This window comes from Caretta caretta, chromosome 8 (genome assembly GCF_965140235.1).
Source record: "Caretta caretta isolate rCarCar2 chromosome 8, rCarCar1.hap1, whole genome shotgun sequence".
Lineage (NCBI taxonomy): Eukaryota > Metazoa > Chordata > Testudines > Cheloniidae > Caretta > Caretta caretta.
Window position 1 is genome coordinate 45,967,063 of NC_134213.1, and position 128,396 is coordinate 46,095,458.

At 42.3% G+C, this 128,396-nt stretch overlaps 1 protein-coding gene across 3 annotated transcripts; it reads right to left on the reverse strand.

Annotated features, from left to right (window-relative positions):
* Positions 1–29,423: 29,423 nt before the first annotated feature.
* SUCO (SUN domain containing ossification factor) lies at positions 29,424–113,729 on the reverse strand. 3 transcript variants are annotated; one of them, XM_048860518.2, is made up of 24 exons: positions 113,413–113,728; positions 83,617–83,722; positions 80,555–80,665; positions 78,882–79,027; positions 74,216–74,356; positions 73,856–74,006; positions 68,982–69,102; positions 67,253–67,377; positions 66,705–66,772; positions 62,201–62,308; positions 60,306–60,411; positions 57,403–57,423; positions 57,112–57,167; positions 55,151–55,242; positions 53,390–53,455; positions 49,398–49,472; positions 46,150–46,246; positions 43,635–44,825; positions 42,322–42,409; positions 40,472–40,576; positions 36,402–36,556; positions 35,609–35,700; positions 31,982–32,037; positions 29,424–31,435 (listed from the first exon to the last, which is right to left on the reverse strand). In XM_048860518.2, exons 1-24 carry the CDS (start codon positions 113,475–113,477, stop codon positions 30,989–30,991), a joined length of 3,789 nt encoding a protein of 1,262 aa, XP_048716475.2. In that variant the 5' UTR covers positions 113,478–113,728; the 3' UTR covers positions 29,424–30,988. The 3 variants fall into 3 exon arrangements, with proteins under 3 accessions (XP_048716475.2, XP_048716476.2, XP_048716478.2); XM_048860519.2 differs by lacking the exon at positions 57,403–57,423 and having other exon boundaries at positions 113,413–113,729; XM_048860521.2 differs by lacking the exon at positions 40,472–40,576 and having other exon boundaries at positions 113,413–113,729.
* Positions 113,730–128,396: the final 14,667 nt, after the last annotated feature.

Here is a 128,396-nt window from a genome sequence, read left to right on the forward strand (position 1 = left end):
GGATTATTTGGTTAAAAACCATCCTGGTTAAGAGGAAAGGTAAAAGCTGCAATATGAAAAAAAATTATTTTAATTTATCAAATGGAAAAAATGGGGATAGCCAGGAATACAACTCAGCAGCTGGGAAATAGAGACAACAGATAAAGGAAGCTAAAGGTATCAACAAAAACTCTTGGCCAATAGGGTTAAGGACAACTAAAAGGAAATCTTCAAATATATCAGCAACGAAGTCATAGCAATGGGATAGGTCCAGTTCTAGATAAAGACGATAAAATTATTAATCATGATGGAGAAAAGCCAACAAATATTTCTCTTCTGTGACTGGAAAGAAGCAGGATGATGTATTCATACCTTACAGTGACAATTATATACTTTCTATTCCATCAGTAACGGGGGGGGGGGGGATGTTAAACAGCAACCATTAAAGATAAATATTTTTAAATCTGCATGACTGGATAACTTTCACCCATGAGTATAAAAGAACCAGCAGACGCACTCTCTGAAATCATTCATGTTGATTTTTAACAATCTTGGAACACTGGGGAAGTTCTAGAGGAATGGAAAAAACCCAATGTTGTACCGCTGTTTAAAAACATGAACTAGAATGTCCCAGGAGCCTATAGGCCAGCTAGCCTAACCTCACTCCCAGGCAAAATCATGGAAAGACTGAAGTAGGATGCAATCAGTGAAGAATTAAAAGTAGGCAATGTAATTCATGCCAATCAATATGGTTTTATGGAAGATTGGTCTTTTCATACTTGAAGTTTGGTTAATTAAAGCAACGGTGGTGACAATCTACTTGGACTTCTGTAAGGCATTTGACTTAGTCCTGCATAACATTCTGATAAAAATAGCTGTATACAAAAATCAGTGCAACCCATGGATTCAAAACTGGCTAACTGATAAGAGTACAAAATGTAACAGTAAAAGGGGAATCATCATCTGCCAGGGGTGTTGCTAGTGGAGTCCTGCAGGGCTCTGTTCTCAGCTGACTGCTGTTAAATAGCTTTGTCAATGATTTGAGAGCAAAGATAAAATCATTGCTGGTAAAATCAGCAGGTGAAAAAAATTGGTAGAGCGGTAAATAATGATGGGGATAGATCAGGTATACACAATGACCCGCTTGGTGAGGCGGGTTCATCAGGACAGCATGCATTTAATACAGCCAGAACATACATTTAAGAACAAAGAATGCAGGTCACACTTTGAGGCTGGAGAGCTGTATCCTGAAAAACTGTGGCTCTGAAACCAATCGAACCTGAGGCCCTGGTGTTATGCTGTAGCTACAAGGGCCAACATGCTCCTTGGATGTATGAGCAGGAGAATATCAAGTAGGAGCAGGGAGGTGTCTTCTCTCTCTACACACAGCAATAATGAGACCATTACTGGAATAGTGTGTCCAGTTCTGATATCTGCACTTCCAAATTGGAAGGGTGTTGATGAATTGGAAAGGGTTCAGAGAAGAGCCACAAGAATGATCTGAGGGCTGGAAAACAATCTGTATAGTGAGAGATCAAAGACACTCTGTCTATTTAGTTTATCCAAGAGAAGGTAAAGAGGTGCCTTTTAACCTGGTGTAGAAGTACCTGTCGGGGGAAGAGACTTTGAACAGCTTTTACTGTAGCAGAAAAAGCCAGACTACGATCCAATAGTTGGTAGTTAAAGCTAGGCACATTCAGACTAGAAATAGGGGGGCACATTTTTAACAGTGAGGGTGATTCACCATTGGAACAACTTATCTAGGGGTAGAGTCACTATCACCTGATGTCTTTAACTCAAGACTGGATGCCTTTTAAAGTATATCCTCTAACTCAGTCAGGAATTATGGGATTGATGCTGGGGTTACTGGGCAACATTCTCTGGCCTGTGTTATGTAGGAGATCAGACTAGATTATTGTAATGGTCTGTTCTAGGGTATTAACTGGGGTGCGACCATGTTGTAACTCGGTCATCCACTGTGGAAGATTCTGTAGTGTAGAATTTATTCCTTTAACACACGACTCTTTGTCCCCCCTCATTCTCTCTGGTAGTCTCTCTACCTGTCGCCCCTCTTGTTTATGGATAGATGCCAGGAGAAGTAGCTGCGCGTCCCTAGCGGAGAGCACTCGGACCTAAATCTTGGAAAGAACCAGGCCTGAAAAGCAAAGCACCAAAGGGGGCTGCCTATTTCTGACATAGCACTGAGCTTGTGCTCCAGTGTCTAAGACTCTGTGGTGAGCACCACAGGTTAGGTTTTGTTTCGTAATCACAGGGGTTTTAACACTTCACTTTGCCTTGGCAACGGCGCTTCGTTTCCTGAAGTACTGATCATTGAGGCATATTAGTGAGCAGAAGTGACGTGTTTAGGGGGAACTTGACCCCCTGAATCAGCAGCCCTCCGGGAAGTCACACTTTTGACTCAATTGTGAAGCTCTTTTAAACAACAGCAGGGCACTTTGCTGCTGCGAGCGCAAAGCTCTTCCCTTACACCGCCCCCAAGCAGTTTGCTTAATGGTATTCCTATTTTACAGAGAGGGAAACAGAGAGAAAGGGGCAATGCCTACCCAAGGTCACACACCCATCAAATAGCAGAGCTCTGAATAGAACTCAGAACCAACAACTACCAAGCTTACACAATGGCCACTAGCCAGTGCAGGCTCCCCTTTCCTGGGATGGCTATTGAGCAGCGGCACCTGCAGCTATCAGTGCCTCTTTACAGCTCAATCGCCTGCCTGCTGCCCTCCAGTTTAGACCACATTATAAATGATAAAAGAACAAGAGACTCCAGGCAAAAGTGGGAAAGAGGGTAAAGGACTTGGCAGCAGGGCCCATGCATTGCCCATTTAGCAACTTAGAAGAAAAGCAGAACCGGGGGTGGGGATTGGAGATCCACTCACATACAGGGAGTAACAATCAGGGGAAAGGAATTATTTGCAGGGACCCACAGCTTGAAAGCACAGGGAGAAAATAGATCTAGGCATTGCAGAACAACTGCGCAACGTAAGGAGTTGCCAGGAGGGATTTAGAGGCTGCAGAAAGGGGGACTCACAAGCTGCATAAGAAAAGAAGTTTATCCGCTAATTAAACTTCATGGCTAAACTGCAGACTAAGTGGCACTTCTGAGATAGACCAGCTTGGAGACTCAGCAGTGGGCTACAGGCCCTTTTCTCCAGCTTGGTGGTTCCAATCCAGTCTAGTTCAGTGGGAATGGGATGCTGTTGCCAGCTCGACTCTTCGTTGGCCTATGGGAACTCACTTGGCAGGGCTGGTCTTAGCATGTTTTGCTGGGCCAGTCAACTATTTATGCCCCCACACCTAACAAAATGTACACGCCTGACTCTTGTCCACTCCCCCCAACCCCCAGCCAGGGTCTGTAGGAAAAATCATAACATGATTACAAGCACAGTCATTGGTTTGCAGCCACTACCCTGCCTTTGCCAGATTGGAGTCAGGGACTATGCTTTCCTATGTGTTTGTAAAGTGACCATCTCCAGTTTGAAACCTACAGCAACCACTTACTTCAATATAAATGATTAACAATAAGCCAGGAGCTTCCATTAAAACAGTGGAAGACAAGATTCTCATTTCCACATCTTGCTCCCTAAAATGAGGTGTGGGGGGAGGGCAGGGTTTGCTGGCTTTATCCAATAAACTATATACTACAAACAGCTTGCCTGCTATTGTCATAACAACACTGTGAGTAGTGGTACCCACAGCTTCCAGGCTGTCTGCATGCTAGAGGGGGTGTTAAAAGAAGACAGGCTACAACCCTTAATTACGGAGCATTGCTCAAGGCATAGAGAGGACAAGGAATCTTTTGCTAGTGGCCTCATTTTTTTTAAATGCACACAGTAGGAAAACTTAAGAAGGCATCGTTCAACTTGCACTTGCCTTCAATGAGGCAAAGGATTTAATCCAGCCCAAGCTCTGTGAGCTTTCCAAGTTCTTCTGGAGCTGGAAGGACACCTCTCACTTCATTACACCGCACTGATGAGCTGACAACTTGAAACTCAGGGTTTCCAGATGATATGAGAGACTTTTCTTGATGATCTGCCCACAGTATTTTGTGGTCTGAGCTCAACCCTTCAAGTGTTCCAAGCGAAGTGGAACATACTTATACTTAACCGAGTGAAACTGATATTAAGCTGTTCCATATTATTTCACTGTGCACAGTGAAATAATCAGCAGAACCCACTGCAAAACTGGTTGATATTTAAGATGCATTAGTCTCAATTCACAGCAACACCCACTGTCTGGATGGTTTGCTTCGCTTCTGATATTTTCAATATTTCTGCACAGTGGAAATTGGATATTTGGGTCTACACATTGGATGATTAAAATACACAGATGTGGGGTGCATGTGATTGTGAATGGAGAAAAATACCACCAGCAGTACACTTGTCCATGCTGCATATGCATAGGAATACATAAGTTCCTACTGTCTGGTGCCCTGCCTTTGACAACAGCCACTACTCAAAGCTCTTCCCTCCTCCTTCTACTTCTACATGCAGCTAGCCTCATCAGTGGGGAATTCCTTCCTACCTGAACTCCAGCTGTGAACAGCATAGGCTCCGACTCATAAAACTTGGTTACTTTACCCTTGCTCACCTACGTACAAACATTAGTGATCAAATTAAAATCATCCAGTCCTTTTACAGTATAGCACAGCAGTGTCTGTATTACTGCCTGGTATGGTGAATTCCACAGCTTGGCTACATGCTGCATTTCAGTGGTTCTAGGGTACGTTTACATTGCAAAAAACCCTACCTCAGCGAGTCTAAGAGCCCAGATCAATTGACTCAGGGTCATGCTACATGGCTAAAATAGCCATGTAGATGCTCCTGTTTGGGCTGGAAACCATAAGAACATAAGAACAGCCTTACTGGGTCAGACCAAAGGTCCATCTAGCCCAGTATCCTGTCTTCCGACAGTGGCCAATGCCAGGTGCCCCAGAGGGAATGAACAGAACAGGTAATCATCAAGTGATCCATCCCCTGTTGCTCATTCCTAGCTTCTGGCAAACAGAGGCGAGGGACACCATCCCTGCCCATCCTGGCTAATAAGGCTCTGAAACCTGGCATGGGAGGGTGGGTTTCAGAGCACGGACTCCAGCCCAAGCAGGAATGCCTACATTGTTATTTTGAGCCCCATGAGTTGACTCTGGCTCTGAGACTCAATGCTGTGTTTTGGGGTGGGGGGTTTTGCAGTCTACTGTCATTTACTATATTTAAATTTCATCAGTGCATTCTTGTTCTAGTGTAGTACCGGCTAAAAGTGGGGTTGATCAGTTTCCACTGTATCCTTGGTTCATTTTGAATGTTTCATACTCAAGGCCCCTCACAACTCTGTTTCCCGGCTAAATACTGGGAATTTTTTCCTCTCCATTCATTTTCTCTGAGATCTTCTGCACTAGTCCACAGCTGCTTGAGTTAGCTCCTCAGTGCTACGTATGAAGATAATAAACAGAGAAATAAATACCTAGCTCTTACTTAGCACTTTTCATCAGCTAATCCCAAAGTGCTTTACCAGGGAAGTCAGCATCATTAGCCTCATTTTACAGATGGGACAACTGAGGCAGAGAGGGGTGAAGTGACTGCTGTGGGTTACCCAGCAGAGCCAGAACTAAAACACAGATCTCCTGAGTCCCAGTCCACTGCTCTATCCACTAGGCCGCAGTATATGGAATTAGGGCATGGACGTGATTCCCTTAACAAAAGAGGCTTGCTGGGTCACTAGTGTCAGTCAAAGATGTTGGAAACCCCACATTAGACCTGAACAACAACTTGAAAACCTGTATGTTTGAAAAAGGAATTGGAAAGAAAGAGACATACAAAGATGCTAACCTGAAAGTAGAGGGAGTCCAGGGGTTGTGATATGCAGGAGGTCAGACTAGATTACTAATGGCCCCTTAAACTCTATGGGGTGGCATAGAACATCTTAAAAATAGGCAGTCAGGTGGGACACTCTTCTAATTGTCTTTGGTTTGTGCCACACCAGATGCTTGGGGCCACCAAAGTCAGTCATGGGGCGAGCATCCCCCCACAGACTGCAGGGGCACCTTCAGAAGGCTGTGTCAGCCCATGCCTGAGCATTAGCCCTGTGAGCCTGACTCTGCCATCCCTAATCACACTGAGTTGTTCTTCAATCCCCAAGTAGGGTCATTTATTTCGCGGGACTCCTGATTTCAGCAGGGGCCTTCCGCAGAGTAAAATACTAGTCATGGTGCATAAGGCAGGCAGAATCCCACCCTGAGTGCTCAGAGACAGTGTGAAGTAGAGTTCAGGAGGGCACTTCACACAGAGAACAGAGATCACACTGAGAACAAACTATTTAGAAGAAGAGGGTTTATTAGTACATAGCTAAATTATGTGACACTTGGCATCACATGGACTTGGTGGGATAAATCTCAGGACTGGGATATTGGCATAGAGGGGTGTATCTTATTCAGGAAGGACAGGCTGGAAAAAACGGGAAGAGGTGTTGCATTACACATCAGCAATATATAGACTGGTTCTGATGTCCTCAAGGAAGCGAGAGGCGGAACAATTAAAAAATCTCTAGGTGAAGATAAAAAGGAGGGCAAAAACAGTGGCAAAGTCATGGTAGGGGAGCCCTATAGACCATCATATCAAGAGCAGGAGGTGGATGAGGTTAGGTGTCTATTACAAGAGTGGGTGGGTGAGGTTCTATGGCCTGTAATGTGCAGGAGGTCAAACTAAGGTCAGAAGGGACTATTGTGATCATCTAAAGTCTGAGTCACGAGGCATTTGTAGAACAAATCACAGAAATATCCAGAACACAAGACCTGGTAGTAATGCGGGACTTTAACTACCCAGACATCTGTTGGAAAAGTAATATGGCAAAACACAAAATGTCCAGTACGTTCTTGGAACGTATTGGGACAATATTTTGTTTCAGACAATGGAGGAAGTAACCAGTGGGCACACCTTTTAGATTTGATTCCCACAGTGAGGAATTGGTTGTGAATCTGAAGGTCAAAAGCAATTTGTGTGCAAGTGATCATGACATGATCCATTTAATGATTGTAAGGAAAGGCAGGAGTGAGAGCAGTAGAGTAAGGACAATGGACTTCAGAAAAGCAGACCAACAAACTCAGAGAACTGGCAGGTAAGGTCGCTCAGCAAGAAAATCTAAGGGAAAAAAAGGAGTTCACCAGAGCTGGCAGTTTGTCAAAGAGACAATATTAAAGGCACAACAGCAAATGATGCAAAGCAAAGATAGAAAGAATGGTAAGAGGCCAATATGGCCCCATCAGGAGCTCTTTAATGACCTGAAAATGAAAAAGGAATCCTCCCGAAAGTGGAAACATGGGCAAATTGCTAAGAAGGAGTACAAAAGAATAGCACAGGCATGTAAGAACAAGATTAAAAAGGCTGAAGCACAAAATATGTTATACCAAGAAAGGCAATAAGAAGAGGTTATATAAATACTTTAGGAGCAAGAGAACGATGAAGGAAAGTGTAGGTCCTCTGCTTAGTGTAGAAGGAGAGCTGATAATGGATGACACCAATAAGGCTGAGGTGTTTAACGCTTATTGTGCTTCAGTCTTCACCAAAAAGCTAAATTGTGACCAATACTTATCATAAATATTAACATGGATTAATATTAAGGAACACAAGCCAAAATAGGGGAATTACAGGTTAAAAATATTTAGATAAGTTAGATGTATTCAAGTCGGCAGGACCTGTTGAAATTCACCCTAAGGTACTTACAGAACTAGCTGAAGCAATCTTGAAACTGTTATCTTTGAGAACTCATGGAGGAGGGGTGAGGTCCAAAAGAACTGGAGAAGGGCAGATATTGTACCTTTAAAAAATGGGAACAAAGAGGACCCGGGAAATTATAGACCAATCAGACTAACTTTGCAGCCTGGAAAGACACTGGAACAAATTATTAAGTTTGTAAGTACATAGAGGATAATAGGCTTTTAAGGAATAGTCAGCACGGATTTGTCAAGAACAAATTGCTAAGAAGGAGTACAAAAGAATAGCACAGGCATGTAAGAACAAGATTAAAAAGGCTGAAGCACAAAATATGTTATACCAAGAAAGGCAAACGAATTTCCTTTTTCAACAAGGTTAATGACCTAGTGGAAAGGGGAAAGCAGTAGACTTGATATATCTTGATTTTAGTAAGGCTTTTGACACTGTCTTACATTCTCATAAGCAAATTAGGAAAATGTGGTCTATGTGAAATTACTATAAGGTGGGTTTCAGAGGAACAGCCGTGTTAGTCTGTATTCGCAAAAAGAAAAGGAGTACTTGTGGCACCTTAGAGACTAACCAATTTATTTGAGCATGAGCTTTCGTGAGTCACTGATGAAGTGAGCTGTGGCTCACGAAAGCTCATGCTCAAATAAATTGGTTAGTCTCTAAGGTGCCACAAGTACTCCTTTTCTTTTTACTATAAGGTGGGTACACAACTGGTTGAAAGACTGTACTCAAAGCATAGTTATCAGTGGTACATTGTCAAACTGGAGGGACGTATCTACTGGGGCTCCACAAAGATCTGTCTGTGGTCCAGTATTAAATTTTTCTATTAATGACTTGGATAATGGAGTGGAGAAGATGCTTACTTACTTTCTGGATGACAAGCTGGGAGGGAATGTAAGCAGTTTGGAGGACAGGATTAGAATTCAAAATGACCTTGACAAATTTGAGAAATGGTCTGGCAACAGGAGGAGTTTTAATAAGGGCAAGTGCAAAGTACTTAGTATTTCACTTAGGAATGAAAAATCAAATGCACAACTACACCATGGGGAAGAACTGGCTAGGTGGTCATACAGCAGAAAAGGATCTGGGGGTTACAGTGAATCACAAACTGAACATGAATCAACACTATGATGTAGCTGCAAAAAAGACTAATATTCTGGGGTGTATTAACAGAAGTATCGTATGTAAGATAGAGAGAGAATTGTCCCATTCCGCTTGGCACTGGGGAAGGCCTCATCTGGAGTACTGTGTCCAGGTCAGGGTACCACACTTTGGGAAGGATGTGGGCAAATTGGAATGAGTCCAGAGGAAAGCAACAAAACTGATAAAAGGTTTAGAAAACCTGACCTGTGAGGAAAGCTTAAAGAAATTGGCCCTGTTTAGTCTTGAGAAAATAAGTCTAAGGGAGGGGGGACCTGATCATTTTCAAATATGTTAAGGGCTAGTATAAAGATGACAGGGAGCAATTGTTCTCCATGTCCCCTGAAGGTCAGAGAAGTTGTAATGGGCTTAATCTGCAGCAAGGGAGAGTTAGGTTAGGTACTGTATTAGGAAAGCTTTCTAACTGTAGGGATAGTTAGTTAAACTCTGGAACAGGTTTCCAAGGGAGGTTGTGGACTCTCTGTCATCAGAGGGTTTTAAGAATGGGTTGGACAAACACCTGTCAGGTATGAGCTAGGTTTACTGGGTCCTGCCTCAGCATGCGGGTGGGGGGGGAGGGGGAATGGGACTAGATGGCCTTTTGTGGTCCCCTCCAGCCCTCCCTTTGTGTGATTCTATATACAGAATGATTTCTGAGTGAGAGCGTCTTAATCAGATACAGGCACAGAGTGTATTGGCAAGAAAGGAAGTGGCTGGTTTCCCACCTCCCTCCTGCACCCGAGGCTCTCCTGTGTGGGCCCAGTTTTCCATGACACAAGGATTGCCAAGTGCTCAAACCACTTATTACCAAATAGAGGGCTGCAGAAAAAATGACATAAAACCTCATTCCTTCTGAAGAGCATTTTCTGACCTTCAACCCCTCACTCCAAACCCATTTTGGCAGCCCTTGCTAAGCCCAGGGAAAGCAGCAAGGCACATGCAACTTTACTCCCAAAGTCTCTCTTGTTCAGGTGTATAAAAGTGCAGTCCCAGACAGCAAGTCAGCCAGCTCTCTGGATATTAACTACTTACTTATCCTCCCTCTTGCTGAGATACAATGGGGAGAGAAGGAATGTGGGATCACCATGCCCGAGTGCTCACAATTATGACTCAGCTACCACAAATCATGACACTGGCTTAAAGATCACAGGATTATAAGAAATAATACATTTGGAATTTGGTGGGGGAGGGGGGAATGTCTGCTTGTACAGTGACTAGCACAGCAGGGTACTGGGCCAGGACTGGTTGTCCTCAGCACAACAATTAAATAATTCTGGATTTTGCACCTTTAGGTTTTCCAGAATTTCTCTGCAACCATGAGGGCTAGAAAGTTGGGGGGGGGGGATGGTTTGATTTTTATAAACAAAAGCTGTGATTCTGAAGTATTGACATGACTCCAGGGTCTAGGACTTTACAAACACTACATATTTCAAGACTTGTGATAAAAATCACAAGAATTGGCAACATGAAGTTAGAGCTCACCCCAATGCAGCATATTGGCATTGTTGGGCGTCCCATCCAAGCCTGTCCGTGCTTAGTTTGTGAGACATCACCAGATGAAATGAGACCCTTCTTTTACAATAATTTCAGGTAAGACTCTGTTGAGCACTTTGAATGAAAGATCTATAATCTCTATAAACTCGCATTATGATCAATTTGAGAAAAAGGCCTAGAAAGAAACCGACATTTTGAAATACAGCATCATGTTAATAAAACTGTGAAATAGGAAATGAAAGATGACTGGGGAGCCCACATGAAGAGAAAAACTAAGCAATGAGGGAGCTTGAAATTCTAAGAGGTTTTTCATCAAAGAGGTGTTGCTAATAGTAAAGAAAAAACTACCAGCACAGCAAAAGAGGAAGCTGTGGTTCACTCTGTCCTAGCTTTCGCTGAGAGAAGGCACTGAACGACTATCAGCAAAGTGGTCTCACATTTGAAAGTTCTTCGAGTGCTGGTCCTTCCAGCCAAAGCAAATGCAAGGTATACCCAAGGGACTAAAGGGGCCTACATTTCAAAATTTTGCTGCCATAACTCTGTTGATTAGGAGTGTGAAAAAAACAAAACAAAACAAAAACACCCCTCCTAAAACTGCTTGGAAAAGTTCTCTTGTAGACAACCTCTTGCCAGCAGAGCTTATTTTGTTTGGGAACCTGGTATAAGCTACACTGGGAAAAAAGGTCTCTCTCACTGGTATAAAATGTGTCTCCACTAGGAGGTTGGTATAGCAAACTCTTTCTAGGGTAGCCAAGGCCTTTGTTCTTACATGACACCAGTTGCTCAACACACACCCACTCAAGTACATCATGCGGTCAATAGTTATTGAACTCTCCAACGGGGCTGCAGGCCTCTGCTTCCCTGTTTCAATGGGCTGAGACTCCCAACAAATAATCTGATTACCTGACTATCAGTTGGTGGAGCGAGGCAAGAGCTAAAACCCATTATCTTTTGTAGCCTGGCATAGACAAATCACTGACAATGCTTCATTAAAGCAGTCCGATTGTATCCTGTGCCCTTCTAGCTCAAATTTCAGAAGACACACAAGCTTCTGAAAAAACAGGGAATGAAGGGTTAAGATACCCACCAATGCACCTTAACTCTGCACCCTGGAGCTAGGAACAACTGTTAGAGCAGCTTGTCCAAGCTGTGATTGGAGTCTGACAACGTCTGTGGGGCTTTTCGCCTCCGGGTGGGTCGAACCCTTCCTCATGTGATCAGAGGAGAGATGTGCATGTGTGATCCAGGCTGCCTCAACTCACTGGTGAATCCTGTAGATTTTGTCAGTAGCGGAGCACAGGAGTCTTCTGGCCTTGGAGATTGTCAGCAGTGAGGTAGGAAACGAGAGAGGGCTGTGGAAGAGGAAGTACACTATTAGATGGAATCCCCTGGGTAAGAGCAATGGGGCTGTCAAATTTAGCAAGAGAGGAGTTATTGCTGTGTTATGGGTGTACTGAGGCATTGCTCAAAGGCGGCAGAATTAAGGTTCTGTGGGCAGGTACCTTAACTCTTATTTCATGGTTTTTAGAAGTTAGAGTTCTGGAAAGGCACAGGACACTGCAGGGCAAACTTAACTCCGCATTAACAATGCTTTGTGTCAGTGAATTGCCCCATTTGTTTGGTGGTGTTTTTTTAAAACAAAGATGTTTTCTGTAGGAGTTTGTGGCCCTTCAGGCTGTTATAGTTATCACATAGGTTTGTGGTTGAGACACTGCTGAGGAGAGGTAATCAAACCTAGCTCTTAATATAGCACTTTTTATTAGTCCTTCTCAGAGCACTTTACACAGAAGGGAACCATCATTATCCCCATTTAACAGATGGGGAAACTGAGGCACAGATAAATGAAATGACTTACCCCAGGAATAGAATGCAGATCTCCTGAATCCCCATCCAGTATTCTCTCCACCCAGGCCACATGGCTGCTCAGTGATTCCTAAACGCTCCTCCCCCCTCCTATAAACTGTTGTAGTGGAACAGGGATAACGGTCATGCTTTGAAATGTTCAGAGTGTGTCATTCCTAATGGGCAGGAGAGAAAGCGCCAAACATGGTCTATGGCACAGAATCCTGATAAAGTTTTTGTTTGTACTAAACTAAGCACATCCGAGAAGACTGGAATGTCTCTCCTTCTCCACCTCCCTCACCATTGCCCAAAACATATAGCCTCTCCTGCCACTTGCCAACATTTCCAGCTTGCCCTCCTCTTCCTCTCCCATTAAGCTATTGGCATGTGAAGAGTTGTGCTTGGCTATCTGGCACTGTATACAGAAAGATGGTTACCCTTCCCTTTATATTTATGACACTCCCCCCAAATCACAGATAGGGTGAAACACTGGCTGTGATTTCTTCCTGGAGCTCTAAGAGAAAACAGAGTTAATAAGATACATGCACCTCTAAATATACTACTAACTGTATAAAGACTAACAATATTTTCCACATCTCAAGGACGATTTTAACCAGTTGATTCTGGGAAACTTTCATGGGAGAGTGCATCAGCCACTTTGATAGAAGCTCCTGAAACATGTTGTATGTCGAAATCAAAATCTTGGAGAGCTAAACTCCACCGAAGATTTTTTTTGTTATTTCCTTTGGCAGTATGAAGCCACTGTAGTGCAGCATGGTCGGATTGCAGGTGGAAACGCCGTCCCCAAACGTATGGGCGTAGCTTTTCCAGAGTGTAGACAATGCCGTAACATTCCTTTTCACTGATTGACCAGTTGCTTTCCCTCTCAGACAGCTTCTCGCTGAGAAATGTGACAGGATGGAATTCTTGATTCGGTCCTTCCTGCATTCAGACTGCTCCCACACCACGCTCGGACGCATCTGTGGTTACTAGGAACGGTTTGTCAAAGTCTGGGGCCCTTAGAACAGGGTCAGACATGAGTGTCACTTTAAGCTGGTTAAAGGCCTTCTGACACTCTTCAGTCCACTGAACGGCATTTGGCTGTTTCTTTTTGGTTAGGTCTGTCAGCGGGGCGGCAATTTGGCTGTATTGCAGTACAAATCGCCTGTAATATCCGGCCAAGCCTAAAAAGGATTGAACCTGTTTCTTTGACTTTGGGACAGGCCACTTTTGGATAACATCCACTTTGGCCTGTAGGGGGTTGATAGTTCCTTGACCCACCTTGTGTCCAAGGTAAGTCACTCTGTTGAGGCCTATTTGACACTTCTTAGCCTAACAGTTAGTCCTGCTTCCCTTATGCGCTCAAAGACTTTTTGTAGATGTTCCAGGTGTTCTGCCCAGGAATCCGAAAATATGGCCACATCATCAAGGTAGGCGACTGCATATTCTCCAAATCCCGCTAGGAGACCATCTACAAGTCTTTGGAAGGTGGCAGGTGCATTCCGCAACCCGAAAGGGAGCACATTAAATTCATACAGCCCGACGTGTGGTGAAGGCTGACCTTTCCTTGGCGGATTCATCTAGTGGTACCTGCCAGTACTCCTTGGTTAAGTCCAATGTAGAGATGAACTGGGCCTATCCCATTTTCTCCAATAGTTCATCTGTGCGTGGCATTGGATGGTTGTCTGGGCGAGTTACAGCATTTAGCTTATGGTAGTCCACGCAAAAACACATCTCCCCATCTGGTTTGGGAACTAGAACCACTGGAGATGCCCAGGCACTGTGGGAGGGGCGGATTACACCCATCTGTAGCATATCCTGGATCTCCCATTGTATAGAAGCTTTAGCTTGAGGAGACACCTGGTAAGGTTGGGCTCTAATTGGGTGAGCATTACCTGTGTCAATGGAGTGGTATGCCCGTTCAGTCAGTCCTGGGGTGGCTGAGAACGTCTGTGTGTAACTAGTGCACAGCCCCTTGATCTGCTGTCGCTGCATATGCCCAAGGGTCATGGAGAGGTTCATAGAATCATAGAATATCAGGGTTGGAAGGGACCTCAGGAGGTCATCTAGTCCAACCCCCTGCTCAAAGCAGGACCAATCCCCAATTAAATCATCCCAGCCAGGGCTTTGTCAAGCCTGACCTTAAAAACTTCTAAGGAAGGAGATTCCACCACCTCCCTAGGCAACGCATTCCAGTGTTTCACCACCCTCCTAGTGAAAAAGTTTTTCCTAATATCCAACCTGAACCTCCCCCACTGCAACTTGAGACCATTACTCCTTGTCCTGTCCTCTTCCACCACTGAGAATAGTCTAGAACCATCCTCTCTGGAACTACCTCTCAGGTAGCTGAAAGCAGCTATCAAATCCCCCCTCATTCTTCTCTTCTGCAGACTAAACAATCCCAGTTCCCTCAGCCTCTCCTCATAACTCATGTGTTCCAGACCCCTAATCATTTTTGTTGCCCTTCGCTGGACTCTCTCCAATTTATCCACATCCTTCTTGTAGTGTGGGGCCCAAAACTGGTTACAGTACTTCAGATGAGGCCTCACCAATGTCAAATAGAGGGGGACGATCACGTCCCTCGATCTGCTCGCTATGCCCCTACTGATACATCCCAAAATGCCATTGGCCTTCTTGGCAACAAGGGCACACTGCTGGCTCATATCCAGCTTCTCGTCCACTGTCACCCCTAGGTCCTTTTCCGCAGAACTGCTGCCGAGCCATTCGGTCCCTACTCTGTAGCGGTGCATTGGGTTCTTCCGTCCTAAGTGCAGGACCCTGCACTTATCCTTATTGAACCTCATCAGATTTCTTTTGGCCCAATCGTCCAATTTGTCTAGGTCCCTCTGTATCCTATCCCTGCCCTCCAGCGTATCTACCACTCCTCCCAGTTTAGTATCATCCGCAAATTTGCTGAGAGTGCAATCCACACCATCCTCCAGATCATTTATGAAGATATTGAACAAAACCGGCCCCAGGACCAACCCCTGGGGCACTCCACTTGACACCGGCTGCCAACTAGACACCTCTGGTTCACCTCTTCCACACCACCATCACTTTTCCCTTCGTAGTAGACACCTTCAGGCCACTCGGTGTAATCTTCTCCCCGGGCTGTAAACTGACAAACCTTTAATTCTCTGGAATAAAAGGGCTTTAGAGAATTAATATGGTACACCTTAGGCTTTCGGTTTGAGGTGGGGAATGCGATGAGATAATTATCAGCTCCCAGGTGCTCTTGGACTGTGAATGGCCCTTCCCACAAGGCTTCCATTTTATGGGCCTGGAGCACCTTTAAGGCCACGACCTGGTCCCCTACTTTGAAGGAACGCTCTCTGGCATGTTTATCATACCATGCTTTTTTGCTCTTTTTGAGCATCTTTTAGGTTTTCTTTAGCAAGGACTAAAGAGGTTCCGAGGGTGTTTTGTAGATTGGTTACAAAGTCCAGAATGTTAGCTCCTGGAGAAGGTGTAAATCCCTCCCATTGCTGCTTCACCAACTGTAATGGCCCCTTAACCTTGCGGCATGTTGCCAGCACCCAGTACCCAGAGGCAAACAACAGCAGGGGTTTGTTACCCGGTGTGCGTCACCCAATAAAAACAACGGGGTGAGAAGCAGAAAAGTTTATTTGGAATTCCAAAGAAAGGTACAGGGAGAGAAATCTCAAATCCTGCACATCAGAGCAGGTAATTACACACACTTTTATATTCCTTAATGCTACTGCACTACACATCAGCCAATCAAAGCTTTGCACAAATTCTCTGCCTTCCTTATATGGGTTACAACAATGTTTATTTCCTGCAACCTCTAACAAGCATTCCTAGCAACTTAAACAACCAGCACATCCTGTCTGGCCTTGTAGCTGTCTCTCCTGTTATCTTTAACTTGGCATCAGCAAACCTTACACTATGAGGCATTATCTACAACTGCAACATTGTTTTAAGAGCAAAAGAGCTGACTCAAACTAGCCAGGCCTGAGTTCTATTAAGGGGGGGTTGAAAAGAAGCCCTTAGGCCTTCAGCAGGGAGACTTCCTTGACCCTTATGGCCTTCCATCCCCTCGACTTAACTAGTGGCCATGCCCTGGAGTCTCCAACAGCCATATACAAGTTCAAATAGTGAAAACCCTAAACTGGGATGTGGTACAGCTCTGTAGGCAAAGAGCAACTGCTGCAACACTAGGTCCCAATCATTGGAGTGCTCATTTATGAATTTACATATCATGGCCCCCAGAGTTCCATTAAATTTCTCCAGCAGGCCATTTGTTTGATGGTGGTAAGGGGTGGCAACCAAGTGATTCACCCCATGAGCTTCCCAAAGGCTTTCCATGGTTCCTGCCAGGAAATTAGTTCCTGCATCTGTGGGGATGTCGGAGGGCCAATCTACCCTGGCAAAAATGTCTGTTAGTGCCTGGCACACACTTTTAGCCCTGGTGTTGCTTAGAGCTACTGCTTCCGGCCATCGGGTGGCAAAATCCATGAAAGTCAATATGTACTGCTTTCCTCTGGGTGTCTTTTTCAGAAAAGGACCCAGAATATCCACAGCTACTCACTGAAATGGAACCTCAATGATGGGAAGTGGCTGGAGAGGGGCTTTGACCTGGTCTTGGAGTTTTCCCCACTCTTTGGCACGCCTCAAGACCGGACATAGGTAGAAACATCCTTGCCCATTCCCTCCCAGTGGACCGACTTTCCCAAATGGTCTTTGGTTCTGTTCACCCCAGCATGGCCACTAGGATGATCATGGGCTAAGCTTAAGAACTTTACCCGGTACTCAGTTGGAACTACCAACTGTCTCTGAGGATGCCAGTCTTCCTGGTATCTACCAGAAAGAGTTTCCTTTTATAAAAAAGTCCTCTTTCTACAAAAAACCTAGATTGATTAGAAGAGCTGAGAGGCGGTGAGTTGCTCCGTGCCGCCATCCAAGCTCTCTGGAGGCTTCCATCTGCTTCCTGTTTGGTCTGGAACTGTTCCCTTGATGCTGGAGACATCAGTTCCTCATTGGATTGTGGACCTGGGTTTGGTCCCTCTGGAAGCGATGCAGGTGATGGGGCTGTTTCCGTTGACTGTCAACTGCTCTCCGCTGGTGCACTATGTTGGAATTCAGGCTCCGGCTGAGCCTCTTATGTGGGGTTATCGGCTGCTGCCAGTGCAGGTTCGGTGGGGCCCTCTGGTGTTGGGGTTGCAAGCACTGGATTCAGCGCTGGCAATGGTTCTGGTGCTGGTTGTTCCACCGGTTCCGGGACTGGCTCTGTCTGGGTCTCTGGGACTGGATCCACTACTACTGTTGCAGACGTTGGCATGGGGTCTGGTTCCATCACCTCTGACCGGGTCCTGGTAGAAGTCTCCAGAACAGAGCTAAGTGTGACAGCTTGCTTAGCCTGGCTGCGGATGACCATTCCCACCCTCTTGGCTAGCTTCACATGATTGGCCAAGTCTTCCCCCAAACAGCATGGGGATGGGATAATCATCATAGACTGCAAAAGTCCACATTCCTGATCAGCCCTTGTACTGGATCAGCAACTTGGCTGTAGGCAAGTCAAAAGAGTTTGACTTGAAGGGTTGAATCATCACTTGGACCTCTGGGTTGATTAAATTGGGGTCCACTAAGGAAGTGTGGATAGCCAACACTTGTGCTCCGGTGTCCCTCCATGCTGTAACCTTCTTCCCGCCCACACTCTCAGTTTCCCTCCACTCTGAGGGTATCTGGGAGGCATCTGGGCCCGAGGACCTTTGGTGGGACCCTAGTGCAATGAACTGTAATCTGTTGGGGTTCTTGGGGCAGTTGGCCCTTACATGCCCCAGCTCATTACATTTAAAACATCGCCCAGCTGACTGGTCACTGGGGCGAGGTGGGTTGCTGGAGAATGGTGTGGTGAGAGGATAAGGTGTTTGGGGTTTTTCTTGGGATGTAGTCTGAGGGTGTCACTTCTGGTATCCGCTCAAACTGTGACCAGGGTTGTTTCTCTCTCCTCCCTCCACCTGTTTTGTTCCGGTTTGCCCCCGCCTCTCTGGCAGTCTGGGACTGCTCGTATTGATAAGCATAAGCAGCAAGACTTCCTGCTGAGTCCATTTTCTTATCCCATAAACACTGTTTTATATCATCCTTGGACATATTCAGGAATTGCTCCTGTATCATCAAATCCCGCATTCCTCCAAAGCTAGTTACATCCCGTCCTTTGAGCCATTTATCAAACAGATCTGTCATCTGGTTTACATAAGCCACATTACTTAGTCCAGGCCCTCTCTTAAGGGTTTGAAATTTTATTCTGTAAGTTTCAGGTGTAACTTGAAATTGTTTCAAAACTAAATCCTTGAATTTATCATAGAAGCCTCATCAAGGTGCAGCTGTAATCACCTTTTAAAAAACCTTTTAAAATCCTGCTGTGCTTCTGGTTCAAAATGATCTCTGGTTCAAAATGATCCCACCACTCTGCCACCATGTCAGAGTTCCTTCCCCACTCTGAAGTCTAGGGTACAGATGTGGGGACCCACATGAAAGACCCCCTAAGATTATTTCTACCATCTTAGGTTAAAAACTTCCCCAAGGCACAAAGTCTTTGCCTTTGGATTAGGTAAAACCCTGCCACCACCAAGTGTTTTAGACAAAACAGGGAAAGGACCACTTGGAGTCCTATTCTCCCAAAATATTCCCCCAAGCCCTACACCCCCTTTCCTGGGAAAGGCTTGATGATAATATCCTCACGAATTGGTACAGGGGAACACAGACCCAAACCCTTGGATCTTAAGAACAATGAAAAAATCAATCAGGTTCTTAAAAGAAGAATTTTATTAAAAGAAAAGGTAAAAGAATCACCTCTGTAAAATCAGAATGGTAAATACTTCACAGGGTAATCAGATTCAAAACAGAGAATCCCTCTTGGCAAAACCTTAAATTACAAAAAGACACAAAAACAGGAATACACATTCCCTCCAGCACAGCGAATTTACAACCCAAAACAAAGAAAAACCTAATGCATTTTCTAGCTAGATTACTTACTAACTTTAGAGGAGTTGAATTGCTTGCTTTCTTGATCTGTCCCTGGCAGAGGCATCACACAGAGACAGACAGACAAAAGCCTTTTTCCCCCCCTCCAGATTTGAAAGTATCTTGTCCCCTCATTGGTCATTTTGGGTCAGGTGCCAGTGAGGTTATCTTTGCTTCTTAACCCTTAACAGGTGAAAGGATTTTGCTTCTGGCCAGGAGGGATTTTATAGCACTGTATACAGAAAGGTGGTTACCCTTCCCTTTATATTTATGACAGCATGGCTGTAGCTCATGTTCAATAGCCACAGCAAGTACTCTCAAGCCATCCAGGTCACGGACAACTGACTGGCTAGAAACCCTGTTGGCTAGCCTTTCTGCACATGTGCACTGTAATGTATTTGGCATGCACCAAGTCAGAGTGCCTAATTTTTAAAATCACATTTTCAATATTGCGTCCCCAAAGGATGCATTAGCTGGGATAAATGATGAGTAACAGATCAGTTGGGGGATGATCCAAGCCATGGTTTGAGTTCCAGGTGAATGCAATAAAATAAAATAAAATAAATAAATGGTGATAGATTGTGTCAACTTTAAGAAAAGCTTTGGGGGCTTGGAGGGGGGACTCTAGTGAACCCCTTGCTAGCAGATCACTAATTCGACCCCACATGGTACCCCAAATTTCAAGGCAAGTTAACATTCTGACTAGACATGGAGATTTTAGAGCACTTAAAAGAGTCAACTTTTATGTAGTGATGGCTTCTCAACTTCAACTATAGTGCAGCTGGTGCTCCGCTAAACTATGAACTTGCCAGGAACAAACCTTGAAAGACCACGATGTGAGAATTTTTAAATGAAGGAATTCAGTTGTAGCATAAGTAATTAATCCAGTGATGAGCCTCTTGTTGGTCATATGCAAAATCAGGGGATTAGTTGATCAGAACTAATTCAGAGTTCAGAACAAAGATTGCGGACCAAATTCTCCCAAGAATGCTGGTATGAACTGTGCTGAAGCCCTTGTGGTGGGTAGACAACCAGGTGCCGCATAAAGACTCCAACTTTAGGGTGGCGAACAACAGGGTGGTTAAAAATCAATGATTAAAAAAGTTTAACAAGCTTTATTTAAATTGAATTTTTATTTAAATTAAATTCATTTTTGTTTTAAAAAGTAAACCCATGCCAAATTAATTTTGAAATTATGACAACCCTACAATAAGGCCTAAATTGACTATTTACATAAAAAAATTAATATTACACAGTATGTTTGCTTCTAAACCTTTTTAAAAATAAATCAAACCACTGAAAACAGTGGAAGTCACTGGCCAAGCACCTAAAACCAGAGTTTGCTGACGTCTGAAATCAGCTTTTGTAGCAGTGGCCTTTTCTGCAGGTTCAGTGAGAGTATTTTCTTAATTTCAGTTTATTCAACTTGTTCAGTTCAATGCTGAGTTCACTCAAAGTTAAGAAGCCAGCTGGGAGCTGAACAAGCAGGAAAACTTATTTTCCTCTTCCAATTTATGAATAAAAACTAGGTGTGAGATTATGAGACCTACTGCTTCTAAAATCTTGAAGGACATGGCAACCAGAAAACCAGTTCAATTCACTGACTACAGTCAACACTTTTTATTAAATCAGTTTTAAAAAAAAAACGTTTGGATAAATATTTTTCTTGTGTATTCAGCAATTTTAAGAGTAGCTTTATTTAATAGAATTAAAATGCTGTTTTTCTAGATTTTTAATTGAATTTGAATTTCCACCCAAAGAGCTTGACACAAGTCACAAATAAAAAAAATGAATCGTTGCTGGTAAGAAATGCATCATTCACCTTTTTCTAACATAATAAAAAAATGTAAAAACTAAGATCTGAACGTACGTTAAGCTATATCATTACTTACATATGTACAGATATAGCATATTCCCCTAGTTAGCAAAAAGTAGAACCAAATTTAGCATAAAGACTAAATTATTTAGTTGCAAATCAACATGTTTTAATGGTTACTAACCAATGAGAAGAAACTTTTCTTTAGGAAAATAGCCAAAAGTACAAATGCAAAATAAGATTAAAATCAATTATGTAAATCAAGGTTTCTTGCTTGCTGATTTAAATTGTTTTGATTTAAAACAATCCACACTGCTGACTAGTCAGACCAGTGCAGCCTGCAGAATAGTGACACTGACCTGAAAGGGGACATAGCCAAAGCTTCTTGGTGGTAGAACTCCAAATGAGACCTGATGAAACATGCAAACCATCCTCCTACTGGTGGAAAAAATAGGGGAGATCTGTTGTCAGTGGTGACAAGCCACTTAACCTCCCCTGGATAAATCCCCCCTTACACAGGTGGTTTTAGCAGGCAGACAGACCTATAATGTGTGCCTGATGCCAGTTTTTCTGGATCTGGCTCAGTGTCTGCAACATTTAGGAACTGAAATCCTGACCATATCAGAAGTGATCTACCCACATATTGGGAAATTCAGATTTTTATCCTGCTTCTACTATTTAATTAGAACATTCTACATTTTCACTTGGACACCAGTTTGGAATAGCAGAAACAGCTGTTTTTCAAACTACATAAGGAACCGTTACTCACCCTGTGCAGTAACTGTGGTCCTTTGAGATGTGTCCCCCTATGAGTGCTCCTCTAGAGCACCTTCATCAGAGATTTCTAGGTAGCAGTGTCCATTTGGCCTGTGTATGCATCCTATGCCTCCTCATGGCGGACACCGAGGCTATATATGGGTGCGCGGGTGAACCACCCTCAGTTCCTTCTCTACTTGGTCATCCCCTTGGCCTAGGGAACAACCAAAAAAGAGGGGAAAGATGACAGGTAGTGGAGCACTCATAGGGACCAGCATCTCAAAGAATTAGTTACAGCACAGGGTAACATTTCCTTCAAGTAGGGTCCCTATGGGTACTCCGATTCAGGTGACTTCTGAGCAGTATCCCGAGGAGGAGGAAGGCACTTCAGAACAGGTTCCAGAACTGAAGACAGTACTGCAGAGCCAAATGTTGCATCAGATCTGACGGCACAGAGCAGGGCATAATACCCTGAAAACCTGTGGACTGAGGTCCATGTAGCAGCTCTACATAGCTCAGAAGTTCCCCTAGATCTATCTAGAGAGTCTAGATCAGAGGTGGGCAAATTACGGCCCACGGGCCACATCCGGCCCACGGGACTGTCCTGCCCAGCTCCTGAGCTCCTGGCAGGGGAGGCTAGCCCCCTCCCCCGCAGCCATATCGCTGTGCGGACAGCGCACCAGGCAGTGAGGCTGCACACTCCTGCAGGCCAGTGCGGCGGCAGGTCTGGCTCCGGCCAGGTAGCGTGGCTGCCAGACATGCCGCTCTGAGCGGTATGGTAAGGGGGCCGGGGGGTCGGATAAGGGGCAGGGGGTCCCAGAGGCAGTCAGGGGACAGGAAGCAGGGGGTGGTTGGATGGGGCGGAGGTTCTGGGGGGGGGGAGAGCAGTCAGTGGATGGCAGGGGGAGCTGGATAAGCGTGGGAGTTCCGGGGGCCTGTCAGGGGGTGGGGGTGTGGATAGGGGTTGGGGCAGTCAGGGGACAAGGGGGTTGGATGGGTCGGGGGTTCTGAGGGAAGCAGTCAGGGGGCAGGGGCCAGGCTGTTTGGGGAGGCACAGCCTTCTCTACTAGGCCCTCCATACAGTTTTGCAACCCCAATGTGGCCGTTGCCCACCCCGTTCTAGATCTTCTGAACTGCTTAGTCCCACCCAGGTAGAAGGCCACAGCCTTTCTAACATCCAGAGTATAGGAATAGGATTCATGCGGAGAACTAAGAGGTTTTGAAAAAAAAAATAACTGGTAGATAGATTGGTTAAGATGAAAATCCAATTTAGCCATTGGGAGGAGCTTATGATGTGAATGTAGAAACGTTATTAAAAAACATGGCAAATGGGGGGGGGGGGGAGAAGAGAGAAGATCTGCCCTCAAGTCTCCAATCTCCTTGACCCCACCAACCAACATGTTGGCAACTAAGAAGGCCGTCTTCATAGATAAATGAACCATTGGTTCAAATGGAGGTCTCATGAAGTGGCTGAGAATCAGGTTGAGGTTCCAGGATGGGATGGTGTTGGGGACACTGGGCACTACACTAGGTAACTCGGGAGGGTGGAAGACCATGAGTGTTGAGGAAGCCCTCCTGCTCTAGGCCCAGATAAACCAAGGCCCCTTTGCTTCTTGAACCCTCTGTGATCCTGCATAACACTGAGGAAGCTAGCACACAGACAGACAGGTTTGCACATAGCTCGCCAGCCAAGGCCAGCTTCGGCCTGGGAAACAGATAGATAAGGCAGAAATGTTTAGCAAAAACCAGTAACAAATAGGACCAAATAAGGCAAGGCTCGGGCAATGCTACTGAGGAAAAACACAATTGGCTGCTTTAGCTGATTGGCTATGGTATTGTACGGGGCCACATGTAATTGGTTGCATAAGCTTATGTAGTGAAGTAGGAAAAGGTATAAAATGTATACTGGAATCTGCTACACTGCTGCAGGATTTGAGACAGCTCAGTCTCCCTGCGCCCTATTTGGAGCTCCAAATAAATCTCTCTGCTTCTCCACCCCGTTGTGGTCATTGGCGCGACGCATACCGGGCAACGAACCCAGTTGTTGCTTGCTTCGGGCACTCTGTGCCGGCAACAATGGGGTGTCTAATGTATGGGAAGAGATTACCCAGACCCTTAATAAATCTGGACTATACTGCATGAGCAAAAATATAGAATCCATTGACCATGGATGAAAGGCTGATATGGCAGTCAGGTGTACCCTGATGGATAACCCAGGTGTCTTCCGATCTAGCAGGTAATGAGGGAAAGAGGAATGGATTCTGGTCAGAGGGAATAACGATCACACCAATAGATGAATCTCTTCCATTTCTTCAGGTATGTAATGTGCATTCATGTTTTTCTACTGTTTAATAACACCTGCCGCACCTCCTTAGAGCAGGAACCCTGCGCATAACTACCGCTGCAGAGACAGATCTGGCAGCAGTGTCTGCAGCATCTAGGGATGCCTGGAGAGCCATTCTGGCCAAGAGTTGGCCCTCCAACTATGGACTGGAATTACTCCCAAAAGCCATGTGGCAGCTGTTCAATAAAGGCTGTGAGCTTGTTGTGGTTCGTAAAATTGTGTTTGACCATGACCACCTGATAGTTCGCCATCTGGAACTGCAGGGTTGTGGATGAGTAAGACTTTTGTCCAAAAAGTCGTCATTTTTGGTCCTTGTCATATGCTGTAGTTCTTGAGAAGTCCTACAAATTTGGAGTGCCTGTGGCTTACCATTACAGCCTCCTGGCAAGAAAGGCAACATTTGAAGACTGATAAACCAGGCATACCCTGCCAGGAGAAGACCTGTCTCCCTGGGGAAAAGAGGGGGAAAACAGTCCTCTCATCTAAAACAGTAAACAAAACTAAAACTACAAACTAACTTTGAGAAAGAGAAAAGGCAGAGTATGCTCTAGGAAGACGTGCTAGTGTTCTGTTTCAGGTCGAGGCAGTAGAGAAGTAACTGAAGGTGGTTTGCACATAAATCCCTGTGACACTGCACCTCATATTCTTCACAGTGATATGATGATTATGGCATAATTATGATGTATTTTGTACAAGATGGATCATGTGAGGTGTCATCAGAAAAGTTATGATTTGCTGAATATAATTATCCTATTTGTATGCATGTATCATTTTTGTATCTAAAGTTATGAATATTGACTATATATCTGTATTCCAATATGCTTTCTCTGGGTGACCCCCACAACTAGCCTTTCAGGTACAACAATGAAGAAGCCAACCAGTGGTGATGGCCCATCAGCAAAGACAATGGACCCTGGAAAAACTTAACCTTCCTGTAAGCATTCCAGACAGCTTGTAAGCAATGGTTGCTATGACGCAGCAAAGTATGCAGGGGCATGTAACAAGGCCACATGACTCTGGACTCCATTTTGGGATAGTCTGTATTTTTCCACACATTGGTCTGGAAACTCGTTTTGGAACAAATGGTTCCCGCCATATGCTAAAGCTATATAAGGCTGGGAGTGATATCATCATGTTGTTCTTCACTCCCCAAACAAGACGACTCCTGGAAACACCTGAGGAACAAAGACTGAACTGGGGGAAGTGTCCAGTTTGCCCAATGTAATCACATTAGCCATACTATCAGAGGCTTGTTCACCTGCACACCTACCAATGTGATATATGCCATCATCTGCCAGCAATACCCCTCTGCCATGTACATTGGGCAAACTGGACAGTCTCTACGTAAAATAATAAATGGACACAAATCAGATGTCAAGAATTATAACATTCATAAACCAGTCGGAGAACACTTCAATCCCTCTGGTCACTCGATTTCTGACCTCAAAGTGACTATGCTTCAACAAAAAAACTTTGAAAACAAGACTCCAACGAGAGACTGCTGAATTGGAATTAACTTGCAAATTGGATACAATTAACTTAGGCTTGAATAGAGACTGGGAGTGGTTGAGTCATTATACTAAGTGAAACTATTTCCCCTTGTTTATTCCTCCCCCCACTGTTCCTCAGACGTTCTTGTTAACTCCTGGAAATGTGCTGGAAATGGCCCACCTTGATCATCACTTCAAAAGGTTTTCTCTCCCTCCACCCCACTCTCCTGCTGGTAATAGCTCATCTTAAGTGATCACTCTCCATACAATGTATATTTTTTTATGGTCTGTGTGTATATAAAATCTCCTCACTGTACTTTCCACTTTATGCATCTGATGAAGTGAGCTGTAGCTCATGAAAGCTTATGCTCAAATAAATTGGTTAGTCTCTAAGGTGCCACAAGTACTCCTTTTCGTTTTGCGAATACAGACTAACACGGCTGCTACTCTGAAACTTGTTTTATATTTTCATTTAAACCCGGTGTGCCTTTAAGTGAAAGGGGCGGGGGGGAGGGAAATTGCAGCTTGCTTTAACCCAGGCTTGTTGCATTTCCTCTGCCCATTGAGGGGGAGGCAAACTGGATGATAAATTCATACTGGTTGGGATATGGCCAGAGCAAGGTGGTACTGCTCTGCGGTCCTAGGCTGGGAAGCTAGTGGTTATTTTGGCTGTAGCCTCTCTATTGTTGATTCATGCAGTGGCTGGTCAGAGAGCTTGCATGTAACGGCAGCTGGGTGTGTCCCTGCCTGTGTGAATGCTGGTGGAAGTGTAAGGCCGGGAGCAGGTCTGCAGCTTGTCACAGCAGCACAGTGTGAGAGAGCACTCAGGCTGATAGGTCAGAGGGCTCAGTGGCACCCCAGTTCCAGGTGGCACCCCAAAGGGAACCCATCACAACCCCATATGGCCTATGTCTGCCATGAGGAGGAAGAGGGCACAGGTGTGGGCCGAACAGATCCTCCTAGCTATATATCTCCAATCGAGGGCGAGAGGTGCATGTGCATCTGAAGTGAAGCAACCACAGACACTATTTGAAGATGATGATGTAGTTATGTGAGCTCTCCTCTAATGGAAAGTCACTAAGCTGCCATTCTCTCTGGTTCTTTGAATCAGCGCTGCCAACTTTCACTCAAAGATGCCCTTTTATAAGAAGTTTAATGCAATTTTAAAAATCTTTATGAAGGATTTTGTTCTATTGCCCAAGGATTAGATATGGAACCCATCACTATGGTATCTGAGCACTCCCAGTTCTCTCTCTCTCTCTCTCATATATCGCTTTCGGCTTTAGGCTGCAGTGGGGAATTTTAAGAGCCACACTGTCTTTAAAAAGTTTCCTCCATTCAAGTTAACTTGATAGCTCTGTTCCCTCCCCATTGTTGTGTATTACCTTTGACGCCTGTGCTCATGGAATGACCACAATGGCAGGTCAAATTCTGATGCTGCTCTTAGTACAGTACAACCAGTAGTATGCAGTGACTTCATAAAATATTCCAATACTGCTCATTTTAAACTTACCAGGAAGGCAAGGATCTTATTGTAGAGACTCCACAGCGTGGCATGCAATACTTAGCTTACCTGGATATTTATAAGACGTGCCTATCACAGTCTCTAGAGATGCTTAGAAAGGTAAGGACTTGTTTAAGATGAACAGTTAGTACACGGCAAGCTAGGGTGTAAATCTACAGTACACCACCTGTCCACGTGGACCCTGCTGCCATGCACAACAAGTTCTCTAGTGCAATTTGATCTACTCTGCTTTGATACAAGGGTAAGTCACTATGCACTAGGGAACTTTTAGTGTGCAGTAGCAGGGTCCATACAGAGAGTGCACAGCATGCTAGTGCACTGTATATTTACACCCCAGCTTGCTGCACACTCTTAGTCTAGACAAGAGCTAAGACAGTATATACCACTTATTGAGAAGCGTCAAAGACTTCCACTCAAGAGTAAAGGTCACTGTATTCCTTGCAATTCTGTTCTCATGAAAGAATGTCCTGTCCCTGATGTAGAGAGAGAGTATAAATAAAACAGCCCCCACTGTCTCACCTATCATGATAGCACAAAGGGAGAGACTGGGCTTCTTGGACAGCTAGGATTTGAGTCATAAGGAATTTCTTGATAATTTGAAATGCATCCAGAAATAGCTAGTGCTGCCTTTGGAGAACAGGTGTAATATGCTCCATGTGGCCAAAACAATTAAGCAAGCAATTAGCAATATTCTTCTCTAGCTGTAGTTTCCAAGTTCAAGGATAACCTGTTTGCACTTGGCAGTAATATTACAAAAAAAGAGAAGGCTATAGGAGACAGGGCAATAATTAACAAGATGTCAAGATCAAGACTTTTTTTAAACACAGGCCTAACAACCTCTTGCCTGTGGAAATGTGACAGTATGCCCACTTTGTCTTCAAATGATGCTCCGGGTAAATTACAATTAAAGACACCGAACAAGAAAAAGTTGCACAAATTAAGTTTCTTACCAGTGAAGTTGAAATGATAAATCAAGATAGAAGTGGTAAAATAGGTTATTTATATTACAGCAACATCTAAAGGCCCTGAGATCAGGGCTCCCTGATGCAGGGTGCTCTTCAAAACAAATAAGAAAAAGTCCTTGTCCCAAGAGTTTACGATCTAATTAGAGAACACAGATGATGGGAGGGTAAACCAAAGCACAGAGAGGTAAAGTGACTTGTCCAAGATCACACAGCATATCAGTGGCCGGGCCAGGATTAAAAAAAAAAAAAAGGTTACCTTTCGTAACTGTTCTTCGAGATGTGTTGCTCATGTCCATTCCATTCTAGGTGTGTGCACGCCCATGAGCAGAGTTGTTTGAGACTTTTCCTTAGCAATATCCGTCGGGTTGTCTGTGGCGCCCCCTGGAGTGCCACACTCACGCATTGGTATATTAGGCGCCACTATGTCCTCTCAGTTCCTTCTTGTTGGCAACTCCGACAGAGGGGTAGGAGGGTGGGTAATGGAATGGACATAAGCAACACATCTTGAAGAACAACAGTTACGAAAGGTAACCTTTTTTCTTCGAGTCCTTGCTCATGTCGATTCCATTCCTGGTGACTCACATGCAGTATCTATGGAGGCGGGCTCGGAGTTCACAGTTTCGCGGCTTGCTGTACTGCCCTGCTAAAGCCAGAATCGGCCCGGGCCTGCTGGGTAAGCATGTAGTGGGACATAAATGCATCGACAGACGACCAGCTGGCCACCCTGCAGATGTCCTGGATAGGCACCTGGGCCAGAAAAGTTGCCAAAGAGGCCTGCACACTGGTTGAGCGGGTGGTGAGAATTGCTGGGGGTGGCACATGCAGGCAGTGATCCAAGAAGAAATTCTCTGGGTGGATACGGGGTGCCCTTTCATCCGGTCAGCCACTGCGATGAACAATTACGTAGACTTACAGAAGGGCTTGGCCCTGTTGATGTAGAAAGCTAGCGCCCTCTTAATGTCCAAGGCATGCAGTGTATGTTCCTCCTCTGACTACTATGAGCTATGTACAGATTAGGTAGAACAAAAGACTATGAAGAACTGCTAACGCTCTTGCTAAAGGCAAGACAAGGCACTCCAACCCCCTATCATGGGCGGTAAGAAGGAACTGAGAGGGCATAGGGTCGGCGGCACGTAATATACCGACGCATGAGTGTGGCACCTACGGATACTGCTCAGGCAAAAGTCTCCGAAAACTGTGCACGTGGACGCATATGCACCTAGAATAGAATCGACTTGAACAAGCACTCAAAGAAGAACCAGCCTAGTGCCCTATGAACTAAGCCACACTGCTTCATGAGTTTGAGCTTCAACCCATTAACATGTGATTTACAAAAGAAAAGAAATGCCACTAAATTTATAAGACAAGTGTTCAGATTTATTTGGAAATTCACAGTTTCTAATGGCACTACAGCTCTGTAGTTACATATTCTTGTTCCACAATGTTGTATGCTGCACTCAGATAGTATAACATTTCTTCTTCATTCTTGTTTGGAGCCCTTTCTGATAACATGTTCTATAAATCAGATCCATGTGTGCTGAATGACTAATTGTGCAGACCGACTCTAAAAGTCCATCATCTTAAAGTATTTATAAACTAACATGAAAGCAGCAAAAACAAAGGCTTTAAATAAGTCACATTACATACAATACCCAGAAAAGGCATTCGATCTGTTTTAAAAAGGGTACCACTGAAAGTGCTCAATAAGTTAACTTAGTTTTACAACATGAACCTATAACACCTCTCAAAAAGGAATAACCTTTTGTCCCATTCACTCAGCTACACATTCACAACGTTTTATGCAGTCACACATTCTATTTTATCCAAATATACACTCATGGTCAAAATAAAAAACACTCAGATATGAAAGTAACAAACATACATACATACACACACTGCACATGTGTTAGCCAATACAAAAGCAAACTTTATGGAAATATCCACTTTTAAATAGACTTGAGTTGTTAGACTTCAAGGCTTGGCAAACTCACTTTCATTTGTCATGTGAACTTGTACCCAGCACTGGTTAGGATAGTGATATATTCAGTTGTACCTAGTCACCCTTACATTTCTCCTTGTAGATAGTCCCCAGTCTCCAAATTCTTAGAACAGAAAACAGAGTGACCAAAATAAAGCATCGATCCTTTTTGGTTAAATATCGTAACAGAGAATTCCGAAAGTCAGTCTGGGAAACAAAGGCATGTTTGTCAGTAGGAGACCCGTCACGTACAGCGAGTGTTACTGTACAGCGGTCACTAATGGAACGCATCTAAATAAAATACACATCTGAAATTGATTACAAATGCAATTAATGGCATTACAATTCCTTCTAACAAGGTATTTTCCCCAAGTGAGTTTTCAAAATGGAGATCTAATCAACAAGTCTACCATGTTAGTATTTCTACAGTATGCAGCCCACATTACTGAATCCAGCTGAACGCCAACAAGTCCTTTTACAGCACTGTAGTGTTGCATCCTCAAAAAAGAGAGAAGTTACAAAAGAAATCAAATGACAATTTTATCTTTCTCCCTCTTCCAGTGGCATTATAAATAGACAAAAGGCACATAAATACGGGAAGGTGCAAGAAGTAGGAACAAAGCTAAAGGAAGAGGATTAAGCTTTTATCCTATTCCACCCAACAAACTGGGCTTCAACAATCTTTGCCCCAGTAATTTTGAAAAAAGCTTTATAAAATGATCCCTCCCACCCCCAAGCTGTCCACATAGAAAGTCTTCAGCCTTGTAAAGCTGAAACTCATAACCAAGATTGACACAATCCCATCTATTTAAAAAAGGCAGAAACCATAATTTCTGAATACTTTCCAGTTAGCTCATCTCTTCTCTCACCACTCTCCCACACGATACAACAGACTGTTCTCAGATGAACAAAAACTCTCCTGTATGAGAAGTTCGACTAGTTTTAGATTTGTCCAGAAACAGCTGTGACACCAAGTGTTCCCACTGTTATATCCTTGTTTCCTTTGATTATGTCATGTAGGCTTGGCATTGACCCAGTCTTAGTCTGTATTAGAGTTTTTATGAACTTCCCTTGGTCTGGAACTTTAGACTGCCTTCGTTTTAAAGCCCTCTTCTCCGTTTTTGTCTTTTGTGTCTGTCCATTGCACAGACTTGTGCATGCTGAAATGCCACAAAAATAGGATTCCTCAGATTGTGATGAGGTTTCGGAGCTTCCTTCAGATGGAGGACCCTTATATGAGGAGTGATATACCTCTCCAATATTCGAGAAATCTCTCTGGTTCGTAAAGGGTTTCCTTCCTTTTATTTCCCCATTGGCTAATGGCTGCAGAGGCTCTGATGCTGGTTTGATAGTCTCAATCTTTTCACTTTTATATTTGCAACGTTTCTTCTAAAACAGAAAAAAGGAAACAATTAGCTTGTGCAATGCAAACAGGAAATAATATCCAGTATGAATACTGGTAGGTCATACATAGGCTGGGCAGAACTCTTGTAACTGATAGATAACACTGATGTTTATTTTTAAGCAGTTTTTAATTTTTATTTAAATTTTCACAGTTGCAGGAAATTGTGGGGAGGGGTTAGAATTATTTAATGATTGTAGATGCTGAAATTCAAAAAGTTAAAAAGTTTTAACCGTTAAATTATCAACATCACATGGCAAAATACACACAGTAAATATCTTTAAATCAAACTAAAGTTCTCAGGCAGCATTTTTCTTATTGTCCCTATCTGTAAATTTTTATCATTGATGTAAATGTTTATCATCAGCTTGTGTGTGTGTGTACGGTGAAGTCAGCATTTACTGTCATTTACCGATAAAAGCCTAATTCTTTCAAGACTGGTTGTAGAGAAGTGACTGACAAAAGCACCATCTACTGGTCGTGTTTTCAGAACACTTTTTCCCCTGGCAGAAACCGGAAGGAAGCTACTGTACCTTTTTTTCTGGTGAAAACTTTAGCGGTTCTACAATGTAGAAGTCATCTGGATCCACTGTAAGAAAAGAAAGGATACATATGAAAGGACAATAAAAATGTAATTGAAACCATAGACAATTTCTAAAACCATGAAACTACACAGGATATTTCATTCCTCCTCCCCCCAAGGACTATTAGTCTGCTTTCCATGCAGACATCTTAAGCTCCTATTAGATATCAACAGGATGCATGTGCATGGAAAGTAAACTCATCACAATGTTCAGTATAAAGTTCTCTCTCCAGAGTAGCTAATTTCTACCCAATTATATCATTTTGCAACCGCAGATCTCATTTAAGGGATTAGACCATAGGCAACATTTGCAAAATACATTTTCAGAGGGAAGAGAGGGGAGTGTTCAAGGACCCTGTATTTGGGGCAGATTTAAGTATTACCTTATTAAATAAAAAAGTGCTTTTTTCTGGCCTCCTTGTACAATTCTCCTTAGAAGTTCACTGATCATCATCCTAACAAGCTCAGGATTAAACAAACTTGCTTGTGCTGAAAGACCATATAACTAAAGATTCTTCTGCAGAAATATTTTGGAAAAGGCTACATCACAGAAAGCCTGTCTACCGCAGGATATAATTGGAGGCATCACAATGTGTACCTAGGGCTGTAAGAAACAGACTGACACGACAGCAGCGTACCATGCCTTCAATATTTTCATAATCATGCTTCCAAGCACAAAGGTTTACCCCACCAAACATGGAGGATATTAGTAAAGAAAGTAATTTGGGCATTAGCTGGTCTCCATAACTACACTTTTGAAATTCACTCTCACTTTTGTTTGCGTGGTTTCTTTTGGCTCACAGGTAGAAAAAAATCTCAAGTGGCAAAAAAAAGCATAACTTCTTGGTTAATTGGCGATTAGCAGCACTTCATTTATTTTAGCTGGGTGCTGACCTGAGGAAATTGGATTCAATTTTCCTTTAACATGAAAGCTGGAAAAAAGATTTTATCTGTGAAAGAGGCAAAGTCACTCGTGAATTTGGATGCCTTAATATTTTGATTGCTCAGCTTGTGCCACTTTAAGACAGGTGTTCACCGTCAGAGAGAGTTATGATCTTTTTTAAATGGTCTCAAGCTGGTCACCCAAAATGTTGAGGGAAATGTTTTTGGAACCTAAACTCCTTCAGGGTTGTTACAAATGAACGTATTATAGAATGCTAAATTTCATATTGGATTAATTTTTTTCAGATCTCTCACACACACAAACTGTAAACATACCAGTGCATAGAGACTTGTGGATACTGACAAGTGTAAATTAAAGTTAAGGTCAACATTCTATCAGACTCAGATTTTTCCTTTCAGAGTTCCTCTTAGCAAAATATGGCTTAGTTCTGGGCCAATTCCCCCGACTTTAGAAGTGCTAGAGTGAAGATACATGGTCTGGGGAAGCGATCCTCCAAAAATAGCACAACTTACCAGCAGATTCCACAGCTAGGTGCAGATGATGTTAACCCCTTAAAGACAGTGACCCCAAATTTACAAGATATGAAGTGTAAATCTAACTATGGCAGTCTTCTTGGTATTTAGTATTATATTGTTGAACGTATCAAAACAAAACATGTTTACAATATTTTTGCCTGGCCATTGCTGGTTGGGAGTAATGGAGGGGGTTGTAAATGTATAGTTAGTGTCATCAAGGACCTCCAAAAGAATTAAAAAATACTTTTTTATGTATATATTACTGTATAACAGACTAAAAGTCTAGCTAGCATAGCCATGGATAAAGGGAGTTCAAGTTTGCTAGAAACACCAGAGATTATTTTAACATCAATCAACAGCAATCTCTCAGAACATTACTTTTTTGAATTTAGTATCCCCCAGTTTATATAAACTCAACCAGATGCCTGATTTAACAAACACACATTCTTCTCTGCAGAGCATGGGGTACTGTAAGTGCACATTTCTGATGACGTATGGATTGAATGGGAACTGCTGTGCGCTCACTTGTTTAGGAGCTTAAATTTAGGCTCACATTTCAGAAAATCTTGAACTTTGAGAAAAAAATTAAGCTTCCACCAGGTATAACAATACTCAAATTCAAGTTAAGTCTATAATTATACACAAGTTTTATATAGGAGTTCAGTTTACATATTCTGTGCCCTCATTTCATTGAAAAATATTTGGCAATGTTCTTTGAACCGCAATTCGTTTATTCAAAGTTGAGAAAACTATTCTAAAATGAACCCAGTTTCTTAAGACTCCCAAATATAAAAGTGCTCTCCATTTACTTTAGAGTAAGAATTCAGCCCAACAATGACTGATTTCTACCCCCACTTGATTGTTCTCAAGGCTTGGTGATCGCCAACTGGACTCTCCTGATTTACTCTTTTCTCTTCTGAAACTCTGTTCCTGAAGCAGGAAGTAGTTTCCACATAGGTTCATGTGGACTAAAATGGGGGATAAAAAAAAAGACTGGAAATATAGTTGCTGGCCAACATCTATGCTGACATAGAAAAACAAACAAGACAAATGAGAATTTTTTTTTAAATCTAGTCTGGTATCAGAGTATCCACTCGCTACCCAAAAAATGGAAATCCAACTCAGTGTTAATCTAGAGCAGCTAAAACTTAAGTATTATATTTCAGGGTTTACAGAAAAAAAATTTTTCATGACTTCCTTAAAGAATAGGCTTGTCTACCTCTGAAACTCCAAATTCAGCTGTGTAACTCATGCCAAAAAGGTTTCTCTCTCTCTCTCTTTTTTTTTTTTTTTTTTTTTTTTTTTTAAGTAAAGCATGCAGCATTCCTTGTATTTCTTTTAAAAAGGTCCAAGATTAAGGAGTTAAAATTTTTTGGCTTGCTGAGGAGTCTTATATTAAAGTCAGCATATGGTGCAGTAGTATCACATAGCACTCTGACCTCCAATTTCTAGCTAAACAAGGTCAGGCCAAGTGATTACTGTGCTACGGGCTTCAAGTGGTGCATGCGCTCAGTCAGTTTTGAACTAATGCCCCAAATGTACAATGGTGGAGGAGAAATTAAAACCAAAGTCCTGCCTATTTATCTTTATTGATACCAAAGTATTTCTGTAAGAGTGTTAGACCCTGTGTCTTAACCAAATTCCAGCTTTATTATATCTTGCCCACCTAAAGTTTCCCTGCAGTTTCAATGGTTTGCTATTCTCCTCTTCTTTCCTAAATAGTTTAGCATTACTGTTTGCTTTTAAAATATTAAAATAAAGTGCTCTTACTCTTGATGTGGCTGACCATGTATAGTTGGCATTTTGTTTAAGTTTGTAAAATGTTCTAGGATTCCCCCACCCCATGAAAGCTTTTGTTAATTCCACTGTAGTAACCCTAAACGATTTTGACTTTTTGCGCTGAACTCAGAACTTTTATACATTTCTGTTTTAGAGACTATAAAAAAAAACAAAACACATTACCCACTGAACTACTTCAATTCACTATTTCCCAGTGTACACAGTTATAGACTTCAGTAGCCTACAAGTAGAGTGCTTCTGGATTACCTTTTTTGAAATTGGTTTACAAACTACATGATCATACATCTACAATACATAACTCATATGATACAGACTTTACAACCACCACTAGGAAGAATTAGCCGTACATAAAACATACCTTCTTTGCTAGTTAGCTGAAAAGACTGGGACCTGACAAGTGGAAAAGAAGTTCTTCTTTTTAGATTCATATCATCATAGGAGGAAAAACACCTGTAATGACAAAAAACACAATAAAGTTCCATTTCCCAGAGTACTCTTGGGAGATACTCTCTTCCCCCATTACCACTCTTTATAGTTTTGTAACCCACACACCTCCTGGGTGTGGTGCTCTGCCCCATCTCATGGCACTGAGACGAGAGAGAGATCAACAAGTCAGCTCTACAGCCTTATCCAAGGGCCATGTGACTTTTAGCTCATGCATTTAGCTCCAGAGGTCCCAGGTTCGATCCCACCCACAGACGACCGGGCTCTGTCAGCGTTACACCTTCACACTGCAGCAAGCCTTCCCCATGGCAAGGTTTCTCAAAATTGCTCTGGACCTTGCTAGTGGTGCTCCTCCTGATGGCCAAAGGAAGTTCTGGAGAGTGAGATGCAGTGTTCTCTCTTCACATCCAGGATCTGATCCCATTCCTACATTAGTGATGTTAGACCCTTTTGCAAATAAAAGGCACTACTTTCTCCAAACTCCTTCACAGGAACTATTCTTCTATAGAAGTCTAGATGTTAAAAGGTATGTCTTTTGCTTATCAGAACCCAAACTTCTGAACTTACAGAAAAGCACAGACTGGTATAATTAAAATTGACGAACAATTCAACTGGATGGAAACAGAATAAGCGAGCAACTATCAAATGCTAGATAAAAATTGTAAATATAAAGTTGTAAGAACTGATTAAAATGTCAGATATATTACCTTTTGGGGCTTGGGTAGTGATTACTTTTGGGGATTTTTGAGAGGTAATCTTCATTGAATTGAGATGTATTTCTGCAACGCTGCATACAAAGCATCAAACCCAGGATGACACAGAGAACCAAAGAAATCACAAGATAGCTTTGTCGGTCAGACACCTGAAAAATAATTGGATTTTACAAATAAAAAATCCGAAGACTAAATAAGAGGAGTTTAAATACAATGGAGCTAGCAGCTGAAGCCGAACATGTTCAGCTTCAGGTAAACTTTAATGAATAGATCAGTTTTCAAATCAACTCTAGGGATTTTTCACTGTTTCACTTTATAATATCCATTTCTCAAAGTTTAGTCTGCTACATAGCCAACAGGTCAAGTCCCAGCATTTAATATGCTGTAAGTGTATCTGCCAGTGAAGTTTGACAGCTATTAAAGCCAGTATACCCAGCATTTTCTAAGGACGTTTTACAGCATTAAGATCAGATAAAAGTTCAGCTGCATTAAAGAAATGTTCAAACACGTTCACAGTCATACATGGCCTTAGGGTTAGGGTTTGCCAGAAGCTGGGAATGGGCAACAGGGGATGGATCGCTTGATAAATACCTGTTCTGTTCATTCCCTCTGGGGCACCTGGCATTTGCCACTGTCGGAAGACAGAATACTGGGCTAGATAGATCTTTGGTCTGACCCAGTATGGCTGCTCTTATGTGCTTCTGAATTTCATTACAACTTTGAAGAGGTATGTGAGTACACTGCCTGGATTACAATGACTTCTCATTAGTATAGAAAATGAGTACATTTCTGTTAAACAAATGCTTATTTTTCAAATTGTGCTGGAACTCACAGTAAGTTAGGTGATTTCTAAACAGATGGAGTTATAGTTTCTCCCATGAAGAGCATATAAAAATATCTTAATTTAGGTTTCAGATACACATGTAAGAACATTTTTAATAAGAAACTATCTTCTCTGAAGAAAAACTGTTCTACTCCATGGAACCTGGATAATCTTATTTTATATAAAGCTGATCTCTTAAAAGGTCACTCATCTACTTTGAAGGGACACGTCCCTTACCACGCCTCATCTACGTGGGAGGATTTTTTTTTTTTATGTATACACAAATAGTGCTTGATTCTGAAGATCACTGGCTGACAAACTTTATTAAGCTTGCTATTATTGTAGCAAAAAACTGAAATCCAAGGGCATTACTTTACAATCAAAGTAACTTTCAAAGGGGAATTATTCCAGCTTTTTTTTTTTTTTTTGGGGTGGGGGGAGCTCTAGCTACACTTTCCATGTTTATTTTTAAAAAGGTTTTTAGAGTTTTGTGCTAAGCCGTTCATATTATATTAAAAAGCACAACAAGCTATTTCACAATTCCCAACCAAGTGAATGTACAACAACATAAGGCCAAATGTCATCAGCTAATCAGAAAAAAGCAGTATGCATTTTATTTTAAATTACATTTCTTTAGATTTAAAATATAAAAGATGCCTGTCCAAGGCTCTAGATGCCCTGATACAATAAAACCTCAGAAGCATTAAAGTAATCATTTTAACAGGAACGCTGCCAGCCAGTCACTTACAGAAACTCCTTTCTATTCCTTTATTGTTGTTGGAAACACTCCCAACCCTTTCCAAACACCTTAAAAGATGTCTTTGGCAGCATGTTCAGAAATTCACCAATCTCAAGCTATTTTGGACCCTGGGGATTGAAGCAAGTTCCAGTATCTTGAAGCCTTCACAGAATGCCCTGCCCACCTTTCCCACTCTTTAACAGGGATCCTGCTCAAGTGCCTCTGCTGACCACAGCTGTGGCAATATGGCCCTTGAAGACTGCCAATATTAAATATCTTTGAGGGGTGTTCCATGGAATTTCAACTTTTTCCTTCAAAAAGCATGTATTTTTGGACCTGTTAACAACTGATAAATTAGGACACCCCAACACCTAAACAGTGAAAGGAGTTGCATTCCCTGCTTTTCTGTTTACTATTATATCAAAGTGACCTTGACTGAGATTGTCCTAGGCACTGTGCCTACACACTGTAAACTCAAGGCACAGACTGTTTTACTAACTAAATACACAAGACAAACAAGTGGGAGAAAACATTCCCATTTTACAGATGGAGAACTGAAGAACAGATGACACGATCTAACCAAGGTCATACACAGGAAGCCTGGAGATTAAACCCAGATCTCTCAAGTTCCAGTCCAGCACCTGAAACAAAAGACCAACCTTTTCCTCATGCAAGGTTTAGGTGCTTGAGTTTCATCAATTATTGCAGGAGAAACAAAATTCCACTCTTGCACTTTATGTGAGCTACTTACTTTTTAAGTGAATTTGTAATTTTTTTCTAAGTTTTCTTTTTTTTAAAATTATTTCCACAGTGGACTATGTACACATTTCACACAATAATGCAACAACAATTCCAACTCAAGATCACAATATGTATTTACTATAAGGTACACCATTCTGTACTGTTTAATTTATTTTTCTTTAGCGGTAACTACAAAGCCATATTCATTGATCGAGAAATAGCATGTTAGTATTTAGAATTATGTTCCTTTAGTACTTCTGAATATTAGAGAATTTTCATTTAGCTTAGTTAGGCAAATAAAACTCCACATCATCTTTACACATTGTTGGTCTGCTTCATATCTGACTGTGTCTTTATGCTGCATGTCGTGTCTCACAGCCTTAATTGTTCAGTAAAGCATACCAGTTGCTAGAGAAGCCACTGTAAGTACTCCAGGACTAGAACCCGCATCTGTGGAGCGTGCAACGAGCTGTAGTCCCACAGTACCACTGGGAGGCCATGAAGAGGCACTGCCAGGGAGCACTATCGAAAGTAGGTGCTGCAGGAAGTGCAGCCCAAGCCATCCACAGTGACAGAACCCTGTGGCCCTCTGATCTGCCCCTATTTAACCCTAGGGGTTGATCCAGGAAGTTATCTGGGCAACACAGACTTCAGCCTGCTGCAATATCCTGACACTGCTTGATCTCTGATCTCCAATCTTTGACTCCAGCCTGACTCTGATCCTGATTCATGCCTCTTTATGCTAACATGGCACTGCCTCTGATCTCTGGCCTTTGATCCCAGCCTGATCATAAGCCGGATCGTAAGACCCTTGCTTATGGAACCTGGCTCTTACGATTCCTCCAGCTCCTGTCCGGAGACTACCATCCAGACCTCAGCCCAGCTGTGACAATTAGGCCAGACCGCATATGCCTTGGTCCATTACAGAAACTTTATATGTGGCTCAGTAATTCTGCTGCACTATAATTTATGGGAATCCACAGGATAATTAACAATCCTGAATTCTTGGCAAAGATTGGAGAACAACAGTAAATGGTTATTTCTTCTATCTTCTTGTTCATTTACCACAAAGCTGAAACATTAGTCTTTTGTTTATCCTTAGCAGCACTATGATGAAAAGGTAAACTAACATTTTTCCACTTGTCTCTATGCAGATTTAAGAAATACCACGCATACTTCTGAAAGTCCCTTTCATTCTTTTGATCCTGCAAATCAATGACTTGATACTCAATAACCAAAAATGAATAGATAGTGTTGGTTTTAAGTTTAGTTATGACATTTTTATTAAACGGCTTTTAATTGCTTTTGTTTTCGCTCTTTGAATCTGTTGGTATTCATATAGACAAATATTTAATTAGCTGCCTAGTCTCATTTTAGTTTCATTGGAGGCACCATGCATCAGAGAGTGAGCTGCTGCTGCTTTTCCACCTCACTTGACCAAAAGCCCTCACCATTAAGGCATGAACTCCAGGTATTAGGTCAACCTGACTAGAGCCTTTAATTTTCTACCCATTACTACATTCTATACTCCTGCAGCCCCTTGTCCCCATATTTCAGCAGCTATTTTTATTAGCAGTCCTGCTGTAGCCAAGAAAACTCTCACTGATGACTAAATACTTGGCTGGCTGCCAAAGGGGGTTGAAAGCAATGCTACCTGCATCTCCTTGCAGATTAAGTTTTACCCCAGCAAGACTCAGCCACCAACAATCCAAGAAACATTTCATACAAGTCTCTCATGCCATACTGTTGAGTTCTAATTACCTCATGTTTTAGTTCAGCCACAGTTGTTGACAGATTGGAAACCAGCTGTGTCATGCTGGTCAACTGTGCTTGTAGCAGTTGGATGGCTTCTGTTTGCCGCTGATCCTGGGTTTAAAAAAAGTTGGTTTACCCCCACTTAGTTCAGTATGTGGGATTCTGCTAACACGTACCATACTATTTATCAAATTATAATTCCATCTTATCCACGAAAGCAACAGACACTACATAGCCAAAGGCTTATGAAAAATTCATTTACATGCTGACTAAAGACACAGAAAACATTTACAGTAGTTAGGAGATCTTATTCTATAATACAGAAAGCTATTCTCTACACAGCACCTGAAACAGAGTAAAAGCAACATTTTAGCTGTGTCAGATTTCTGCATGAAAAGCTTTATTGAAAATCTTTAGCAGTTCTAAGAGCCCTAACTACATCCAATAATCTTTTGTAATACAATACCAATACATCCCACTATGATGATTTCTAACTATTCCATTCTGTAAAGAGCATAACAAAAATGAAACCAATGTATCTTATGGTAAGTTCATTAAATGGGATTTATGTTGTGTTCAAAAAGCAGTAGTTGAAAGACTTCCAGTGAAAGTCTGAATGCAATAATACTTGTGATATGTTGTTTAGAACAGTTTTTCCCCTGAATTTCAACAGTTACCATAGCAATATAAATATCCTATCCCTGATAAGTCACTTGTCAAGAACTATATTTTGATGAGATGACACTTAAAATGCTTCAGGACCTAGTGGAAACAGGATGTTTAAAAAACCTTGCATTTAAAGTCTGGAATTGCTTCTATTACCTTGCATTGCCAATTGCTCTGCAAACTACTTTAGTACATTTGGGGGAGGGAGATTACTGAATTAATTTAAAGCATGCTCAAGCAGTTTCAATCTTCACCCTCTAAATACATTAAGGAAGGTACAACATATGTTAAAAAAAACCAAAAAACAAAAACACCACAAGTCTGAGGCAAAGCCTTGTCTAAAGTGGCTGCTCCATAGGACTTCCCAGTATACACAAGGAAGGTGGATGAAAAAAAGTATTGTGCTTTCTGAAGGCACCAGTGTAGCAAACAAAACTTTTGCTTACACTTTCTAAACAGAAATTTCACTTTTGGACCAAGACCTAGCCTGTAAGATTTCAGCTCAAATAAGTTTCAGAAGCTTTAAATTACTGAAAGCAGGGAGTTGGAATGGAAACTCTTATGCAAGCATGACTATCTACAGGTGGTTCCCAGCCCCGCAAACCTCTCTCACAGCAGCTGTCAATTCATTCATTTTCAAAGTAGGGTGACCTACATTTATAAGGGTTGAAAATAAGAGTTCAAAAGAAGCAAGTGATCAGGTATGGATCTGTATAAACAGAAGGTAAAATTTTCAAAAATGCTTATGTGATTTAGAAGCAGAAGTGCTTAAACGATTTTTGAAAATGGGACTTGGAAGCCCTTCTGGAAAATTGTATCCATCGCCTTCAGATTACTTATACCAGTTATTTATTTTTCTCGAAAAGTAAATTTAAGAAATTAAGATAGAAGGGAAAAGAGTCAGCTTCCCATTCATTTACAGAAAAGGAAATCACCTAAAATTTAATTAATTACAAAATGGAGAACAGGAGGACATTAAATAGAAAAGCAATCCTTATCAAATATGCAGCTTTTACATAACTGTTTCAGAGTAACAAAACATGGACTATTCCTAAAGATTTGTGGTCAATACAGTCACTAAACAAAAAGTTTTAAAATACTGACATTGTCCTTGTAAGCTTTTACACATTCTTGAGAATCTCTTGGTTAAGATATACCATCACCTACTTCTAAACAGAAGCAATTTGTACCTGCTCTTCTGCTATTCTTGAAGTGTTCTGAAGTTTGACTATAGTCTTATTGAAAGCCTTCTGCATTTCTTCCATTTGCTTTCGGTACCTATAAAATGAATTGGGTTCCATATTAAAGACTACAATTACACAGATTGTCACCACAGCACCTTCCTCCATTCATCTAGTACTAACTTCCTCTCTTCCCCTTCCCACAATCTAACCAGTTTTAGGGGGGAAACCTCTCTCCTTTGAAGTTTCCCACCCTCTGGAACAACTTTGCTGTTTTCCTGTCTTTACTCGTTTAATTCTCAGATAACTTTTAACACTGTTTAGGAGCCAAATTAAAGCCTATTTAATGGGTGGGTGAGATTCTGTGGCCTGCATTGTGCAGGGGGTCGGACTAGATGATCATAATTGTCCCTTTTGACCTTAGTAGATATGAATTTATTTTAATATTAAAAGAGTTAGCAATGGGTTGTATGCCAGAAATGTTTGGAGTGGGAAGGTGTTTCTGCTACTTACTGTTGGTGCTGATTAATAGTGACTCACAGGAAGCAGCATTAAATAGCACTAACCAGAAGATTGGAGTCAATAAGCATGATTATGGGAGCTACATTAGGGTGAATGCACTGCAAAAAGCTTTCAGTGTTGAGGCAGCAGCAAATAGGAGAAATGCAAACATTTACAACTATAGCCTTTATTAAGGAACGATTCTGTAATTAGTGTATGACGAGAAGATTAACCAACCTTTACTCCCATGCATGCATCAGAAATAACTATTGAATAGTTATACTAACTTCATTATAATCTGCAGGTTGTGTTTCCCCTCCCTATCCTTCTCTTTTTCAAAACACAAACACAGGAGTTTGACATTACTGTATTAACCAAAAAAGGACTACATGCCACCACAGATTACCATAGATTGTCGCACTTAGTAAGGGAAATTACTATAGGCCTGGATGCTTCTGCAAGTGACTTAAGAGACAGCAGAATCAAATCCTATACTGGAAGGCTTGCAGAAGGATTAGCGCACATCCCGAGGCAATACATAAACTCCTTAAATATGGAGCACTGTGTATTCTGCAGTAGAATATAAAATTCAGTGGCAACCTGAAATACATAGGGAAAGATTCAGATACAGAAATCTAAACTTTTGGCAGCTTCTACTAATGGTCAGTTATTTCTCAATTGTCTGAAAAAAAGCTTTACACTGCTGATCGGTTACTCAAATACACGTTGCCTACAGATTTTTCTAATCATTGGCTGTGTCATGTTAAACACATTTTAAGACATGATAAAGGTAGATTTTCATAATTTATTAGGAGTCTTACCTTTGACTAAGTTCTTCTAGATAGCGGCTGCTGAGAGACATGTTTACTTCCAGGGCTTTAATACGATTATTAAGTCTCATAAACACAGACTCCTTTTGATTAGATCCATGAACAAGATTTCCATTAGTATAACCTAGATCTGTGGAATTCTGCAATTCAGCATAGAAGTCTGTAGCCATTCTCTGCTGTCCACCAGAAACGGGAATAGCTAGAAAAGCTTCTTCAGTTGTTTGCTCATCATATTTTATTTCTGTTGATGCAGAAGATTCTACAACAGGAGACAATACTTGCTTCTGCATTTCTGAAGCACTCACTTTTGCTTCCCCAACATCATTGCCTACTGTAGCTATTGTGTATTCAGGCTGTGGTACAGTCTCTGTAGGTTTTGAGAGGATTTGGACAGAATCGGTCTCTCTTGTGCTGATCTCCTTGAATTCACTGACAACGTTTGTTTCAGAGACCACAGACTGTTTCTCAAAACCAGAGCTCTCAGCTTTCTTTTCTGTTTCAGTATGTATCTCAACAGCATCCTCTTGGGGAATTATCTGGGAAGTTAACTGTGCTGCCTCACGTTTTGTAGGCTCCAAGGAGACCTCCATTGTAGATAATGGCTTAATTTCAGAAGTAACTTCTAAAGGGAGAGATTGAGAGACAGTCTGAGGATGACTGGGTTCCAATTCAATAGAATCTATAGTCTGGTTAGTGATATACTCATGGAGTACACTGCTTAAGTCACTTGCAACAGTAGATCCAGGTGCTCTCCCTGTAATTTCACTGTCTAGTTTCTCAGGCAGAGGTTCATCTATTGAAACATGTAAAGATTCTGTTGGAACTGGCTGTGAATGCTGAATGGTAACAGAGAAATCCCCTTGCTTGCTCTCAGAAGTTTTGCTACGTTGCCGATGAACAGCTTCTGCAGCTGAACACCACTTATATAGATATTCTGAAAAGCTAGAAATACAACAAACCGTCACCAGCTCATAGCAATAGATTTCTGTCTCAGATTCAAACCATGTTGATGTTTCTTCCTCTTGTTCATCACTAGGCAGCAGGGTCACTGTTGATTGACTTGCCTCCTCTTCATACTCTTGAACTAGCTGAACAATGGGGCTCTCCTTCGTTAATTCCAGGACTAATTGTTCCTTGACTAGTTGTTCCTTATCTATTTGTGGTATCTCTGTAGTTACAAGCCTACAAACAGAAGTTAAAATAAACACAGCATATACCTTTGTAGGATATGGTGGTAGTTGTAAAAAATGAATGCATGAAAGTGATGCTCAGGAAAGACTAATATCAGTTAATAAATGTCAGAAATAATGTAAGCAGGAGCCATTCCAATTAAGTAAATCACTCATTTATCTCAGCAATACATTTCAATCCTACTTGGTTTAATATCCCTGACTATCCCAGACATAGGTTTCTCTTGAACAAAAATTGACAACTGTGCTTTGTGGCTTTGTACTATGGACAAATGTCAATTTGGAGATCGCTAAATTTATTTTCATGTATCAGGATACATATTTTCTAGGTTGGTTCCTCAAACCCAGAGACCTATAGAACAGAGTATCAATTACACAGAACCTATAGAACCTAGTCTTCCCTTTTAGAGCCAGTTCTACATGGGACTGAGTAGCGGTACCCTGCAACAATAAAGGCAGAGCAGAAATCAGATCCCAAGAAACTTGACTAAGGCCTGTGAAGAAAGAGGAGGAGAAGAATTCCAGGCTTGGTTCCAAAGCAGAACTCAATTCCAGATTGTTGTAATTAATGGAGAAAGAATAAGTTGCCTGTGGTCTGATCTGTAGTGTCAATATGCCAAGGAAGTGTTAAATTCCTTAACATTCAAAACCAAAAACCCTCAACAATGGCCTTCCTAGCCTCCAAAATAGACAAGTTTATTTGCAACAATAGCCAACACGATACAGATTTATGAAGTGCAATTCACTTGTGACAAGTTAAGATATGATGAACCCAGGGCCCAGAAAAAAAGAAAATGAATTAGTCCAATGTGTTGCCTACTCTCTCTGGGTTGAATTTTTAGAAATTTTATATTGCCTAAGAATATTGTCCATTGTGTGATTAGATTGTTTTACAAAGCCTGTGTATGGTTTTGTTCAACTGTTTCAGTGGTCACAAAAACCAGTTTGACCCAGAACCTTTGACTTCCTGTTTTAAAAAGGTACAATACAATGATTTCATTGAGTCAAGCAAGAAGTAATTTAGCTTTTCCTGGAAAAATCACTTTACACATAGTTTCATGCAGTGAAGACCATCGCAATACACAGTAACTACATTCTGAAAACTATCAGTAAATATGAGAGAGCTGAACCTCAAGTATGTTAAAGTCAAGCCCAAAGTCAACCTGTATAGACAAGGTGTCAACCAATGCAAGTGTGTCTACATTTGGGTTTTCTAGTATAAACGAGGGCTGAGGTCTAGCAGTCTGATGCAGAAGATTTCTAGTGATGGCCAAGCTCTACCTCATTAGCACTAAATTTAACACACAATCACTTACTCTGGTGAAGGAAGAAGGGTTGGTTCCGGCAGTTTTGGTGCATCTGTCGAAGTGGCAGCAGCAGCAACTGTGGTATTTTCAGACATACTGTTATTTCCTATTGAAGTATATGGAACCACAAATCAAATTAGTATAAGAAGCTTCCTGAGAGCTGCATGAATACCACAGAAGTCAACAGGAAGGAAGCATAAAAATGGGTGAGAAAACAGGAAACGTTAATACAGCATGCTCAAAAATCTGAATTCTCATTAACCAGGCATATTTATTTTCCCTATAAACATTTATTTGATAGCATTAACAAACAAGATACAGAATCTCAATGTTTACATTTAGATGAATTGGACACCTATTGGTGTTGTTTTGCATATGAAAGATGTGCTGAAGTATTTCTATGGAGAAGGAGGGGAGAAGAAAGATAGTATTTTAGTCTCTATAACTAAGGTTGTGTAAAGCTACAGGCTAAAGACCACATCAGGCAGAGTTTGACATGGAAAGAACAAACTGGTATGCATGACCCCAGGCTATTTAATCCATCAAGAATAGTTACAGAAATCACAGTAGTATTTTTTCCCTAATCAGGAGGGTGAGTTTATGGTGGCAGCACTATGGGGAAAGATATCACAGAAAAGGAGAGAAAACACAGTTAGCCTTCTGTAACTGTTGTTCAAAATGTGTTGCACATGTTGATTCCACTCTTGGTGTGAGCACACGCTGTAGAGTCTCATTGGAAAATTTTCCCTCAGCAGTACCCACATGGTAAACTGGTAATGAGAGTGCTTCATTATGAATCAGATATTTTCTGGGATCTCAATAAATTGCCACATGAGAGTAGGCATCTTAAGTCAAGGGCAGCATAGCAGGATCCAGGGAGGGAATAACGGAAGCCAGGGTGGCCATGTAAAGCTTTAGCTTTGAGATATCTGTTGAGTTAGGGTGCAGGTCTAATATTAGACCTCCCTTGGCTTTCAGGATTAGAAAAACAGGAATAGAACCCCTTCCCCGTGAGACACCACAGCGCCTCCTCTGTGGCTCCCACCCAAAGGAGACAACCTACTGGAGGAGGAAGCCCTTGAGAGAGTGCTCCCTGAAGAGAGAGGGGGAGGGAGGGGTAGAAATAAATTGCACAGAACTTAAGACCCACTGGTCTGAAGTAGACCAGGATCAAGCACTAAGAAGTTGTAAACTAGTATGGCGTCCTTGAGCCACCCATCAAAATGCCTGTTTAGCAACCTCTGGGTGTCTAGGTGGAGCAAGCATTGATGTAGAAGCCAAAAAACGTAGCTGCCTGTGTCTATAACCTCTACTTTTCACTCTTTGCATGTCCTGATGAGCAGAAGCAGAGTAACGGTGGGTCTGCTGCTGGAGAAAGTTTCCTGGGTGGGACAGGAGCATACAACCCCAAAGACTTTAAAGTAATTCCAGAATCTTTCCACTCATGGAGCTTAAAGTCTGTCTGCTCTAAAAAAGTGAGGACCCTCCAAAGGGCAGGTCTTGAATTGTTTGTTGGACCTCATGTGGAAACCCCCAGGGACTGCAGGCAAGAGCTCCTGTGCATGGAAACTACAAAAAAACAACAACCTTAGCAGCCAAGTCTGTAACATCTAGTCCAGCCTGCAGCAAACTTCTCAGCATGGATTTCCCCTCATCAACTAAAGAGAACGTCTAGCATCCTCCAGGAACATGTCCTTAATCTTTAAACAAGAAGTCTCAAAATGTTAAAATCATAATGTTCCAAAAGAGAATGTTGGTTGGCAATCCTGAGTTGCAAAATTCACAGAAGCCCACAGCTCCTTGTGAACTGCCTCTGCCTTGCCCGGTACTAGGCCTAATACCAGACTGAGGACCAGGCAGCTCCTTGCAAGTAGACTCCCCATGCCTCTCCAAGTACAGAGAAGGAACAACTTGTGTAAGACCTAGAAACTGGGGGGAATCCCCCCAGTTTCCAGAAGGACCACTGAGCTGGTAGTGGGCCACAGTGACTCCCTGGCCAGATGCTCAATCCCATTCCACCCAGAGGATCTCAAAGGCAACCCAGGGGAGTAACACCTAGGTGGGGAATACAGTGACTGGTTCCAAGGTTAGGAAAAGAAGAAGCCGGTCTCTCATTCAGAGGACAGCGAATCACCTTCTGCTAACCAAGAGGGGTGATGCTCACGATGGTGTCATAGACCAGTGCTGAGTTGGCAAAGAATGTACAGAAGTCAACACTGCAGGCTTCGACCGTACTGATGGGTAGGAAGTCTGAGGCACAGGAGGTTGTTGCAGTACCGAGTAATGCACCAATGATATTGGCACCCCTCCATTTGCAAGTACCAGGAGCGCCGTCTCCTGCACTGCCGTGGATACTGGTATCAATAGGCTCAGCAAATCTCTCACTGCCACAACCACCTCTGGTTTAATCAGTACCAAGGTTGTCTTAGGTCATTGTGGTACTGCAGAAGTAGAAGGGGCCCTTTGGGTCCTGGACTTGATGGTACCTGCCTTGGCACCAGAGTCAATGGTGCCAGTTTCAGCTGTACCAGAGCAGAGGAGTGCTTAGGTTTCAGCTGTACTCTACTCCCTATACTTAGGGATTTGGTGCTGATGACCTTCCTCTCTCAGTGGTCTGTCTAGTGGTCTTATGCCTCTTTTTAGGTACTGAGGAGGGTGAGCAGTGCTGGGTCTTGGGCACAATAGGAAGTGCATGACACCGAAGCACTCAGTGCCGATTCAGGACAGCTAAGCTCCAGCACAAAAGATACAGGGTTTGAAGCTGGGTGACTGAGGCATCCCTCAGTACTGAGAAATGGAAACCCCAAAACTGGGAACTGAAGGTAACTAATCGTATCCACACTATGAAGTATGATCAACTATAAATCTAGAAACTATTTACTGTTCAGTGAATTTACACTGAACACACAGAGCATTTGCTAGGGCAAGCCAAGCAATTGTAACAACCACCACAGGCAGTAAGAAGGAAGTGAGGGGTCTCCGAGATATGCTGGTATAAAGGGCCCAGCTGTGATGGCAGAGGGTGCTCAAGGCGCCTTGACTGATACCACTGAGGGAAGAGTTTCCGATGACTGTGCATGGGGCACACGCATTCCAAGTGATTGCACATGTGCCTTCCACTCTTTAACTACTCTGCACTCAGATCACCCAAGTCCTTAGGAGAAATGAAGGTGGGAAACAAGGAATCTACAACACGTTTAAAATCCTGTATCTTTTAATAAATTAACAAATTATGCATCTAAGGAAACAACATTTACCTTCAGCTTCAGAAATCTCTTCAGTTTTTGCTCCAAGCATATTAGCAGCAATATTCACCATATTTAGAATGGCATCTGAACAAAAAACATGACTTATCAGAGAGGACATGATGAGAAATCCTCACAGAAATTTGTACTATTATCTACCCATTCATTTGCACAAACTAACTTTGGATCCATCAATTTTTTTTTCCTCCAGTCCAAACAAGTCATCTATTCCCTCCTACTTCCTCCTTATGGGTCTCCTCATCTAAAAAAGGTTGGGTTTTCTGCCTGACATAATTTCAAACACAGGTTTCCAGGTTATTTTGCAAAATTATGCCAAATCTTTACATGTGGGGCTCTCAGCTAAAAGGTTTGTGCTGGCTTCCAAACATACTTAAAATAGGAAGTTGTAAATGTACATGTTTTATTTCAAGAATATGTTGGCAGAAAAGGCAATTAAAATTTTTCCGAAACAACATGCTGCTAACATATTTCCTGCACATGGTGGTGGCAGTAAAGGTCTTACTACAATTGAAGCAAAATGTTCCTCTTCCATCTGAACCGAGAAATATTGTTCTTCACTTTTTCCATGAAAGCAACTATCAAAGCTGGTGGAAGGTTATAGCTCTTTTTGTATTTCTTGATTCAATACAGGTCTACAATGGATAAGAGATCTACTGTAGACTGCAGAAAAGTTCAGAGAAGCAGAATTCCAGGTGAGAATTTTTGCTATATTAGTATTGAATTGGTTTTCTACTCTTGAATCTTGTATTTCTAGCACAAGACAGGTGGAAATCCCTCTAGCACTCAAAAAAAATTCAGTCTTCTGAGTCAACAGTAGATTAAGCTCAACTGTCAATGCCTCAATGTCCTCTAGAACATTTTCAGCTCCTCGATGAGACAGAAGGAAAAAAAGAGTTCCCTGAGGTGAAACCATAAATTAATGGCCCAAGTAGTCTAGAACAATAAATAAAATAACTAAATAAAACTATTTCTTTTTTACTCTGATTGCCTACCCATCCTATCAAGTGATATCTTTACAGAACCAGAATTACTGAAAAGTGTTTGGGTTTTGGTAACATTGATTAGACTAGTACTTCTGCAGTCTAAAAAGCTCAAGAGAGCTACACTCCTGAACACCATGAATTTTATCTGTTCCTCTAGGTTTTTATTCCATGCTTATCACTGTAGTTTCTGAATGCCTTATAAGAGATCATAACCAACATAGGTCAGCTCAGGTCTGAAATCTGAACCAGATTCCTTGCTGCAGATAAGACACAGGAAAGAGACAACTAAAGCTGCTCTGTGAATCTTCCAGATGATAAGAGAAGGAGTGAGGGCACAAGAGCTACCTGCACTGGTCAATATGGCAAGAAAAACTGCAAGACAGCTCTTAAGATCATCCAAATCCCTAATCAGATTTCTGAGGTTTCCCTCCTTACCCTTCATATAACTTAGGGGTTCTAAGATATCTAATATCTTACATAGATATTAGCCTCACTACTTGAGATTAGAGATGGCATTGTACTAGATTGACTAAATGGAGGCTGCTTTTGTCCCTCTTACATTTGCCCAAGCACAGCCTCACAAAGGTTTTCGAAAAAGGAATGCAGATTATCCCAGAGTACTGGTCAAATGGCTCTCTCAACAACAGACTACTAGCCAAGGCAATGTAAGGGTTAATGAATGCTTAATGGCTATATAGTCACTGGTTTCTACACAAACTTTTTTCAGAGGAACAGCCGTGTTAGTCTGTATTCGCAAAAAGAAAAGGAGTACTTGTGGCACCTTAGAGACTAACCAATTTATTTGAGCATGAGCTTTCGTGAGCCACAGCTCACTTCATCAGATGTGTACCGTGGAAACTGCAGCAGACTTTATATACACACAGAGAATATGAAACAATACCTCCTCCCACCCCACTGTCCTGCTGGTAATAGCTTATCTAAAGTGATCAACAGGTGGGCCATTTCCAGCACAAATCCAGGTTTTCTCACCCTCCACCCCCCCACACAAATTCACTCTCCTGCTGGTGCTAGCCCATCCAAAGTGACAACTCTTTACATAATCAAGTCGGGCTATTTCCTGCATAGATCCAGGTTTTCTCACTTCCCCCCCACCCCCATACACACACAAACTCACTCTCCTGCTGGTTAGATGAGCTATTACCAGCAGGAGAGTGAGTTTGTGTGTGTATGGGGGTGGGGGGGAAGTGAGAAAACCTGGATCTATGCAGGAAATAGCCCGACTTGATTATGTAAAGAGTTGTCACTTTGGATGGGCTAGCACCAGCAGGAGAGTGAATTTGTGTGGGGGGGTGGAGGGTGAGAAAACCTGGATTTGTGCTGGAAATGGCCCACCTGTTGATCACTTTAGATAAGCTATTACCAGCAGGACAGTGGGGTGGGAGGAGGTATTGTTTCATATTCTCTGTGTGTATATAAAGTCTGCTGCAGTTTCCACGGTACACATCTGATGAAGTGAGCTGTGGCTCACAAAAGCTCATGCTCAAATAAATTGGTTAGTCTCTAAGGTGCCACAAGTACTCCTTTTCTTTTTACACAAACTTTGGCATACTAAAGACACTATAAAAACATAGTGTCAAGTATCGGGGGGGGAGGGGTAGTAGTGTTAGTCTGTTTCCACAAAAACAACAAGGAGTCCGGTTGCATCTGAAGAAGTGGGTTTTTTACCCACGGAAGCTTATGCCCAAATAAATCTGTTAGTCTTTAAGGTGCCACCGCACTCGTCATTTTTATAAAAACATATTTGACATCCATTAAAGAAAGTCACTGCACTTCTCACACCACCAAAGTTGTGGTCATATTAAGTTACATACACTTGTATTTGCATATATAGCGTCATATTTTAAAGTACTTTATCAACACTATTCTGGGTATGGGTAGCTCAAGACTAACGACTGGTAAAAGGATAAATGGGGCATCGTCAGGGAAACTAACACGCTGCTTTTTTGAGTTGAAAGCCCAACATATCTGGCACTTTACCATTTATTAATAGACTGCGGTTTGTTTGAGAATTTATTCCTTCCCACTAAGATATTGTGCAACATTCCTGGCCATGACCTTTTCATACTTAAGCCACAGCTATACTCTAGTTTGCTTTCAGTTTTTCCATTTCAAACTTGTACAGTGTGGGATTAAAAAAAATGCTTGCCTATGCAGATACAAGACTACTAACCTGTTTGAGCACTATGCAGAAGTAATATTCATTGTGCATGCAAAAGCTAGATCACTAGCATTGATAAACAGGAACAAGCTCAATGAGGCAACAATTATTCTAGACGGGCTGGATGACTGGTGCTATCTTAAATAATGCAGTTGAAGTCGAGGACTCCCATTAAAACTGAAGTAGTGCCATGACTAGTCACCTTAGTTCACTAAAACTCACTTATTTTCAGAAGGTTAGGTACAGTCACCAAGATTAAATGAAGTTGGTTAAAGAGGAAGAATGTGAGAAGTGCCTGAGCCATCAGCTCCCTCAAAAGCAGACTGGTTTAAGAACGGATAAAGAAGCTATGCTATGCACAAAGATTTTGGCTCAGAGATGTACAGTGCTTCTCTATCCTTTCCCTTTAGCCAGGTGCTCAATAATCAAGGTTCTACTGCACTGTTAAACAAAACAGTAAATACTTTAAAAAACAAACAGTCACATTTAACTTTTCACTTATTTAGGTTAACATGCTTATTGCTCTGATGCTAAGAGAAAAGGACCAAGTAAAATTTTCAAAAATGCTTTAAGTATTTTAGGAGTTTTAAGTCTTATTTAAAAGAGAGACTTAGGCACTTCATCTCAGTCTGCTCCTAAGGCATTTAGGAGTTTGAAAATTTTGCCCTAAATCTGAATTATTACAAAAGCATGATTTTTCCCATTATTCAATGAAATAAATGTGTCACAATAAAGTGGAATCTCACTTTCACGTAAAATAAACCATTTTATTACTGGACAGCATTATGAGAGTGTTCTGAGAAACATGGAATTATACTCACTAGTAGCAGAACCAAGGAGATTTTTTGAAGATTTTTCTTCCCCTGTATTGTAATCCAATGGATAATCTGTTTAAAATGGAAGAAAATATTGTTGCAACAATAGAAAGTTACAAGCCTTATGAACAGTGAAAATACACCTCAAGGTCCAGTGTTGGAGTTATATGCAAAGAGTCTCACAAAGTAAAAATAAATTACAGTATCTAGGACAAACTAAAATTGAAAATCAGGGTTAAAAGTACATTGATACCGTCAATGAGCCCACTGGAGTATCAGGTTGTAGGCACTGAAGCCAGAGGAGTCTAGAACCTCAGATCTCTCTCCCCCGTAACCCAGGGAATAAAGGCACAGCAAACCACAAATCTGGTTAAAAAATTGGGTTTCAAGAAGACACGGGAAGCACAAAACATGGCTCATCCCTTTCAGGGCTGACTACAAGGCAAGAGAAACACCTCTTGAGGTCTTTGCAAGCCTCAGGGCCTGAGAGTCCTGGTAAGGGACGGTGGACTCTGGGGACAAGGGATCAAGCTATTTATAGTACATCAGTGATTTATAATAAATCTTCATCTAGGATTCTAGGCTAAGGAAATGCCTATGCCTGAAGACATGACAGGATGAGTTCCATTATCTCTGTGCAGAGACCAAGAAGGAACTGAGACAGTTGAGGGATGAAGCCCCTTTATATAAACTACAGACAGTACTTTTTAAGGCAGTTCTGCAGGTTCAGAAGGAAGCTCTTGCAGGTAACTCCTACGAAATAAGGTGACTAGATTTTCAAAGTGAAAAATTTAAACAGTTCTGATGAGGGAGGGGGATGAAAAAGCCGGAGCTACTCCCTGCATGTTTTGGAATCTGGGATGTAGGAAGAGAAAGCATGCCCACACTTTTCTATCTTCCTCAGCCCAGCAAAACCTCTTCTACACTTCTCTTCCCTTTAAGAATGAAAATGGGATGCTTCAGCACAAGGCTGAGTGAAAAGTCCATGTTTACTCCAAATACATTCTTTTTATTTTGTCTAATTTCCTTCACTGTATGTGCAAGGCCAGCTTTGTGTCTTCCTTCCCTCACCGTTCTATCTTTCTCATTTACGTTCCTGTGTCTCCCCTCCTTTCAAAACTAAACTCACTTTTGTTCCCCTCTGTCCTGCAAGAAGCCAGGGCTTGCATCTGAAGCAGAGGTAATCAGAAATATGGTTGCCAGCTCAGGGTGGGTCAGTAACCACCTGAAGACAGAGCATGTCTGTCACCATGTGAATCTGTGTGTGGATGAAGGATGGCTTGAGGATTCACAAAGGGAGAAGCATGCTCACAACATCCAACATGACAGGTCTGGGGAGGATGGCTGAGGTGTATATATGGTCAGCCAGCCTACTGTAGTTCTCACCAACTCAGACAGTAGTGCCCCCAAGTGAACAATTTTCAGAGGTTTATAACAAAGAACAGTAGGTTGTATAAGGCCTAATGGGATGTTCTAACAGCCCTTGAAAACAGGCACATTACTCAGATTCATAGACTAAGGCCAGAAGGGACCATCATATCACAAGCCACAGTACCTCACCCACCCACCCCTGTAATAAGCTTATAACCTCTAGCACATTCCTAATTTTCCGGCAGATTTTATCACTGTAAGGATGAAGATAACTAAAATAATCCTTAACTTCAGAATAAAACATTCAGCACAGACAGAGGAAAAATACTAGCTAATCACCAAGTACAGAAAGTATGTTTGATGACTAACAAGCAGCAGTTAGTTCTGTTTGCTTACCATAGTCTTCATCAAACAGCTCTTGTCGTTCTGATTGGTATTGGGAGTCAGCAATTTCTTCATATTCTTCAACCATACTAGTGCCAAACACCCTATAAACATTTAATTAAAACTGAGTGCAAAGATCTAATTGCTGTACTTTCTGCCATAAATATGTATTAACTAAGCAATGCTTGTCCTTTGTTAGCCAGTCAGCAAACTGACACCTTCCATAAGCTGACCAGACTCCCTTCCTTTGAAACAAACGCACTTCCAAAAAATAATTTGTTAGCACTCTGCAAGTGTTGCATTTAGAACCTGCTGCTAACTCCTCCAAAACATTTCCAAAAAATTTTTCCAAAAAACTTTTCCACATCTACACAACTGGAACTTTCATTCAGACCCTTATCCTCAGTCTTGATTACTGCATCCTCCTCCTCTGGCCTCCCTGATGCACACAGTACCATCCTCTTCCCCACTTCCATTCAAAATGCAGATTCTAAGACCACATTCTTGGCTCAACAGTGACCATGTCATTTGATCTTTGAATCCCTCCACTGGCTCCCTGTTTTCCTACACCACCTTCTAGCTTCTTGTCCTCATGTTCAAGGCTAGTTCAAAGGCCATGGGGTACGGTTCTGGCTTACAGTGCCAGAGGTCCCAGGTTCAAAGCTTGGGAAAATGAAAATCCTAAGGACGAGGAGACTTTAAGGGGGTGTAAGGGGCTGTTGCTTGTACCTTTGAATTACATAGGCCGAGATTCACAAAGAAAAATTCATTGGGCAAGAGAGAACCTGAAAACATGTGACTGACTCTATAGACTGGTGGTTAGAACACTCACCTGGGAAGTGGAAGACCCAAAATCCAGTCCCCCTGATGAAATGACTTTTTAAAATTATTTATCCATAGTGGAACAGCTTCAACAGGAGATATTGAGGGAGCCCCAAATCAGAATAACCTACAGTCCTGCGATTATGGCATGCACCTGAGAGGTGGCAGATCCCAGTTCAAATCCCTTCTTCCCCTTAGACACAGGAGGGACTTGAACCAGGGATCACTCACATCCCAAATGAGTACCGTAACCAGTGGGCTAAAAGTTTGAAGGGGTCCTCCTCCTCCTTGCCCCTTCAAGTGTTTTGTGTAAGCTCACCTACATGGCCCGAGCTGGTAGGCAAGGGCTGAGCATGCTTAACAGATTGGGCTCTGCAGATGAATAAGTGGAGGAACCCCTATCTTTCCCCGGTCCATGCATTGTTCTAGGGTTTAGACGTCTGGACGCCTACTGTAGGACTGCAGAGCGAATGATCAGAGGCATAAACATAGGCTTCTAGGGAAACTTAATACACAAATTTAGGCCCCAAGTAATTGCAGGTGTCTACAAGGTTCAGGGGCAGCTGAATCAGGGTTTTGCAAATCCTAGTGGGGCCTGACTCTGGGATTTAGGTACCCAAGGTGGCCATTAGGCATTTAAGTCCTTTTATGAATCTAGCCCCTAATACTGGCCACTATCAAAGACAGTATGATACTGGACTAGATGGAGCTCAGGAACTGCCAGACTGATCAGACCTATGTTTCCTAAGGCCTTTCATAGTCCTTCCCCTCCTTGCTTATCCACTCACTTGTTTTATTGTATTGCACTCCCCATGCTTTGCTCTGACAATTATGCCAGCCTTGAATGCCTTTGTCCACTTCTACAAACATCTCTGCTTTCTATCATGCTGCTACTTAATATGGAACACTTGAATTAGTCCATAAGGCTACCTTTTTTAAATAAAAAAGCTTTCAGTGATTTGGCAGCATCAAGCTATGCAGCAGCTTGTAACTTGAACTTATAAGCAAACAATACACTGATGAATTTCAAAAGGAATAAAGCTACTAAAAGCTCAAACTTGTGTTTTCCAGTTGGCACTAGAAAACATTACTGCACTGCTGCAAAACTAACTAAAGAAAACTCTCAGCTTAAATGTTTCATTCTATATTACCTTATAAGGCTTAGAGGACAAAAGTGTTCTGATCCAAAATGTGATACCAACTCCACCTGAAGAATAAGAAGTATTCAAAATGGAAGACCAGCAAAGAACCATCAAGTTAAACCTCCATTCAACATATCCATACCGTTTTCAATCTGCAAGTTAGGTTTATGTAAGTGATGTGCAGATTGCTCATTACAGAAAGGTTCTTGGAAAGCTTTATTCTTGCCATGCATTAACATGCCAAGCCACAGATTATACCCAAGCCTTATGCATTCAACATTCAGAAAGGAGGTTGCTAACCTTTATGTACTTGATGAACATCTGAAGCAAGAGAAAGGAAAAGAAAAAAAAAGATATCAGTACAAAGGCCATGCCACAGGCAACTAGAATTTTTTTTTAAATAAGTACTATAAAATGCACAAAGAAATAAGACGTGAAGGATAAAGCTGCAACACTACATAGTTTGCTTTAAGTAAACCTAGATTTACTTTAGCCCTCAATTTGCAGACAGAAAGAAATAACATGCACAGAAATCTTTGTTTCTATTAATCGAAAGATATAGTCAGACTCTAAATTTTCTGTTATAGAATGATAAAAAAATTTGATATGCCAGACACAGAATATTGAAATGAATTAATTTTAATAAATATGATTATTATTAAGTTGGGGATGGGGGGAGCATTAAACAGCCTACTGAAAGATGAGAACTTTTAGAAGAAACATTTAGTATGAACTTTATACATACTGTAACTGTTCTAATTTCAATATAACATGTTCTGTTTTACAGAAATATTTCTAGGGGAAGATAGGTGATAGAGCAGCTGAAGAACCAACAGGAAAGTTTTAGCCACTACTATATTTATAACATGCTAGCAAACTATATTCGATATTATAAAAGCCAATACACTCCAAGAACAATTAGCACTTTTAAGATTTCATGGTTTTTGGACCATAATATTTAAGGCAGATTATATACACAAGAGATTTTAAAAATTCTAGCACACTTTTGGTACTTTACTAACAGATAAAGTCACAGTTCTGGCTATACTGATTAGGCTATTAATTCAGCCAGCAGGCAGAGCAAATAGAAGTCTTTATCTTGTCATTTTACAGACTCATGCAGGATTTTTTGGGGTGTAATTATGCAATTAAGAGTTGAAGAGTAAAAGATCTGGATAGTTATTAGCATAGATTACAAGTTAAATCACTCCCACATCATTAGGAAAATAGATTGCTTAATTTTATGGCACAAGACAATTTTTACAGAAATTCAGCAATTTCAAGTGTTTACGTTTCCTTGGACAATGCCAAAGTTTAATTTCTGTAAAAAATTAAACAGTATTGTGATAGAATTTAAAGAAGGGTATAAAGTAAATTACCATGATAACATTAAAAAAAATATACTACAACTTGAACCAACTATAATCTAAACACAGGTTCAAAGGAGAGAGAAAATGCTCAACGAAAGCTAGTATGCTGCAAATTATTTTTTTTAAGTGGGGGAGATTAGCAAATCAAAATCCGTACTGTTTCCATTCAAATTGTGTTACTCCAGAAACCACTGCAGTGCAAGTATATTTGAATTGCAGTTAGGGAATGAAAATGAAATGAAATGAGAATGAAAATAGAAAGCTGGCCTATCTCAGATTTAAGGTTTACTTATGGCACTGTTACATGCTCACTTTTATTAGTGAAAACAAACATTAAGCATGCCAATGCATCAGATAATGTGGTTTTGGATGCTCAGATGAGATGTTAACTAGAGAAAGAAATTGTTCTCTAAATAAATAAATAATAAACTCAAAATGCAAGTATTTGGAAGCAAAAGTATCCTTTTCAGAACAAAAGCAAGTTGCAATTGTACCAATGCATTCTCTTCATTAACTATGAGAGGATTTCTAAATAGGCTAGATTTCACACGTTTTCCTGAAATCTTAAATAAAGTATTCTCAATGCAAAAACAAGCCTTTGTGAATTTATCAATTATTAAATTGTGGCTCCAGCAGCAAGCCTAACTAATTCAGAGGAATTAGCATATGCGGCAGTTACAGCTCAAGAACTCCACTATGAATACTATACTAGATATCAAACCTGATGTTCTAAAATTTTCAGATTTTAATGCATCATTATTTTTGTTTGAAGTTGTGTAGCAATACAGAGTAAAAAATACTGAGGAAGTGTATAATTGCTAGAGAGTAGGTTACACTGTAGAGATACAGAATAAACTACCGCAGGTAATATGAACCTGTGGAAGTGTGCACCACATGTGTATTGGTGTATATTGTACACCTCTACCCCGATATAACGCGACCCGATATAACACGGGTTCGCATATAACGCGGTAAAGCAGGCCTCTTCCCCCACCCCACCCCGGGTCTGGGAGGCAGGAGCTGGGGGGGGCACTTCTGGGGGCCCCGCAGGCCCAGAGTGGCCCGGGTGATTAGCGGGGAGCTGGGAGCCGCCCGCTCCGCTTCCCCGGCCCCAGCCGTGTCACTCAGGGGAGGGGAGGGAGAAGGGATTCCCTCCCCCGCACTCACTGGTGGTGGCGGAAGCAGAGACGCTCGACCCCAGCCCACTCCACTCCACCAGCTCCCAGACCCAGTGCTCCACTTCCTGCCGCCGGCGAGTGCAGCGGGCGTCCTTTCCCCAACCTCGTTGCACTCACTGGCGGTGGGAAGCGGAGCACCATGCATTTTACCGGCACTCACTGTGCTCCACTTCCCACCGCAGCCGGTGAGCGCCTGTCAGTAGGCAGGGTGTCTCTGGAGGGGGCACTCAGGGGACAAGGAGCAGGGGGGCCAAAGCAAGTTCGATATAATGCGGTAATATTTTTTGGCTCCCACGGACCACTTTTTATCGGGGTAGAGGTGTACTTATAAAGAAAATAAAGGTTCTGAAAATGTTTTGCTTCATTAATCCTAAAAAGCAAAGTAAAACACTGGCAGCCAAAACCAAAGTTACAAAATCAGCTGCAGTTGAGAAAATTAATGCTAAAGTTATCAGCCTCTCCTTAATAACCTCTTGTATTTGAATTAATCATAGTATGTCAGTAAACAAAAATTCAGACTGCTAACTGAGCAAGAACTTTTCAACCGACTCTCAAGTAACATTATATTGGTGACTCATGCGAAAGTCATTCTTCAAAATTCTTTATTACATTGAAAGTGAGAATGGTTGCATTCAGTGCACATTAAAAATATTACCTTAACGTATTTCGCATACATCTGTTCATCCAAAGGAAAGCTTTGGACAATTCTCTCATCTCTTGCATGAAAAGTACCTAATTTAATCCATTTATTAGTTGGGTACCTGGAAAATATCAAAAATGTTGACTTCTTTAAAAAGAAGTAGAGAATCATCAAGAATTTTTTGCATAATTTTAATATTCTTTGAATAATTAAGGTTAATTAATATTTTTAAAAATTGATATTTCATTTTTAATATTTTTCATAATTCTTTTTTCATAACTTCAATATTCCCTGTTTAGCCATTCTAAGAAACTCTAAAGCAAATATTTTTACTGAAATCAATCCTGCTTCCATAATGCCTATACAATTATTAAAGGATTATGCACAAGGCCTGTGTTGCTGGGCACCGATTTTGAAATCCAAACAAAATATATTGAAGTATTTGCTTTGAAAAGGAAAAATGGTCTGGATGTTGCAAAGTAAAGAAGTTTGTCAGTCCCAAGTTCAACAGAACATCAGTATTGTTCTTTTAACAAAAGAGACCCTAAACCATTAGATAAAACACTGCTGTTAAAGTATCATACTCAGTGATAATAGAATTAGTCCCAGTTCAGTTACTAAATTACTGAGATTCCAGGCATTTCAAAATGCCTACAGTCTAGAGCAAAGTTTTTTTCATGCTCAGGGATGATTTTAGCTAAGGACTTGCTAACTTAAGAACAAGTTAACTGAATATAAAGTTTACAAACATGTTAATACCTAGTTTAGTATTGCAATAAGGTGTGTGCGTCTGCTTCTTACTACAGACTGCTTTAGATGAATATATAGCTATAAGTGTTGCCCACGTTTAAGTAGCTGGAGGTTAGGGGACAGAGAACATGACAGCTACAAAGTTTGGAATTTTGAAATATGACCAGGCACCCATAGTTTCTGAGCCATCAAAGCTCAAGAGAAGATAATGTCCTTCACAAGTTACTGAGAAGGAGTGATCAGTAGATCCCCTATGCCAGGGTTCTGAACCTTTTTCTTTCTGAGTGCCCCCCCCCGAACATGCTATAAAAACTCCACGGCCCACCTATGCCGCAATAACTGGTTTTCTGCATATAGAAGCCAGGGTGGCGTTAGGAGGTAGAAAGTGGGGCAACTGCCTGGGGCCCCAATGAAACTACACTGCTCAGGCTTCAGCTTCAACGCCAGGTGGCAGGGCTCAGGAACCTGGGCTTCAGCCCCATGCAATGGGACTTCGGCTTTTACACACACACACACACACACACACAGTTTAAAACAGTGATTTTAGTACAAAAACAATGTGATAGAAATGTATGATTAACAACTTCCAGAGGGTGGGAAAGGGCAATAATGCCTAATGGTGTCATTTCTTCCGTTTTGAAAATGGTAAGTAAGAAAATAAAAGGATTTAAAAAGCAAAAAAAAAAGGGGGGGGGTGGGAATATGGGATCTACTAGAGTTAATATTTTACTTTAATGATAACATTGGTTGGGAGTTCAAGATGTGGGCAACTGGTTTTGTACCACTGGAAGGTAAAGATGTGGGATCTCTTAAAAGATGTTACTTGCTTTCCACAATTTAGGATGACAAAGATTGATCTAGAAAGTACAACAGGATATCAAGGTAACAGTGTAGATTAAGTTATTTTGCTTTTTTTGGGGAAAGCTAAATAGCTGATCTACCTATTTTGAAAAACACCTGTTACACACACATGCAGAGTAACTCTTCCATATTATTTCACACCATTTACATTAAGCAAAGGAATGAGCCACACGTAGTATTTTGGTATTCAAATTCTATTAGTTATGAGATCATTGCAATTGTTGAGTATTATTCCTGCTTTATGTTGAGCTTCCTGAACGCAAGTGATCACAAATTCAAATTCTTATTATATGACATACCTGTCGCTAATGGACACTAGGAAGTCTTTAGGAGTAGATGAAAATAATTCATGATTTGCAATGTCAAGCTGCTTTACTTGAATTGGTTCACAGAGCTCAATAACAAACCTTTAAGACAAAAAAGGGATATTGGAAATAAGTGACCCCCAGCAAACACACCATTTCATTACACAATTCAAAACAGTTAGTGCTACTGAATCTTTCATTCACAATGGAAATGTGCCACAAGATAGCTTTACAACAATACAGAGGCACCACTCACTGCTACTTTTAGAAAATCTGTCAAAAAAACTGCTCCTCTGATGTGTGGGTGGGTTGCAGATTATTCTGCTCTTAAATTCTATATACAGGGAATGGAATAAAATGTTAGCTCAAAACATCCATTTTCTCAAGGTAAAATAATGCAACTCTTGTTTCTTTCAAATTAAGCTTACTCGGAAAAGTGACATCTTATCCCACAGATATGGCCCCTCTGAGTATTCAGGGCCATATCCATTTATTTCAGTAAGTACCTACTACTGTTTATTCCTGATAATATTCCAAAGCCAATACAACTCCAGAAGAGCAAACTAGATTCTATTCTGGCTTGCTCTTTATTAACGGAAATTATTAATTATTAAACCCCCACAGTAGAAGGAGCTAGATCAACAGAAGAATTCTTCCATTGACCTAGCTCCCAACTCTTGGAGAGATGGATTACCTGCACAGATGGACCAATGCTTTCTGTCCGTGTAGACACTGCACAGGTGCCATGTTGTAGCTGTGCCGCTGTAGTGCACACACACCTTAAGTACGCAGAGGGTGTTTTTGGACAGTTTGTGGATTTGGTAGTTTGGAAAATGTATTGCTTTAAGGACTTGTGCCCACCACATGTACAAATTTGAGAACTGAACTATTAAAACAAAAATTCACACCATTTATTAAATAAAAAGAAAAAAGGTAGTGAGTTAAACTGTGAGGAAGATGGAGGGAATTGAAGAGGGAACCTGCATAAAGTTGTCTGTAGTTTATAGTCTCACATTGCCATAGCAGTTCCTATCACCTTCTGAAGATCCAAATTTCTAAAGATCACAAAGGAAAACAGAGCAGCACTCCCAATCATTGCATTTCCATGTAATGCACACAGGAAATTAAAAAAGTTTTATATTAACTTCTCCAGTTGTTCATGCAGCCCAGAGTACGTAGTGTATAAAGTTGAGACAGCATGCAGGAAATGGTGGAACCTGCACTTACTCCACAATACAGCTTTCTACCAGGTCTACACTACAATCTTACATCGGTATAACTACACCACTGAGGAGTGTGAAAAACCCACACCCATGAGATATAGTTATACTGACCTAATCCACAGTGTAGACAGCACTGTCAAGGGGAGAGCTCTTCCCATAGCTACTGCATCTCATGGAAGTACATTAACTATGCAGACGAGAAAAGCTCTCCCGCTGTCATAGTAGCGTCTTCACTAAAGCACGACAGTGGTGCAGTTGTGCCACCGCAATGCTGTGTATGTAGACAAGCCCTATGACGATAAGGACAACCAAGGGAATTATAAATCATTTCGCTTAACTTCAGTACCTGGAAAGGTAATGGAGCAAATGATCAGTTTGTAAACACCTAGACGATAAGGTGACAAACAGTAAACCTGGATTTTTTGAGAACAAATTATGTCAAACCAATCTAATATCCTTCTTTGACAGGGTAACAAGCCTTGCAGTTAGGGGGCAAGCAGTAGATTGATATCTTGACATTAGTAAGGCTTTTTATACGGTCTCACATGACCTTCTCATAAGCAAACTGGGGAAATATAGCCTAGATGAACCTATTATAAGGTTGGGTGCACAACTGGTTGGAAAACCATACTCGGAGTAATTATCAAGGGTTCACAGTTAAACTGGAAGGGCATACTGAATGGGATCCTGCAGGGATCGGTCCTCTGTCCTATTCTATTCAGTATCTTCATAAATGGTTTGGACAATGGCATAGAGAACACATTTAAAAAGTTTACAGATGATACCAAGCTGGGAGGGATTGCAAGCGCTTTAGAATTCAAAATGATCTTGACAGACCGGAGAAACGGTCTGAAATAAACAGGATGAAATTCAATAAGGACAAATGCAAAGCACTACCCTTGGAAGGAATATGCCATTTGTACAATTGATTATGACTGCCTAGGAAGTACCGCAGAAAATGATCTGGGAATTACAGTGGATCACAAACTAAATATGAGTCAACAATCTAATACTGTGGAAAAAAGCCAACATCATTCTGGGATGTATTAGCAGTTTTGTAAGCAAGATACGATAAATAATTCTTCCACTCTATTCAGCACTGAAAAGGCCTCAATTGGAGTACTGTTTCCAATTCGAGACATCACATTTCAGGAAACGTGGACAAACTGCAGAACATCTTGAGGAGAAGAAGAAAAATGATTAAAGGTCTAGAAAATATGACCTACACAGAAACAGTGAAAAAACTGGGTTTGTTTAGCCTGGAGACGAGAAGACTGAAGAGGGACACGATAACAGTCTTCAAGCATGTAAAAGATGGTTATAAAGAGGAGGGTGATCAATTGTTCTCCTGATCCACTGAGGATAGGACAAGAAGTAATGGATTGCAGTAATTAAACTGCATCCAGGTTAGACATTAGGAAGCTTCCCAACTGTAAGGGTAGTTAAGCACTAGAACAAAATTACTTATGGAGATTGTGGAATCTCCACCACTGGAGATTTTTAAGAATAGGTTAGATAAAAACCTGTCAGGGATGGGACTAGATAATACTTAGTCCTGCTTCTGTGCAGGATACTGGACTAGATGACCTACTGAGAGCCCTTCCAGTTCTATATTCCTATGATTCTAACCAGATACCTGAATATTTTTACATATGCTATCTGTTTAGAGGAGAAGCAGGCTTGTGCAGACTGCTAATTGTTACTTAGAAATAATAGTCCGAAACAAGAGCACTGCCACCAACTGAAGATGCATAAGAAAATTTCAAAGCATAAAGGATTAGCAAAAAAGAGCCCACATCAACTGTCAAGCGACAAGCCCAGTGTAAATAATGTAAATTCTTCAGATGACATTTATTATGAATATTCAACTTTCAAGTTCACTACTAAGGACTCTGTTAATTAGCCACTCCCAGGCCTCATTCCAGGTTAAACATTTCCCTTTATTCGTTTCTTCAGTGCGCCTCATCTTAACTAGCCTGTATTTGAAAAGGACTTAATATGCTAACTGATTTAATCAGAGAAGATACAGTACAACAATGAAGAGAAACAGCTGTCCTAGTCTCTCTCCAGGATTCGAATATATTTGTTTCCATGGTGCTCCCAGCCCAGGAGAGTTAGAGCCCTGGGTTACTGTCTAAACTCAGAGTTTCAGCACAGTAACTCACTGTGCTACAATATCAATCAGTTTATTGAAAAAATTATAATCCTGAGATACATTTAATACTGTACAAGTCACAATTTGAATTAAAAGCAGACTTTCGATTTTTATGCAACTGGAACAGATTTACAGCATATATTCAATAGCATACTGATAAATGCCATATGCACCAACATCTGATATACCTAGGGTAATCCATCCTACATACAGACCAAACTAAAAATCACCACAAACCTGGAAAAAAAAAATACGATTCAAATCAGTGTTTTAAACTCCTTCAAAAGCAACTATACAGTTGTGGAAGATTCACTTAGGTCTTTACAAAAGCCAAGTGGATGCACAGGTTTTTCTCTTCCCTAAGATCATAGATTTCACAGAAAAAGCTAAATAATAGTGTGTCATGAAAAACATCAGCTCTGTTAAAAACCATGGCACTCAAATGTTCTGCTGGTTCATGTGTGGAGAAGATTCAGAATTATGAAAAAGATTGGGCAATCAATCTTGAGCTAAGTGGCACCAGCTCTTGGACTCGGAAGCTGAGCTTGCTGATTACAAAAGAACTGATCATGAAGAGGGCTCCTGTGACAATGGTGGGCATGGTATAAGAAGTGTTAGACTGAAGCAGGGGAGAAAGGAAAAGAATATAGGAACTTTAGAAGAGAGATCTGACTCCCAAAAAACCCCACAGTACTGTTTTCTTTGAGGTGGGAAGGGCTAGAACTGCCTTCTGTGTTTTCTTTTCCCTTCTCCTTATGCTGCTCTCCTTGGTTTAGTCTGCAGAGCAACCTCCTTGTTTCAGATGCCATGGGAGCAACTAAGCTACAGAGACCAAGCACAAAACTCAAAACTTAGGTGAACCCGTCCCTCTATCACCATATCTCAACACCACAGAGAAAGTAGTACTACCACCAAATTGGGTTTTCTCTGCAGTGGAGGAAATTAATGAAGGTCCACCTTCTTCTAAACTCTTGAGTATTTTCCCTCTCTACCCCACTCTGAATAGTTTAGTGTCACTTAAGGCAGGCAGATTCTGATCTCAAGTAAATGGACCAGTTTGCACATATTCCCAGCAGGATGGCAAACCAAAAAACCCTATGCACAGTGCTACATAACTTACCAGATTTTAGTACTGCATGGATTTAGCATATAGAGGTCCATGTTTTCTATCAGAATTGCTGATGTACTCTAAATGGATAATAAAATTCTTAAGTTATGACAGGTAATAAAGAATTAAAATAAAGCAACATTTCCTTTAACATAAATGGCCTTTCAACCCATACTTCTGCATTTAGAGTGCACATATAATTCTAATAGTCAAATACCAAGTTATGGAACTGGTTGAACAGGACAGCATGCAGAAGATAACACATCTCAGATTACATATACCCCCAGAGGATTAGTCCTTATTAAATAAGCTGGCAAGATTTTACAGCACACAACATAACTAGCTTCCATATAGATTCCTATGCTAGGTAGAGGTTTTCACAGAATTCCAGTATTTCAAAAGCCAAAAAAAAAAAAAACCCACTGAAAAACGGTTAGAAACACTGACTTGGAAAACCAATGTTTTGTTTTAAGGTAAATGTGGCTAGAACACAGTACAAGATCATATTTAAAATATGCACACATATACATTCATAACCCCAAATTAGTCAATAAAATTACCTTTGCTTCTGGATTAGCTGCCAGTATTTTGGCACCACACTCTACCGAGGCATAGTTATTTCTGTTTTTCTGAACTTTTTTTGTGGCATGTTGTCCTCCATTAGAGGATGGGTGCATTGATTGACCTGCAGACAACATACATTTTATTGTTAACAAGGTAACAAAAGACCTGTATGGGCTTAATCTTTTCAGATCTGAAGAAAGTATTGTTATTCAACATTTGAGTAACAAAGCTGCAAGCTTCAACATAAGTGTACAAATTAATTCACTGTACGTGATAAAACTGTGTAAAAATAATGCTCTTTCCATAGAGCTGCTTTTAAGGTTCCTCTTTCAATTTTTATGTAGAACTTAATAGTTAACTTAAATAATTTATCTTGTTCCCATGTTAGCACTTCAATTTGCCAATGCAGGGAAGCTTTCATCTATATGAAACAAGAATTTGGGCATGATTTTTAAAGTGTTAAATTGTTGACAAACTCCCAAAAGGGAAATTAATTTGCCAAAGTGCAAGAGGCATTCAATTTGTTCTCTCTTCTCTATCAGAAGAGAGCACAATATTTCAAATAGATTTCAGTGACTGGTGCTCTGTAAATAAAACACAATGTAATACGTACCTTGTGTTCTTGACCAGTCGACAGCTGTACAAATGTCTGATGTGACGCATGTATGACAAGGCTTAGGCAACAGTGATTACCATTACTCAGAATTCCCTGACTTTTGTGGAATAAGGCCACAAATTTTTTCTTTATGTAATTTGTAGTAAAGTTTTAAATATTATAAAAACCAAGAAAGATACAGTAGATATCGGAATGAAGATAATGACCCACACATCAAAACTTTTTGGACATTTACAGACACAGCTATGTAATGGTGGGATAGACATGTTTTAGTAGCGTTCATTCAGAAACTTCCTTGTACTCACAGGTGACAAAGGAAAAGAAAGGTATGCAGGGCATCCTAAATGAGTGTTGATAAAACTTTGCCATCATGTATTCTCTATATGCCATCTCTTTTACCAAAGTTCAATAATACAGACACTTGAGTTTTTAAAAATGTCACTAAGACTATTTTTTGTAGACCTCCACCTAATGTCAAGTGTCTTAATTATTGAGTGAGAACAGCACAAATCTTAGGGAAACCCATAAAAGCCTTTAAATATTAATTTTTTTAGATTTACTATATATGCCATGACTTTAAAATAGTTATTGTAGGACATTTCTGGGCTCGAAATAAGCACCAGGTTCCATGGGAAGATGGGGAAATGTTCCCTTTCCCAGCTCTATAGGACTGCAAGATTACTATCTTTAAAGTCTGATATTTCTATGTTCAGTTAAGGAGATACTTGAGCAGGACTAGCTGCTTCAGCATCAGGGTTTCTTCTGCAAAATGGAAGTCTGCCTAACAGTTTGCAATGAAATAGCTGCACACAAGTCCCAGTTGCTTTAATTAACGTTGAAATTCTTGCAATTTTGATGTTTATGAAATACTGCCAAATGCCAATGCCTTGCCATATTCTACAGGGATAATATTTTGACAGACAACTACAAAAGGAAGTCAGTTGCATTTCTGTATTATATATTTTTAGTACAGAAATGGACTTTTGGGCTGTATCCTAATGCATTTACTTGTACTATTTAAATTTTAGACAAAGTTAATAGAAGAGGAAACACTAGAATACGGAAGTGGCTCATATTTAGACCAAAGGAATTAACCATAGAGAAATTACTTTTTTCTTTTTCTACTTCCATAACCTTCTTCTTCCACTCGTCAAATGTTGGGATGTCTCCTGGGTCCTTTGGGGTTATTACTGATGTAGGGTCAATTTCTCCTGCTTTTTTATAGTCTTTCTGCAAAACAAAATAATCAAGCAATATACAGGATTCAGGTTTTTAGACAGCAACATTAAATCAAGAAAATACAAAGAACTGCAGTGCTTTTTAAAAACCAAACAAATTCCAAATCAAAATAATATTAAATGGACGAGGTGGAGGAGTTAATATCTTTTATTGGACCAAATTCTGTTGATATGAGAGAAGCTTCTGAGCTTACAAAGGGTTTCTCTGCAAGTTTGGGAAGAGGAGCTCTTTAAGAGCATAAGACTGGCCATATTTACTCCTGAGGGCATTCTGCGCCAAAAAATTAAAATTGTATTTTTAAAATTATTTAAAAAGTTTTAAAATTAAAAGTATTTTAAAATTCTGCAAATCTTGTCAAATAAATGCGGAGGCTCCAGCAAGGCATTGGGGAGCACAAGCCACTAGCTGCAGAGGTGGGAGATCACTGTGTAGCTCCCGCCCCGGGACACGGACTCAGTGGTGAGGCTGCAACCAACCCTGACATAGCGTAAGGACAGGGCCTGCCCCAGAAATACCCTAGGGCCCTGCCCCTCCATGCCAGGTGCACCAGGTGTGGGCAGACAGGCTCAACAAGGCAGGAGCCAAGTGTGGAGGGGCTTAGTGTGGGGGGCTCCAGGTGGGGGTTGAGGGGGGTCTGTGTGGGGCAATCTGGGTGCGAGCTGCTCAGTGGGGGGATCTGGGTGCGGAGGAATCTGGATACCCAAAGGCTTCTTGGGAGGTAATGGGGGCAGCAGTAATGGGACTCTGCAAGGGGATCCAGGTGAAGGTGGTTGGGGATCAGTGCGGGGGGGATACAGCTCGGCAGGGGATCTGGGTGTGGGAAGCTCAGTGGGGGATCCAGATGCTGGGGGAGTGGGACTCAGTGAAGTGGGCAACCAGGAGCAGTGGTTGGGGCTCACTAGTATGGGGATCTGGGTACCTCATTGGGGTGGTCCAGGTGTAGGGGGAGTTGGGCTCAGCAGGGGGACTCTGAATGGGGGCGGGGACGAAATGAGGCTCAGCAGGGGGATCTGGGTATGAGGGGGTCTGGATGCACAGAGGTTGGGTGGATGGGGGAGCAGCTCCCTGTACAGTGATCCTTTCCCCTGCAACTGAGGAGCCATGGGTGCAGGAAGTGGGAGTGGGGGGGAGGGAGGCTTTGCAGAGCTTTCTACAGCTGGGAGGGAAATCTGGGGGTAAGTCTGATCCATCCCCCGATGCCGCGCAGGGAAAGAGGAAGTCCTATCCTCCCCAGCCCAGCCCAGCCAGGTCTAGCAGCTGAGCCCGGCATAGGTAGGAGCCACCAGCCAGGTCTTCCCCAGTCCTGCCTCCTGCCCCACAGTGATTTATCTCTCTACCGGCTGCCCTGGGCATCCAACGCATACTGCTAAGGAGGATCACATGACCCCTCTTGTGGCTTCCTTTTGCTTTCCCATCAGTGTCATTTTTCTGCGGGGAAGCAAATAAATCTGATGGGCATAAATTTTGTGCATGCGCAAAGGCGCAGAATTCCCCCAGGAGTACATACTGGGTCAGACCAAAGGTCCATCTAGCCAAGTATCCTGTCTTCAGACAATGGCTAATGCCAGGTGCTTCAGAGGGAATTAACCAAACAGGTAATCAAATGATCTTTGGATTACCTATTCAGGTAAATATAAGGTGAAACAGCATAAGTAGTTAACACATTCAAGGGACCATTCAAGGTGAAGTCGCCAGTTAACACCTCTCCAGTCATTGGGGGGGTGGGGGGGGGGGGAAACTGGAGGGAATGTTAAGTGGGTTATAGATTGTCGTAATAAACCATAAATCCAGTGTGTATATTCAGGTCATGATTTTTAGTATCTACCAAAGTTATGAAATTAAGCTCCCAGGTTTGTCTTTTGAAGCTGTTGTGCAGTTTTCTTTTGTGGATGAGAAAGGAGAGGTCAGACAGATGGATCACTTTGTGAAAAAAAGCTGTTCACCCACGGCTGATAAGGTGTTTGTGTCTCATTTTTCTGAGAGTTCATTTGAGAGAGAGTGTAGCAATTGACTTGTTTCACCCAGTTATTTGGACATTTAGTGCACTGGATGAGGTATACCACATGTTGTAATAGACATATGTAGAACCCATGGATCTTGAGAAGTGTATTATGGGGGTATTGATTATTGCAGAATAAAGATGTTTCTGCAGGTTGCGCATCTGTTCTGGTAGCATCTCGTGCCACTTTGAGTTGGTGTGTCCTGGTCTATGGGAAGCTTGCTTCTGATGATGAGCTGGGAGAGGCTAGAGGGTTATTTGAAGGCCAGAAGAGGGGGTTCAGGCATGATCTTTCAGGATGGGGTCCCCAAAAAATATGGATTAGAGTTTATGATAACCTGTACAGGTTCCAGTGTGCGGTGGTAGGTGACAGCTAGAGGTATGTGGTCAGAGGAGATTTTTATTTCTGTATTGAAGCAGATTCTCTCAAGGTATTTGGGTGGCCTGTTCCATGATGCAACTACTTCTCTGGTGGAATGTCCTTGTTCGGTGAAGACTGTTTTAAGTGTGAAGTTATATATCCCAGACTTTCAACTTGAAGCATATTCGGTGGTATCTGAATGCCTGGCTGTAGATAGCAGATTTCTTGATCTGTTTGAGGTGCTTACTGGATCTATAAAGGCAGATGTGGTGATCTGTGGATTTCTCATACATAGTAGTCTGGAGGGTTTCACTGTTGAAGCGGATTGTGGCGTCCAGGAAGTTGATGCTAGTGTGAGAGCGTTCTACAGAAATTTTAATGGATGGATCATGGTGGTTGAACTTGTGGTGGAAGTCTGAGGGAGTTTAGGTCATCTGTCCAGAGGATGAAAACATCACTGATATATGTGAAGTATGTCACTGATTTTGTGGTGCATTTTTCCAGAAATTCTTCAAGGTGACCCATGAAGAGGTTGGCACATTTGGGAGCCATCCTAGTACTTAGGGCTGTTCCCATGGTTTGGGCAAAGTATTTATTGTTGAATGTAAAACTTATGGGTGAGTAGGGTGACCCGAGGGCAAGTGTGAAAAATCGGGACGGGGGTGGGGAGTAACAGGTGCCTATAAAAGAAAAAGCCCCCAAAATTGGGACTGTCCCTATAAAATCGGGACATCTGGTCACCCTATGGGTGAGGATGAAAATGGATGAATTTGGCGATGTGCTGTGGGTGGAAATCAGAGGGTTGTCCATTATCTTGTAAATATTTGAGGCAGACACACATGCCATCATTGTGAGGGATGTTGGTGTATAGGGAGGTGACATCCATAGTGCAAAAAAGACGGTGGTCTGAGCGAGGTTACTAATGTTGTGGAGTTTCTGGAAGAATCGGTTGTGTCCTAGAGGAAGGTGGCTCTTTGCGTGGTGAATGGTTTGAGGATGGTTTCTATGGGTCTGCCTGGATTCCCTGGTTTGTGTATCTTGGGAACATGTAAAAGGTGTCTTGGTTGGATTTGTGGGAGGATGAAGCTGTGGAGTTTCTCTTGGAGTAGTTTGGGGAAGAATTTCATGATATCCTTAATTTCCTAGGTAAATTGGGGTGTACAGTCTTCTTTGAATTCTTTGTAGTGGGTGGTGTCGGAGAAATGTCAGTTGGCCTCATTAATGGAGTCATGGTTGAGGACTACGATAATGCCTCCTTTGTCTGTTAATTTGAGCACTATTTGGTGGTTGGATTTCAGGGTCTGTATACCTGTCCCCTTGGCAGTGGAGAGATTGTGATGGATGTGATGTTTGTTAAGGATTTCACAGTCAATTTTTTTCCTGAAGCGATCAACATTATCAAGAGTGTGGTTTTGTCTTCTCTGTGAGGTCCAGTCAGACGATTCTTTTTTCTTATGACTGTCAGTCGGGACATGGTAATTGTGGGTGGTGTCGCCATTGTTGTGAAAAAATTCTTTGAGGCAAAAGGCAGCAGCAGAACTCTTATAGTTCTCCCCATGTTTAGTATGGTATCAGGTTCTGTGTCATCGCCGAAGTTCAATCCCTTGGAGAGTACAGATAGTTCAGCTCTGGTTAGAGATAATCTTCATAAATTCATGATGTTGGGGAGTTGTGTAGTGTCCACATGGCAGATCCTTGTGCCATGGTTTCTCCCAGAGATGGCATTGTGTGGGCTCTGGAGTTGTAGCTGATTCCACTTTTTGTGTTGGATGGCTGTCAGGGTTTTTTTTAATAGTTGCTTTGGGGTTCTTGCATTATTTCCAAGTAAGTTTTGTGACTTTTTCTCTTCCAACAGAAACTGCCCATTTTACACAGAAGAATGGGGCAGTACAGGGGAGAGAAACCATTTTTTTATATTGAAAAGAAAGTGCTTTTTCTGCTGTAAATCAAATTTGTTTTTTCCCTTTACTGTTCTCCCCACTATGAGATAAAAGATCCTCGTTTGCCACCCTCCTGGTCAGCTTTCTACAATTTTTTTAGATTTAGAATATCAGCCCTTCCTCCTCTGTGATGAAGGATCTTGGCAAGATCATTCAATGACCTAACTAGTGAAATCACATCACACAAGGCAGTAATCAGAACTACAGATCAATCCCCCAAATGAAGGGAACACTAATTCTTAAAGCAAGAGAGAAATGAAAACCTGATACTTAAAACCGAAAAAAAGCAAGGGGGGAAATGAGTTTTTGAAGAAATCTTTGAGGCAATGTACATATCAAAGCAGAGGAAAAGGCAAAAAGATAAGTTTACAATTTAAACACAACTCCTGGATAGTTTCTTAATTCTGTGTGTCCTGCCAGAATATTTCAAGTTATATTACATACCTCCCTTTTCAAGTTATCTGAAGCATTCAAAGCAGATTTCGCCTTCTCTGGCCCATTTTCAGTTGCTGCAACCTTTGACTCAAAGTCAGATTTAGTCATCTTTCCCTTGCCATGTGAAGAAGAGATGTTCTCTATATGCTGACCCACAAGGCTGAAAAATACACAAGAATATTAGAAGCCATAACAAACACATTAAGCAGTTTTATAATCTTCATATAACATTTAATATATACTGCATATGAACTTGCACATGAACAATGGATATAGAAGCAAGCAGAGCAGGTGAATGACCATGTTGCAAAGCCAGCATAGCAAAAGACATTGAAGTTATTTAGGCTCACAACCTACTTCAATACTCACCTCTCTGGTGGACTGACAAAAGAGGAAGGCTCACTCTGAGGGTCAGCCTCAAGTGTCCCACCAATATCACAGTCAGGTTCTGACTGCTCAGCTTCACTAGAGCTGACTACAGGGATATCAGCACGGGAATTTTCTATTGCACTGAAGGGAAAGAAATAACATGCTTTTTACCCTTCTGATATTAGAAGTACCCTGCTAATCAAAGAGGTAAGTTAATGAAGCTATTTTGATAGAGAAAAAGAGAGAACACATATATACGGTACCATGGAAATGTCAGTCATGGATCTTGTAAGTGGATGAAGAAAAATATGTAATGTTATGCCACTACTTTGGAAGTGTACTGCTCACATCAAGGATGATCTATTTCCCATCTCTATTCCATTTGCCATTGTACAAGTAGCAGCACACAACATCTGTCTTATAGACGGCCCAGTCCCCCACTCTCAAAAGTCTCCATTAAGACATCTTAACACTCTTGCAGTAGTGAATTTTCCATTACTATTACAAAATAAAGAGGGAAACTCTCTCTTCTGTCCAAACTTTGCTTGGGCTGGAGGAAAGGGCGCTGTAACAAGCTCATTTGTGAGATTCTCAGGGTGAGCCTTAACCAACACAACTTGGAGCTGCCTGACTGGCTGCAAGTTGCACCACTGATATGGTCTATGAAGAATCCTACACATCAAAGGGGAAATGTACAGCTGAACAGAGCACTGTCATGCCTCTTATGCCAGGAGGGGGTGGCATGAAAAGACACAGGGCCTGGCAGCAGCACCACATGTGTGCTAGCAGGCCATTCCCCTATACTAGGGGAATTCTCTGCTGACCAAATGATGCTGCATTACAGCCCCTTTGTGCCACTGTGTAAAGGGGCCACAACTGTGCTAAAGAATCTGTCCTTGTGTCTTGATTATTTCCTTTCCAGAAAATTTGAACTTGCTAGGTCAATAAAAGGCCATGGCTGCCTTTCATCAGAGTTGAAGCAGAAAAAAAAAAATGGAGAGAGAAGAGGGAACAAATGAATTTTTGACTGGTTCCTTTTTGCCTACATTCATACAGGGTAAGAGTACACAATGGTCTATAACAAGGGTCCTCAAACTTGGGGTTGGGACCCTTCAGGGGATCGCAAAGTTATTACATGGGAGGTCAAAAGCTGTCAGCCTCCACCACAAACTCCGCTTTGCCTCCAGCATTTATAATGGAGTTAAATATATAAACAAGTGTTTTTAATTTATATTGGGGGGGGGTCACACAAAATTAGCAGAGCCGTGCAGGCGTGCATACTGCACTCAGGGTTGTGGCCATAGGCGGGCCTGGAAGATGGCTGCTGGGGGACAAGGCTCCTCTCTCCCAGCCCAGGTGCTGTTACAGGGAGAGATGGCTGCGGGGAGTCCTCTCTCCCTGATGCAAACCCGGGGCAGCCTGCACCTAAAACTCCTCATCCCCAGCCCTACCCCCAGAGCCCTCACCCTCTTTACCCCAACCCTCTACCCCAACCCTGAGCCCTCCCCGCCAAACACACACACACGGAACCCCTCGGCCCCACATCACCTCCATATTGGTGTACATAAAATTAATTCCACAATGGATGGGAAAAATTAGAGGGAACATTATCTATAAGGGTGATAAATCAGAACTAAGAAAAGCCTTTGCTCTGCCTCTCATATCTCAGCACTAGCAATCTTCACTTGAGGCAATACAAACATTGTCACACCAATATGCTGACACTGGGCTGCAAAATGCTGTAGGAATAGGAAACAAACATTTAAGGAACTAATTTTGGCACCTTTCAAATGGAAATGCTAAATGGGAGAAAAAACCCAGACATTCAAAAACTTATTCTTGATCATGCAGCAAAGGGATCTGTCTATCCCTGCGAGTACAAAAGGAGGACTACTTATTATCCTGTTTAAGAGACTGATTTTACCAGACAGGTTCATTTAGGATTAGTGTTAAATATGAATCTTGAAAACCAGTGGTTATAATTACCAGTTATTCTGTCCATTAAATTAATAGCTATTTCCTTTAAACCCCTTTCGGTGGCAGAGCTAGGTGAATCATGCCTTTGCATTAAACCTCAAATTCAGATGCCAACGTGTAAAAGCTAACTTGAACGTATTAATATTAAATTGCTCTGCACATTCTTGACCCTACAAGACCAAGATGATGAATGAACAGGAACAATGTGAATATGAATAATCAGTAATTCAATAAAATATGGTGCAACTATTAACTGAAAAAATCTTAGGGTATACCTTAACTTTAGCAGCCACAATGAGAATTTTTTTTCACAGAAGATATACAGGTGTAGTTTACATATATGAAAGAGTAGCACGAACACTAGGCACATGTACTTTGTTCTGTTTAGTCATTTACAAATGTAAATTGTTAAAAAAAACTACTACAAAATATGTGCACATCATTAGTTCACACTGAGCGCTAACTGAAACTCAAGTCAGAAAATAAAGTTTATATAACCATAAAATCTCTCCTCTTAGTCAGATGGCAACTGATTTTTCTGAAAGGTGTCTTTGGGCAGAGATGAATCATGAGCCGTTTCAGGTCCAAAAGGAACAACTCTTAAGTTATTACAGAGTAAAAACAGGAGTTTAGATGGAATGAGTCAGGTATGTTTGTGGTGGTTCTAATGTCTCATACTAACAGAGAAGGCAGCTAAACAGGAAGTTCACAACTCAATGCTCACAACAACAAAATAAGATAGCTATACAACTTTTTCTTTAACATCTTGGACTATAAAAGTGTTTGTTAAACTTCCATATGTTGTCTATGATTGAACACATGCTTCTTAAAAGCATCTATATAGAAAGAAATTAAAATAGTCATTTTCTGTTGATTAAAAAGATTTCTAAGTGTAAAGAAACATTCACCTTCTCTTGTCACCCTGTTCCTTCTTCCCTTATTTATTCACGGAAGCCAATCCAAACCATTTGAAAATCATGAATCAGGCCCCATAATATCATTGACTAGCCCTAAAAATCACGATTTTAAAAACCATGTGTTTTAAATTTGCCTTCTCGTTTCAGCCTTTAGAGCTCACTTTTTCCAGCTTTTCCCCAGCCATGAGGGCTAGAAATGTTTTTAATGAAAGGTGAAAGTCTCATGAAGTTATACGACTCCATGAACTAAGGGGTTAAGAAGCCCACTAGGAGTGCTGCCAGCTCTTGTGATTTTTACCAGGAGTCTCTAACATCACTGGCATAGAAGAATATCAGTGAATGCATCAGGATGCATAGGGCAATTAAGGGACAAAAACTGCAATGGAGGCATTTGGGTTTAGGATGGAGCATATGCTCTGAAACTCCACGAGGGGGGTGGGTCTCAGAGCCTGGGCTCCAGCCTGAGCTCCAGTAGCTACACTGCAATTTGTAGCCCCACTGCAATTTGTAGCCCCACAGCCCGAATCAATCAACCCAGGCTCTGAGACTCAGTGCTGGGGCTTTTTTATTGCAGTGCAGACGTATCCTCGGACTTTAAATTTTTTTTAACTGATTACATTTAATGAGTCCAATTTATTCTGATTTTTCTTTAATCTGTCAATTTAATGATAGTGAGTCAGGCTTAATTTGTTCGGTTCTGCCTAAGTACTGCAGCAGAGATTTTTCAGCAAAATGATTAGCTGAGCATTGTTTTAAGACCCTGATGTGTCTGTGGGGACTGAGGGAACTTTGCAAGAGAAGCCTAAATTCTTATGCTAGGGCTTGGTGCTCTGGAATTTTACAGAACTTGAATTCTATAGCGACCTTCAACTTTTTCTTGTTATTTTCCTGCATGTTGTGTCGTTATAGAGTGGGCAGCAGAGTGATCCCTCTATGTCCCAGGAATGCCCTTTGAAGAGACTGCTTCAGAGCCACGCAGCCACTGATAACCTAGACTATGATCCACTGGGATCATAAGCAGTACAGGTACTGCTGAATTCTTTTAAAAGAAGATGTTTTGAGATCCCATTTAAGCGGGGAAAAAAAGTCTCCTGCTGTCAGAACAGAGAGTTTAGGACAGCCCTGTTGCTGCTGCCTGGGAATAACAGAATTCTTAGAGACTTATCTCCTTAAGGGAAACACTATAGCCCAGCAGGGAAACAGTTCTGGTGCTACCCCTGCCCTATTTTCTGGCAAAGCCTATTTGTGAGGGCTAGCAGCCTTTAACAGGGAACAGATAAAGACATGTATTTTTCAGATATACTATGCAGTGTATATCGAATACAGTTAGCAAGCTTGCTATTGTGAAATGAAAAAAATATTTCAGTTCTCAGTACATATCACTGGTTTGATAATCAATATTGACACTTCAGGCAAACAGTGCAGGACAGGTACACTGCAGAAGTGGTACAGTCTATTGGAGTAGCCTTGCTATCATAAATCAGTATGTAGCAAAAATAGTAAGAGTGTGGTAGGCTGAAGTTTGCATAATAGCAACAATAGTTTCCGCCACTGTAAATCAATGAGTACGCTGTTGCCATGGAGATTTTGAAGAACTGATTAAATACTTTCAGGTGGCATTTTCTAACAAAAACATATAGCAAGCAAAATCCCAAGACCTACACATTATTACAACCAATTCCTCATGCCTAAAAATTTAGAAGGGCCTCCTATTTGGGGAAATACTATTTATTGCAATAAAGACCAAAATGGTAACAAAATAAAAGGCTTACTCAGGCTGCGAGACTGGAGAGATCTCTGAGGTAGATGAACTGGAAATGTTTTCAATGCTTGCAGCTACGCTAGAAGAAGCTTCATTTAAGTCTACTGAAGGTAGTGTCTCAACCTGAGGCAGACTTAATTCACCCATTTCTGTAGTCTGTTTAAAATATTAGAAATCAGTGCAAAATTTGAATGACTTCTGATAAGTGAGATGTAATGTACATTTCTCCTGTATTTACATAAAAACAGACATCTGAATTACTGATCTCTTCGAAAACCGAATACACACACACGAAAGTGAGAATCTGACACCATAAAGGAACATTGCATGCTTTCATTCATAAGCAACATACGTGATACTAAATGCTACTTTGGGACATGTTTGCAACTTTTGTTTTATACCCAACAATACAATTGGGAAATTTTTCCTATTAATGCTATATTTCTAAAAATTGTAACATTTCCCCAAACCAAGAACGTATACCACTTTTTTTTAAACTAATAATGCCATTACAAAAATAAATAAATGTTTAAGCAACGGAATTAAATTATATTGGAACAGGAAAATGTTTAAGGTCTCACATTAAGAGCAAAAATAATTTATACTACCTAATGCTTTCATCTCAAGGTTTCAACACATTTTACAAACATTAACCTTGACAACATCCCAGTTGAGATGTAAGTATTTTAGATGCATTTTTCATACAGGAAAATAAACAAAATGAGGTTCAAACAAATAGCTTACCATTGGTTTTAACTCCTAGTCTTCTATTTTAGCTACCCGATCACATTGACTACACCATGCAAAACTATATAAACTGCAGAATACATTTGCAGATGTGCCTGTGGTAAGTGCAAAACAGACCAGAGTATTTCCTTCAGGAATGGAAAGTACTCTTAACCAAGGGCCCCTACTCATCAGTTGGATTAGCTTGCGTCATTACACTAAACACAAAAAGGCTGGGAAGGATTTATGATGGAATTATATCTATAACCTGAAATGCAGAGTTAAATATGTTAGCATACTTTGTCTTTTGACCCCTAGACAGTATGGGGTATATTTTAACAGAAATCAAATAACTTCTCTCTAAACTTTAATTTTTATACGAAGTTCTCAAAGTACATTATTATGCACAATCCTGCACTCTCCATTGAAATGCAGCCACCTTAAAGATGGAATGTAAGAGCGGTTTAGAAAATGAAGAATACTGCATTTAGGTAGGCAAAAAGTACTACAGATTCATAGATTTCAAGGCCAGAAGGGACCAGCACAATCATCTAGTCTGAGCTGCTACATAACACAGGCAATAGAATACTACCAAGTGGCTCCTGTTTCTAGCCAAACAAGTAGTTATGTGTTTGAGCAGCTTATAGAAAGACATCCAATCTTGATTTAAAAGCTTCTAGTGATGGAGAATCCACCACATGCTTGGTAAGTTGTGCAATCGTCAATTACCCTCACTGTTAAACATTATACGTGCTGGAATTTAATAATAAAATGTGTTGGTCCTTGGGTTTTTTTCCCCATATGAAAAGTGACACCTCCAGCAGCTCTGTGCCCAATATCTCCATGCAAGTAAAATGCAATATAAATAGTTATAAAACCTTGAAACAAAAGTGAAAAGCTCAAACCCATTAAATGTTTGAAAAATGCACCAAATGAAAAATGAATGAAAAAGCTTGCCTGGCGATCTTTTGTGCAGTCATCAAGTAAATCAGTTTCTCTAGGATAACTGTGTATATTTGAGTCCACATGTTCTAAAGACTCCATTCCAATGGGTCTGCCTGTTTCCTCCTAGTACATTACAAAGTAAAGAAACAATTGGATAATAAATATTCATACCATGCTTGAATTTAAACCGTGTTCTACTAAAAACACTTTCCCACTATTGATCTTGATGCAAACCTTGGAGTATTTTACCTTTCTAGACCTGAATAACCAACAAAAGAATAGCTGAGTTATGGAACATCTGAAGACATGTCTTACACACTAATGTATATAAGCTAAATGCTCTTAAATCGTTGTCTGTACAAGAAAAGTCACACCAGTTTAAATAATTTTAGTTCAATTAAGGGGTTTGCACTAAAAGAAACACAAACCAATTTAACATTTCCTTAAGACCTGGTGTACACTTAAGATTTAGGTTGACACAGCTACAGCACTCAGGGCTATGAAAAATTCACATCTGAGTACTGTAACCATGCCAACCTAATCCTGGCGTAGATCCAGCCAGGTTGCCCGAAGAATGCTTCTGTTGATCTAGCTACTGTCACTTAGGGAGTGGTGTTCCTACAGTGATGGAAAAACCCTATTTGCTGCTGTAGGCTGCATTTACACTATGGAGTTATGCCGGCACAGCTATGGTGCCACAGACATGCCGCTATAATGTGGCCTAAATCTGTTTAGCTTAATTTGACTCAAGATAAACAGTCTTAACAGTTCTTAAATCTATGTAAGTGTGTCTGTTAGAGGTTTATGTCAGTTCAACTAGATAGATTTAAACTGCTATAACTTCTCATACAGAAAATAATTTAGGGACTGTATATGCGGGAAGCTACACTCTTGGCTGGATCAGCGAAGGATATCTGAGAAATTGTTTACCTATAGTTGCAGTTCTTTGAAATATAGTCTGTATATATTCACAAGCTTGAGAAATGCATGCCTTCATTGTATATGCCCACTTGAAAAATCAGTGGTTCTGAAGGCTAAACATGCTAAATGTCTGAATACACAAGGAGAAGCAAGGCTATATAATGAACTGTAGCTCCTAACTAACTAACCCTCAGTTGGTTAAGACAGACTCCAAAAAAGGAGGAAAGCAAGCATGGATCTGCATATGAAATTAATCTTGCACACTTTCAGGTAAGTGACCTCTCTTTCATGTATTAGCCGCTCAGATCCCCACTCTTGAAAGATTAACTAGCAGAAATTCCTCTAAAAGGAGGGTTAGTCAAACGCTGCAAGATTGCCCTCCTGAATTGAGGAGTTCTGAAGACCCAGTCAAGAGTAATATGGTAAAGAATCAACAACTCTAAATTGCATCTTCATACACAGAGTCATTTCTAAAACAAGCTACAAAAGATACTTTGGATCTGGTGGAATGAATTTAATCTCTAGGTTTAAATTGTAGACATCTGCTTCTGAAATAAATCAGCATTCTAAGGGAATAAGGGTGAAGGTGGTTATCAGAAAATCAGTACAAAGTGTACAAGGGTGGTTTCACAAACTCAAGCCCCACTACAGATCACTTGGCTCCTTCTTTGAGTACTGTGCGCATATTACATTAGCCATAAAATCAAACTGGGGCATGAAGGGTTAGGGACAAGTCCCATTTTTTATGATTGTGTAGTTTTGTTCATTTTAAACTTTATCTTGTATTCTTCTAGCTGAGGTCATCAGAACTGCAAGGTTGTGCACAGAGTGGATAAAAAACCAATGATTTAAAAGAAAATCGGATTTTTTTGAGAAAATGCTTTTTGAGGAAAAAACCTATCTAAAAATAGTTTTAATTAAGATACATTATAGCTCAAAGATATCTCATCATGGATAGGGATTATAAATTCTAATTCTATAGTATGAGACAGTATATTCATGTAATGTTTACGAAAAGTTTTGTAAATAAGCTCCAATAGTACATGGGTTAGAGAGACCCAATTTTATGGGGTTCCACAGGCTTCTGTATAGATTTAGGTTAATCTACACAATGGGACTCAGTGCTCAGTCTAGCAGATAGCATCAGAGATGTTTAGTTTTGCAGTTCTCAAACTAGATGCGTCTCCCCAGAGGTAACATGCTTGTTAACAGCAAAAATGTTTTTAAATAAATAAATATATAGAGGTGAGAAATAACAGACCTCAACTCTATTGTCCCTCTGCAAATTTGCGTACACAGAGTTAATCCCTTACCTCTCCCTAAAAGTGCAAAGTTTCAGAAAACTCAATGAATAGCAGATTGTTGGGGGCAGAATAGATCTGGACAAGAAGTCTGGAGATAAATGTGAGACTCGAGGGACATATAATATTTTAACAAAACAAGCATATGTTTGCTGTTGAAGAAAAAAATCCAGAATACTTAAAGTTGTTGTGGTAGTTAAATAAAAACAATTTAAATGTCTGTCTGGTGATGTTCTCCTCCTAATACAGCATGGCAAGAAAAATCTTCCAAATATTAATGATTAACCTGTTGAACTGGAGATAGTTCACCTCCCACTGACTTCATAAATATCTGCTTCAATTACCTTTGGTAAATGAAATCAAACAAGCATTCATTTTCTGATACAGCTGTAAAACTTATCTGAAAAGTTTTCAAAATAAATCATTGTTTAAAAATGTACAGTGTGTACATTCTAAAAATGAAACCTACATCTATCTCTGAGTTGTGAAGAATATGTTTTCACAACCAACAAGAATGCACTTTTATGTAGAAAACAATGCTTAAAGCGAGTCTTCCTGACTAGTGATTTAAATCAAATCCACCCTGATTGTGCATCACTTAGAGCACAAGCTGGCAAAACTACAGTGAGCCTGGACATTGCATGATCTAAGAGACAGGGACACGGTGGAAGTTAAAAAAGAAGATTTTCTAGATGACTAGCCCTAGGACCTTAGTTAATTGGAGCATTCAGTACATATTTTTTAAAATCACTGATTGAGAACCAATCTTAAAATGAGGACCACCACTAGCTTTGCAATTAGTCATGTGATATTAAGCCCATCTACTGAAAAATATGCAAACCTCCACTGTACCTTTTCGTGGATGTTCTCATCCTCATTTGCCAGGGCATAGTTATCTGGAGAGTACTGTGATGTAGATGAAGGGCTCTCGTTACAAAAAACATGCCAGCTGGGAAGCCTGTTAAACAAAACACAGACAAAACAGGAACTAAAAATTCAAGTCTCATTTTAAATACATACATTAATACACAGATTATTTCACTCAACCTTATTTTTGTTTGTTCCTATAAAGTACCTGGATATATTAAAAAAGCCCAACACTTTGTTAGGCTAACGATGATCCTTTGCAAGCAGTGCTAGGAATCTCACTTCAGTTTTACGAACTAATCTCATAGCAGGATGGACTGGGAAGTTAGCTCTGAAATATACTTGTACTTTTTACTGACTGATTTGTAATTAAGAAGTGTAGTCTATATAGGCCAAAATTCACTCATTTCTTGTGCAGTGCCATCAGTGTGCTTAGTGGCTCAGGGTGTTCTATTCATCTTAGAAATAGACAATGCTTGGGCATGTGGGATATTACATTCTAAACTAGACTGACAATAGCCAAAGTCTAAGTTTCCCCCAAGCCATTGGCCCATCGGGCTGAAACAGTTAATTTCATAGCCAACAGTACACAAGGGAGTGATGTGGCCAGTATCATGTCCGACCACCTTTGACTGCCCCAACCTAATGGATCAGGTATCCACTCTGCAGCTGGGTAAACTGGAGGTGGCTTTTCAGTATGAGATTGAGTAACACTCGAACCCACGACCTTCAGGATTGTAGTCAAGGGATGTGGCATTGACAGACGCAATCTCACAGTAGTACAGAGTACTACTTGCCCGCACAGAACATGCAGAATTTTTCTGATCAAGAGATACAAAGCCTCTCATTAGAAAGTTCAGATTTTTTTATAAGTAGTTCTCAAAAGAACATTTTAGTTTATTATCTGTAACTTACTTTGTCAGAATGGTAAATCCAGTGATTACGGGCACTGTGCAGTAGGGGACTCCTACCCACCTGGCTATAAAGGCATCTGATATTTTTTAATACTTCACAGAAAAATACTCCCTTAGCACACCAACTGCATGATATCACAGCCTAAGGAGATGCCTCCAGAGCTGAACACCGGAAAACAAAAAGCACAGAATGGAAGTTGACAAGATACTGACTAGCTATCATTAAAAGGATACATGCCTCTCTAAAATTTGAGATTTCTTTACCTTTTAGTCACAGGTCAGAAACCAAAGTTTTCTCCGTTGCCTATGCACAGATCAACTGACGATACTGTACCCTTGGGCAGTAGCAAACAGTAACGAGCAATAAAGATAACTACCATACCTAAAAACAGGCTCTGTTGTCCCATACAAACTGAAAATATAAACAAACGTATTTAAAGTATATATTGTAAGTTGAGAGCAAACTGAAGGATGCTAACAAAGCTCTGTCAGGTAAAGAAAAGCCCAAGTTTTATAGTGCTTCGTGAACAAATATATGGTAAACCAGATAGTAGCTTTACATATGTGCTTGTATACGGCTTTTTTTTTTTCGGGGGGTGGGGGGATGGCGGTTCATGAGGGAGTTGCACCTTTGGCTCCTTCAGGAGGAATTTTGTTAGTTGAGGATATGATCAATAGCTGTTCTGATCCAAGTAGATAAAGAAAATTTGATGTGCCTTTCGTGCTATATTTCCTAGATGTAGAAATGCAAATTGCCCTTTAACTTGCTTGGTAAAGAAAGATATTTAGGCTTGGATACCAAAAGATAGATATGATTTGGTTTACACAAAATTCTATATTTATTTGAGGGACAAACTCAGGAGCTAGATGGAGAACCTATTAGCTCAGAAAGAATTGAGGCACTCAAAGGTGAAAGTGGCTATATAAATGCCTAAACAGAGTGAAAAATGTTCTGAAGTGGTACGGGGAATGAGAGCTGCCTGGAGACCAAGCAGGGCCTTAAAGCAATATGTAATGGCAGCTCAGTTTCCATGTTATAATAGAAATGTCTTTTTAAAAAGTTGGCTAACATTGTTTCAAATGATTTTTTAAAACAGCACTTTTTTAGAATATTAGTTTTATTAAACAGTTTATACTCCCAATGATACCTCTTACTTCAGTGAAAATGAAAAGTCCAATTACGCCACTAGAAAGTAAAAGTTTATTTTGGACTATTTTCTGAAATGTACATTAAATAACTGTCAAGTAACACACTGAAACACATCATGCTGTACTTCAACTACAACTTATACTTCAGTTTCCAAACAAACAATTTCCTCTAATTATTCTAGTATCATCGACTTTGTATACTCCAAACAAAAAAGTTAATTCTAAATGAGCATGCTGGTAGACAATGTGACAGGTTCGGTCACAGAGATCCCCTTGGGATTGTCACCTGATGTGCTGAAATTACCTCTGAGCCCATTTTCCCTGCCAGCTTGGGACTTCAGAACCTGCCTTATTGAGCTGGACACACTAGCCTGCTGCAACACAGACCCAGGGTCTGGGCCACGCCCCCAAAGCTGCAGACTAAGTAAAAACAGCTCAGCAGGTTACCTGTCTCCAGCACCCAGACATCCAAATCCCAATGGGATCCAAACCCCAAATAAATCCGTTTTACTCTGTATAAAGTTTATACAAGGTAAATTCGTAAATTGTTTGCCCTCTATATGAACTACTGCAACTAGATATACTTTTTATCTATGTAAAAGTCCAATCCTCCTTTGAAATTTGCTAAACTGGTGGACTCAATGACATCCTGTGGCAATGAATTCTACAGACAGACAAGGAAATGTGTCTACGCAATGGGTAATTAGTTTTCTATTTGCTGCCCTCAATTTCATTGAATCCCTCCCCCTTATTCTTGGGGTGAGAGGGAGAGAATGGAAGATCACTTATAACTCCTCTATACTATATTCATTACTGTAAGGTGAGCAGCAAGTGATCCCTATATTTAGGTTGCCTAACACTCTCCATTATAAAAGATTTTTGTGATCTTTGACAAACCTTCACACCTCTACTGTTTGTTCTTTGACTTACTGAATTTTTTTTTTTTTCTGTGACAGAAGCTGCTATCACCACTATCACTTTTCTTCCCCTTGCATTCCTAAGGAAAAATGTTGGCATGGTGTCAGAATAATAGACATTCAAAGGCAGGGGTGGGCAAACTTTTGGCCCAAGGGCCACATCGGGGTTGCGAAACTGTATGGAGGGCTGGGTAGGAAAGGCTGTGCCTCCCACCCCCTATCCGCCCCCTCCCCACTTCCTACCCCCTGACTGCCCCCCTCAGAACTCCCAACCCATCCAACCCACCCTGCTCCTTGTCCCCTGACCAACCCAGGACCCCACCCCCTATCCAACCCCCCGTGCTCCCCATCCCTTGACTGCCCTGACCCCTATCCACATCCCCGCCCCCAGACAGGCCCCCCAAGGACTCCCACGCCTATCCAACCTCCCCCGTTCCCCATCCCCTGACTGCCCCCCCCCGGGACTCCTGCCCCTTATCCAACCCCCCCGCTCTCCGCCCCCTTACCATGCTGCTCAGAGGAGCAGCAGGAGCTCACAGCCCCACTGCAGCCAGCCACGCCGCCCGCACTACCCAGCGGGCCAGAGCACTGGTGGCATGGCACGGTTAGGCTGCGGGGGAGGGGCCAGGGGCTAGCCTCCCCAGCTGGGAGCTCAGGGGCCAGACAGGACAGTCCCGCGGCTCTAGTTTGCCCATCTCTATTCTAAGGCCAGGCTCACCTTACCGCCAAAGCAGTAGCAGACATTGTACTGCCATAGTAGATGTGTGTGCATGGTGGGAGAGAGGGAGAACTGGGCCAGGTTAGAATCTCGCACCCAATCACATCCAAAACCCAGCAGTCTGTTCGCACCACCACCACCTCTGGGGAATAACCTTCCCTTCCTGCCAGCTAATTCAGTTAGTTCTTTAGCTCTAACCATGGTAATCTGCGCTGCAAAAATGAAGGTTCAGGATTCAAACTCTGCTTATGATGCGTTAACAGAGGGTTGTGACATTTGCACCTAACAGTTTGTTTTGTCCTATAAAAAAGGAAGTTACATATATAAACGTTACGTTTTTTAAACGGCAAAGTCAAAAGATAGGGAATGCAAGATTTACAGTTGCCCACACAAACTTTGTTCTGACTCCTTATGTACATAAATTATAATACAGACTTAATTACACAATCATATTCTTTCCACAGGACCCTTGCATCATTCAAGGGAGAAGAATTAAAGCTGCACTATACATCTGGCATTTCACAACCTGTTTGATTTTTCAACCTCCAATTGTTTTAATCTGTTAATCAAGTCCCTTCCTATTTCTTCTCTTTTTTGAGGTAAGCACTCAATACATTTTCTCCCAGGATCCTAATCACTGTTGCCCTTCTCTGAACCCCCTCCAATTCTGCCACATCCTTTCTGTGATGGGTTGACCAGTACTTCACCCAATACACTAGGTAAGGGTGAACTACTGATCTGTATAATCATTCTGTATTTTCCATCTCATTCCTTATACATCAACAGAGTTTGCTTTTTTGATTGCAGATGCAGATTGAGCTGAAGTCTTCTGTGAACTGTCAGAATGAAAAGCAGCAATTTTCCTACTATAGTTGTGGCCTATGTCTCTTAAAATAGGGTGTAGTAATAAAAGTAGTGTCCATGATGGCTTGTGCTTAACAAAATAGACAAATCATAGCAATGTAAATGCATTACTCCTTGGGGAATTCTGCAACAAAAAAATAAAAATTCTGCACATTAAATTTAAAGATTCTGCATATTTTGTTAAAACAAAAATATAATCACACCAGTTTCAATTATTTTTGGTCATTTATTTCAAAATACCTGTCAGCAAGTATGTCTGTAACAATATATACCACAAAAAAGATTGAGGAAATGTTTTTTGACAAATAGGGTCGTCAAAAATAGACGTTACTAATAGAGTCGTTACTAGGCATATTAATATAGAACTCTGAGTAATAATTCATTTAAACTACAATACTTGCACCCCCTCAGAACCAGTGCAAAGGCTTGAAAGAGTCAGGGGTAACGGAGGAGCTGAGGGAGAGGGAAGTAAATTGTTGGGAAGGAGTCTGGGTGTGAACTTGGAGGGTTGTTGAGTATGAGTGGGGAAGTATGGAACAGTGTTTTGTTTTTTTATTATGGGGGGGAGGGGGGAGGAGAAGGGATTGTTAGGGATATTCCCCCATACAGACCCTGGCTGATCCCTAGCCTCTCCCATTCAGTCAGTCACATCTGTCCATGTTCCCATGTGTCCCTCCACCCCCACTCAGACACCCACTTCCTCCCATCCCTTTATGGCTCTGTACCTATGTGGCTCTGTACCCACACCCACCCACTCCCCTGTCCCTATGTAGCTCTGCACCCTTCCCCCATCACGATGTCGCCTTGTGGCACCACTCCCATTCAGCTCCTGTCCCAGGCTGTCCTCCCCCACTAGCCCTTATGAGCCCATCTGACCCCCACAGCATGCCATGCTGTCTGTCTCCCCATAGTCCCTGTCTCCTGACCTGGCCTGATAGGTGCTGCGAATACAGCAGACTCTTTCCCTTCCTTATCTTGCTGGGAGCAGCTGCTGTGGTCTATCACCCCAGTGCCCTCTGGTGGGCAAAAGGTGGAACTGCAGCAACATTTCGGCAGAAGCTTTTTTCTGCGCAAATAAAAATAAAGATGTGCCTGGCTCGTTAATTATGCACACAATAGCGCAGAATTCCCCCAGGAGTACTGCATCTATGGAACAGATTTTTCATAATGTGCAATCAGCTTTACTAACCAGGGCTGGACATTTTAGTTCCTAAGCTAAGCAGCTCGATTTCACTTCTCATGAAAAAACAAATCACAACCTACTTTTTCCCCCCCTCCACAAGAGGTAGGGGAGAATTTAAAAAACAAAAACAAAATCACCACATGTACATAAGCCACGGCTTTGACCTCCGTAAGCTAGAGAAGCTAAAAACCAGAGAAAGGTGAATATAAATGGGTGACAACCAACAGAACAAGTTTTACAAAAACATTTTCATGTGGTTTGAAATGATTACGATTCTGTGGTTGAGGATTAAGTTTATTCTAAAAATAGTACTAAAACCTTCAACACCACAATAGACAAGAGTAAATAACACAAGTGGTGTTTAAAGTAATTTACAGAAACAAAGATCGAAAAGAAACGATTCAGAAAATATTTATGTTCCTAACTATTGCTTAACTCTATACAATCACCTCTGCAGTTTTGACATTTCAGTTCTATTATCACCACCACAATATTATAATTCAGGCACATCAAACAGGCAGAATCATTCTTCTAATTTGAAATTCAGAGTCATCTTGCCTTCATGTTGCAGATATTCCCTACTTCCAATCTTCCCCCCCCCCCCCCCAAGAATCCAAAGAAGACCACCTAAAAAGACACGCAGAAGAGTGTTTTCAAATGGGGCAGCTATTTTACCCTCCTCTAGTCTCTAGCCCCTTCTTGGCACATCTTCATCTGTTACCTTTCTCCTCCTACCCAAAATTCTAACCTATACCTCTCTATAAAAACTCTAATTTTAAGCATCCATTCAAAAACAGGGTCAAGTAAAGTCTGCAGCCTGCTGATTTGGTACAATATGCCACTAAACCAGGGGTGGGCAAACTTTTTGGCCCGAGGGCCACATTGAGATTGCAAAATGGGGGTTGACTCCGCAAACAGCCTGGCCCCTGCCTCCTATCCACCCCCTCCCACTTCCCGCCCCTTGACCGCCCCCCTCAGAACCCCCAACCCATCCAACCCCCCGCTCCTTGTCCCCTGCCCCAACTGCCCCCCCCCAGGACCCCACCCCCTATCCAACCCTCCCTTGCTCCCTTTCCCCTGACTGCCCCAACCTGTAGCCACACCCCTGCCCCCTGACAGGCCCCCCGACCCACTCCTTGTCCCCTGACCGCCCCCTCCCAGGACCCCCCGTCCCTAACTGCCTCCCTAGGATCCAACCCCCTATCCAAGCCCCCGCTCCCTGTCTCCTGACCGCCCCCCCCCCAAACCTCCATCCCATCCTACCGCCCGACTACCCCCCGGGACCTCCTGCCCCTTATCCAACCCCTCCTCCTCCCATCCCCTTACCATGCTGCTCAGAGTGGCAGAACAGGCTTATTGGAAAGTCTGGGAGGTGGGCGGGCACAAGCCGCACTGCCCGTGCAGATGCAGTGGAGGAGGGACAGCGGGGGAGGGGGCGGGGGCTAGCCTCCGCGGCCGGGAGCTCAGGGACCGGGCAGGATGGTCCGTGGGCCGGATGTGGCCTGTGGGCCGTAGTTTGCCCACCTCTGCACTAAATAATGCTCGTATAAAGAAAACCAAGCAGATATTTCTAAACACTGGTTAACAGATGTTAGACTTGGAGACAGAGTATATTTGGCATATAATCTTATACTGAGAGTCACCTTCTGTTCTAGTAATCAGTGGCAAAATTTTATAGAATCCATTTGTGCAGGGAGTTAATTGTTTTGTTTGACCAAAAGGGAATCTTGCCCTTTTTTAACATGCTAACTCGTATAATATTTGCAGCTCTACCAGTCCAAGATACAGCAAACCCATTTAAGTAGTTCCTTAATGCAAATGCCTCTTCAAATGTTAGTAATTCCTTTGCCTCAGGCCAAACATGCCACACTATTGTTTATTATGTATCAGTGTGCAGATAGCATCAAACATATATTTCCACACTGATCGAGGAGTAACAAAATATACCTTGTACTTGAGTGAGAATAGCTAAAACAACTACCAGTCTTTTTCAGAATATCTGGACATTAAGGCTTTCTAGTCAATATTAAGATTTTATCATTCCCTGTCCTTGTTATTATATATTTCTCTTTTGGCATTAAGATTTACCCCCTCTCTCTGAATAAGTCACTGTTTCTAAGAGTCTCCGACCTTGCAGAAATTTTTATATGACAATTCAAGTTTGCTACGGATGGTTCAATGACGACAGCAACAGAAACTATTTAAATCTGATAAAGAACAATGTGGCATTTTCACTGGTATATTTCTACACATGACTTTCCTGGATGCCCCACTGGATTCCTAAGGTTAAGAAGAGATACAAGTCCAAGTCTTGGCTGCTAGCCCAAGCTTACAAGATGAAAACTTTACCCTTCATATGATAGGCATGTGCTGTTCTCCTTTACTGAAGGGGAAGGAAAAAAACATCTGCTCACCACTTCTGAATAAAATAGTACGTGTGATATTATGATTTAGCAGTGTTCCACTGACAACCAGGCATCCATAACAAACCAAGCTGTATTAGAAGGTTATGATTGTAAAATCTGAGTGACTTTGAAACTGATGCTGATCTAGTAGACTGTCCAGTTTTGTTTTTTTAAACGTAGCTCTAAATAAGTTCCGCATTGTTTAAAGTCATTTAAAAGGTAGCAGTTATTCTTGATGCAGAAGACTATTATCTGAAGACACTATTAGAATAATAGTAGTTTTTGGTCAAGGACCAAAAACTGAGTTAGCACCAAGTGAGTAGCCAGTGAAAGAGCGAATTAGACAAGTTAGCCAAAAGTAAATTGAACCCCTGTAAACATAACTATCTGATGGCATCCATGATGGCACATGGAGATTCATCTGGTACATTATACTACAGGGACCTCCTCGGCGAAGAAAACCAGAACTGCTTTTTAAGGGATATTTTCTTATGCCAATAAATTATGATATCTACCCATAAAACATGAACCACCACACCTTGTTCCAGACAAATTTTTTCCACTTTCCCCATAATAAAATGGCTTCATTTTTGGAGGCATATCAGATTGGGAACTTAAAGCATGAACTTGTTCAACACAATTTAAAATCAGACCTATGTTCAGGGGCAACTCCAAGCAGTGGGCAATGAAGCACAGAGTATAATCAAGGATAGCTATCAGAAAACGCTTATTTCCAGGGTCTTCCCACCTACTAGATAAAGGCATAAGCCCCTAAACTTCGCATCAGTTCAACCTAAACCCACCCAGTGTTAAGGATGATGAGATAGGTTTTGAAAAAACACCAAATATCAGGTAGGCACCTAACTGCCACTGGTGTTTTCAAAAATCTGTCCCATAGTCAGTGTCAGTTGAGGTTTTAAGAGGTTTGAGGTTTTAAGAAAAACATCCTTGAAGGTCATAATAAAATAAATAAAAGGCTCCAGAGGTGATTCTGGCAATTGCAGGCCGGTAAGTCAGTACCAGGCAAATTGGTTGAAACCATAGTAAAGAATAGAATTATCAGACACAGACGAACACGATATGCTAGTGAAGAGTCATTGCTGCTTTTGTAAAAGGAAATTATGCCTCAAATCTATTAGAATACTTTGAGGGGGCCAGCAAACATTTGGGCTTGAGTGATCCAGTGGATATAGTGTACTTAGACATTCAGAAAGCCTTTGACAAGGTCCTTCACCAAAGGCTCTTAAGAAAAGTTCTCCAGTCATGGGAGAAGAGAGAAGGTCCTCTCATGTATCAGTAACTGGTTAAAAGACAAGAAACAAAGGGAATAAATGGTCAGTTTTCACACTGGAGAGGCGCAAATAGCACGGTTCCCCATGGACCTGTATTGGAAGCAGTCCTGTTCAAAACTCACAAATAATCTGGACAAATGGGTAAATGGTGAGATGGCAAAGTTTGCAGACAGTAAGTATTCAAGTAGTTTTGTAAGTCCAAAGTTGACTGTGAAGAGTTAATGGGATCTCATAAAACTGGATGACTGAGCAACAAAATGGCAGATGAAACTGAATGTTGACAAATGCTAAGTAATGGCATACTGGAAAACAATCCCAACTATACAAACAAAATGATGGGATCTAAATTATCTGTTACCACTCAAAGATCCTGGAGTCATTGTGGATAATTCTCTGAAAATAGCTGTTCAATGTGCAGCAACAGCCAAAAAAAAGCTACCAATATTAAACATTAGGAAAGGGATAAATAAGACTGTAAACATAATAAAGACACTAGATAAATCCATGGAACACCCACACCTTGAATACTGTGTACAGTTCTGGTCACCCCATACAAATATATATATTAGAATTGGAAAAAGTACAGAGAAGGGCAACTAAAATGATTAGAGGTATACAACAGTTTCCATATGAGGAGAGATTTAAAACACTGGGACTGTTCAGCTTAGAAAAGAGGACTAAAGGGGGGTATGATAGAGAAATATAAAATCATGAAGTGTGGAGAAAGTAAATGAGGAAGTGTTATTTACCCCTGCACGTAACACAAGAACCAGGGGTCACCCAATTAAATGAATAGGCAGCAGGTTTAAAACAAACAAAAGGAAGTACTTCTTCACACAATGCAGAGTCAACCTATGGCACTCATTGCCAGGGAATGCTGTGAAGGCCAAAAGCAGGGGCAGTCAACAGGTCGACCATGGGTTAAATCTAGATTGCCAGACGTTTTGAACAGACCCCAAAAATAATTTTATTTACTATCTATCATTATTGGGATTTTTTTATTATTATTATTTTTTCTGGAGTCTGGATCTTGACTAAACCTTGACCAAGAAATTCAGACACTGACAAAAAATAATTGACCACCCCTGGCCAAAAGAATAACTGGCTTCAAAAAATTAGTTCTTGGAGGATAGTCCACAAATGGCTATTAGCCAACATGGTCAGGGACACAAACCCATGCTCCTGCTGTTCCTAAACCAGGACTGGATAACGAGATGGATTGCTCAATAAATTGCCCTGTTCTGTTCATTCCCTATGAAGCATATAGCACCAGCCAATGTCAGAAGATAGGATTACTGGGCTAGACAGATCATTATTATGACCCAATATGGCCACTTATGTTCTTATTAGGCCCTTAAACTTTAGAAAGTCAGGAAAAACAGTTAAATTGGCAATTCTCTTGCAGTTTGTTTGCAATAACTATCAGCTCTCCCTGCTAGCATGCTTGAATTAAAAGGGCTATGGACTCCATACAAGATAGATGCAAAAAGATGTGCAAACAGAGAGTATGGATGCCATGGCTGCTCATAAGGCAATGGAGGAGAATCTGAAGGCCCCCTTAGACAACTCTTGAGCTTCCAGTCTACCAAAAAAATTAAAAAAGAAGGTTATCCCTCCATCCAATGAAGTTAATATCTTACTATGCTGGCAGCAGACCTGGACGAGATGAAGGAATGAAAAATTTTGGTCCCAATGAAAATTTGACCAACACATTTAGTTGCATATGGAATAGCTTTTAAATGTTGTCATATTCATAAGGGTTGTTGGTCTCAAGGAGGTTCAGGTGTTTTAAGAACATTAAACAGCTACGTGTGGTCTGGCTTTTGTGTGAAGTGAAGCTTCCTATTCCCATTGTAACAACCATCATAAAAGTCCTTTGAAATGTTTATCAAACACAAAAAGCAAAAAACAGTTAAAGCATTTGAAACATACAAGACAGACTTCAATTTCCATCTTCCCTCTGTAGAGTCTTTAAGGAGAAAATCTCGACAATCTTTTAGATGGTATTAAATGCCCTTGTTGGATGGCGGGGTCGGGAGGGAAGGGAGAGTTATCAACAGCAGCTCTGGATTAAAAAAAAAACAACAACAACAACAACAACAACAAAAAGCACAGAATCATATTTTAAAAAAAAAGTACTCAAAAAGGGGAAGAGAGGGGTAAGATGCTGCTGCTTCTGTCAATGAAGTCTGAAGTTTAGCTGCTGAAAAAAAAGTGTCACAGGGAACAAAATACCTTAGATACACTCAGATTTGCCAAAAGATTTGCCAAACTTTTGCCAAAAATCGGGATAAAACATAGTTTTTAAGCTTTCCTTCTTGGTTAGAGCAAAATATTTCAAAAGTAGATTGGTCCTGGCTGGCTAAAAAGCCTTGGAGAGAAAAAAAAACATTAGACATGTTCGCAAAAAGAAAAGGAGTACTTGTGGCACCTTAGAGACTAACCAATTTATTTGAGCATGAGCTTTCGTGAGCTACAGCTCACTTCATCGGATGCATACCGTGGAAACTGCAGCAGACTTTATATATACACAGAGAATATGAAACAATACCTCCTCCCACCCCACTGTCCTGCTGGTAATAGCTAGAATCCCTGTGCTCACATCCAAGGTGGCGTTCAGGTTTCAGCTGACTCAGTGGGGAGGGTGATGTCCTGATCAGACTAAAGGAGGAGAGGGAATCAAATGACCTCTTTCAGAGTCAGGAAGACAGTGTGATGGAAAACCCTGGGGTCCAGCTGGTGGTGGAGAGGGCAACAGCCAAGGTGATGGAGGTGGTTTGTGTTCCATGTCATGCATAAGACAGTCTTTTCCAGGCCCGCAAGTCCCCACAAAAGAAATCCCAAAAGGTTAATTTTGAAAGGATAATGTCCTATCAGATAGTGCCATCTGACATCCTCAACCTATTGCCATACAATTCTGTGACTTCACCAAAAGCCTTAAAATTATTAAATAGTTTTTAGTTTGAATTCATCTAGTTGGTATACTTTCACTACAGCTTGAATTTAGTTTTATGTAACATGACACAGTCACCTTGACCTATAAACATCTTTCACTCCGTTTCAACCCATGGTTCATGCTCAAACTGGCATTAATGGCCTTACCAGTGGACCCATGTGTGTCTGTGGACTCCGAGTAGTCCAACACAATCTTCTCCAGAGACTCTAGAACAAGGAAAAAACAGTCTTTCTTCCTTCATTTTGAAATAGTCCTAATCTGGAAGGAAGTGGAGTAAGATCGATCAATTCCAAGTTGAAGTGAGACTGATTCAGAGAGTTTGCCCTCCTCCAATGACAATGACTTGGAGTAATGTTTGCGATGATTAGTCAACTCCTCAGAAAAAGAGGCTATTTAGAGCTCTCTGCTTCTGATGTGGTCTTGGTAGAAAATGAGGACTAGGAGGATTAAGGTGTCTAAAAAGAAAGGAGAGATCACCACATCTGTTCGGAGCTTTATTCAGGGGTGAGGGATGGAGGAGAGGGGAACACAGGCTGGGTATCCTACGAAGTTTCTGGACATTAAGATTTTTGCCTGAGGAACTGGAAAAGATGGGTCCCTCAGAGTCAAAAACATTGCTTAAATATAGAATTACCTGGAACTTCATGGTTGAGTGGCAGACAGCACTTATTCAAAGGAGAAAATCCCTGGCTAAGCCCTGAAAAGAGTGACTAGGAAAGGCAGCAATCTAGATTTCTAACTTCTATAACAATCACAGAAGCAGATAGAGGGGGCAGAAGGAGTCTTACAAATTGGAGATTTCCTTACAATTTGACTCATCTGTTACTTGAATCTTGAAACCATGCACAGCTTGTTTAGCAGCGGCAGGAAATGGATATGGAAAAACTGTAAAGCCAAGTTCTGCTTTAAACTGGCCCCCAAAGGTCCACAAGCTACTACTACCAGCACCACTATTAGAGGTGAGAGTCTACAGGAGTGACGAACTAAGCAGGCCGAACAGAGGTCCACATGAGCTCAACATTCCATTTCAGTGTATTGAGAAGACACTAAATAGGGAAATTCTCTGGTTCCCCTCTAGTCCTGTCCAATGGACCATCTCTCTATTAAAGTTGTTTGGCAGAAGCAGAGGAGTGTCATAAAATTGTACCTGAAAAGGAGGCCCTCCTGAAAGACCTCTAAGGAATCTACATCTGCCTACACAGAGGCAGAAGACCGGGCTCTCAATGTGGTTGTAGCACTTCAAGTGTGCCAACAAAGAAAGACAGCAATCAATTTAAAAAATGTAAGAGGTACTCTGCTTACCTCTGAAGCATGGAACAAAGACAGTTACTCCCAGAGGAAAAAAAAGACCTCTGGTACTATAAATGGCCATTAGCATCATCCCATCTCACCCAAATACAATGAGACACAGCATTCTCTTATTCCTACAGAGGTGTTTTGGGTTTATCCACCCTTCATTTCTACCACACAATGGAGAAATGTTAAAGCTAACTTTTTGACTGACTAAACAATTTTGAATGATTTAGAAAGCTAGTTGCTACTATTAGAGCAGGATGCTACAACAAGAGAATCAGTTTAAATGACTGCCTTTGAGAGAAAACAGTAAGCACAAAATATACAAAATCAAAATGAGTAAGGATGCTACAAGATAAGAATCTACACATATTGCCTGGAGTAAAATCTTTGTTTCTTACCACAATGTATTTCACTGTTTGTTTTGAGAACATACAAATATTTCATTACTTTCTCGCTTGAAACTGATGAAAAATAGATCAAAGCAGAATATACTTTTTGTGGTGTCTCTCAACTATGCTTTTCTTTTGCAAAAAGTTTTCATATTTTAAATCCTGCCATCCAGAATGTTCAGAAAGAAAGTGATTTCTTCATTTCATTTACAGAACTGGATTCATATGCACAAAAATAGTGAGCATATCCTGTTTCTGCAGATAAGATCTTGCAAATCAGTTAAGTTTGCACCAAGAACTCTCAATCTTAGTGTAGCTTAAGTAAAATTTAAAAAAAAATACAGAAAGCTACTAGACAAATTAGAGTGCATATAAATGGTAAAGACAAAACAAAGGTCTGCAGAGGAATCATGGAAATAATCAGTCTTCATTCACTACTAATATCTAGTTTCATCATGTCCAACACAGCTAAATTTACTGTGATGTAATTGAGTGTTAAGTGGGCTGGTCTCTTGTGTGGACTACACCAATACAAAATTAGAACCCTGTTATGAAATAAGACTAAAGCCCTGTACCTTAGCTTTCAAAAGTGTCTATAGCGTTTCGGTGTTCCACTTCACACACCTTAAATGGGCCATATTTTCAGAAAGTGCAGACCACAGGCCCTCTGAAAACCAGATCCCCCTTAAGGTGTTTGAATTGTGGCACTCCAAGTCTCTTGTCACTTTTAAATATATGGACCCTAGTCTTCACAGGTCTTTACCACAGTGCCCTGACACTAAATGTGACACTGTAAAGAGGCCCTACCTGACCATCTTACCATCTTAACAGAACAGTTTGTGGATAGATTAAATTAAAAATACATAAATACTACTAATGCATTCTGACTGGAAAAAACAAACAGCAAAGCCTCATGTGAAATGTGCAGAACACAGGAAGGTAATAAAGCACATGGCTTTGATGCTTACTCCCCCACATCTCCCACACTGGGGTTTTTAAACACAAGTTTGTGAAAACACCAGGTGTACATTCAGCTGTGATAACTGTTAAATATTTTTAAAGCTCTTGAAATCTAGTAAAGAACAGAGTTTCTTGTTAAAAAGTTAAAAAGATGCTTCATTCAGCATAGCTGTGGTGGCAGAAAGTTCACACCTATGTTAAAAACAGTCCCCTTACCGGGGGGGAAGTTATTTTAGAACAAGGCTAGAACAAATACAGTCTGACAGCCATTATCTCTGTTCAGTGCTGGCCACATGGGAAGCAGAAATGGCAAAGAGCAGCAATGTTAAAACATGGTTGTTAGCAGGATTCTACTATCAACCTGTATGAATAAGAAATTTTGTCTGAAAACCATTATGCTGTATAACAGCCAGACACTTTATATAATAGATTTACAACAGGGGTGGGCAAACTTTTTGGCCCAAGGGCCACATCTGGGTATGGAAATTGTATGGCAGGGCATGAATGTTCACGAAATTGGGGCTGGGGTGCAGGAAGGGATGAGGGTTCTGGCTGGAGGTGCGGGCTCTGGGGTGGGGCTGGAAATGAGGGATTTGGGGTGTAGGAGGATGCTCCAGGCTGGGAGGATGCTCCAGGCTTCGGCTGGCGGGGATCAGGGTTGTGGCTGCCAACTGATGTGCTGAGACTACCTCTGAGCCCGTTTTCCCTGGCAGCTTGGGACTTCAGAACCTTGCCTTGTCTGAGCCAGACACGCTAGCCTGCTGCAACACAGACCCAGGTCTGAACTACGTCCCGCAAACTGCAGGCTTAACTGAAAACAGCTTAAGAAGTGCTCCTGTCTCCAACACTCAGATGCCCAACTCCCAATGGGGTCCAAACGCCAAATAAATCAGTTTTACCCTGTATAAAACCTGAACAGTGTAAACTCATAAATTGTTTGCCCTCTATAACACTGATAGAGAGTATGCACAGCTGTCCGTCCCCCCCAGGTATTAATTAACCCAGAGTATGTATTAATAAGGAAAAAAGTGATATTATTAAATACAAAAAGTAGGATTTAAGTGGTTCCAAGTGATAACAGACAGAAGTAAATTACAAAACAAAACAAAAACACCCAAGTCTAAATCTAATACAGCAAGAAAGTGATTACAGAAGAAATCTCACCCTCAGAAATGTTCCAATAATTTTCTTTAACAGACTAGGCTCCTTCTAGTCTGGGTCCAGCAATCACTCACACCCCTGTGGTTACTGTCCTTTGTTTCAGTTTCTTTCATGTATCCTTTGGATGTGAAGAGGCTCTCTTGAACCAACTGAAGACCAAATGGAGGGGTCTCCAATAGACTCTCTCTTGTGGGTGAAGACCCCTTTCTCTCTCCTATGCAGAATCCAGTTGCAAGCTGGAGTTTTGGAGTCACATGGGCAAGTCACATGTTCATGCATGACTCAAACTTTAGAGGTGGCAGCCATTGTTCACGTGCTACCTTGAATGTCCCCAGTAGACTTCTTATGTGGATTGGAGTCTTCCAAGGTTCCATAGTCCATTAAGTGTTTCTTGATTAGGCACCTAACTTGCAAATTCCTTTCTTAAGAAGCTGACCAAATGCCTTACTAAGGCTACTTAAAATAAAACAAGTACACAGCCAATATTCATAACTTTGAATACAAAAATGATACAGGGTGCAGGCTCCAGGCAGCGCTTACTTCAAGCGGCTCCCGGAAGCAGCAGCATATCCCGCCTCTGGCTCCTATGTGGAGGTGCGGCCATGTGGCTCTGTGCACTACCCTGTCCACAGGCACTGCCCTTGCAGCTCTCATTGGCCGCAGTTCCCAGCCAATGGGAGCTGCAGGTGTGGTGCCTGCAGACGGGGCAGCGCATGGAGCCCCCTGGCTGCCCCTAAACGTAGGAGTTGGAGGGAGGACATGCCGCTGCTTCTGGGAACTGTGGCACGCATGTGCGGAGCAGCCCCTGACCCTGCTCCTCGACTGGAGCATGGGAGCAGGGAAAGCCCCAGACCCCGCTCCCAGGTGGGAGCTCGAGGGCCAGAATAAATCAGCTGGCAGGCCAGATGCGGCCTGCGGGCCATAGTTTGCCCACCTCTGATTTATAATAAACTTCCTGTCCTGAAATGGCCTATTGTGATCTCTTATGGGGCTAAAAGCTTTTAGACTAAAAAGGTTCCCTTTTAAGTGATGTAAGCTTAGACAGAAAATAGTCTGAAAGAACAATGCCAAGTTAAAAATCATTTATTAAACACTCCTAGATAAATATTTTTAATATGTTTACCATTAATGCTGATTTCTTTGACTTTTGCATCTTGGAAAATTAAGATTGATTAGTGAGTTTCATTTTTGTTTGTACTCAGTTTCATGTTTCTAGTTCTCCTGCACTAACACAATGCTGCAGTGTTCAAATCCTAGTGAACTATTTTCAAGAGATTTTAAAAACATGGGAATGTTTTCCTACAATCTCAGGGTTGGAAGGGACCTCAGGAGGTCATCTAGTCCAACCCCCTGCTCAAAACAGGACCAATCCCCAACTAAATCATCCCAGCCTGGCCTTAAAAACCTCTAAAGAAGGAGATTCTACCACCTCCCTAGGTAACCCATTCACCACCCTCCTTGTGAAAAAGTTATGGATTTCACAGATTTCACCATTTCACTAATTTCAGGTTTTAGAATACCTTGTTTTAAACTAAAAAGCATTCTAGCCTGCATTCTCCAAAAGCCACTAACCTCTCCAAGCAGACAACCACCAAAGAGCACCAAGAGCAGAATTTGAAATATTTTACTCCAGGCTAATAGTTATAGTCCATTTCAAAAGAAACATGGCTTTTCTGAAGGACAGATTAAGAATAAAGTAGATGTATATTTCCTTGGGCATTACGTGATTTCATTAAAAACAAAAAGGAAAAAAGATTACAATAGGCAGAATAAACAGCAGCTTAAAGAATTAAGGAGCAATAGACCACCTGCAGGGAAGGAGAAAGAAAAGTAAAAAAGCCAGAACTGGAAGACGACATGTCTTTGCAACAGGCAGGGTCTCACAGAGTAATGGCAGTGACTATAATTACAGGGTTGCATTTCCATTTAAGTAGGATTCTCTCACACCTTGAACAAACAAATTTGAAGTTTCTAGAACAAGCCACTGTTGAGATATGACATGACACAGAGGTAGTTGAATAATTTTCGAAGACAACTTAAATAAAATAAAACTCAATACATCAGAAACTGTTTGTCCAATTCATTTCAAGTTTCCATAAAAACCCACAGGAAACACCTCAATTCAAAGGACCTCCTTGAGGGATTTAGCGTGGAATAAAAATAGGGCTTACAGTGAAAGCCTACATTACTTTTTTCTCGAAAACATAAGCCAAAATAGATATCAAGAGATAAATTCATATTCTAAAAGTATGCAAATCCCTGCTTTAATTGAAAAATACTCATCTTTAGCTACAGAGCCACAATTCGCACCTCCACAATAAAATTCTCTATACACAGAACATGCATTTCACTTAGAAGTCAGCAGATGGAAAAAGAGGTTTTGAATATATAAAACTGAGTGCCTAAGTCTGTTTCTTCACAAAAAGTTTCTTCACAACAGGTATGAAATAATTTTATTTTGATTTATTAAACATTTTAATGCCACAGCAGAAAGTTTTATGAACAGATTTAAATGAAATACAAAAAAAAGTCCTGAACCCCAATACCATTTAAAATGTTAAGATCTCTATGCAGAAGAGAGACCAGCCTGCTGCAAAGACTGCCTATTCCAATTCATCAACAAAAAAACAACAACAATGAAACGGAATTGTAGAGTTGTACACTCTGGAAAGTGAGCTTCCTATGATCCCCTATCTTTGGTCTGTCTCTTCTTCTGACAGCCTCTCATACACTGAGGCACTAAGCCTCAAATACAGGGTGGCACCGAGTCTCACAAAGGGTATGTCTACACTGCAATAAAACACCCATGGTTGGCCCATTTCAGCTGACTTGGGTTTGTGGGGCTCAGGGTGCATGGCTATAAAACTGCAGTGTAAATGTTTGGACTCGGGCTGGAGCCCAGGCTCTGGGACCGGCCCAAGCCTGAACATCTACACTGCAGTTTTACAGCCCTGCAGCCCAAGCCAGAGTCAGCTGACACAGATCAGCCACCAGTGTTTTAGTACAGTGTAGACATACTCAGAGGGTGGCACTGAGCCTCGCAGAGTGCATCCCTAACTCAGGACTTTTGAGGGGGAAGGGAAGAGGACAAATGAGAGGAGAGGAAAAAACGATGCGAGTTGTATTCACTGAATATATGCAGCAAAATCTCCTTCTGCCATTGTTACCCAGCCTCTTTTCCAATCACTGACGCAGGAGGAATAATTTCATCCATAGTACATGGGGGGAAAGAAGGGCTTCCCTCATCCCTACAATTTAGCTTGCTACAGTTGAGCCACTAATGGAGACTGCCCACCACTGTGGTAACTAGTTTGGCTAGAGCCTGATTCCATCTGTGGCAAGAGGGCAAGTTTGAGTTGTTGTACAAGAAAAAAACTAGCAAACAACAACTGCTATGCAGGCATTGCAGTGTATCCTCTTGGGAAAGGAGGACTTGGTGCAGCATCTCTGGAAGCCTCTGTGACTGGCAGCCATAGAAGGAAAATTTGCAATGTTTATTATTTAGACGATCAAGATTTGAGATTTTTTTCCCCTAACAGTTATTTCAGTTATGAAAGCTTGTAATAAACCAAACATACAAATCCATGTAACCTTATATAATTTGTGCCAATAAGACTGTTAGTATAAAAGACAAGAAAACTAGGGAGGAAAGTATTTTAGTTCAACTTTAATGTTAAGGTTCATAATGAGTTTTCATGTAATTAATTTGTTACAGGAAGGGAAGGATGAATTATCTTGTATTTAGTAAACAGGACAGGGAATTAGGACACCTGGATTCTACTCCAGGCTATGCCACTGACCCTGAACAAGCTATTTCAGGCTTTTACACATTAGAGATTTTGGCACCAATGTAGCCACTCTGATTCAATTCCCCAGCATAGATATGTAGACGTGCTTCCATTTTGCCCTACTGAATAACTCGCAGGAAGTGAATGCCCTGCTTTCCACTAGTGTAGCACAACTGCAGTGGGGATTCTGTACCAGCATAGCTACACCAGGACCAAAATCTCTCGTGTCGAAAAGTATTTAACCTCTCTGTGCTTCATTCTCCCTCTCCCGACACCTGTGAAATGGGGTAATACCTGCTTCATAAGGATTTGTAAAGCTAAACTGACATGCGAAGCACTTTCAGATTCTGGGATGGAAGGTGCTATAGAAGTCAAGATTACAAAAGTCATTTCATTCATCAACCTGAGGTCCAACAATGCTTCTGAAAATGCTAGTAGTAGTGGACAAAAGCTGGATTCAAAACAATTTATACCATTTTATTTAGTGTTTAAATAGCCATCAAAAATAGTCTGAATTCAAACAAAGCAGCAAATGCTATGCAATTAAGTATCAAAGAATCCCAAAGTGATCTCAAAGCTTCCGGGGCTGCACCATTTAATTGGCTCTGCAGAAAACCAAAACTATTAAGTGTTAAGTTCAGCATGATACACACTGACTGTTTCCTGAGGTTACCACCGAGGGCCGAAGAACAGTATTTTGCAAACACACAACATCCTTTACACATTTCCCAGGTCCCTTAGGACTGCCTGACAAATGCTTCATGTAATCGGAACTCTGACCCATATCAACATATATATTTTTAGAGGAACGTATTCCTAAAGCTTAGTTCCTTAATGTTGCCCTTGATTACTGATAGGGCATGGAAGCCTGGCATCAAAAGCAGTTATCTAAAACCATTCAAACATCCCGTTCTCATCAATTACCAGGGTCAGTATGCCCTTGATCCAGGTTTGTTTTTAGAAAGATGTGTTTTTTCTGTATTTTAGCAGTACTTTGTGCATTTTGTCTCAAAGTTTTACGTCCAGATGAAGTTCCAAAACATAACGGTTTAATCCAAAAAATACAAGAAAATTAATGATACACCTGTTTTAATTGCTGTCCCATAAATTATGGGCCTTTATTGCTCCACTGACTTAATACAGGTTTCAGAGTAACAGCCGTGTTAGTCTGTATTCACAAAAAGAAAAGCACCTTAGAGACTAACCAATTTATTTGAGCATAAGCTTTCGTGAGCTACAGCTCACTTCATCAGATACATACTGTGGAAAGTGTAGAAGATCTTTTTATACACACAAAGCATGAAAAAATGGGTGTTTACCACCACAAAAGGTTTTCTCTCCCCTCACCCCACTCTCCTGCTGGTAACAGCTTATCTAAAGTGATCACTCTCCTTACAATGTGTATGATAATCAAGGTGGGCCATTTCCAGCACAAATCCAGGGTTTAACAAGAATGTCGGGGCGGGGGGGAGGGGTAGGAAAAAACAAGGGGAAATCGGTTACCTTGCATAATGACTTAGCCACTCCCAGTCTCTATTCAAGCCTAAGTTAATTGTATCCAATTTGCAAATGAATTCCAATTCAACAGTTTCTCGCTGGAGTCTGGTTTTGAAGTTTTTTTGTTGTAATATCGCAACTTTCATGTCTGTAATTGCGTGACCAGAGAGATTGAAGTGTTCTCCGACTGGTTTATGAATGTTATAATTCTTGACATCTGATTTGTGTCCATTTATTCTTTTACATAGAGACTGTCCAGTTTGACCAATGTACATGGCAGAGGGGCATTGCTGGCACATGATGGCATATATCACATTGGTGGATGTGCAGGTGAACGAACCTCTGATAATATGGCTGACGTTATTAGGCCCTGTGATGGTGTCCCCTGAATAGATATGTGGACACAGTTGGCAACGGGCTTTGTTGCAAGGATAGGTTCCTGGGTTAGTGGTTCTGTTGTGTGGTATGTGGTTGCTGGTGAGTATTTGCTTCAGGTTGGGGGGCTGTCTGTAGGCAAGGACTGGCCTGTCTCCCAAGATTTGTGAGAGTGTTGGGTCATCCTTCAGGATAGGTTGTAGATCCTTAATAATGCGTTCGAGGGGTTTTACTTGGGGGCTGAAGGTGACTGCTAGTGGCGTTCTGGTATTTTCTTTGTTAGGCCTGTCCTGTAGTAGATGACTTCTGGGAACTCTTCTGGCTCTATCAATCTGTTTCTTCACTTCCGCAGGTGGGTATTGTAGTTGTAAGAATGCTTGATAGAGATCTTGTAGGTGTTTGTCTCTGTCTGAGGGGTTGGAGCAAATGCGGTTGTATCACAGAGCTTGGCTGTAGACAATGGATCGTGTGGTGTGGTCTGGGTGAAAGCTGGAGGCATGTAGGTAGGAATAGCGGTCAGTAGGTTTCCGGTATAGGGTGGTGTTTATGTGACCATCGTTTATTAGCACTGTAGTGCCCAGGAAGCGGATCTCTTGTGTGGACTGGACCGGGCTGAGGTTGATGTTAAGATGGAAATTGTTGAAATCATGGTGGAATTCCTCAAGGGCTTCTTTTCCATGGGTCCAGATGATGAAGATGTCATCAATATAGCGCAAGTAGAGTAGGGGCGTTAGGGGACGAGAGCTGAGGAAGCATTGTTCTAAATCAGCCATAAAAATGTTGGCATACTGTGCGGCCATGCGGGTACCCATAGCAGTGCCGCTGATTTGAAGGTATACATTGTCCCCAAATGTAAAATAGTTACGGGTAAGTCACAAAGTTCAGCCACCAGGTTAGCCATGACATTATCAGGGATAGTGTTCTTGACGGCTTGTAGTCCATCTTTGTGTGGAATGTTGGTGTAGAGGGCTTCTACATCCATAATGGCCAGGATGGTGTTATCTGGAAGATCACCGATGGATTGTAGTTTCCTCAGGAAGTCAGTGGTGTCTCGAAGGTAGCTGGGAGTGCTGGTAGCGTAGGGCCTGAGGAGGGAGTCTACATAGCCAGACAATCCTGCTGTCAGGGTGCCAATGCCCGAGATGATAGGGCATTTACAACACACACTTTGCTTCTCTACAAAAGAAAAAGGACACTAAACTTTCTAAACTACTACATGCCACAAGGGGCCACAGCAACGGTTCCCTCAACCCACCCAGCAATATTGTTAACCTATCCAACTACACTCTTAGCCCAGCAGAAGCAGCTGTCCTATCTCGGGGCCTCTCCTTCTGCCCCTCCACCCCCACGAACATGACACAGTTCTCTGGTGACCTAGAATCCTATTTTTGACGTCTCCGACTCAAGGAATATTTCCAACACACCTCTGAACAACATACTAATCCACAGAGACCACCCTACCAACACTACAAAAAGAAGGATTCTAGGTGGACTCCTCCTGAAGGTCGAAACAGCAGACTGGACTTCTACACAGACGTGCTTCCACCGACGTGCACGGGCTGAAATAGTGGAAAAGCAGCATCACTTGCCCCACAACCTCAGCCGTGCGGAACACAATGCCATCCACAGCCTCAGAAACAACTCTGACATCATAATCAAAAAGGCTGACAAAGGAGGTGCTGTTGTCATCATGAATAGGTCGGAATATGAACAAGAGGCTGCTCGGCAGCTCTTCAACACCACTTTCTACAAGCCATTACCTTCTGATCCCACTGAGAGTTACCAAAAGAAACTACAGCATTTGCTCAGGAAACTCCCTGAAAAAGCACAAGATCAAATCCGCACAGACACACCTCTGGAACCCCGACCTGGGATATTTTGTCTACTACCCAAGATCCATAAACCTGGAAATCCTGGACGCCCCATCATCTCAGGCATTGGCACCCTGACAGCAGGATTGTCTGGCTATGTAGATTCCCTCCTCAGGCCCTACGCTACCAGCACTCCCAGCTACCTTCGAGACACCACTGACTTCCTGAGGAAACTACAATCCATCGGTGATCTTCCTGATAACACCATCCTGGCCACTATGGATGTAGAAGCCCTCTACACCAACTTAGAACAATGCTTCCTCAGCTCTCGTCCCCTACTCTACTTGCGCTATATTGATGACATCTTCATCATCTGGACCCATGGAAAAGAAGCCCTATAACTTCAAAACCAGACTCCAGCGAGAGACTGTTGAATTGGAATTCATTTGCAAATTGAATACAATTAACTTAGGCTTGAATAGAGACTGGGAGTGGCTAAGTCATTATGCAAGGTAACCAATTTCCCCTTGTTTTTTCCTACCCCACCCCCGACGTTCTTGTTAAACCCTGGATTTCTGCTGGAAATGGCCCAACTTGATTATCATACACATTGTAAGGAGAGTGATCACTTTAGATAAGCTAAAAGAAAAGGAGTACTTGTGGCACCTTAGAGACTAACCAATTTATTTGAGCATGAGCTTTCGTGAGCTACAGCTCACTTCATCAGATGTATACCGTGGAAACTGCAGCAGACTTTATATACACACAGAGAATATGAAACAATACCTCCTCCCACCCCACTGTCCTGCCATAAAAATGTTGGCATACTGTGCGGCCATGCGGGTACCCATAGCAGTGCCGCTGATTTGAAGGTATCTATTAAGATTAAAGCACGTAATAGCTTATCTAAAGTGATCAACAGATAAACTTACCAGCAGGAGAGTGGGGTGAGGGGAGAGAAAACCTTTTGTGGTGGTAAACACCCATTTTTTCATGCTTTGTGTGTATAAAAAGATCTTCTACACTTTCCACAGTATGCATCTGATGAAGTGAGCTGTAGCTCACGAAAGCTTATGCTCAAATAAATTGGTTAGTCTCTAAGGTGCCACAAGTACTCCTTTTCTTTTTGACTTAATACAGAAGATAGCTGTAATCTTTAAAAGAGGAACTATCCCTATAAATATACATGTTTATAGGAGGATCACAAATGTAAAGTTAAGTGCATAATGAGTACCCAAATGGCCAAGTTACAAGAAATATGGGAATACCAAAGTTGAGATTTTTCTAGATTCTTTTAGGTTTCTTAGAATCCACAGCTGGAACAGGTAAAAACACTTTCAAGTAAAATTTACTTTGGTTCAAATTCAGGAATTATCTAGCTGACCTAGGAGAACTAAGGAAGTCCAATTAAAGAGTGAGATTAAGAGTCTGAATGGCTGCAAGCCATATCTACAGGGGCAAAAAGTATTATAACCATGGTAACAGAAATAGAAGAAGAAGATCTTTCCTAGTTTCCTTTGTATATCTGATCATTTCTTGTAGTCTGTTTCATTGTTACTTTCCCCTGTAGAAACAGCCATGCCGTGTTAGTGGAGGTTTTTCATAGAAAAAACTTTAATAACGAGGAAATGTGATTGTAGAGCCACAACATTTGTCATAAGAACTCACTGGCATGTGTGCAGACACTTGAAATTTAGTCATATTTTATTGAAGTCTAAGCAGGTGTCCCTTAAATATTAGAGGAATATTTGGTGGCTAGTAGGAAATGAGAGTTAGTATTCTTGGATTTCTTACCCATCATCAAGTGTCCATACCACAACTGAAAGTTGGAGAAAGTTGTGCTGCCATTCTGTAGAGAGTATTTTAATCTCTATTGTTGCCCAACCAGCACCTTCTACCAACACAAAGTTCACTTTAGAGAACTATTTTAAAAGAATGAGAGTTGTACCAATCTTATTTTCTTACCACATCTAGACCAGCAGTTCTCAACCTGCAGCCTAATCAGCACAGGGCTGTGGTCCATGTCACATCCACAGGGCAATACAAGTACTTTTGAATGCAGCCCACAATGGTAATTATGTTGAGAACCACTGATCTAGACTATTTAAAAAAAAAGAGAGACATCAAGAAGAGTGTTGGAGCAAGTTGGGATAGTAAAGAGTCTGCAATTTTACCGCTGAAGTTGACAGAAACTACAGTACAACCGTGCCTGACAGAAGAATGTGTCCATCCTTGAATGCTTTAGAGATAACAAAAAAAATCTCAGAGCAAGTTTCTCTCAAACTAAAATCGAGTGAAATTTAACAGTTACCTTATGATACAGAAACAGCACATTTCTTTTCAGTAATCTGCAGAATTTGGCACTCTTATAACCAAGAAGGGATCCTAACTTTTCTTACTCTACCATGGAACAGATAAAAGTTGCTGTGACCTTCTGTATAACAGTTACTAATAAAAGAAGCTAGTTGTATTCTTAAAATGCAGGGAACTTAAGAGGACAACCTGTTCCATTGTTAATGAATTTCAGCTTTGGAACACTTAATTTGTTATCAGCCCCAAACACGACACTGAGGAGATTAATGCACGTATGCAAGAAAGAAAGAAGAAATTATTCTACTTTTATTAAGTATCTTAATTGTTTAATGGATAAAAAACCCTTGTGGAAACCATTAAAACACCCCAATACAGTTTTGCTCAATAGGTTAAATCTGTGTATGAAAAGCTAATGGCAACTAACTGTTTAAACACGGGTTATAACAATTCTCATCTTCCAACAACTTGAACTATTTGCTAGATTCTTCCTGAATCCCCCCCCCCCCCCCAACCTTAAAAAAGGGATGAGCTGAGAGATTTGTGCTAGAAATCTTTAAGCCAGGGATCAGCAACCTTTTGCACGCGGCCTGTCAGGGAAATCTGCTGGCAGACCAGGGCGGTTTGTTTACCTGCAGCTTGCGCAGGTTCGGCTGATCGCAGCTCCCACTGGCCGCGGTTTGCCATTCCAGGCCAATGGCGGCTGCAGGAAGCGGCACAGGCCGAGGGTTGCCGATCCCTGCTTTAAGCTATTAGTACAGTTTGCCTCAATGTTTTCTGGTAGAGTTACAAACTTGAGTCCCAATCATGCAATTGACTGCACAGGCTGACTCCCATGCCCCCCGGGGAAATGCAATTCAAGGAGCTACTCATTAGTCCACCCATATGGAGTTAAGTGTAGGATTGGACCCTCAGCTATTAATCATAGTGCACTGTCCATTTACAGATACTTAAAAATGTTTGTTTTCACAAGCAGCAAAATATTTACAATGTTACAGAATGAAGTACTCTGCACACAATTCTCTTACAACGTTGAGGGTGTTCCTTTAATTCTTGCCCTCTTAATTCTCTAAATGTTTGTAGTTTGTTCAAGTGGAGAATCCCCTTAACAGCTTTAGTACAAAAATGCTATATTGATTTTTTATTCTAAGATTTTTCAAAAAGTCAAGTTCAGTGGTTTAAGTAGTAATTTGTTTTTAAAAGAGAATCCCGCATCACCAGTTATCCTTCAAAAAAGTAACCAAAATTAAATAGATTTCAGAGGAAAAGGAAAGCAATGATCCACTGGCAATAACTTTCAAGAGCTCATACTGACAGTAACTGTCTACAAGATTGACTGATAACAAAAATATATACAGAGAGAAATTCTCTTACTTCAACATAAGTTTGCAACTTCTTTAAGAACTTCTAACATGTGCCTCTTGGGTGTTTTGGGGGCACCAATCTGAGGAGGCTACAAAGTGACACTCCTCTGGCAGTCATACGTGAAATGTGACAAGCAAGCAACTAAGTCAGTTCAGTGATTATTTATGAAATTGGAAAGGAAGACATGGAAATATCCCCTCCCCAAATTCTCTCACTTTCCATTAACATTCAATAAAACTCCACATGGAGTGTGCATTTACCAACTTCCCTCTCCACAGGTTTCTGTGAAGTCTATACCATTCTCTCTCTAGATGTATTATTACTTCCTATTTACTTCTGTTTGCAGCTTCAAGATTATTTTATCTTCTACATAGCAATAGCACTTAAAAACAGCAGAAGGACAGCCCCTGCCTCAAAAGCTTACAATAATTTAGAAAAAGATGCCACTGTTGGAATAACAGAAGAACGAGGCCAAGGGAAATAGCAAGATCACATTAACAGGCCACATATATATACACAGCTTTTAAAAATAAATTTTAAAGTCCCTTTGAGTCAGTTGTCTAGTCATTATTGGTTGGCACCTTATCTTAGGCATTACAGCATAAGTAGACCTCAAGGACTTGGAAGGTAACAGAACAAGTTTTACAGACTAGTTCAGGGAGTGCATTCCATGTGTAAAGAAGCAAGCACAAAGGTGTTTGTGGGGAAAAAATAGAGTCTGGCATAATCGAGAGCAAACTGGTCTTCAGATCTGCGTCTCACATCCTGGCCTGACAGGCTATGTTGTGCATAATTTTAAAATTTAAAGACAAGAAGACATTTGATGTGATGAAGGGGGTGACATGATCAGAAAACAAAACAGGGTTATTTTAGCTGCAATGTATCTGAAGAGTAAGGGGGCACACGGTGGGAAATGGGGGTCAGGAAAACCAGAGGGGAAAAGGCTGCAGTAGCCTGGATGGAAGATACAGACCTCGATGACAGTTCTAGTAATATGAATTTAGAAGAAAGCCTGGATTTCAAAAATATTAGAGAAAGAAACTGGAAGAATTTGAAATGGCCTAAATGTGCAGTCTAGAGAGGCAGCAGAGTTGAAGAAGACACTAAGATTACGTGCCTGAAAGGATGGTGGTGCCATAGGATCACAAAACTCTTTACAAACAGGCTATGAAGAAAATATGTTAGCCCTGTCAAAGGACATGGTCACCACAATGATATTCAGGCAAAGTGAAAAGTGAGATAGCTAAATGAAAGTTAATACAGTAAGTCAGTGTTTCTCAACAACCGGCCCATGGACCGGTGCTGGTCTCTGAGATTTTTCTGACAGTTCAGGAAGGCAGCAAGCCGGTCCCTGGTATCAAAAAAGTTGAGAAACATGGCTGTAAGTCATCCCCAGGATTCCACGGAGTTTAAAGACACCCCAACCGTCAACTACTTCACTAGGGGTGATGGTCCTGGTCACCTCAAGCACACAATGGGTGGGAGTAGAAGAGATATTTCCCAACCAAGGATCTTAAATCACTTTGTAAACCATTAAGCTCAGCCCTGGCTGCAACAGAGAGACAATCCCATTCTGTGATTAGACAAGGTCTTCCATCCTAAAAGGCCCCATAGCACTTTCCAAATTACACTAACATTGCTTCTCCTGCCACCGTGAATGCAGCATACATGGGAGTTGATTATTGGGATTTGCTTGCCGGTACAGCAATTTAGACGCAGTGTCCCGCAGAAGGGAAGTCAACACACCTGTCACTGGAGGTTATGGGGGCAGCACAGGATCTTTGTGGGAAGAGGTATCTAAACCACAGGAAGGAGATACTAACTGGAAGGAAATCTCCTCTGGAAACTTGGGTGACTGGGAGCAGGAGAACCCACCACTCACAGCACGGTGGTGGGGTGGGGGGAGAAGACCACCCCAACCCTCCAACACCCAGGGCTACAGGGTCCCACAGGAGTGGAGAATCCCACCAAACAGCACAAGGGAAGACACCCCTAATTCCCAGGGCTATAAGACCAGGGAAAAGCAGGGAAAGCCCAGCACACAGCACAGGTGAGGAAAGACAACCCCCATATACAGGGCTATAGGGCCCCATGGGAGTGGCAGAGCCTGCAATACACAGCATGGGTGAGGGAAGGCACCCCTCATACCCAGTGCCATAGGGATCCATTGGAGTGGGGGAGCCCGCCATACACAGCACAGGTGAGGGAGAACGTGCCCCACAGCCAGGGCCCCACTGGAGTGGGGGAGCCCGCCATACACAACAAATGCGACCCCCATGCTCCATTTGGGAAGGGGCTCGGGATGGGGGAGTGCTCGGAGTGGCCACGGAGTCCGGCATGAAGAGGGGTCGGTGAGACCACCGCCCCTACCAGCCCGGGGCAGGGCTCCCCCCGGCTCAGCCCCCTGCCCCGGGCTCAGAGACCCACTCACCAGAGAAGGGAGCAGAAGAAGAGGCAGGAAGCCAGGGCCAGGAGCCGACGGGGCGGCTTCCTCATCGTCTCCCCCTTCTGCCTCCCGCGGCAAGGAGGCGGCGGCGCATCCTCCCGCCTGCTGCCGAGGGGGACGAGAGCGTCGGGGCTGGCGCGCTGGGGCTGGGGCCGGAGCCTCGCTGGGGGTTCAGACACTTCCACCCGCCTCGCGCCGCTGCCCCCGTCTCGGGGCGCTCTCCAGGTCAGCGCAGCGCGAGCGGACCCAGCGGAGCCGTTACCCTCCCCCCAAGTCCCCCCCTTCACGCGCTGAGCTGGAAGAAGACGCGTCACGTCACCTCCCCTCACATAAACCACGCCTCCACTCGTCGCCAGAACACAATTGGGCCTGCACATTCGCGGGCTTCCTCCCACCCCTCACAGTGATTGGCTCAGAGGGACCACTGACTGATACCATCCCCAGCCCGCAGTCAGAACTCCCACTGTGATTGGACTACAAAACGGAAGGGCCTCTTCAAAAGACCCTCGCACCCTGGGAGTTGTAGTCTTCTCTCGGCATCGTTCCCTCTCAGAGAGCGGCGAACCAGGGGTGCCCTCCCCAAAGCCAGGACCGATTTAAGCGTCTTTAGAAGAATTAATAATAGAAGTAACAACAAAAATATACAGATAAGCGAAATGAGTTACAACATAATGATAAACGTTTCCGGGCGACTGGTAGCAGACTAACACGGCTAGCACTGAAACCTGTCAGTATTGACCTAGCTATATTCAGGCTTCCTGTGGGCGCCGCCCCGAGAGAGCTGAGCCCTGATTGGTGGGGGCTGAGGTCCCCGAAGGTGAAAGTTCCTGAGCCGGGGCAAACTAAAGGGGCGGCTTATGGAGAATGGGCGGGAGGGAAAGTGAGAGGTTTTGTGGCCCAAGAATAGGTTGGGTGAGCAAGTCCGCGGGACACCGTAGCTCTCGGCTGGATCCCAGCATGCATCGCTACAGCCCTAAGGCTGGCAGCCATTGGCCAGCGCTCTCTGAGGAGGCTGGGGGTTGTAGTTTTCCAGGGCCTTGATGCTGTTCTAGTCATAGGTCGTAGACTATCAGGGTTGGAAGGGACCTCAGGAGGTCATCTAGTCCACCCCCCTGCTCAAAACAGGACAAATCCCCAATTTTTGCCCTAGATCCCTATATGGCCCCCTCAAGGATTGAACTTGCAACCCTGAGTTTACCAGGCCAATGCTCAAACCACTGAGCTATCCCTCCCTTCCAAGGTCTGAGGGACGTTTTACCCAACCCAACCCAGCCCATGCTCTGTTTAACCCAATTTTACAAATGGGGAAACTGAAGCACAGAGTGGGGAAGCCAGGCACCCAACAGACCAGTGGCAGAGCTGGGACTAGAACTAGGACTTAACAATAGCACTAGTTCTAATTTCTAATTGCACAAAACTGAACAACCTTGTCCCCACCCTTCTCCGAGACCCTGCTCCTTGTTTGCTCCATCCCCCTCCCCCCTTGCTCACTCTTCCCCCATCCTCACTCACTTTCACCGGGCGGGGGCAGGGGTGCGGGACGGGGGTGAGGGCTTCGGTTGTGGGGGGGGCTCGGGGCTGGGGCCAGGGATGAGGTATTTGGGGTGCAGGAGGGGGCTCAGGGTTGGGGAAGGGGGTTGAGGCGTGGGGGGTTGTGGGCTCCGGGAGGGAGTTTGGATGTGGGAGGGGACTCCAGGCTGGGGCAGAAGGTTGGGATGTGGGAGGGGGTTCAGGGTGCGCGGTCCTAGCAGCACTTGCAGGAGCTCCTAGGAAGTGGCTGTCAGGTCCCTATGGCCCCTAGGCCCAGGGGCGGCCAGAGAGGCTCTGCATGCTGCTCTCGTGCCTGCAGGCGCCGCCCCCGCAGCTCCCATTGGTTGCAGTTCCTAGCCAATGGGAGCTACGGAGCCGGCACTCAGGATGGGGGCAGTATGCGGAGCATCGCTGGCTGCCTATGTGCCTAGGGGCTGCAGGGACCTGGAGACGCTTCCGGAAGCCATGCGGAGCCAGGGCAGGTAGGGAGCCAGCCTTACCCCAGGCCCGCACTGCGCCGCCAAGCAGACTTTTAATGGCCCGGTCGGTGATGCTGACCAGAACTGCCAGAGTACCTTTTCGACTGGGCGTTCCGGTCGAAAACTGGACACCTGGCAACCCTAACTAGAACCCAGATCTCCTGTATCCCAGGCACTGCGCTACCCCTTAAGGCAGTGTTTCCCAAACTTGGGACACCACTTGTGCAGGGAAAGTCCCTGGCGGGCCCAGCTGGTTTGTTTACCTGCTGCGTCCGCAGGTCCACGCACAGATGAACTATTAGAGAAACTGGGACAGGCCCAGTTCATGTCTACCTTGGACTTACCCAAGGGGTACTGGCAGATACCGCTAGATGAATCCGCCAAAGAAAGGTCAGCCTTCACCACACATGTCGGGCTGTATGGCCGTGGTTCGCAGTGCCCAGCCAATGGGAGCTGCGGAAAGTGGCGAGGGCCGTACTGGCCGCTGCTTCCCACAGCCCCTAGTGGCCAGGCACAGCGAACCGTGGCCAGTGGGAGCCGCGATCAGCTGAACCTGCGGATGCGGCAGGTAAACAAACTGGCTGGGCCCGCCAGGGGCTTTCGCTGAACAAACGGCGTCCCAAGTTTGGAAAACACTGCCTTAGGGAAAGCTGCCTAGTAAAACACCCTCAAGCGGCAGGGGTTGGGGGCTTCCAAATCCTGCCACAAACGACGCAGACAACAGACTCCTTCACTGCACAACCCTGCTTCATCCACAGTACATTATCCAGCCTGTCCATTGAATGGGGCAGGGTCCTGTGGAAAAACAGAATGTGATCAAATAATTAAAGGCTGTATCATAATGCGTATGCACCAGGGGGACAAATTAAGTAGCACAGGAACATCTGAAATGACTGAACCATTCTGGTTAAAACGTTCCCTCAAAAAAATCCAGCCCGAGGCATTGAAAAGTTCAGCTTAAACTATTAAAGTTTGGCAAAGTTAGAAGTACCTAAAAATGGAGTCTTGTAATGGAAAGTGTCAGGCAACCAGGTTCACCTATAATGAGCACTGGTGACAAGTTCACAGTAATTAAAGGTTGCACTGAAGAGTGCAGTTACAGTGAGGTATAATGTTTCTTTGGGTCCTCCTGGTTAATAACAACTTTGTCTGAGATCCCTAGCTGGTGTACATCAGGGTAGATCCACTGGCATCCACTGGCATCTAGGGTACTGTGCTGATTTACCCCAGCTGAGGATCTGGACAAGCATCTCCAGGAGGAGACAGGTGTTGCATCTGATACTTACATGTTTCTCCATAACCTTCTTCATTTATGCCATTTGACGAGGCGTGAATTTTACCATGACCAGGGAAGGAATTTTACTACATTGAAGTTAAAGGAGAATGCATGGATACAGGGCCATAGCCAAGATTTACAGGCCCTCGGACAAGATGTCAAAACAGATTCCCTCTGCAGCCCGGCCACTCTAGTGACTGCCCTGGCATAATCCATAGCTGTATCCCGTCCTGATTGTGGTCTCGATCCCCTCCCTTTGTTTCTGTCTCCTCCACATGGGTGTTTTTAAAGTCCAGCCTCTCTCCTAGAGCCACAGGGACCCACACTCAGGCAAGGCAAGCTATGCAAGTGCTGCCGTGGTGACAGAGAAACAGAGCACCTAGCTGTCTGTCAGGGAAAGGTGTAATGTGCCCAGAATGGGGCAGTATCAGTGGGGGACAGATTGCCTTTACAGCCTTTTTACTTCTTCAGTAAGATCCTAGGCTGACTGCATGCAGGGCTGACTCCCTGGTAGAAGTTAGAGCAGTCTACGGATTGGGCTGACCACCAGGTCATACAGAAGCTTTGACCATGCCCCCTTTTCCCATGGCCCCTGCTGGGAGGATCTGGCAAATTCTCACCGCTGGAGGATCTCCCTACACTGGGGTGATCCTCCTGCAGGCGGATATGCTGGCTTTAAGACCCCTCCGTGCTGGCATATCATGATGTAGATCAGCAGCAATGCAGCTGAGGATCAGGCTCCAGTGTCTCAAATCTAATCTTATAGCAATTAGCAGACCTTATCAGTAGTGCTCCTAGTGATCCCTGGCAGGACACAAAATCTCAGTGGCATCGCAAGTAACCAGGGACTACCCCCCCTCCTGCAATGAGCCACTCCTCTTTTACTTTCAACAGGGATATTTCTTCCCGTCATCATTATACATCTTATGTCTCCCATTAACTTCAGACATCCTCATGTGGATAACTGTTAATAGCAAGGAAAAGATCTCCAACAGAGTACTAATTCCAACCTCTTAGGCATTGATCTATAGCAGGATTAGCTGGCCAAAATCCTCTATTGATCTTCTTAAGCATTATACTCCTTACAAAATCCCTTTCACATGGACTTTAATATTGAAGCAATTAACTCAGATGTCTAAAAAAATTAACACCTTCAACATTTTTAGTGTATGCTGTTTGTCAGATGACCAGTGGGTGGTTCTGTGAATGGATTTCCCATTTTACTGTCTGAAACACAAAGAGCTTTGACATAAATTAACCCAGACACACAGGGCCAAATTAATCCCTGGTGTCTCTTTCTAGAAGCCTGTGGTGTTTCACCAGGGAGGAATGTGATCCACAGGATGTGAAACAAAATGTGCCACTCCAGAGCAAGTTTCAGCTTGGATTTGAATTTCAAGATTAGTTAGTGGTTGATTAGGTTGGGTGGGGAGAAATTCTTCTTTAGAAATTGGAAAAACACACTGGATTCAGCATTAACTTGCATTACAAAAAAAACAAATTAATCTTCCAGAAATACAGATTATATTTTCCCTCAAAGTGACCACTGTGAAGCTCTGTGCTCGATGCCTATGAAAAAGACAGACATGCAGTATGTAGGTATGTATTAGGACTGGTTGAACATTTTCCATGTAAACCGCTGTGGATGGCAAATTGCATTTTTGACTCAGCAATATTTTTTGCAAGAAGTGTCTGAAATTTTTGATTTGCCTTTGAAAAATGGAATTCCTGAAACATTTTAGATGTTGGCCAAAGCTTTTCAGTATTTGAATTTCTGCCAAAAAAATTGAAATTTTCCACATGGAAAATACCACTTCTGACAATCTCTAATAGCTCTATTATGTATGGACTTCTGCACCAATTACTTTTAGGGTCAACAGAAGGTTTCAGGTACGTAGCTGTGTTTTGAGTGCATACTCTTTACAAGAATGTCACAGGTGAAAAGGAGAACAAATAGCAAATCTTAGAAACTCAAGAAATACAGAGGTGAGTTTATACTTTGGAACAAAGGCAGCCTCTTTCCTTCCCCTGTCGTGTGTAGGAAATGTGCACTACAGAGCCCCAGCTTTTGTGATTAAACATAGCTCTACTAGCAGAGGACCTGGCCCCCTGATTTTATCAGTGGTTTCATACATACGTCTGTGTTACCAAGTCTGATGATTTCTTGCCACACTAATTTCTGTTCTTCTTTCGTAAGTGCTTTAATAATGTGCACTGGGAAGAGGACTTTGATACAGGGGCAAGCCCTAACTCTGGGTCTAATGACACTTGGATAATTGGAGGTCACACTCATAGTACCTGATCCTGTAAAATGCAGAGCATTTTCTGTGAGAGGTAGAGTGAGGAATGATTGCCTTCAGTGTGCTTTTCTAAGGTCATGTCTAGATGAACAGATCACTTCCATAGCAAAGGTAAGGAAGCTGCAATTTGCTCAATTTTTTTTTGCAAATTAGGCTCCTGGGAAGTTGGCCCCTCAGTTAGGAAGTTTGAGCACCCCTGATTTGGACTACACCAGATATAAATGGTTACTGTACACCATATTTCATAAACTCTGCTAATGGGACCTATCCTTATACAAGGTAGCACTGGTCTTCACGTCGGGACAATTAGTGTGCAATCCATTAGAATGTGTAATCATTGCCCGGGCAAAGAATGAATAGACCCAGTATAAACAGAAGTCAGGCAAAAGCTCATGTAATAAAGATATGCTTTGTTAACACTCTGTAGGCAGGACTGTGCACTGCATTTCTACAGTACCTTTCCTACAAGGAGCTCAAAGCTCGTTACAAACCACAGGGGCCCATCTATAGTGCGGCTATCATAGTGATTTTGTAACTAATTACAGGCACAGTCATCTTAACCAGTTACAAGAAACATGGGTCAGTTTGGCCCAGGCCCTCAAAAGTATTTAGGCACCTTTCTTCCATTGATTTCAAATAACTAAATACCTTTGGGGATCTTAGCCTGTGTGTCCACACAATGGCTTGTCTGTGATTGCAGCTGTGTTTGCATGTTTGAACCCACTGGCCTGCCTAAACCATGTGTGTATGAGTGCATTGTGGGAAGACGCTGGATACCTACCCCATAATGTGTCAGTAGGATGACAGAGTGCCTGGAGGACATACACAGAGTGTGGCATTAGCGGGACTTTGGGGATGTCCTACTACACAGAGAGCTGGAAGGAAGAACAGTTGGCCAAACCGGTTCCACAAACATGGTGAGCTCCTGCCCACACTACAAAACCAGTCTGTGGAACCCATTCCAGGAGACAGCTGGGTGCTAGCTGAGGCCTCCAGGGTCTTGGCTACACACAGAAATGTAGGGAAGTCCCCCTACCATTGTGTCAGCACTGATACAGCTCAACCAGACCTAGCACAGACCGGCCACTGGTATTTGGATCACCATGTTCAGCTTACCCTGCTTAATATAATTCATGAGAGACTGTGTTGCCTAGAGGATATAGCAGGATGCCTGTATTCCGTTACTGACTTGCCATATGGTCCTAAGGTCCCATTGCCCCTGGGTCCCACTACTGACTTGCCACATGGCCTTTGTCAAGTCTTCTCTACACTAGACTTTTTTCTTAAATTTGCCCACCATTGGTACCACTGGTACAGCTCTTTGGGCGAGTGCAACAGCAGAGGCCCCAACACTCTCTGCAGGTTTTTAATCCCTCTCTCATCTAGGCCTGCTCTGAGTAGAGTTTGACCACACTGTGGTGAAAGTCTGTCTACACTAGTGCTCTCACTATTGCTACCACCAGGGTAGCCGCAGCAGGGCTAAGGCACTGGTGGGAGAGTCCCCTACATTTCGTCACTCTACGTACAACCTAGCAAGCGTGAGAAAACAACTCAGCTGTGGCAGCAAATTTTAACTGTGTAGCTACTGGAGGCAAACCTTGCTGCTCAATGGTTAAAAGCCATAACACAGGCAAGACTTAACTGAAGTCCTGCCACCCCTGTGAGGTAGAGAAATATTCTTATCCCTGCTTTACAGATGGAAAAGCTGAGACACCCCAGGCTAAGTGACTTGGCCCAGATTGTGCAGCATGTCAGTAATAGAACCCAGGAGTCCTGACTCCCAGTCTCCTACTAGCATCTTCTGGGCAATGTTGACTCATGGGTTACACTGTTGTTCCTAATTCATGCACCTGGGGGAAGTCTGACAGTGAGCATCTTCGCCCATAGTCTACAGTATTCATCTCTTTCTTACAGGAAATAACTCTGTGATATCAGTCACCTGGCAGCTCCCTGTTTGAGTCAGAGCTCTCTGTGAGCACGTGAAATCCCAGCCAAGGCAGTGTCAAGGCAGTGCACCCATGCACCGAAATGCTAACTCCTTTCCAACAGCAATGCCAGCTCTACCCAAGCTGACAAAGCAATCCTGAATACCTCGAGAACCTCGTCAAATAGAGAACATTTCCCCGAGAGATCGTTTGTGTTCAGTGGTTTGTGCTTCTGACAGCTTGACTCACTGGTTCCAACAGCTTTATCCTCCCAGTAATGCAGTGGGTGTGACCATAGGTGCCAACTCCATGGGTGTTGGAGCACCCATGGAAAAAAAATGTCACTTGCCAATCAGCTGCTCTGCGGCAGGCAGGAGGTGTTGGGGGGAGGGGCAGAGTGGGGGTAGGGCCTCCGTGAAGTGGCAGAATGCAGGGGTGGAATGCCCACCTGAAAAGAAGAAAGCTTGTGGCTCTTGGACATAAAACATAAGGGGGACCAGATGGCTCAGGAGCACTAGGGAGCTTATGGAATCTCCATCCTTGGAGGTTTTTAAGGATAGAAAAACACCTGTCAGGGATGGTCTAGAATCTCTAGATAATACTTAGTCCTGCCTCAGTGCAGGGGACTGGACTAGATGACCTACTGAGGGCCCTTCCAGTCCTATATTTGTATGATTTTTATGAAATACAGAGACTTTCACCTCTGGGCTGTCTGACTCCAGACTGAAGGTTGTTTCTATACAATGCCTGTTTAGTAGCTTCTGTGAGAGGTGTTGGTGGCGTCAGACCAAAGAGTGGACAAGTATCCACATCACAGAACCAGCATAAGCACTGGTTGGCAGTGAATGGGAATTGAGGCCAAACTGCTCTCTTCCCTATAGATGGTGCCTTCAGGGCAGTGTTGGAGCATGTTGATGGGGAAGATTCTGAGTCAGACTTGTTCTGCCGCTGCCCATACCATATCTGCCCTGTTAGAACAGACACCATGCATCCTGGATATGGCTCCAGGGTACAACAGCCTGATACCTTACACCCTCCTCAAATGAATCAATGACATGAATACAGAGACTTGTGTCCTGCTAACTCCATTGCTAGGAGTGCATGCTCTCCCTTGATGTCTACTGTCCTATCAATAAATAGGGGACCTTTGTGTATAGCACTCAGTTGAGTTCCCCTTGTTAATCCCTCACTGAAGGGAGTGTAACCCTTCTGCCAAGTGGAGCCAGCAGCAAGCAGGGCCGGGTTCAATTTCTAGGGGTTCCTGTTCAACAATACAACACAGAACTGGCTCAAGACCCCACTCACTAACCTGGGAAAATTACACATCACTCTGGGCACCTCTAAGAGGCAATACTTCCCAACTCACAAGCACAGAGTCTGAGTGTAGCAAAGAAACTTTTAATGAAAAGAGGGAAGTCACCTGACATTAATTAGGGAAAATGCCACAAGCAGGATTCATAATCATATAGCTGTGAGCAAGACACCCACCCCAGCGTGCATGAGGCAGAGTCTTCTGTCTCATGTTCTTGAGTTCTACAACCAAAATTTCCTTTACTGTGCTCCCCTCTGCTCCCTCACCATACCCCACTCACTGTGCTTGTCCTTCATCAATGAGGACCCAGGGTTCAGAGGTGCATCTGTGAGAGTTCACCTCCCACCCAGGGAAGAAGGAGGCACCTTAACTGCTCCACCATCTGAGCCTCCTAGCCAGCCACTCATTCCTCTCCGCTGTCCACCCCACCAGCCACTGTTCTGTTCCGTTCCACTCTGCAGGCCATCCTGCCAGCCACCGTTCCATTCTGCTGGCCACCTTGCCAGCTGCTGCTCTCACTGGCCACCCTCGTCAGCTGCCAGCTCACCAGTCACCTTTTGCTGTCACCTGCCTCTCTGCTGGGACCTCTGCAGGTCAGTCTCTTGATGTTCTACCCAGTTCTTAGTGACTGTCAGCTCTTAGTGGGGGAACCTGAAGAGGCTGGACAGAAATGCTGTCCCATTACAAGTGATTTCAGCTCTAGTGAGCACTTAACATAACAAAAGACTCCTAATGGAGCCTATTTAGTGCTATCTTTGAACAGTGGGGAGGAACAGGTTAAACAAGACTAGGGACCCTTATGCAGAGTCCACACCACCTGGCTAGGACATCTCTGCCCACCCCTCTTAACTTTCATGGGGATCTGGCATTTGAGCCCCTGGCTTAGTGAGTTCCTTTCAGCTGAGGGTAACCCCTCCAATCAGGACAGATTAAGCACAGTTCTGCTCACCTTTACTCATACAATAAAGATAACAACAGAGATAACATTTCACTACCCCTGCATTCAGTACTGAAGTGGTTTGTAACTCAACACCAACCAAAGTTGATCACTTTGAGCAACACAGTTCCACGTGTTGCTGGATACCTAAGCAGAGTTGACGCAAAAAGAAAAGCTACAGCTCACATCGGATGAAGTGAGCTGTAGCTCACAAAAGCTGATGCTTAAATAAATTGGTTAGTCTCTAAGGTGCCACAAGTACTCCTTTTCTAGTGAGCTGTAGCTCACGAAAGCTTATGCTCAAATAAATTGGTTAGTCTCTAAGGTGCCACAAGTACTCCTTTTCTTTTTGCGAATACAGACTAACACGGCTGTTATTCTGAAACCTAAGCAGAGTCGGTGTGTTCATGTAAATACAGTTTGCTCCTGAAGTCTCTCCTCCTCCCCAGTTAGCTATCAGGGGAGAGCTCATTCAGACCCTGCTTCTAGGAGAATAGTCCCTTTATGCCAGTTAGGTGGGTTTCAGTGGCTTAACTGTATCTGTGCTAACACAGCTGTTTTAATCAAATAATGGCCACACTTTATGTTATGGTTCCATGTATAAAAGGTTAATAAATGATTGTTGGAAGCATGCTACAGGCATGAGCAGTATGGATTGATGGTTAGGAGCACATCAGGATAAGGGGTTATAGCTGGTTATACGTCATGGTAATAAGCAACCTATTGACCTGTTGAACTTCATAACAAATCAATTAGCCATTTACTAAAATATCTATCAATCATTTGTTAACCCTTTGCAAAGTATAAGTAGAGCCTTAATAAGAAATGTGACTGAAATAATCTATCCAAAAACAGCTCGGAGCAAGGGGAAAGGTTTCCTCTCAAATCAAGGTTAAGTGGTAGTTCAGCGGTATGGTGCTAACAGGCAGAGTGGAACTGGCTTGTTTTATAATCCCATAGTATTGCTCCAGAGATGGTGATTTCCTTCAATGAGGGAGGAGGAAGGTTTGGAAGCCAGGTTTGCTCTGATTGGGTGATTGCTCTGGAGTACCACTGATCCCATGTGTTGCAAGAAGAAAAGTATGGCCCTAGTACATCTAGGGATAAAGTGTATACAACTCACACAGAAAGAGTTATCATTCAAGATAGACATGTCTGTGAATTTTAAATCCTTACAGGAACAATGTGTGTTTTCTTTATGAACAGATATTTGGAGTTTAGGGCTGGTGAAAGCTCCCAGGCAGATGGTCCTGGAGAACAAATGCCTTTTGATGGTATCACAAGCATCCCTTGTGATGGTAGCTTTAATGATGTCAATTAGGAGCTGAACAAAGAATACCTGAAATTCATTTCACACAGACCACCAAATAGCCATGACATTGTAACTTATTTAAGCCACTACCAGCTCAAGCCAAATGTAACCCAGCAATCTAGAAGCACAATATCCCACCAGAAAGACTATGTGCCCAATTACCAATCCCTCAGCTCGGGCCCTGCTTCAGCAAGGTACATTCCAAACTAGTCCTATTGGGAATACTCGCATGCGTAAAGCAAGGAGTGTGTTTAAAGACGCTTGGTGAATCAAGGGTTGTACATGCCTGATGACACTATGTGGGTTATAACTGAGTGACTCAAACCTTGCTAAATCGGTTATACTTGGTTTTTGAGTACTGATAAGATGATGAACTATCATAGTAAAAATGATAGGTCATCAATCCAATTTTTAAACTACAGCCTATAATTGACTGCAGAAGGAGAGGTTATTTACCTTATAGTATTAGTAACTTGAGTCCTTCCGGATGTTTTGTCCCTATAGGTGCTCCATCTTGAGCATGCCCACAAGTTCTCAAATTAGCAGTGTGCATGGGTCATTGCTTATGCACTGCCCAACCTCGTGCTCCAGAGTGAGGGCATATAGGGAGATGTAAACGCTCCACTGCTCCAGTTCCTTCTCACCTTCAAAGCCTAGAATATCCACAGCAGAGGTGATTGAGGGCAGGAGGTGTAGCACCTCTCCTTCTTTGAGTAGATGTCCCTATGGGTGCTCCACCACAGGAGACTCCCAAGCAGTAGCTCAGCATGGAGGCAGGGGCTGAGGAGGCAGACCCAAGACAGTTCAGTGGATGGCATCACCAATTATGTCTGACTTGGATGCAGGTAGTATAGCATAACATTTGGAGAACACGTGAACTGAGGACCAGGTTGCAGCCTTGCAAATTTCCACTAGAGGAACATCCTTAAAAATGGCTATAGAAGTGTCCCGAGCCCTGCTGCAGTGAGCTTTCACTCTTGGAGGGGATGCACCTCAGTGGCCTCATGGCAGGGGAGGACTGAGTCTCTGCATGGAAATTGATTGTCCCTCATTCTTTCAGTGAAGGATACAAACACCCTGGGGGAATCCCTAAAGGTTCTTATTCTGTCCAGATAGAAGGCAAATGCCCTTCTATCAGTTAAGGTGCTGAGGCTAATGTCTTCTCATGAGGTGGCGGGCTTGAGATAAGATACCAGAAAATGGATATCTTGACTGATATGGAAGACCAAGGAGACCTTCGGCAGAAATTGAGGATGGGGGCATAGCCTGACTGTGATGCTTTGGGGGGTTCACCCAGAGCAGTAAGGGATTGTGTTGCTATCTGCGCTCTATCTCTGGGCGCTCCTGTGTGGTGCGGTTGTGGCTCAGAGCCCTGATACCAGCTGCCTGCTCAAAGCACAGTGGCCTGACCCTGGCTTCCACCAGCCTGATTACTCCTTGCAGGCTGACACCAACAGCCCTGCGTCTCCCCAAAAGAGGTCTCCCCTGCAGTGTCCAGTCCCTCTCATTGGGCCCTCAAAGCAGTTATTAAGTTCACTGCCTTCAAAGAGGCTACTAGGCCGGTAGTTTGTCTGTGGATTTTACCCTTCAGTTTAACATATAGCACTGAGCTGGTTTTGTAATCAAACAAGAATAAGTTTACGTAGCAGACAAAAGTCTAACTCGATCCAATGGCTGGCAGTTGAAGCTGGACAAATACAGACTGGAAATAAGATATTTTTAACAGCAAGGGTAATTAATCATGGCAACAATTTACAAAGGGTCAGTGATGATGGGGAATCCACCACAACAATTTTAAAATTAAGATTGGCTGTTTTTCTAACAGATCTGCTCCAGGAATTATTTGGGGGAAGTTCTCTGTCCTCTGTTGTACAGGAGGTCAATCACAATGGTTCCTTCTGGCCTCAGAATCTGCAAAACTACAAAGTCCCAATCCTTTTACTTCTGATGCACTTGCTGGCTCTGTACAACATGAACTCTGTCTGAAGTACAGTTTTCTCCAAGAACTATAGAAAGATTTCACACCAGAGATTAACTTCCAACAAGGATATTGACTTAGTTATCACTTGCAACAGATCCTGTTTGTAATAGATCATTGCCAAATCTACACCTGCGTGCCGTATAAGTACGTATATTAGTAATGCATGTGTACAGTCCTGAAATCTTTTCCTTGCATGATGAGGTAGCTACATGAAAGAGACGAACTGTATCTGGAGTTTACCTAAAGTCTGTAATGAGTCAGGTGCTGCTGTTGGAATGACCAGGTTCTGGATTTAAAACAAAGGTCAACGTGACCAGTTGATTAATCTGCAAACATGGGGCAGGTCACCAACCTCTGTCATGCTTGAATTTTCACTGCATTTTATTTAAATGCCTAATTGCACTGAGTTACAGAAAGTGAATATAGCTATAAATTGGCTTTGACTGTTTCCCAACCCTCCCATGCTAGGAGCTTATATATATATTCATTCTCTCCCACAGGGTCCCAGTCCCACCCATTTCACGCTTTCTAAAATTACAGCTAGAATTTTTTCATCCTGCTCTTTTAACAACCATTATGCTGGTCTAACTGCTGTGATATTTTCTTTATAGAGCCACAGCTGACTGATGCATCAGAAACTGAAATTAAAATGGTCCCTGACACTAAGGTCCCTGCAGCCTAATGATTAGCCAGTGTTTGGGACCCTGCAGGCTTGTTTCTGTTTGGATTAGAAATCAGCGATCTAAATCAGGTGTATTCTTGGTGTAACCCCATTTATGTACAAAGAATATACACAACATCAAAAAGCAGGCAGTTCCCTCACTCAGACACACCTTATGTCTGCCACTCCAGTGAGTTCTGTTCCCAAGAACCTCTGTCTCTGCTTTTCTCCATGTCACACACACAATTCTCTCTCCTGACTTTCTGCCTGTAACACATACAGCCTACAACCAACAGCCTAGCGCATGTGTTTGCAGCCAGAGAAACACCTCAGTCCACTCAGCTTAGTTCTGACCTGCTATGCACTTTGTTGCTCCCAGTACCTCCTAGCTGTTTTTCATACTAAAAGGGGCTTGCTTGCTTGCACTTTCTGTTGAGCCTGAAGGAGTGCTCGGCATCCATTAGCTTTAGTGAGCTCTGTGACTGTCTTTGGATTCAAGCCAGCCGTTAGCACCTTTCTGTGTAACACAACTTTCAATTGTCACCAAGCCAGGCATGATGAGATCTGGTCACCTAGAAGCACTAGTGTTCCAAGGCCCAGATCCACAACGGCATGCAGGCATTGTGATGCGGAGTGTCACAGTGCCTACATTTTAGGCACCTAGAAAAAAATCACAAGAACACCCCGATGACCTCCAAAGCCTGACTTAGGCTCCGAGGCTCCCTATATGAGTGGGGAGAGAGAGAGGCACCTTAGAATGCGATTCACAAAGCCAGCACGCTAGGTGGGGAACTGCCTCAGCTAGCCAATGGGAGATGCTGATGACAGGGGTGTGTCCTAAAACCTGCCCCCCTCATGGAGACGGGAGCCCAGGTCCAGGCTGTAAGGAAGCACCTAGCTCTGCTCGTGGCCCACGAACAAGAATTGCTTTCCTGGAGTGAGTTGGTGTTGGCGCCCAAGCCTGTTTTTGTGAGAGGCCTCCTCACTCCACTCACAGTGGCCAGAAGAGGAGTCGTCGTCGGGCCAGTGAGCATGATTCTGTGGTCTGGCATTTAGCCAGAACAGCTTCAACAGGAGAAACTGAGGGAACCCCCCCGCACCAGAATATCCTACAGCCCTGTGGTCAGAGCACTCCTGAGAGGTGGCAGCCCCCTGTTCAAATACTCTCTCCCCCTCAGGCAGAAGGTGGGAATTGAACCTGGGTCTCCCACATCCCAGGTGAGTGCACTAACCACTGGACTAAAAGTTATAAACTA

What these genes read in the sequence shown, in the direction of transcription:
- SUCO (XM_048860518.2), bottom strand. Translation starts at nt 113,477, where the DNA reads ATGAGGAAGCCGCCCCGTCGGCTCCTGGCCCTGGCTTCCTGCCTCTTC. An exon ending in CAGCTAATCCAGAAGCAAAG is followed by an intron (nt 66,773 to 67,252) that starts GTAATTTTATTG and finishes TTATCCATTTAG; the next exon opens with AGTACATCAGCAATTCTGAT. An exon ending in TGTATGCGAAATACGTTAAG is followed by an intron (nt 57,424 to 60,305) that starts GTAATATTTTTA and finishes CTCTTGCTTCAG; the next exon opens with ATGTTCATCAAGTACATAAA.